This window comes from Ruditapes philippinarum, unplaced genomic scaffold, assembly GCF_026571515.1.
Source record: "Ruditapes philippinarum isolate M1 unplaced genomic scaffold, ASM2657151v2 ctg4902_1_1_1_1, whole genome shotgun sequence".
Taxonomy (NCBI): domain Eukaryota; kingdom Metazoa; phylum Mollusca; class Bivalvia; order Venerida; family Veneridae; genus Ruditapes; species Ruditapes philippinarum.
Window position 1 is genome coordinate 1 of NW_026857753.1, and position 101,225 is coordinate 101,225.

Here is a 101,225-nt window from a genome sequence, read left to right on the forward strand (position 1 = left end):
TCGAGTTATGTATGTGTATTACAGGAACCCCAATTTTTATGATTATGAAACTTGATTTTATCATACACAGCAATTCTGAAAAGGAATTTTTAACGACTTTCATTTTTCGTTATCTAAAAACGCTGTTAATTGAAACCGCCAGTACGCACATTTTTTTAACATATAATTCAAACTTGAAAAGACCCTGTTCAAACAATAAAATAAATGCTTTCAAAATTTTTTCAAAATCTCATTTTAATTTTAATATGATGATTCATGATATGACGTTAGCATCAATGTGAAGTTTAGATTCTGTGAAATAAGACTTAATGTCATGTTCAAAGCGCTTATAATAAATTACAGGTGTCCAGCACCTTCTGAACATTTTTAAGGGGCAATATTAAAGAAATTTTAGGGTTAAAATTAGGAATTTTGGGTACGTAAAAAAAATTTATGGCTAAAATTTGGAATTTTATAACTAAATTATGGCCCCAAAATACCATGGTAACTTTGCAATTTTACACACAGTTACTCACAAATAATGCTCTAGTTAAGTTTAACCAAAGGTGTCTATCAAGTAGGGCTGCAACGATACACCAAATGTTCTTTCGATTCGATTTCGATTTTAGACACTCCGATTTGGATTTTTTTTCGATTCGATACCATTTTTGATTTACTAATTTATCTTTGGTAATAATTCTGCTTGTCTGCCCAAAATTGAGTGGCCCCTTCAACCGCCCTAGTTGCTTTGCTTTTCGTTGTTATATAACTATTATATAAACTTATTTGACTTAATAATTGTGTTTATGAGAATAAAAAGCTCTTATCTATTAGAAATAATTTTTAATACAGGCCCAAATAAAATTATTTCATCTCATTACATGACCTATCACAGATACCTTCTGCTGACTAGGAATTTAAAAAAAGTATGTCAAAATTGTAAATCTCAAAATAATAAATGAAACCCCAAAGTTTCAAAGCTTGTCAGATAACGATTATTCAGATATTCTGTTTATAATTACAAATAATATGTAAAATGAATAATCAATCCTCAAATGTCACCTTTGTCACACAATAACTTCTTACGTTAAGTAAAATAATAGAGAAAAAATGAAATTCATGAAATTATCCATTTTTCACACTGACTAAAGCACAAAAAAATAATTTCAATCCCCAATCGTCAAATATGCCTACTTACTGAGACTAATCAAACATTTCGGGAAGGGCAGGACACGGATAAAGCTGACCAAAAAGTCCAATCGTGTTTTGTTTCATTTTGCATTAAATTAGACGTACTGTCGGACTTTTGGATATGACACAGCTACCTTAAAAGCAATTTTGTAGAGGTTGCAACGATAACCTTCGATGCATCGAAAACCGGTTTTTGGCGCGATTGATTCCCGATATCAACTGTAACATTTTCGATCGATTCCCCACCCAAAAATAAGCATGGAAAAAAAGTGGAAGTTTTAGTCTTTCCCTTCGCGCTTTATTCACGTTACATACGATTGGGGCCAGTTAAAACTCGGTCATCCAATCAGTGGGGCGAAATGTTTTTTTTCGGCAAACAATCAAAATGGGTACCAAATCAATGTTGATAAAATTAAATTAAAAAAATCCTCCTATAAAAATTAAAAAATCAAAGGTTTGGGAACACTTTGGGTTTCGGAAAAGGCCCTGGACACGGATAAAGCTACTTGCAAAATATGCTTAAAGGACGGTCAATCCAAAGTCGCGACAGTACGTCTAATTTTAATGCAAAATATGAAACGAAAACACGATGTGAGACTTGTTTGGTCCCAAGCTTTATTCGTGTCCTCCCCTTCCCGAAAAAGTTTGATTATATACAGTAAGTAGGCATTTTTGAATTGGGATTGTTTATTATTTCTTAGTCAATTTGTGAAAAAGTATAATTTCATAAATTTCATTTTTTCTCTATTGTTTATGACTAAGAAGTTTGTTGTGACAAACACAAACTTAGGTTTGATTATTTCATTTTACATATTATTTTAATTATAAACAAAAAATATCTAAATATCATTTCTACAAAATTGTGAAACTTTGTTAAATATTATTTATTTTACAAATTTACTATTTGTTAAATTTCCCCTAGTAGCAAAAGGGTATCTGTGAAGTCATGTAAACTGAGATGCATAATTATTTGCCTGATTAAAAATTTTTTCTAGTAATAAAGATTTTTAATTCTCATAACCACAATTATTAAGCCCCAATAATTTATATAAAGTTATATAACAACAGAAAAGCAAAGACTGGGTTTAAAGGGCCCATCAATTTTTGGGCGACAAGCAAAATTTAATACCAAAGTTTAAATTTTAGTAATCAGAAAGATCGAATCGAAAAAATCGAAATCGGGGTGTCTAAAATCGAAATCGAACGAAAATTTGGTGTATCGTTGCAGCCCTAATATTTTGCAAGTAGCCCTTTTTCCGGGTCACCCTTTCCCCCGCCCCCAAAAGGTTCCCCAAAAACCTTTGTTTTTAAATTTTTTTTTAGGGGGATTTATTAATTTAATTTTACCCAAAAATTATGTTTGGAAAGCCATTTTGATTTTGGTTTGCCGAAAAAATAAAAACTTTTTCGCCCCATTTTGATTGGTTTGCCCGATATTTTAAACGGGCCCCAATCGTATGTAACTTTGGAAAAAGGGGCAAAGGGGAAAGCCCCAAAAAATTTCTCAACTTTTTTCCAGGCCTTTTTTTTGGGTGGGGAAATCGAATCAAAATGTTTACAGTTGATATCCGGGAATTTCGAATCGGCGCCTCATTAAACCGGTTTTTCGATGCATTCGAAAGGTAATCGTTGCACCTCTACATCTAATCAGTGTTCCAAATAGTTCAATCAGTGAATAAATTGTATCCACTGTTTCAAACTGCCTATAAATGCCTTCTCTGAAAACAAGAGCTTTAAAAAACTTACATTAAAAAACATAATTAAAATGAAAAAACCATTTTCAAATATAAAGTATGTTTAAACTAAAGATAAAAATAGGAATTTAGGTTGAAAAATATGGGCATTTTTATGGGAACTTACCTTTAGTTTTGAATTTTTTTCTTTTAGGAATTTTAAGACAAAACTGAAAAAAAAAAGGGATTTTTTTTAAGGAATTTTTAGGGGACGCTTTGGACAGCCTGGTTTTAAGTTATGAAGCTTTACAGGAAAAATAAAGAGTTAGGAAAAATAACTTAAAATTTGTAATAGCATACTATTTTTCTACTAAAAAGTCCCTCTTTTAAAACATTCCCCTGATTAATTTACTTTAAAGTTTAACATTATAGAATATGATTTTTACTGATGACAATCAACATATTTTCGTCAGTGTATAAATCATGTTGAGTGGTCCCAAAATGTGAAGAATTGGAGGCACTTGTTATACTTTATCGATTAGGTAATCTTAGATGCAAAGAAGGCATGTTGCCACTAAATGGTAAAAATGTATAGTATCTAATACTTCAGATATAATGGTTTAAAGAATACAAAAAAAAAAGAAAAAGAAAGAAAGAAGAAGGATTACATTCACTTAGTTACATTGTTTCAACCCATCCCTTATTTGTATTACATACAATTTCTTTATATAATCAGTTAAAAGTAAAATTTTAAAAGTGTGGTTTTATTATTATTATTATTATACAATGTACATTTCATATGTACAATCTTAATTATGTTTCTAATATTCAAATAATATTATCTTATATTTTCTATGCTCGATTTTATGTAATTTTTTTGTCTTTTGTCGATTGATGCATATGTTTGTTTAATTACGGTAAGTTAGAGGACACTGAATATATGGTCCACTGAATATCTGTAAACTGAATATGTGGGTGTGGTTTTTTGATTATTCATGAAAGTATATATTTTTTTGTCGTGTAAGATGAGATTAAATAAGTTTTTCCCAGAGATGTTTTTGATTGTCTCTTCATATAATTAAACAAGGCGAAAAAATATGTGTGTAAAGTATTGCAAATTTAATAGCTGGAAGCTGCAGACGTGACTTCCATAATCGCTTAAAATCTCTTTTTTTTGATAGGTATTCTTTTTTTCTGGTTTCTCTTGGTGTATATTACACAGAGCTTGTGTCACAACTGTTTAAAGTTATTGATTTGTTTGTGTGTGTTTTACGTTTTATTTATACTGGGGCGCCGGGTGTCTGGGCCTCTGTTACGTCGCTGGTCGTAGAGCCTGCAACGGACGACTTAGGACGCTGCAAACGTCGCTGATCGTAGAGCTTGCAACGGAGGTCTTCTCATGCGTCTTCGTCGTAGATCTTTCTCTAGGACCAGCTCTTCGCTTTCTAGAACGCAGTAGACATAGGAGGAAAGGCAACCTCTTCCGCGAGCAGCAGCTCTTTGTAGGGCACAACCTTCGCCGTTGGTTAGGTACACCGACTAAGTGACATAACTAGGCCACCCCATCTGTCGTGACCTGATGCCCTCCGAGCGACGTGCATTTGTTTTTAGTTTTGATTGGGTTTTTTATGGTGGCTGATTTGGAACGCTTTTTTGTGCGCGTCGTGTTGGCGCCTAAAGACAACAGGACAAAGCGCCAAACGGCGCGTTGTCGACATTGTCTTGTCGTCAATAGTAGGAATTTTCGTAACAGTTTTCTTGGCAACTACTTGTCATTTGGTATACAGTATCATACCGTGGGATTCGATTTCAGGTCTGTCGCTCATCCACTTCTGTTTGCCGAGCCGACTTAGTTAAATTTTGACGTTAATGGTTTGAACATTTTTCGTAACAGTTTACGCAGCAACTTCTTTATCACAGCCTTTTGATATTTGGTATACAGGCATTAATCACGTGGTCCCAAACCGTGGATTTGATTTCAGGTCTGTAGCTCATCCACTTCCTGTTTGCCCGATTTAGTTAAATTTTGACATAATTAATGATCAATAGATACAGTAGTGGGAAATTTTCGTTAACAGTTTTTCTCAGCAACTACTTACCACAGCCTCTTGATATGTGGTTCACAGCATTGACACGTGGTCCCATATTGTGGAATTCCATTTCAGGTCGGATGCTCATTCTTTTCCGATTTACCAACTAAGTTAAATTTTCAACATCAATGGTCAGACAGTGGTAGAAAATTTAAGTAACATCACAGCCTCATGATATTTTGTATACATAATTATGCAACCCGGCCTTTTCTGTCTTTGACCCATTTTTGAGCTATGCATGTGTGACACAATTTGAAAATTGCAAATATTTACTAAGTCAAGGGCAATAACTCTACAAATACTAAATAAAGTCACACGAAAATACCCAGGTGCACAACTACACATGCTGATCAACATTCCAGTACAGTTTCATAACCCTAAGCTCATCATAACGTTTTGAGTTATATGCGACACAAAATGAAAATGGGTGGACGGAAGGACGGTCGTACTTTGAGACTTTTCCTTTGACCTTTTTCCCAATTTTAGTCACACAAGGCTTAAATAAAAGACACAGAAGTAAAAACGGAATGACTAGGAGCAAAAAGAATTTACTATTACCCATTGTTCTCCAAGTCACACAAGTACCTCTGGGTTTGTACGTATTGACAAGGGTAAATCTACCCCCCACCCCCCCAAAAATGGCGGCACAAAAAAAAATCATCGCAATGATGAAGGTATTCCTCAGTTTAAACTGCGTAGATAAACTTGTTCTGGTAACTTTGAACTCTGACAAAACACTCTATTTTAAGTACCATGAGAAAGAGAATTTCAAGGAAAAGTAGTTGACAGATCTAATTTCATCTATATATATTGTCCTTGCAACAAGGAACACTTTCAGGGCTTACTTAAAGGAACTCCACTGAGGTTTATAAGCCTAAAACATATTATTTTAATTTTCACATAGATAAACATGAGCACTTTAAACAGAAATATAAAGAAAATATAACTAGGAAATACACAAAAAATACATTGAAAATCATATTTTTGTGCTATTGTCAGTCCAATTTGAGTGAAAAGCGTTTAAACGCTTTTCAATTTTGGGTTAGTTTTCACTATTTTAACAATTATTCTGGAAAAACGGAGCGAGCTAATGATCTGAAATTTTGCACATAAGTTATTAGTATAAACGTACATCAAATGGAGTAATAATCTCAAAATATTATTTCCAGTCCCGTCATGGCAAAAAACCTCAGTGGAGTCCCTTTAACATATTTAATTAATTATCACATTAAACCTTTTGATTGTTATTTTATTTCCGTGCCAAGATGTTTTCCAAGTATTTAACTTTATTGAAACATGTTGCGGTTGTTTTTATGAAAATTAATTTCCTACCCAAATCATTAAAAACAGGAAGTATTTTGCAAAGTTGATTGTTTGATATACATGTATGTGTTACAGTTAAGTTTTCATGAAACAATTGAATTTTCAATGCAGTTCGTGGAACATCAAATGTGACAAATGGTTTAGTTCAATTACTAAAATGTTCATCCATTTCCATTTTGACCCCTTAATTGTTAATAGATCTACTTAACTGATTACCTTTTGTTAAAATATTAGGCTGTGTAACCTTTGTATAAGTAATTTCTTGATCAAGTTTTAAATCAATATGAAAAGATAACAAACACTTATTGTGAAATATTCTCATAGTTTATGGCTTTAAAGTCATAAGGTTGCTTTAGTTAAAAAATTGTATGATTTTTGCAGATTGTACATATTAGTTCTCTCCAATTTTATCAACCATAACCTGATTATCTCTGTTGAATCTCAAATTTATGTTGAACATAAATGCTGTCATTGTTTACATACTACCATTCTGGTACTGAACTAAATTCTGATACTGTATTAAATTCTGGTACTGAACTAAATTCTGATACTGCACTAAATTCTGATACTGTACTAAATTCTGGTACTGAACTTAATTCTGGTACTGAACTAAATTCTGGTACTGTACTAAATACTGATACTGTACTAAATACTGGTACTGTACTAAATTCTGGTACTGTACTAAATTCTGGTACTGAACTAAATTCTGGTACTGTACTAAATTCTGGTACTGTACTAAATTCTGATACTGTACTAAATTCTGGTACTGTACTAAATTCTGATACTGTACTAAATTCTGATACTGTACTAAATACTGGTACAGAACTTAATTCTGATAATGTACTAAATAATGGTACTGACCTAAATTCTGGTTCTGTACTAAATACTGGTACTGAACTAAATTCTGATAATGTACTAAATTCTGGTACTGTACTTAATTCTGATAATGTACTAAATAATGGTACTGACCTAAATTCTGGTTCTGTACTAAATACTGGTACTGAACTAAATTCTGATAATGTACTAAATTCTGGTACTGAACTTAATTCTGATAATGTACTAAATTCTGATACTGTACTAAATTCTGGTACTGACCTAATTCTGATACTGTACTAAATTCTGGTACTGTACTTAATTTTGATAATGTACTAATTTCTGGTACTGTACTTAATTCTGATAATGTACTAAATTCTGGTACTGTACTTAATTCTGATAATGTACTAAATTCTGGTACTGTACTTAATTCTGATAATGTACTAAATAAAGGTACTGACCTAAATTCTGGTTCTGTACTAAATACTGGTACTGAACTAAATTCTGGTACTGTACTTAATTCTGATAATGTACTAAATTCTGGTACTGTACTTAATTCTGATAATTTACTAAATTCTGGTACTGTACTTAATTCTGATAATGTACTAAATTCTGGTACTGTACTTAATTCTGATAATGTACTTAATAATGGTACTGACCTAAATTCTGGTTCTGTACTAAATACTGGTACTGTACTAAATTCTGGTACTGTACTTAATACTGGTACTGTACTTAATTCTGATAATGTACTAAATAATGGTACTGACCTAAATTCTGGTTCTGTACTAAATACTGGTACTGAACTAAATTCTGGTACTGTACTAAATTCTGGTACTGAACTAAACTCTGATACTGTACTAAATACTGATACTGTACTAAATTCTGGTACTGACCTAATTCTGATACTGTACTAAATACTGGTACAGAACTTAATTATAATACTGTACTAAATTCTGATACTGTACTAAATTCTGGTACTGACCTAATTCTGATACTGTACTAAATTCTGGTACTGTACTTAATTCTGATAATGTACTAAATTCTGGTACTGTACTTAATTCTGATAATGTACTAAATTCTGGTACTGTACTTAATTCTGATAATGTACTAAATTCTGGTACTGTACTTAATTCTGATAATGTACTAAATAAAGGTACTGACCTAAATTCTGGTTCTGTACTAAATACTGGTACTGAACTAAATTCTGGTACTGTACTTAATTCTGATAATGTACTAAATTCTGGTACTGTACTTAATTTTCTGATAATTTACTAAATTCTGGTACTGTACTTAATTCTGATAATGTACTAAATTCTGGTACTGTACTTAATTCTGATAATGTACTTAATAATGGTACTGACCTAAATTCTGGTTCTGTACTAAATACTGGTACTGTACTAAATTCTGGTACTGTACTAAATACTGGTACTGAACTTAATTCTGATAATGTACTAAATAATGGCACTGACCTAAATTCTGGTTCTGTACTAAATACTGGTACTGAACTAAATTCTGGTATTGTACTAAATTCTGGTACTGAACTAAATTCTGATACTGTACTAAATTCTGATACTGTACTAAATTCTGGTACTGACCTAATTCTGATACTGTACTAAATTCTGGTATTGACCTAATTCTGATACTGTACTAAATACTGGTACAGAACTTAATTATAATACTGTGCTAAATCCTGGTACTGTACTAAATACTGGCACAGAACTAAATTCTGGTACTGTACTGAATTCTGGTACTGAACTAAATTCTGGTACTGTACTAAATTCTGGTACTGAACTTAATTCAGATACTGTACTAAATTCTGATACAGAACTTAATTATAATACTGTTCTAAATTCTTGTGCTGTATTAAATTCTGATACTGAACTAAATTCTGATACTGTACTAAATTCTGGTACTGTACTAAATTCTGGTACTTAACTAAATTCTGGTACTGTACTAAATTCTGGTACTAAACTTAAACCTGGACTAAATTCTGGTACTGGACTAAATTCTGGTACTGAACTAAATTCTGGTACTGAACTAAATTCTGGTACTGTACTAAATTCTGGTACTGAACTAAATTCTGGTACTGTACTTAATTCTGGTACTATACAAAATTCTGGTACACAAGTAAATTCTGGTACTGTAATAAATTCGGTACTGTACTAAATTCTGGTACTATACTAAATTCTGGTACTGAACTAAATTCTGGTACTGAACTAAGTTCTGGTACTGTACTAAATTCTGATACTGTACTCAGTACTGGTACTGAACTGTATTCTGATACTGTAATAAATTCTGGTACTGTACTTAATTATGGTACTGAACAAAATTCTGGTACTGAACTAAATTCTGGTACTTAACTAAATTCTTGTACTGTTCTAAATTCTGGTACTGTATTAAATTCTGGTACTGTACTAAATTATGATACTGTACTAGACACTAGTACTGAACTAAATCATGAAACTGTACTGTAACTCAAAGACATTTTTTTGAATGAAGATTTTCATTTATTGAAATGATTTTAGTGTTACTTAACTATTATGTTATTTGTTTAGATGGCAACAATATATCTTTGTTTACTAGTATTTATTTGAAAAGAAATTGTTTAACTCATTATAATTTTATTCTTACAAGAGGTATTATGTCTTCTTGACTGCAACATTATCTATGGTTTGTATAAGATCAGCAAATCAATGAAACAAGAGGGCCATGATGGCCCTGAAGTCGCTCACCTGTATATAGGTCCCCGGAGCAGGGCCAGTTTAAAGCCCGGGGCTTTTATTTGAACAAACTTTGTAGACAACCATTAGGAGATGTTTCATGCTAAACATCTAAGGTCTAGCTCGTTGGGATTTTTAAAAGATTTTTTTTTTCTTTACACATATAGTTAAAAACAATGACACACCTGGGGCAGGGCCAGTTTTGACCCCAGGGCTTTTATTTGAACAATCTTTGTAGACACTTACTAGAAAATGTTTCATGCTTAATATCTAAACTCTAGCTATGTTGGTTTTTTAAAAGAAGATTTTTAAGTTTTTGCTATACTTGTATAAGGAAAATCAATGTCCCCCGGGACGGGGCCAATTTTGACTCCAGGGCTTTTATTTGAACAAACTTTGAAGACACTCACTAGAAGATGCTTCGTGCTTAATATCTAAACTCTTGCTATTTGAGTTTTTTCAAAGAAGATTTTTCAATTTTTGCTATAGTTTTACACATATAGGGAAAATGAATGACCTCCGGAGTGGGGCCTATTTTGACCCAAGGGCTTTTATTTGAACAAACTTTGTAGACAATCACTAGAAGATGTTTCATGCTTAATATCTAAACTCTAGCCATTTGGTTTTTTTCCAAAGAAGATTTTTTAAGTTTTTCCTATACACATATAAGGAAATTTGGAAAATCAATGACCCCAAGGGCCGGGCAAATTTTGACCCCAGGGCTTTTATTTGAACAAACTTGGTAGACACCCATTAGAAGACGTTCATGCTAAATATCTTAGCTCTAACTCTTTTGGTTCTTTAAAAGAAGATTTTTTAAAGTTTTTACTATATGTATATAGGGAAAATCAACGACCCCCTGGGGCGGGGCCATTTTTGACCCCAGGGCTTTTATATGAACAAACTGGGTAGACATCCATTAGAAGATGTTTCATGCTAACTATCTTAGCTCTAGCTATGTTGGTTTTTTAAAAGAAGATTTTTAAGTTTTTGCTATACTTGTATAAGGAAAATCAATGTCCCCCGGGACGGGGCCAATTTTGACTCCAGGGCTTTTATTTGAACAAACTTTGAAGACACTCACTAGAAGATGTTTCATGCTAAATATCTTAGCTCTAGCTCTTTTGGTTCTTTAAAAGAAGATTTTTTAAGTTTTTACTATATGCATATAGGGAAAATCAATGACCCCCTGGGGCCCCGCCAATTTTGACCCCAGGGCTTTTATTTGAACAAACTTGGTAGACACTCACCAGAAGATGTTTCATGCCAAAAATCGTAGCTCTAGCTCTTTGGGTTTTTTAGAAGAAGATATTTAAAGTTTTTTTGTTTTGGTTGCCATGGCAACCAGAGTTCTGCATGGAATTAAATTCTTTGAACAATTTTCAAAGGTGACCAACAAAGGAACATTCCTGTGAAGTTTGGATGAAATTGGCTTAGTGGTTTATGAGGAGATGTCATTTAAAGTAAAAGTTTACGGACGCTGGACGGCCGGACGCCGGACGAAAAGCGATCACAAAAGCTCACCCTGTCACTTTGTGACAGGTGAGCTAAAAATTAACAAAATTCACAATAAGCCACAAGAACTAAGATTAAACCCTTTGCAAAATCCATAGTCTAGACTATCCTGGTATTAAGGTCAGTCTGACCTAGAACCTCAGCTGGACAAAAGAGATGAGTTTCACGTATTTTAACCACAAACTAATAAACTATATTTAAATTGGGAACATACAATTTGACAATCAATCTTATCTGCAGAAAATTCACTGTATTCTGTGTTTTAAAGTATATGGAACAATAAACAATGGAAATGGTAAAAATTTTAATTTTGAGTTCTCATGCATTCTATAACATTTTAATTTTAAACAAAGACACAATTAGAATAAAGAAATATTTAAAGAGGAGAAAACGCATCTTACCTTTGGCTTATATGGGAAAAACAGTTGATACTTTTTTCATTTTCATTTGGCCATACTATACATTTTTTAAAAATAGTACACCACTGTTAGTCTTTTTATATAAATTTCAATGTCACGGTAATTTGGTCAGCTTCAGATATAATATCAATAATAGGTTATAAAGTACCAATATATTAATGTTGACATCTTTAACTGTCTTTTTTACACACTTCAATGTATTTAATTCTTTATTTCTTACAGAGCACAATTTTCCTTAAACATCTGCTAACAATTTTCCCCTCACTTGAAAATTTAAAAGAAAAATAAAATCTGTACAGAACACAATAAGTATTGAATAACTGACTAAACACAATGGCACTTTCAAGAATTACACCAGTTTATCACAATAACAAAATACATTTCAAAAAATACAAAATGTATTATAAATTGGTTTATCTCAAAAGAATTATCAATAATAGTACAATGAAATGTGGGTGAAAGGGGTGAGGTATGGCAACATTTCAGAATATATATTAACTGAACAGTGCAAACCTAAATAAGAAGGTAGACACATGTCTGTGATCTGTACAAGTTGTATAGCTAGAATATCAGTTACTGCCAGCAGGTTTATGTTGTTAACAATATGATGCATTATATGCATGTTACCTATGAGTATATGAATGACAAAATTAATGAAAAAATACAACAACAACAACAACAACAACAACAACAACACATTCTTCAAGCATGCTGTGCATAGTTTGTATTCCCAATTCAAGTAAAACTTCTTAAAATAAACTTATGATCATCATCATTAATTACATACAACAACAAAATCATTGGTGGTTATTAATGTAAAACATGGCAGATGAGTGGAAAATGAATCATTCTCCAGCAATACATTATAATAAAACAATAATTAAAATTGTAGACTTATTCTAAAATGACAAAAACAATGAAAAGTATTTTATCAGAAAAAAAAACAGTACAGTATTACAGAAGATGTCACCACTTATCATAGCTGTGTTCCATTTATGATCAAAATAAGGGTAATTTCAGTCCATCCTGTCTCTTTGTGTGTGGGGTGGGGGGTTAATAATTTGGGATGTCAAATGCTAATTCACATCTTATCCCTTCATTAATGTAAATAACATGATACGTTGTTGGATCAGTGATGTCTCCCTCAATGACCTCTTCAAGGTGACATTAACTTATCAGGGTCTATACTGTTGTTTAACATCCATACTCTAGGACACACATGAAGCAGGTTCATTCCAATACACAAATTCAGTATATTTTGGGCAAAACAAGAGCTGCAGTAGGGCAGTGTACTTGAACTATTCACAGTGCTTGATGATAAAACAAGAGCATGGATAACAAAGAGATTAACAAAAGGAATACTTTATTATAAAACACTGCATGAAATAGTTATCAGTTTCATATAGATATCAATGAGTTTTGTAAGGTCACCAAAAAGGACAATATTTAAATCAAAACCTATACCAGAGTTCAGGGTCTTAAAAATATAACTCAATTATAATTCAGAAGACCTATGAATTAAGTTTCAAGTGAACATCATTAGTAATTTTAAAGATTTATGTAGCACCAAAATCTTGAACAAGGAACTTTTTAACTTCACAAAGGACCATAAATCAGTCAAAATCTATATATCAGAGTTATGGATCTTGATTAGTGAAGTTACAAATGTAAAAACTGTATAAAACGATTTATAAGCAGTGAATGGTAAAGTCTTGTATAGGAACACAGATTGTGAGGGCTGACCTGTACCTCTACTTGTCATATAAACAAGTGATTTTGTTTGCTAGCACTTTAAAGTTTACTTTATCGCCCTAAAGATATACTATGCTGAAAATGGATAATATATTTTAATCACAGAAATTTATTGAAATTCTAAGAAATTTTTACAGAGTTATGTCTAATTTAAATAAAAGAATGAAAAAAAAACTATGCAGCATTCCCTATAACAGTTTTTTTTTAACACCACTATAATTATATTCAAAGTGTGTAGAATTTTTAACATAACATTTCTTTTTGTGAATTCAAAACATGTTAGCTTTATATTTATAAAGACACTATGTAGCAATTATCAATATTTTCTAATATCAAATTTGAGCATAGTATATCTTTAAGAAACAATGTAGTATATGATATATCATCATAATAAAACTAAGATATCATTCAACATGTTTATGGCACATATATCATTACAAAAATAACCAATCAACTTCAACAACAAAGATTAAATGATAAGAACATTTAATGGTTTTTTTTCATCACCATAATATAATAATTCCAGAAAGTAAAATAGCACTCTATCTTTTAATAAACTGGCTCATATCAAACAATAAACAATACATGTAAAAATATAGCATTCACAGTTAATTCACAATGACAACATTGCCACTGTTATATGTTATGTCAATGAACCAAATGGTTCTGATTCTGATAAATTACTTCATCACTAAATGAATGCAAACAAATTTTATTTCTTTTTATTCAGGAAGCACATAATTGTTTTTTTTAGCATACTGGTTGGGGACCACCAAAACCGGACAACCACCAAACCCGGACGGCCCCGAAAATGCTTAATTTAGTATTTTCTTTGTTCAGTGGTTGTCAGTCACTTTTTTATCAACAATAAGTGCATGTTTCTTTTAAAATTAAGTAAATAAATTTATTTCAACCTCCGTAAATGGTAATATTTTAATGTCTATTTCAAGAATGTTGACCTTGAAATTTGGGGGTCAAGAAAGCAATGCCTGACCTCATATACCAGCTATAATCATTTGCAGAGTGAATAATAGAATAACCAAAACTTCAGCATTTGTTGCTGAAATATTGAATATCATGTTAAAAATCAAAAACCAAAACACCCAAGCTTTTATCTGAATTAAATCACGTCATGTACATATCTGTCCGGACACATGGTACTGTAGACGATTTAGGTAATTTTGATACCCTCCTTGTCGAGCCTCAGATATAAGTGTCACTACAATCAGAAAAAACTAGTTTGGAGAAGAACCTAGCTGAACTGTGTCAAATTTTTTAGTCTCTAGGTTAAAAATTATGAAATCTGCACAGAAAAAAGTTCAAAAAGTGTCCGGTTGATGGTCTCTGACCAGTACTCAAATAATGGGAAAATGGTTAAAGAGTATTTTAGAATAATGCACAGTTTCAGATAAAATGAGTAGTTGCGTAATTACGTAACACTTAACGTTACAATCTTTAATCCTAACTGAAACTTTTTTCCAAAACCTAGCTATTTATTTTATTTTTAGTAAAATCTCAGATAAGGAATGAATCTCAAAAACAAAATCTATTTACAAGTTAAAATAGGTGAAATTTGCTAAACATGAAAAACACAGCTTTTTTTCATCAACTGAGTGAGTGATTATGTTTAATTTGTACACTGTCTGAGGTCATATCATCTTTTCAAATCAAATACATGATATGCTCCTTGATTATTGTCACATTGTTAGCCTGGCATAGAAATAAATGTACCTTTTACATGATTTTAGCCAAATAAACAACATTATAATTACAAAATACATTTAAAATAATTTCTTTATTCTATGAGTATACTTAACTGTGAGATTTCAAAATGAGTAAATAAACAAGGTAGGTGGGGAGGGGGGTCGGGTCGCACTGACCCTGAGGACAAGGGTTGGACAAGGTTATAAGTGTACTGTGATCTTGGCCTTTGACCAACTGTACTCAAAATTAATTGGGTCCATCTATCAGTCATGACTAGCATCTACACTAAATTGTTATGACCCATGATGTTTAAGAGAGTGAGATAATTGTTGGATGTACATAAAGAGGAAAATCCATGACTCTCTAAGACAGGGGACAATTTCCACAGAACATAATATGAACAAAATCTTGGTAGATATCAATTAGATGATGTTTCATGCCAATGATGTAAGCTCTAGCTCGTTGGGTTTCAGAGATTGAGAAGAGGATTTTTCAAGTTATACTATATACAAATAGTACAAATCTATGACCGCTGGGACAAGGCCAATGACGATCCAAGGGTCATAATTTGAACAATATTAAATAATGTTCAATGTGAAGTCATAATGTAAACTTCAGAGAAGATATTTTTAAAGTTTTTACTATATACATATAAGGAAAGCCCATGACCCCTGGGACCGAGTCAATTTTGTCCTTAGAGATTTAATTCGAACACCTCCAGGACCTCCAGATAATGTTATATACCACATACCAAAACTCTTGGCCATGTACCTTAAGATAATGAGGTTTTGTAATTTACATTTTAGGGGACCACTATTCCTGACTAGTTTCATTTAAGGAACTCCACTGAGGTAAAAAAAACAACAAAAACATAGAATTGGAAATTCTTACATTAGATCAAATGAAACAGTTTAATGGAAAAATCTGCAAAGGAAAAATAAAGAAATTAAATTGAATATTGATTTTTGTGTGACTCTAAGGTCAATTTGTGTGAAAAGCTTTCACTTATATGTCATTTTGCACAACAAAAATGATTATTCTGTACCACTGATCTGAAAATTAGCACACGAGTTATTGATCCAGACCTACATCAAAAGGTATACAATAAACTCAGAGAAAACATTTCCAATCCTATCATGACAAAAAAACCTCAGTGGAGTTCCTTTGATAGCCAGTCCTTTGGTTTCTGAAGAAATGTTGCTGTAAAAAATTGTTGACGCAATTTTTATTACTTAATTTCGAGGTTATACTTTACTAAACTAGGTGTATATATAAATGAGCTTGAGATTTTATAGACACTGCTACATGTGTATATCAATTATCCAACCCTGGACCAAGCATTTAGTCTATAAATGTATCTATATTTATATAAATATTAAATAATCAAAATGTTATATTCCATAAATCAAATGAAACCAGCATACCTCCATATTCATGCTTATTTTCATTAAGATAAAAAAAATGTTTGTGTAGTACAAATGAAGTAATTACATATATTGACGGGAAGATCTGACAGTAAAAATCTACATTATTTTCTTTAAATTTTTGCCATTTTAAAAATATGTCAAAATATGGTAAAAAACAAGAATTTGTTTGTTAAACACAAATGCCCCCAGCTCAGATTCCTGTCAATAACAATATTTCATAAACTATTTACCCATTCACTCAGTCATGGACAGAAAATTTGACAAAAAAAATTATAAACACAGTTATATAACTTGACAGAGTCATGGCATTGTTTAATAGTGAAAAATATAAGTAAACAATTTTTGAAATATTGTGTAGAAATCCTTTACTGGCCTTCTTGGCCTTGACCAACTGACTGTTGTACATTTAGCTACCTTATGCTTTGCAATCAAACTACAATATATATTGCAACAACATACAAATAATATTTTTACAACTGTTTTAATTGTTTACAACTGGATCCTACAGATGAACCACTAACGTACATCAAGCTTATCAACGTTCTATAACCAAATAGTGCCGGGCAGCATTAATGGAAATACCTGAAGACCTTGACAGGCATGTAACAATTAAAAATGTTGACCGGTCAACATTTCATTTCATCATTGCGCATGCATAAATTTCAGCAGTTCAATTAAACAGTTGTAAATAAGGCATTAGTATTTATATAAGGTAATAACTTAAAATGACTCATGCCAAAATGTCAAATAAAAACCATGAATATAACTAACAGATTTTTTTTTATTCTCCCTTAATTCTCTATCTCTGTCTCTTTTTTTATAAAAATTTCAATGATACAAGTTTTTATCTTAAAACAATTTTAACTACAGTTTACATGAAATCTTAAACTAGAGATAAAATTTATGTAAATATTAAATGAAAATACTGTCATTTTCAACTGTAAGATTTACATGAATAAGGACATTTCTGTCTGTATTCCACACTTTAATATCTATGGAAATGTGAAATTGCCACTGTATGTTTATACAATACTTAAATACAGTTGACTCTCAATAAGTCAAAATCGCTTTACTCAAAATTCCGCGTTAGTCGAAGAATTTCTAAAGTCCCGTCAAAATTCCTTCTTTATCTTTGTTTTTTAACTCCGCTTAGGTCAAATTTTGACTTACCGAGACTCCTGTTTAGTCGAAAAGAAAATTTGGTCCCGTCAATTAAAGTTCGACATATTTTCATCTCAATTAGTCGAAGTGTGAAAACAGCCAACTGATAAAAGGTCGGCGACATTAATGTGATATAATGTCACTCGTGATTCACACGTTTCATAGTAATTTTAATTGACAGTCGTCATGTATTATTAACACGTCGTAGAAGTGGCTTTAATCGGTTCCAGGACTTAATTGGTTTTAACACTTAGATAACTAAATAAACAAACCTACTTCTTTGCATATTCAATCAGGCACATGTATATACATGTACGAATGCCAACGTAATGGCGGCAGATCCACGTTACTCGAACTCCGTTTCTCTCGAAGTAAAATGCCCAGTCCCTTGGATTTCGAGTTACCGAGAGTCAACTGTGCATAATTATCCTTAACTTCAGCTTTGTCTAGATATTCTTTATGTACATGTAATATACAGTAGGTAATACAGTAAGTAAATTAACAATAAAAGGAATATTACTTTTGAGTGATTTTTTAGTAGATTGAATTGCACAATAATATATACACATTAGCCCTTCCAGCGAGCTCCTGGATATATAAATTTATACAAACAGCTCCAAAAATATTACACTTCAGAACAGCACACTTGAACCATATTCCCTTCATATCAATAAAATATTTAAGTTTCTGTTATCCCTTAACATATAATCATAAAGTCATGTAAATACAAACAATATTATTCAGATATTGTTTCATATGATATTAATAACTTCAATATTATGAACAGAAAGTAATAAGTTTTTTTTCCACAAGTACACATCTGTGCAGTATGAGCAGGCTTTTTGTAGCTCATTTTATAGTATTTCTATGATGAAAACCACTTATACTTCAAATACACTGTGCCAAATTAAAATCCATTTCAACAGAAGCAAGTGAAAATATGAGATGACTTGATAGGCTTTTAAACTGCAAACAGAAATCTTGTTGCCTTTACAATATCTATGAACACATACAAGATCAGAGCAGGTGGTTGAATGCTTAGTATTATATATAATAGTATGATAAATGTAACATGTTGAGTTAATTCATGTATCATGCTACTTGATTGTTTGATAAGCAACAATTTCTCATAACTGTTTTTTTTATAATCAACTGAGTTGAAGGAAACAATGCAACACTCAATGTATTGCACTGAAATGAATTCTATGCCTCTGTGTTTGTTTGAAAGGAACTTTGTACAGGGATATCAGTTTGACCTTTTAAAGGTTTAGAACAAACTTCCCCCTTTAAAGCTACATTAATATCATCTTTGTTTGATTTAGAGGATTTCAAAAATCCATTGCTTCCTAAACTGGCTTTAATATACGGCTCTAAACTGGCAGGTCCGCTGGTGTTCTTGCCGTCCTCTACTACATTTTCTTCCTGACAAGCTTTACCTGAATTTTGTGATGTATATAATTCAATGCCTTTCTCTGTAACTCTATCTAACAGTTTGTCATCTTGATTTACATCATCATCTATTTTTTTGTTTTTTTCAGCCTTTTCATCAGCATTTGAACTGATGTGACTTAAGTCTTCTTCAACTATACTAGCATCATTAGCATCTTTAGCACTTTCTCCGTCATCGTCTGTCATGTCAAAATCTTCATCTGGATTTCTGGTGCCCCCAGTATCTATAATACTTGAACAGGAAAAGTCACTAACTGTTGATCCATCTCCTAGTGAAACTTCATCTGGATTTTTATAGGGATTTGAACTCTTATTTAGGTCATCAATGAAGTCCTCAAAATCTACAGCATTTGAATCAGAACAATCAGATATTCTCTCAGTATCTAACACATTCTTAGTCTCTCCTACTACTTCATTGGTGGCGCCTCCTCCATTAAGTGGTGTAACTTTTATATCTTCACCTTTATCATAATTTTCTTCCACATCCTGTCTGCTTTTAGAAAATTCTCCCACATCATTTTCTATATTTTCATTTTCTCCTGCAGTTATATTTGAATGTTTCAAAACTTTTTCCGTTTTACCATTTAGAATTGTTGCTAAACTATAATCCATCCTAAGACCTTCTCTTGATTCTTCCTTTACATTTTCTTTCTTCTCCTCAGCAACTAAAGCCAATTTATCTTCATCACTGCAAGGTACTTCGTCTTGTTTGAGCATTTTCTTTTTTTCGTTTCCTTTTAACATTTTTTTAACACTATGAGTATCTTGGAGATCTTCATCTATTTCATCCTCTGAACTTTCTATAGTTCCTTGATCAGTACTGGGCACATCAGAAACATGTTTATGGTAGCCAGACAATACAGGTGAGGATTTTGGCTGTGCATGTACAAGATGCTGTTTATCATTGTTTTTACCTAGTACTGGTGAATCTGATTCCTGACAAGGGAACTCTTCCAATTCTGTCACATCTGTAACGGATTCAAAATGTAAAACAAGAAACACTCACTTAACTATCTTTAAATTTAACCTTTCATGTATGCCACATTAACTAAGTAAGGGAAGAATTATATTTGTGGACTTGGCTCTTATTTTTCAGTTATAATTAAGCTACTCTTACAAATATCTAACACTGTAAATCATTAAAATGCATAACCACTGACTCAATTGATTTAAAGGCACATAATGCCTCAGAAATCTATATCTTTTCCATTCTTAAGAAACATCAAACATGTGTTTAATAATGGATTATTAGCATGTTTGCATGTTTCTTCAAATCAAGTAAATTTACTGAAAAGATGTCTAACAACCATTTATACTGAGTCATACAACGAATCAGACATCTATATAATTAATAATATAAATTTAGTAGTGTTGCAAGCTATAACCAACAGATACTTTTAAAGGTAGTAATCCTAAGCCATGACATGACGTAGCGACAGGTTTGCAAGCTATAACCAACAGATACTTTTAAAGGTAGTAATCCTAAGCCATGACATGACGTAGCGACAGGTTATTAAATGTCTATAAATTCTTCAAACTACATGTCAGAATAATACAAAATAACTTATAAACAATTTTCAAAGAAGGAAAGGTTTTACTTTAATCAGATATCTTAAAGCATTGCATAAGAAAATGTTTACAATATACTTTACAAAAAAAACTACAATAAATTTAATACCATCTCGTAGCTGCACTGAATGCTGGTCTAGGCTTGAACCGGGGCTATCTGAACCTTTACCACTGTCATGGTTGTCTCTAGACTAAATAAATATTTCATAATTTTACAAAATGTTCTCGGAATAATCTTTTCTTCTCAAACATAATATGAAGTAAGGACAACAGTATACCTTAAATAAAGGTGTAAAAAATCAAGCATCTGTATCATCAGCCCAGGCCTAACAAGGGTAAAATTCTAGGCCAGGCAGGGCACAAGTTTTTCTGTGACTTTCTAGCTGATAATAACATGCCTATAAAGTCATTAAGTTCACTACTGCTATTTTTGAATTAAGTTTGCAGTGAAATTGGCAGTAACTTGAATAACAAGCAATTATCATAGTATTGCAAGCAACCCATAAGTCCCCTACCGGTTAGAACCCCAGCAACATTCTGATGGGCCATTGGCCATTTAATTATACCATTGAATGAATGAATGAACTTAAATCTTTTGAGTTCTAAGTTTGTCTAAATCAAATGTGTTAGTTTCCCTGCCAAGTAAGGAAATTATGCTTTATATACAACAAATAATCAAAAGGTCTAATTTTCTCAGGATGAATAAGTATAACAAATGTTTCAACTTTTCTCTATTTTAAGTAAATTTGTTGAAAAAAAATCTTTAAAAGTTATCTCAGGAAACAGTTTTATGAACAGACAGACTGAAGGAGACTCTAAAGTTAATTTTTTAAACATCCCTGTTACCAAAATATAACATAGGAGATAACTCTTGCGATAAAGATGCTAGATTTATGAACATTGTCATACATGATGATACCCTTTATAGTCACAAAGAAGAAAAGTAAAAAAATAACAATTTTCTAGTATACCATTAACATGTATATTTACAAAGATGAAAATTAAAAAAAATATATAATGTAGGTGTTGATAATGAATGTTTATTTTGAATTTGAAGTAAATCCATGACGAAATAAGAAAATTAAAGAATGAATAAGAAAAATTCAAAGTTTAAGTAGGAGATGATTCTAGAAATATGGATTCTAGATTTATAAACCTTGTCATATTATTAAGATGTGGGAGTTTGAAGTAAATCCTATAAGGAATGAAGAAGTTGGGAGTAAAAAATACCAATTTCTCGAAAAAGTTCAAGGGGGGTATAATTCTGAAAATAGTCTTGCTAGAGTAATGAACCTTCTCACATATATTGAGTGATAATAAGAAACATACATATGAAGTTTGAAGCAGATACATTAAGAAACAAGCAATTATCATAGTATTGCAAGCAATCCTTAAAACCCCTACTGGTTAGAACCCCAGCAACATTCTGAAGGGTCATTGGCCATTCACTAATGTTTCTATTTTTCTCTTTTTTAAGAAAATTTGTTGGAAAAGTTCTTTAAAAGTGATCACAAGAAACACTTTTTATGAACAGACAGACTGAAGGACACTCTAAAGTTAATTTTTTAAACATCACTGTTACCAAAATATAACATTTTTAAAAGCAAAATTCTTAAAGAGGAGATAACTCTTGAAATAAAGATGCAAGATGTCATACATGATGTGTGTGTAACAGAGAACAATTAGTAATGAAGCTGTTCATAATGAATGTTGATTTTAAATTTGAAGTAAAAGTTAAAAGAATGAATAAGAAAACTTCAAAGTTTAAGGAGGATATAATTCTGGAAATAAGGATGCTAGATTTATAAACCTTGTCATATTATTATGATGTGGGAGTTTGAAGTAAATCCTATAAGTAATGAAGAAGTTGGAGTAAAATATACCAAATTCTGGAAAGAAATCTAAGTTCAAGGGGGACATAATTCTGAAAATAGTCTTGCTAAAGTATTGAACCATCTCACAAATGATTTGAGTGATAATAATTAAACATGTATATGAGGTTTGAAGAAGATACATTAAGAAATAAAGAAGTTATTAAAAAAAAATAAAACATTTCTTTTCATGTAAGTTCAAGGGAGGCAATTCCGATAATTTTTGTGCTAGAGTTGAAACCTTGTCAGATATGATGTGGTTGATGACCAGAAACTTATGTATGAAGTTTGAAATAAATACCTTACGAAATAAAGAACTTATAGTGAAAAAGCCTAAAAACTAGAATCAGAAATCTTGACTAGGTTGCTGACGTTTGTTAAGTATGACAGTTGTCAATATTCTCCCTTTAGTCAAGATTAAAATGATGTGTATAATCTCCATACTACCATCTATCCATATTTCAAGTTTCATAAAAATTTTCAGCTTTTTATTACTAATCACAAGTATTGTTATATTTGCCATGTTTTAAGCCTATTTGTTGCCATGGCAACCAATTTTTTTCAAAATAGGTGAAAAGAAAAAGACATGCATAATCTCCATACTGCCATTTACGCATATTTCAAGTTTCATAAAAATATTTTCAGTACTTTCTGCATTATCACTAGATCCAGTTTATGTGTTAAATTTGCCATATTTTCAGTATATTTGTTGTCATAGCAACCAGAATTTTCAACATAGGAAGAAAAGAAAAAGATGTGCATAATTTCCAGACTGCCATCTACCCATATTTCAAGTTTCATAAAAATATTTACAGTACTTTTTGCCTTATCACTGGATCAAGTTTATGTGTAAAATTTGCCATATTTTCAGTCTATTTGTTGCAATAGCAACCAGAATTTTCAACATAGAAAGAAAAGAAAAAGACGTGCATAATCTCCATACTGCCATCTATCCATAACAAGTTTCATTAAAATATTTTCAGTACTTTTTGCTTATCGCGGGATCCAGTTTTGTGCACAGACGGACTGACAGACAGACGGACGAACTGACAGATGGAAAGTAAACCTAAAGTCCCCTCCGGTAAGCCAGTAGGGGACTAATAAAGATGTTATTAAAAAAAACAACATTTTTTTCATGAAAATTTAAAGTTCAAGGGAGGCAATTCTGATAACTTTTGTGCTAGAGTTGTAAATCTTGTCACATATGATGTGGTGGATGACCAGAAACTAATATTTAAAGTTTGAAGTAAATACCCTAAGAAATAAAGAAGTTATAGTGAAAAAGCATAAAAATTGGAATCAGAAATCTTGAAATTCAGTCTGTTTGTTGCCATAGCAACCAGAATTTTCAGCATAGGAAGTAAAGAAAAAAATGTGCATAATTTCCAGACTGCCATCTACCCATATTTCATATTTCAAGTTTCATAAAAATATTTGCAGTACTTTTTATGTTATCACTGGATCCAGTTTATGTGTTAAATTTGACATATTTTTAGTCTATTTGTTGCCATAGCAACCAGAATTTTCAACTTAGGAAAAAAAGAAAAGACGTGCATAATCTCCATATATCAAGTTTCATAAAAAAATTGTCAGTACTTTTTAAGTTATTGTGGGATCCAGTTTTTTGGACGGATGGACTGACAGAAGTTCCTACTGAGTTGACATTATGGGGTTTTTTCTTTGATCTCCTTTGATCTCTAAAACCCCATAAACAACGTATTCCCACCCCATAAACAACGTATTTCCCCACAAGTACTGTCTGTACGGAATGAACATGGATATTCACCCCATAACTTCACTTAGGTCATACGGACTAACAGACGGATGGACAAACGGATGGAGGGTAAACCTAAAGTCCCCTCTGGTTAAACCGGTAGGGGACTAATAAAACAGGTCAATATATGTGCATAACCCAGGAACACCTGTTAAATATACAGGCCCCGTGTTCACTAAGAAAAGATCAGGATCAAGTGATCTCTGATTATTTCATATTTAATGTTCTAAAAATATTTGCAGTTTTGTTGATTTATATTGTTAATATTTAAAAATTGACATATGCTGTTGCCATAGAACAAAAATTTTGAATTAGGAAAAAAAGAAAAACATAATCCATTAATAAATTTCATAAAATATGGTCAGATTTTTAGGGTCATGGGATCATTTTTTTGGACAACTGACAAAATGTCCTTTTTGAATTAACATTATTTTTTTTTCATTATCTCCCTTATTCTAAATACCCCATTAACAAACTTTATAATCAAGTATTGTACTGATGAAGGATACACCCCAATAACGTAATTAGGGTCGTACGTAAAATTGATCCGAAACTGTGATCCTATCCCTTTTTATAAGGTCAATTTGTGAAACCAGGAGCCTGGGTTACTGGCTGCTGTATTTGACTCTAATACTTTAAACCTGTAACAACCTTTATCATATGAGTAATTTATAACTGACAAAAACATTACAAAACTGTACATGGTTTGGTGAAATGATTATCCAAGGTATATGAATTAACAGGTAAAAATATCATATTTAAAATATCATAAATATCTTTATACAGAAACTAATAAAACAACATAATGTAGTATTAGAACAACTGATCATTAAGTACATATATCAATTCTATATCACTTCATAATGTATCAGCAAAAAACAGCAGAAGGCTCACAAATGTTTGTATGTTTGTTGGTCATATAGGGACTTTCGAGATTTTACTGATGGAGGAAGACCATATTCCTCTTAAAACAACCTGTGACAGATATTAGTTCACCAATTTGTGCTAGTACATGTAAAGTCATTAACACGAAATAAAATATTACCTGATAGTTGTTTAGTTTAGCATTATCACCATCCTCCATCATTTTATAGAACTCAATGTTACCTTCACCATTTGGCTCCTACAAAATGTAGCATGAATAATAAATATTTATGAAAATAAATAGTTTTTTTTGTGTGTTTGTTTTTCTGTGTGTTTATTTTGTAAAAATATTTCAAGCATGGGCTGTCTTTTTAACAGCTCTTTATGTGCGGACTAAAACAGTTTTATTGGACAAGATGCATTTTTTGCTTTTAATCATACAGTCACTATCAAGATAATGTAAACCATTTCTAAACTTCAAAAGATGATGACACACATGAATTTCTAGATTCACTTATGAAGGAGGATTTATGTAACATAGTGAAAGAAGTGAAGCATACAAAACATCTTGGTAGAGTGACCAAGTTTCTCTAAGTTGGCTGAATACCTTCAAAACATGAAGAAGGTCAATATTTCCTGTTTACCAAGGTAATATACAAATGAATTCACAATAAAGTAAACAACTAACCGGTACAGTGACCCCCAAGTCAGCTTTCATTTGTTTATGTCTCTTTCTGCAGCACAACACACTGGAATAAAAAATAAAATCCTTTTAAAGAAAAACTGTTCTATAATGATGCAAAACATATGTAGCCAAAAATGGGTCAGTCTATCAGAAACTAGGTTAGAAATAATGAAATGAAATTGTAAATTCACTCAGATGTTGCATAAAACATGAAGAGCCTCACACACACTGTACATATAGTTTTTTTGTATTTAAAACTGATTTCTTGCAGGTTTATTATATCTCCAAATCAAGCCTTTTTTACTTACAGGCCTATAACCAATCCAATAACTAAAGCCCCACACAAAGAGCCAAGCACTGCTCCTAGAACCAGAGAAGTATCTGACGATTCATCTGCAAAGCAAAATAGAAGTTTATTTATAATATGAGGGTCGACTGATAAATAAACAGAGTTCTCCTCTCAAAAATTCATTTCTTTATCAAATCACTCGAAAACTCGTTTACATTAAGAACAAGTTATTTCTACTTTTAATCATCAGGTACTAGAATTGATATTTAATACTTAAAGGGACTCACTCCACTGAGGTTAAAAGTCTAAAAACATAACACTTTAATTTCTTACATAAATGAGCTGGGGAACTTTAAACAGAAATATATGCAAAGATAATTAAGAAATATACTTTAAAATAAATTAGAAATCATATGTTTATGCTTTTCTTAGCCTGATTTGAGTGAAAAGCATTTAAATGCTTTTCATTTTGGGTCATTTTTTTACAATTTGAATACTCATTCTTTACAGACGAAGTGCGCGAATGATCTGAAATTTTGCACAAAGATTAGTGTTCTAAACCTAAATCAAATGATACATTTATCTGAAAAAAATATTTTCAGTCCCATCATGTCAAAAACCCTCAGAGGAGTTCCTTTAACAAGAATAAATGATATCCATAGCAACCATTGATTTGAAGCCCACTGATAATTCACATATTCTGAATTCATTAAACATGCAAGTTTGCAGTCAAATTTAATTTGGCGCAATGCAACTGACTTTAGTGTAACATTTCAACATTACATTATATTCGGAACAATTTGAAAATGTTATTTAGCAGCAGAATTTTATAGTCAATGTATAGATCTTTATGAACTAAATAACAAAACACACCATTTTCTATTTTCTTTTCTATGGGTTCACCCTCCTTGCTTTTTCCAAATCTGTTTGAAGCAGTTACAGATACTCTGTATCTAGATCCAGACTTTAGGTTCTCTATCTTGTGTACTGGTGTTGTAAAATTAGCAACAAAAGTTTCAGTCTTTTCGTCTGAATAAAAGAAAAAAACAGGTCTCAATCAAGGTTAGAATTTTAGTTTTTTAACAGAGTTGTGGCCTAAAGCTTAATGTGTTTGCCTCTAAACTCAGGTGTTACGGATTTGAGCAATACTCAGGTCACAGCCACATTTCCCTATACAACACTGGCATTTAAAGAGATAGTATTTACATTCTAAGAACTAGGTTCACAAATGAGATTAAATAATTACATGTTCAATTCAACTTAATTTTGCAAAACATATTTCAATTAGAAAATGACAAGGTATCTAAGGTACTTCATGGATGGTGAAGCAATTCAGGTTGCCCTGTAATATTTCAAGAAATAAGCTTTCACAAAAGTATGAACTTCAATTGCATAGCTGAATATACACATGAAGGAAGTTAAAGAACCCTTAAATTGAGACAAATCTGAACTTTAAATGGAGGCAAATCAATATAAATTTCTTTCCTATATAACTTGTTCATTATAACATCAATCAAACTTTCAAAAGCTCCCATTAAGCTATTATCATTCATATAATCATAAAATATAATATAAGGAAATTCTACCTGACAAGCATTTTGCCTCTTCTGTACATTCACTGTAGGAGATCAAGTAATGGTCAGGTTGTCCCCCTTCACTATTATAATATTGTCCGTACAATATTACGATCACTAGCTGGTTACCTTCACTATCAACCTTGTATAATGGCCTCTCTGGAACTATTGTAAACTATCATTCTATAATTTATCCTCAATCACAATTATTTAACCATTAAACTTAAAAAACTTTAAAAAGTCATAAAAACATGAGAAAGGTGACCAGTAACTCTAAAACGAAACTACCCATTGGTCTATTGCGTTCAAATATTCATACTCAACCAATAAGATGTCTGAATTTAAAAATAGCTTACAAAATCCTTTTTTTCATAAACAACTGAACACTTTATGTATCTGTTAATAATATAATGACTGTTAGATGAATTAAACAAACTTAAAGATTTATACTAATATATGATTAATTTCAATTATAGAATCTGACTTAATGGAAGTTTAATCAAAATCAGAAATGTGAAGTTGTCGGCCTAGCAGCGTGGAGTTGGCACCTTAAGAGGCCCAGCACCAAGAAGTTTGCAGTCTAGCGGCCCTGGGGCCTTTGCATTTAAAGTTGTTAAAATTTTGTATAAATAAGATGGCCATCATGGCCCTTATATCACACACCTGATCATTAAGTTTTCAATGACAAGGAACAATTACTATTGTTAGCTACGAATGAAAAGTAGATATAATGTCTCCATTTTAAAATGATATCATAATGTTCTTATATTCACCGGAAACAGTGTAATGTAAACAAGGTTTTTCCATATTTGGACTGTGTCATCTATTTTTGTTTTTGCTCCAGATCGATGACCCATATTTGAACTGGACATAAAAATCATTTAAACAACCTTGCTGATTAAATTTCCACCATATTTGGGCTGAAAATATTACATTTATAGCATAACCATGTTTGTTTTCCATATTTGGAATAAATAGATGACACATATTCAAAGTTGCTAGAAATAAATATAAAAATCTTTCTGACCAATTTCAAGAATATGTGGGCTGAAAATATTGCCTCTAGAGTGTCAAGATAAATTCTGATATTTCTGGTGCTAGATTTGTAAACCTTGTCACATAAGATGTGGTTGATGATCAGAAACATATATTTAAGCTTGAAGTAGAAACCTTAAAAAATAAAGAAGTTATAACGAAAAAGATGTTGTTGTTTAAAAACATTAATCAGAAATCTGGACATGGCTGCCGATGAGTATATGCTCTGTATAGTCAAGCATATAATAATGTGCATAATCTCCATACTGTCATCTATCCATATTTCAAGTTTGATTAAAATATTGTCTGTCCTTTTTAAGTTATCACCAATATTGTTATTTTTGCCATAGCAACAAAAATTTTCAACAGAGGAAGAAAAACAAGAGGGCCATGATGGCCCGGAAATCTTTCACAAGTATAAAGGCCCCTGGGCCAAGGCCAATTTTAAACCAGTGGCTTTATTTGAACAAATTTGGTAGACACCCATAAGAAGATGTTTCATCTCTAGCTCTTTGGGGTTTTTATAAGAAGATTTTTTAAGCTTTTACTATACATAAAGGGAAAAACAATGACTCCATCCCCCCCCCCCCCCCCGGAGGGGTCAATTTTGACCCCAGGGCTTTTATTTGAACAAACTTGGTAGCCACTCACTAGAAAATATTATATTATGTTTAGTATCTAAACTCTAGCTCTTTGGTTTTTTATAAGAAGATTTTTTAAGTTTTTACTATACACATATAAGGAAAATCAATGACCTCTACAGCAGGGCAATTTTAACCCAAGGTCCCTTATTTGAACAATCTTGGTAGACACCCATTAGAAGATGTTTCATGCTAAATACCTTAGCTCTAGCTCTTTTGGGTTTTTAAAAGAAGATTTATTAAGTTTTAACTATATACATAAAGGGAAAAACAATGACCCCCTAGTTTTGACCCCAGGGCTTTTATTTGAACAATCTTTGTATACACTTACTAGAAAATGTTTCATGCTTAATATGTAAACTCTAGCTATTCGGTTTTTTTCAAAGAAGATTTTTAAGTTTTTGCTATACTCGTATAAGAAAAATCAATGTCCCCCGGGGCGGGGCCAATTTTGACTCCAGGGCTTTTATTTGAACAAACTTTGAAGACATTCACTAGAAGATGCTACGTGCTTAATATCTAAACTCTAGCTATTTGAGTTTTTTCAAAGAAGATTTTTCAATTTTTGCTATAGTTTTACACATATAGGGAAAATGAATGATGTAATTCTTGCAATATTGGTGCTAGAGTTATGAACCTCATCATATAAGATGTGGATGATGATAAGGTAATATATTTGAAGTATGAAGTTGATCCCTTAAGAAATAAAGAAGTAACAGTAAAAATAGTATTTTTTCTGGAAAATTCAAAGTTCAAGGGGAGATAAACCTGAAAATATTGGAGCTAGAGTTATGAACCTTGTCACATAAGATGTGGGTGATGATAAGGTAATATATTTGAAGTATGAAGTTTATCCCTTAAGAAATAAAGTAGGAACAGTAAAAATAGTATTTTTTAAGGAAAATTCTATGTTAAAGGGGAGATAAATCTGAAGATTTTGGCGCTAGAGTTATGTACCTTGTCAAATAAGATGTGGTTGATGATAAGGAACACATAATTGATTTTTGAAGTTGATCCATTTAGAAATAAAGAAGTAACAGTAAAAATAGTATTTTTTCTGGAAAATTCTAAGTTCAAGGGGAGATAAACCTGAAAATATTGGTGCTAGAGTTATGAACCTTGTCACGTAAGATGTGGTTGATGATAAGGAACATATATTTGAAGTATGAAGTTTATCCCTTAAGAAATAAAGAAGTAACCGTAAAAAATAGTATTTTTTAAGGAAAATTCTATGTTCAAGGGGAGATAAATCTGAAAATATTGGCGCTAGAGTTATGAACCTTGTCACGTAAGATGTGGTTGATGATAAAGAACATATATTTGAAGTATGAAGTTTATCCCTTAAGAAATAAAGAAGTAACCGTAAAAAATAGTATTTTTTAAGGAAAATTCTATGTTCAAGGGGAGATAAATCTGAAAATATTGGCGCTAGAGTTATGAACCTTGTCAAATAAGATGTGGTTGATGATAAGGAACATATATTTGAAGTTTGAAGTTGATACCTTAAGAAATGACAAAGTTATAGTGAAAAATATTTTACTGCACCAAAACTTTAATCCGACGCGGACGCCACCACCACTTCGTATAGTCGAGCTAAAAATGACATGCCAATTCTACCCTTAAGTTTCATACAAGAAGCATGGCAATACCATGAAACCAGGCCCCATGTTCACAAAGATTTAAGGATCAGGATCAAGATCAGGATCAAATTTAAAAACTCAAATATTCTTCATTAATTATCCTCATAGATGAAATATATAATATTAATTTGATAAATAAAATAAGTAATGAAATTCTAAAATAAACTTATAGTTATTTTTGCAAGATAAAGGCATTTACAGATAATCCAAATATTGATCCTGATCCTGAAATTGATATTATTTTGATCCCAATATTTTTGTATTTGTTTTATTTGTTGATTTTGTCCTAAAATAGGTTGGTTTCTTTGCAAATCAGCAAATTTTTGCATTTTTAATATGTATCATTTAATTCTAGCACAATATGATAAATAGTAACATTAAACAATGAAAATAAAACCAGGATCACTTTATCCTGATAGTGAACACAGGGCCAGGTTTTCAATTATCAACATTATAGAAAGTTGTGTTGTAGACAGAAATACAGATACAAGTAACTTACAACACAACATATAACTATGTGCAATATAAATTATAAATACTGGAACAACTATAGATATAAGCATGTTTTTTGTAATTATAGCAGATGCAAAATATAGCAATGATATCTTGGCTTTGATCCTGGTGGGATGGGGGCCCTAAACAAATCTCAAACAAAATCTTCACATCAGCATTAACAATTTTTTTTAAATATCTCACTTTAAACTCCACTTATCAACCTGAAACTATTTTTAATGACCTTGATACTATTGGGCTCAAAAGCAAGTCAAAGTAAGGCTTTCAAATAGGAATGCTATACAACAAGTTTAATAAAAGTATCTTACTTTAGTTATTGACCCTACATCAATTTTCTATTTTTAATAACAGTTACCTTGGGTTTGAGCCTAGGGCTAAGCGTAAGCTATCTTAAGCATGGTATAAACATAAGCTTAATTTAAACAATGTTTCTTTGAACTACGTCATTCTGAACTCCAGTTATTGACCAGACACTGATTTTCTATTTTTAGTAACAGTGACCCTTACCTTTATACTGAGGCCCAAAAGCAATCCCAAGGAGAGCCTAACAAAAGCTTATAATACACATAGTTACACTGAAATATCTAATTCCAAACTCTAGTAATTGACAGGAAAACAATTCTCCTTGATTTTATGGGACTCAAAAGCAATACCAAGGGAGGTCTTCATAAAAGCTTGACAGCAAGTTTCATTGAAATGTCTCATTACAAAATAAAGTACATGTAATTGGCCCCGAAACAGATTTTCTATTTTTAGTAACAGTAACCTTGACCTTAGGGGGTCCAAAAGCCATCCCATGCTAGGCCTTTAAAAAAGCTTTCTATACACCAAGTTTCATTTAAATATCTCATTCCAAGATCTTATTATTGACCAGAAACCAATTTTCAAAAGGCAATAACTCTAGAATCATGAAGTACAGAGTACCGGTTATTGTGCACTGCTCTCCTTTTTAATGAGATCTATCATCCTATGAAGTTTCAAGTCCATAGCTTTTATAGTTTAGGTGAAATGGCTGGGACAAAATAAAGTATTATAATTAACAAAGGGCAATAACTCTAAAATCATGAAGTACAGAGTACAGGTTTTTGTGCACTGCACTTCTTCTCAATGAGATCTATCATCATAATTATGAAGTTTCATGTCTAAAGCTTTTATAGTTTAGGAGAAATGGCCCGGGCAAGAATGAAATATAAAAAAACAAAGGGCAATAACTAAAAACAAGAGGGCCATGATGGCCCAAAGTCGCTCACCTGTATATAGGTCCCCGGAGCGGGGCCAGTTTAAACCCCAGGGCTTTTATTTGAACAAACTTGGTTGACACCCATTAGAAGATGTTTCATGCTAAACATCTAAGGTCTAGCTTATTGGGTTTTTTTAAAACAAGATTTTTTATGTATATATATGTGTGTGTGTGTGTGTGTGTGTGTGTATGTATGTATGTATGTATGTATGTATCTATATATATATATATATATATATATATATATATATATATATATATATATATACATATTTTTATATATATATGTATATATATATATATATATATAATATACATACATATATATATATATATACATACATAAATATACAATATATATATACAATATAGATACATACATATATATATATATATTTCATATATACACACACACCAAAAAATGCAATACATATATATATATATATGTATGTATGTATATTGTATATATATAATATATATATATAAATTACATATATATATATATATATATGTATATAATATGTATATATATATATATATATGTATGTATATATATTATATGTATACAGTCAAACGTGTATTAAGCGACCGGGCAAGGGAAACACCAAAAACAGTCGCTTAATGAAACGGTCTCTTAAGACAGTCAGCATGATATAAAAGTCAAAATTTATAAATGACATCTTTTTATTCGGTGAAATTGTTTTTCAACTTCATTTTTATATAAATGTTGAAAAAAGTACGCTCCGATAATCTAAACGGATGGAAATGTAAAAAAATAACTTTCTGATATTTATTGACAAAACAGTTTCAAGATCCATTACGTACATGTTTGACATTTTTTCCAGAATTTTTTAACTTCTCCGTTGTTTTCTGTTGTTTTATTTTGTTTTGTTTACAGTTAGATGGCCCCTATCCCTTATTTGGTAGTGTGGACGGACGGTACGCTCCAGGGGCATAAAAAAACTAATTTTATTTGCCTTATTAATGTTAATTAGGTTTCAAATTTTTAACAGACCATATTTGTCACAAGACCATTTTTCCAAACAGAGGTTTGACAATACAAATTTGGCAAACAAGGTGTAAAATAATATAAATTAAAAAGAACAGAAAAATAAATTAAAAATCTTTAAAACAGCCCCGAATTTCATTTTACAGCATGAGGTTACACAGAAAATCATGTATAAAAAAATGTATTTTTTTATATATCTGTGCAAATGCAAAATACATTTTCTTGAGAAAGAGGTAGGGGCGTAAACTTAGAAATTAAGAAATGAACAATTTTTAGGGACTGTATTTACTCATCTACAAGACAGCTCGGTTATAAGACAGGTATAGAATTTTACTCTTATACTGGCAGAAGTTTTTCTACATATTTTGTCATCCATTTGTAAGGCAAATCGTGTGGAATAAGACTGACTTGGCCATGTCTTGTAGACAAGTAAATTGTACAGCCTAGGGTTAAAAGCATCACCGTCCTTTGTTGACTTAAACGAAACAACAGTTATTACACACTTGAAGGTACATGAAGGTGAAGGCAAGAAAAAGCATGCATTATATAGGATTATATACCAGCTCTCGTTTTGAATCTAAATTTTTCCCACACTAAGCCACCACTGAGTTTATTTGTTTCCAAAGAAACAGCGAATCTTAAATCAGCAGTGTCATGTGATTTTTGTAATATACGACTGGTTCTGTTTTCACACCCTTCTGTTATGCTGAAAGTGGACCAGTCAAAAATGTCCTGCAACAAAGAAACGATTCAAATTAAGAATGTATTGTACTGATCACCTTAACTTATCTAACATAAATAATGACACAAGGATTTCACATGTAGTACATTATGACTGTAATGTTTCGTACTATCACAAACGCATAAACTCTTCCAAAGAAAGGCAAACAAGAATTTCCAATCCATATTAATTAACATTTTAACATGTCAAATACATATTTCTAGAGGCACCTGGCAATTCATGCCTGAACTGTAGCAAACAATATTACGGTATTTTTTTTTTTTAATTTCATATACAATTTGCCATTCAAGGGCACACAAGGCTGCCAAAAATTTGTTTTATTAAACTACAAATCTGGCCAATTCTAGCATTACTTGGGTAATCACAAGGAATGTATTTGTAAACACCCATCAAATATTTAAATAAATATACGTTTTTCATTGATTAAAGATTCATTGATTATTTGATTAAAGAGGCACCCCTCCAGATATGTAAAATAAGTCTTGAAAAATTCAAAGGTAACAAAGATATATAAATAAAAATACTATATAACAGGAGAAATATACGGTGAATGTATCATCTAAAATATGAGAATTTATCTACCTATACCCCAATTTTTAACAGAGTAAGGGTTTTCTGCATATTTTGACAAGTCAAAGGTTTTTCTGCAACTTAATCTAAATCATTTCAATTCTATACTTTTAAAACAAATTCACATTCACTCCTTAAATCAAGATTTGATTAAAAAAAAATATATAAAAAAAAATTGAGATAAATCAGAAGGTATGTTGCTTTAAACTTAAAGTAATAAAAGTAAATGTCATCATCATCAAATGACATGTATGTTTTTCTACCTTACAGTGAACCATTGGATTTGTACCATTGAATGACATGTATGTTTTTTTACCTTACAGTTAACCATTGGATTTGTACCATTGAATGACATGTATGTTTTTTTACCTTACAGTTAACCATTGGATTTGTACCATTGAATGACATGTATGTTTTTTTACCTTACAGTGAACCATTGGATTTGTACCATTGAATGACATGTATGTTTTTCTACCTTACAGTGAACCATTGGATTTGTACCATTGAATGACATGTATGTTTTTCTACCTTACAGTGAACCATTGGATTTGTACCATTGAATGACATGTATGTTTTCTACCTTACAGTGAACCATTGGAATTTGTACCATTGAATGACATGTATGTTTTTCTACCTTACAGTGAACCATTGGATTTGATTGTACATGTATGTTTTTCTACCTACAGTGAACCATGGATTTGTCATTGAATGACATGTATGTTTTTCTACCTTACAGTGAACAATTGGATTTGTACCATTGAATGACATGTATGTTTTTCTACCTTACAGTGAACCATTGGATTTGTACCATTGAATGACATGTATGTTTTTCTACCTTACAGTGAACCATTGGATTTGTACCATTAATTGACATGTATGTTTTTTTACCTTACAGTGAACCATTGGATGTGTACCATTGAATGATTTTTCATTATCTATGAGGCACCAATAGACAGTAGCTGATGTAATATTGCGGCAAATTTGGGAACTTGTACCCCATGAAACGTCAACAACTTTATCACCAACCTCCACTGATACCCACTCAGGTTTTAGTCTTTGTCCTGTAACAATACAATATTACTTCTCTAAGATTACAGTTTAAAAGTTTCTCTGTTATGCATTATTTTGATCATTAACATCATTTAAAAATGTGATTTTAAATCTAACTTCCTGCAATTTGTCAGTTTGACTTTTCAAACAAAGAGAGCTATTATACCCACCCAGATATAAAAAAAATATATAAGTTTTTGGGTTTTAAGACTGTATCTCCAAAACTATTGAATTGAATGTGTTAAAACTACACAAAGAACCCATAACTCTGATTTCCTTTTTCTGGAACATACTTATGCCCCTTTTTCAACTTGGAAAGTTTTTATGTTTAAGCTGATACCTCTATAACTACAGAAGGGAATGGACTGAAACTTTACGTGCCTGTTCTCTGTGATAATTTTACATAATTGGCAAAGTCCCATAACTCTGTTTGCTTTTTGGACCTTTTTTTTTAGAAAAGTTGTCTGAAGGACACATGTGCTCAAACATAACACTTCACACAGAGCAAATCTTTGCTAAATCTGGGGCCACAATTGTGATTTTCATTTAATTTGCATAAAAACCCAGGTGTGAAAGTTCACATGCTTACAACTTTTCTTAGAAAGTTTTATTGTTCTTGCAGGTTTCTTTTTGGATTTACACATTACAACAAGTCTGGAAATGCAGTTTTTTGCTAAATCAGGGGGTATAACTCTGCTAATCTTACTTATAAGGTTTCACAGTCTAGTGGTTAAACTTTTGGTGATATTAGACACTAGTCTAAAATGGTAATCTCCTCTTAATCAGGGGCCGTAACTCTGATCTCCAATTAAATTGAACATTGTACACCTTCATACACAATGAAAACATCAACATGTCTTTTGAAATAAATGGAACAGTCCCCTATAAGCTGTTACCATACAAAAACCTCCTTATTCCTAGGTAACAGTCTGACCAGGCTCTATACTGTTGGTAGCAGATTTTTTTATTTTGATATTGAAACCTCTTAAACTTTGAAATAAATGTCTCAAATTCAAAGCAAGTCAAATTCATTACAAAAATTCGTTAAGACTTAAAGATGAAGCAATTTTTATACATCAATTTTTTTTTATGTCTAAAAAAATCAGTAAAAATGTTACCTTTGCTCCAATGTGGTATAAAAAGTTCACTGCTGTTCTTGGACATTCCTTCACTGTTTATCAATGTCACATCTATCTTGTAATTCTCTAACATACTTAATGGCATAAGGGATGAGGACACAGACAACCCGGTAACATTCTTTGTCATTGGCACAATCAAGCGTTTCAATCTGTATTCCGGCTGGTTGATATATATGTTTCTCTTCTTGATGTGTCCATGCCTGCTGGACAAACTTGCTTCATTGTCAATCTCCTCAACATTTATCTTATAACCAATGAATGGTCCATTCCAAAACTTTCTTAGAGGGTTCTGAAAACAAATGTACCCCTTGTTAACTAGTCTAAAGTCTAGACTAGTAAAGTCTGCTGTTGGAATTTAAAGGCTTAGAAGAAAATATGAGTTTTTATACTTTTTTACCGTTAGAAATCATCAAAAATGAATTATCATTTTGATAGTTGACATATCAATTTTCAATCAGCACAGAAAAGCATAGCCACTTAGAATGAAACTGAAACAACAAATATTTCACCATTCTACTCAATCCTTTTTTCAATTTGATTATGTTGTGTATATATGTTTGATAGGAATAAAATACACTTTACCTTCCAGTAAATTACAGGACACATAGCCTCATCACCACACGCTTGCAATAAAAAAGAGCCAGTTGTTACAGAAACAGACCGCTCTGACACTGAAAAAAACAAAAAAACATTTTCCATGAAGTACACATATGTTGCTGATGTTATACAATCTGTGACAAAATTCCATGTTTTATTTAGTGGTTTCAGTTTTGTAAGGTTATCTCCTATTCATAGTAGGATTTTTACCACTTCACACCATTGTTATACAGAAAATACAAAAGAAAAGTATCTCTTCCATATATATGTAGGTTTATTACCCTTCCAGATTTTTTCCATCTTTTTGATTGGATATTGATCCGTCGAAAGAAATTGATATTACCGAGCCAGACGGGTAATATACACACTAAATATACCCGTTGGGTACCCCATGTTGTAAACAACATGCCCTGTGGCGATGCGCGCACGGTTTGCTTTTACCGCTGTAAATTCCGATTTTTAACTGTCAAATGATAAATATTTACCAAAATAGAGTAATGATACATAATTATTCTCATCAGTACTGAAAACAAATATGACCTTGTGAAAGCTTGATATTAATTCCAAACAAGAGCTGTCAGCTCGACTATTCTTAGTGCTTGATAGTAAAAAAAATGCTTGATACAGTTACCTCCTCCTGTTTACAGGTTGGGGTCATGATGGTGAACAAGTGTGCAAAGTTTCAAAGCCATATGTCAATGGACTTTGAAAATATTTGAACTATTACAAAAACTTTAACATAAATTCTAAGTCAAAAAAGGGGCATAATTCTGTCAAAATGCTTGATAGAGTTACCTCCTCCTGTTTACAAGTTGGGGTCATGATGTTGAACAAGTGTGCAAAGTTTCAAAGCCATATGTCAATGGACTTTGAAAATATTTGAACTATTACAAAAACTTTAACGTAAATTTTAAGTCGAAAAAGGGGCATAATTCTGTCAAAATGCTTGATAGAGTTACCTCCTCCTGTCTACAGGTTGGGGTCATGATGGTGAACAAGTGTGCAAAGTTTCAAAGCCATATGTCTATGGACTTTGAAAATATTTGAACTATTACAAAAACTTTAACATAAATTCTAAGTCGAAAAAGGGGCATAATTCTGTCAAAATGCTTGATAGAGTTACCTCCTCCTGTCTACAGGTTGGGGTCATGATGGTGAACAAGTGTGCAAAGTTTCAAAGCCATATGTCAATGGACTTTGAAAATATTTGAACTATTACAAAAACTTTAACATAAGTGGTTACGCCGACGCCGACGCTCGGGTGACTGCAATAGCTCTACTTATTCTTATCGAATAGTCGAGCTAAAAAGTGCGTTCAACAGATGACTCCTTTTCTCTTGTTTACATTTGTTAGGTTCGAAAGAAAATACGTCATGTATTTATGTGACGTCATGTTGTGGTGAAGGGGTACCCTAAAGGGAGTCTTATTTCGACGTTTCATTTGAAGTAGCAATGATTTATATTAAAATCGTTTTTAAGTAACTCGGCAGGGGAAGGGTAATAAAATTATTATTTTGGTTTTGGAGTGATATATGTGGATATATTACCTGCCAAGATAAAATATCACCCTCGCCTAACGGCTCGGATGATATAAAATCTTAACAGGTAATATATCCACATATATCACTCCAAAACCAAAATAACATATAATGTTGAGATTTTCAAAATTCAAACAATAAAGTTGTTAACTTTACACATCAGATATTAATTCCATAGCATTTTTGCTCTGAAACTAATGTTTAGATATTTCTCTTAAATATGTTTTAATGAAAATACTAATGGAGATTTTTTTTCGTAAAGATAAATGTCTAACAAGAATTGAACGTAAAATGGCAATTATTTACCCTCACCAATTAGTCTAATATGTTTATTTTGTTTTAACTGTTTGCCTTACAGAAAGATATAATTTTACAATATTTTATGAAATTATAATTGGCTACATTACCTGTTGTTGGTGTAAGAAAGGGTAAAGTATTTGATTCACTCCAGTAAATATCTCCAGTAGCTGCTGACGGCTTCACTAGAACTGTCACAGTATAGTTTGTATATGGTATAAGATCTATGAGACTGTATTCTTTACTGCGTTCAGTTGCATTTGTTATCATCTGAAAAATGAAATCCAAATAAAACATTTCCTTCATAATGGAGCATGAATAACCTGCACAAATACCCAATGATATGATTATTTGATCTCTAAACATTTACTAACACACTTTTTAGAACTTGAATAAGATTGAACTTGTCAAAAACAGACTGTGTCTTATACTGAAGTAAGTGAGAAAAAAATCGATGCCAGTAACTTAAGGCTAAAAATCACTAAGATACCAATTAAACAATTCTATGCACTTTTCTATACCCTATATTAAAGCTGCTAATATGATTATTTACCTTCTATTTTTACTACATGTACAAATAATATAAACAGGTCAGGTCTCATCGCAAGGGAGTCCGGTCAAAGTGACTTCCCTCTTTCTCAAGATGGAAGAAGCAACTTTGCCAAAAAGTATTAAATCACAATCAATTATTGCACAGTGATGCAAAGTGTAGAGTTGCAGGGCTGCTGATTATCATAAGCCAATCAGAGCATAGCTTATATAGAAGCATGAATCAATAGTTTGTCAACACTTTTAGTCTAAGACATGCTTATTAGTTAATTGAATGGACATTTTTACTTAACAAGGTTTATCCATTATGGCTGGTGGATAATGTAAATACATGTGTTATTCTCAAATTAACAAAGAACAGCACTGGATGTAAATACTGTATGCTATGGAGTTTTCACTACTATCAAAAAACAACAACAAGTAAGCTACATTTTTGACAGCCTTAAAAACTACATCATCTCTTTTTTTTTGGGAATAAATGAATTAAAATTGATAACATTCATGATAACAAATAACAAGATGGCCATGATGGCCCTGAGTCGCTCACCAGAAACAACTGCTTTTCAGTGTTGGAATGTCAATATATTCTAATATTTAATTTGAGCATAGAATATGTTTAAACAATAATTTAAAGAAATGCCATGACCTGGGGCATTTAAGCTTTAGCTTAAACGGGGCTAATCAAATTAATATGACCAAACTTGATAAAAGACTACCCAAGAATGCTACAAAGTTTGGTGATCATCTTAACAATTATTTCAGTAGGAAATGATGTTTGAAGGCTTTTTCTATTTTTAGCTTTTGAGGCCCCTAAAAGGGGCTAATCAAATTAATATAAGCAAACTTGATAAAAGAGTACCAAAGAATGCTACAGACAAAGTTTAGTGATCATCTATCAATTGGTTTTGAAGTAGAAGATGTTTAAAGGTTTTTCTATTTTTAGCTTTAGCGGCCCCTAAAAGGGGCCAATCAAATTAATATAAGCAAACTTGATAAAAGATTACCCAAAAATGCTACAGACAAAGTTTGGTGATCATCCATTAATTAGTTTTGTAGGAGAAGATGTTTAAACGGATTTCTATTTTTAATTTTAGCGGCCCCTAAAAGTGGCTAATCGAATTAATATGAGCAAACTTAATAAAAGACTACCCAATAATGCTACAGACAAAGTTTGGTGATCATCCATCAATTAGTTCTGTAGCAATAGACGTTTAAATGTATATCTATTTTAAATTTAAGCGGCCCCTAAAAGGGGCCAATCAAAATAATATGAGCAAACTTGATAAAAGACTACCCAACAATGCTTCAGACAAAGTTTGGTGAACATCCATCCATTAGTTCTGTAGAAATAGACATTTAAAGGTATTTCTATTTTTAGCTTAAGCGGCCCTATAAGGGGCCAATCAAATTCATATGAGCAAACTTGATAAAAGACTACCCAAGAATGCTACAGACAAAGTTTGGTGAACATCCATCAATTAGTTCTCTAGAAATAGACATTTAACGGTATTTCTATTTTTAGCTATAGAGACCCCTAAAAGGGGCTAATCAAATTAATATGAGCAAACTTGATAAAAACTACCCAATAATGCTACAAACAAAGTTTGGTGATCATCCATCCATTAGTTCTGTAGAAGAAGATGTTTAAAGGTTTTTCTATTTTTAGCCCTAGTGACCCCTAAAAGGGGCCAATTAAATTCATATGAGCAAACTTGATAAAAGACTACCCAACAATTCTAAAGACACACGGGGGCCTCCGTGGCCGAGTGGTTAAGGTCGCTGACTTGAGATCACAGGTCCCTCACCGCTGTAGGTTCGATCCTCACTCGGGTCAATTTCTTTCATGTGAGGATTCTGGAAGTCATACAGCTGGCTTACGGAAGGTCGGTGGTTCTACCTAGGTGCCCGCTCGTGCCTGAAATAATGCCAGAAGGGGCACCTGGGGTCTTCCTCCACCAATAAAGCTCGAAAAATTCGACGGAAAAATCTCGGCGGGACGCTCTAGGATGGCCGGACTTGAGTGTACGGTCGCCCATATGGGCTTTCCGGCGGCGACCTTAAATAAACGCATTAAAAAAAAAAAAAAAAAAAATGCTACAGACAAAGTTTGGTGATCATCCATCCATTAGTTCTGTAGAAGAAGATGTTTAAAGGTTTTTTCTATTTTTAGCCATAGAGACCCCTAAAAGGGGCCAATCAAATTAATATGAGCAAACTTGATAAAAGACTACCCAAGAATGCTACAGACAAAGTTTGGTGATCATCCATCAATTAGTTCTGTAGAAGATGTTTTAAGGTTTTTCTATTTTTAGCTCTGCTGATCCCTAAAAGGGGCCAATTGGAATGACATGAGCAAATTTAAGTGTGACTGTCACAAGGATGCTACAGACCAAATTTGAAGTAAATCTGCCTAGCAGTTTCAGAGAAGAAGACGATTGTTGACGCATGACAACGGACGCCGGAGCATCCCCCTTTGATACTAATAGCTCACCCTGAGCCTTAGGCTCTGGTGAGCTAATAATGTGGATATTTTGGTAAGTCAAACTTGTCATTTCGTTTAAAATGTCTGAAGTATTGTAAACATTTAATGAAAATCAAATCAAGTATGTTTAAATGTGTAACCAGTGGGGCCTTACCAGTAACACAACTCGCCATAACCATAACAGTAAATGTATGAAGTATTTAGTCACTGGTAGTACTAGAAATTTATAGAAATATCAAATTCTAGGATCAGCCATACTAATTTTCAAAATCACCTTAAACAAAACTCTGAAGTTGACTTTTCAGGTTGGGGTCATGATGGTGAACAAGTGTTTTCAAAGCCATATGTCTATGGACTTTGAAAATATTTGAACTATTACAAAAACTTTAACGTAAATTCTAAGTCGAAAAAGGGGCATAATTCTGTCAAAATGCTTGATAGAGTTACCTCCTCCTGTCTACAGGTTGGGGTCATGATGGTGAACAAGTGTGCAAAGTTTCAAAGCCATATGTTTATGGACTTTGAAAATATTTGAACTATAACAAAAACTTTAACGTAAATTCTAACTCGAAAAAGGGGCATAATTCTGTCAAAATGCTTGATAGAGTTACCTCCTCCTGTCTACAGGTTGGGGTCATGATGGTGAACAAGTGTGCAAAGTTTCAAAGCCATATGTCAATGGACTTTGAAAATATTTGAACTATTACAAAAACTTTAACGTAAATTCTAAGTCGAAAAAGGGGCATAATTCTGTCAAAATGCTTGATAGAGTTACCTTCTCCTGTCTACAGGTTGGGGTCATGATGGTGAACAAGTGTGCAAAGTTTCAAAGCCATATGTCAATGGACTTTGAAAATATTTGAACTATGACAAAAACTTTAACATAAGTGGTTACGCCGACGCCGACGCTCGGGTGACTGCAATAGCTCTACTTATTCTTATCGAATAGTCGAGCTAAAAAGCGCAACTGTTTTTAAATTACCTTAGTAAAGTTATCCCACTCTGATTTAATCTTTATTTCATAGTCCATAGCAAAAACAACCTTATCACCAGTAGTCAAACCATCTGGACCCTGCCAACTGACTGTGACAACATTATTGGTGCTATTTATAGTAACATTCAGGTTGACAACAGGATCTGGTTTTACTGAAACAAAAACATGTACAATATATCTACATATAATTCATAGATAAAGAGTTTAAATTTTTTAGTCATCTCAAGCATTAAGTTCTATATCAACATCATCAAAGAATTTAGAAGCTTACACATTTGATTAAGGAAATTTAAATCTTTCATAGTTACAAAAACACCAAAACAACTAGTTTTCAATTCATAATATTTATATTTTGGTAAAGTTTCCTGGTTTACTAGGGAGGAGAAAGACATCAGATGTCCCTGCCTGCATTAAACAAAAAATAGCACAGACGTGAGTAGAACCACTGACCTTCTGTAAGCAGGCTGGATAGTAAATCCTCACGTGACATAAGTCGAACCTACTTCTGTCAGTGCCCTTTAACCATAGACATAGTCAAAAACTGCTTCATTTATTAAACTCATCATCAACATCACAAACTTATATAGGCAATGATTCATTTAAATCATAAAAATCATACAGAACCAATCACCAACACGAAAGGCATAACCTGATTTTCCCTCAGGGAGATCACACACAGGAGCCAACAGCAATTAGGAGGTTTCAAGTTAAACTGACACCAAGGTTAAAGGTCACATATTAAAAAAAAAATTACCTTGGAAAATAAATAATCTCTTTTATTAAAACATTGTGGTAACAGCAGACATATGGCTATGCTAGATACTTTTTCTATTAACATATGAATTTAAGTAAGTAAAGGGCCATAACTGAGAATTTTTTCAAAAGTTTTTACTGACAATATGACACATCAAGCACTATAAATGATTATAATACTGGCTAATGAACTTGAGGTTTAAAGTGTTTCAGGGTCATGAAAACTACTGAATATAATGTCATAAAAAAGAAACAATTTAAGTTAGTAAACAATTGAAATGTCTTAAAATTGCCTAATTTTCATATTGGCTATAATTTGGTCTTTCTCATTCATGTAACTAAAATCCCTTTCATGTTTAGTGGCAATTATTTAAACACAGATGTGGCTATTACAATCCTGACCTTCACTTGCCATCAACAATGACCTTGATCTTTAAGGTGATGTATCCTAATCATAGGTATTGAAATTTGATCATATTAGTGCAGTATTATGTGTTATTACTTACATTCAGAAATAAGCCTGTATTATGGGTTCTGATTTGTGCCATTCGTGTTTTTGCCCCGCGCCCCAGCCAAGCGAAAAGTGGAAAACAAAGTTAAAACAGCTGGGGTGCGGAGCAAAAACACGCTAATTAGTGAGGGCGCTGGGCGAAGTTTAATAAATAAACTTTGCCCTGTGAGGGCGGAGTGAGATTTAAAAAATAAAACTGCGGTGTCGGGGGTCAAAAACATGCTAATCAGCGGGGCGCAGGACAAAGTTTTATTAATTTAACTTAGCCCCCCAACCCAGCTTATTAGCGTGTTTTCGTCCAGCATTCCCTCCAAGTCCCGAGCGAAAACACGCTAATTATTAGTTTTCGCTCCACTCCCCGGCTGTTTTATTTCTTAAATCTCGCTCTTGGCCCCCGCGGAGTGAAATTTTATTTATTTAAAATTGGCCCGCGCCCCCGCTTATTAGTGTGTTTTCGCTCGGTGCCCACACCATTGAAACTTGTTAATTTGCAACTTTTCGCTTGGGTCGCGGGGCAAAAACACAAATGGCACAAACCAACCAACATACTGTATACATGTCTATAACTTGATAAGAAGAATTCATCAGGAAAAATTTATTATCCTTGTAGAATCAGTGTAAATATTTAAAGTTTGAAATTCAGTTTAAACTCTTCATCAGCCCTTATATTAATATAACATTTCAGAAAAAAAAAACATACTTAAAGTTACAAACTTTTAAGGTACAGGTATTTACCTATAGACTTGTTTGCTTGTATTTTGAAGGTTTCAATTACTTTCACGCCATAGTCAATATTTTCACCTTTCACAGAAATGTCATATCTAAAATTCTGACCAAAATAATTTTTGTTCATTTTTCCACATATGAGGCTTAAATCTAAACCATTTGAGCAATTGACCACATCTGAACCCCAAATCCTGCAAAACAAATAAACATATACATTTCAACAAAACATATTTATCTATTTTCAAACACATTTTTTACATCCCTAAAGCTATATACATGTACAACTTCAGAAAAATGTATGTTCAGAATTATGTTGTTATATGTTTTGTAAGCTAAATAGAATATATTGTTAAGCTGGGATTTTTAAGTGATTTATGTGTACCTTTAATGAAATACATGTTCATCATCACTATATACATAAATGTGAACAGGTCAATATAATCTAATGATGTTTTTATCACACAAACTTCATGATTGCTTATTTTATTTCACATTCTTAAACAAGAGCTGCCAGTAAGACAATTCTCAGCGCTTGGTGGTAGCATGATAACCTGATTTATACTGTATCTTCTTACTTTATATACAGGTATATAATTATAATTCTGTAAAAGTTCATACTAGAACCTGTTATCAATTTTGTTCAGTGGCTCATAAATATGTGGAAAGTTTAGAATAGCCCTATTCTCAAAGGGGTATAATTCTTTAAGATACAATAAAATTATGACAAGTAAAATCTTGACCAGGACTTTAATTCACAATAAATCTATAACACAGAGTTATATGTCTACAATAATGATCAAAAAAAGAGATGTGTTAAATTTCTAAGTGATAATGGGGATATGAAGCTGCTGCAAAACAAAATGTTACTCTTTAATCACCACTCATATATAGGTGTGAAGAATATTATCCCACTTTTCTTTTATAATAAAGGTAAAAAACTTTGCTTACTGCTTTGCTTTAATTTGTATGAAGGCCAAATTCTTTTTTTATCTACATGTGAGGTGCGTTTTGGCAAATGTTTAATACAAATAAACAAATATGTTAAGGGGAACATTGCAGATAGACAAGTTCTTGTATTGACCTAATTGTAACATAACCAATTAAACTGAACTCAAATTAAGCAGATATATTTTTCTTAGAATAGTACAAATTTGCTTAAAAATTGTAAGCTAACTTAAACTATATGTCAATATCACAACTCGTGTTGACACTTAGCAGAATCAGACTAGCATATTATTTTTATTTATGTATCTGTGTTTTCTCACCAGACTATAAACCCATTTCACTATTAACTGTTAAATTTTCAATTAAAAATATTAATTGACCATAGAAAGTTCAAACTTTATTAACAAGGCAAGAGGGGATAGGCAATATGAAGATTAGGAGGTGGGTGCTGATTAAACATTACATACAGATATTGATGCACCAAATACCTTATGAACAAAATTAATAAACAAATCACAAACAACAGCAAGACAAAAGCAACATTAGAGCACAGAAAAACAGGCAATTTCATTCTCCTAAAACTATTGTTTAACCTAATCAGGTAGTATTACTTCCTTCTTCATTTGTTTTTTCCAGAGATTAAAGATATTTAAGGTTGAAGGTTATTATATTATCATAAATTAACATAAAAAAAAAACCTTAAATATTTTGAAACAATTCTGAAGGGCAAAAATATCTCTTTTTATTTCAGCTTAAACCTTTAAATTCAGACCTGTTTGACATAAATCATGTAATAACAAATATTTTATTGTATAATTAAAGTGATGATCAGTGTTTATTGGTGTACCGACAAATTAAGATACATTTGAAAATCTGTATGTGCTGCTTAATAGCTTTAGAGAGCTTAATGTTTCTCTACATGAATAAGTTACATCATAATTTAATTACTTTCATAAAAAATTCCAAGCTTGACAAACTTAGTATTTGTCCCATAATAAACAGAAGCAGATGTAGCAGAAGAAATACTGTTATTATTATGGAAGTTTCTCAATGGCTTAATTTTGCCTGTGATATATCATGACGGGCCAGCAACAGGAGATTTAAACCTAGTGTTACTCTGTTAAAAAAGGGGCATGCACCACCACATTAGCACACAAAAAAAGCCCTAGCTATCACCAAAGACAGACACAAGTTACCTATGTTTTCTACATTAAAAACACTAGAAGTTTTGTTAAGACGATTCCTAACCATTACACGAATCTGATACTGGGCGGAAGCTAATAATGTTAATGGCGTAGGCTCATTGTTTCTTCTGTCCAACCAGCATGTGAAATTGTTACGGTTACAGTTAGATTCTGGTATTGTAGTCCAGCTTTGGTTATATCTGTCTCAAACAAAGCAGTTTTGCCAAAGTAAGCAGGTTAGATAAAACTCTAAAACATTAACTTTATTAAAATACATGTATAAATAATAAAAAAAATATTGATAAACATCCTGTTTGATTTCTTTGGAAAATTTAAACATGAATAAAAAGGGTTTTGTAAGATAAAGACTTTTAAAAATGTTTAAAATAAATTAAAATCTGAAAACTTTTTTTTTTAAAAACAAAAAAAACTTGCAACTGAGAGCTTTAAATCATTTTTTGTGAAATAACGGTAAAAGTAATAATATTATTTTCAAATCTAAAATGGTAGTCTATGTGACAAAAAAAAAATTTAGACCCTAAAAAGACTTTTTGACTTTATTTTTGGGGCCAAAATTTTTTGTACATTATCAAATTTTCCTTTTTTTGTTTTGGACGGTTACAAATCCAAAACAGAGCAAATCCATAACAGGAACTCAGTATGTTAATGATATAGCAAATCCATAACAGGAACTCAGTATGTTAATGATATAGCAAATCCATAACAGGAACTCAGTATGTTAATGATATAGCAAATCCATAACAGGAACTCAGTATGTTAATGATATGTTCATTTTATATAATGTTACTATTTCTTTCTTTTTCTGAAAACCAAGACATGTATTACCTCTCAGAGAAATGAAATTCTTTAAAACCCCCTATATGTTGATTGTCACATGTTACTGTACATTAAGTTAACATAACATTTTTTTAACATAAATTAAAATTAAAATTGTAACAACAAAAAATTATAGTTAATGAAAAAATAGCTATGTTATTAAGTTTTAATAGACTTGTCTAATAAATAAATAGGCATTTATTATAACAAGAGGGCCATGATGGCCCTGAGGTCGCTCACCTGTATATAGGCCCCCCCCAACCCCCACCCCCTTCCCCCCAATGTTGCAGGGCCAATTTAACCCAAGGGCTTTTATTTGCACAAACTTGGTAGACACCCATAAGAAGATTGTTTCATGCTAAACATCTAAACTCTAGCTCATTGGGCTTTTTAAAAGAAGATTTTTTTTAAGGCGGAGTTTTTACTATACACACATAGTTATAAAAACAATGAAACCCCTGGGGCCGGGCCAGGGCTTTTATTTGAACAAACTTGGTGTAGACCTTACTAGAAGATGTTTCATGGCTTAATATCTAAACTCTAGCTATTTGGGTTTTTTCAAAGAAGATTTTAAGTTTTTGCTATACACATATAAAGAAATCAATGACCCCCGGGGCGGGGGCCAATTTTTGACCCCAGGTCTTTTATTTGAACAAACTTTGTTAGACACTCACTAAAAGATTGTTTCATGCTTAATATACTTAACTCTAGCTATTTGGGTTTTTTTCAAAAAGAAGATTTTTTAAGTTTTTGCTATACACATATAAGGAAAATCAATGACCCCCGGGGCCGTGCCAATTTTGACCCCAGGGCTTTTATTTGAACAAACTTGGTAGACACCTATTTAGAACATGTTTTTTGATGCTAAATATCTTAGCCATAGCTCTTTTGAGTTCTTTAAATAGAAGATTTTTTTAAGTTTTTACTATATGCATATATGGAAAATCAATGACCCCCGGGGCGGGGCCAATTTTGACCCCAGGGCTTTTATTTTTGAACAAACTTGGTAGACACTTATTAGAACACTGTTTCATGCTAAATATCTTAGCTCTAACTCTTTTGGTTCTTTAAAAGAAGATTTTTTAAGTTTTTTACTATAGCATATAGGGAAAATTCAATGATGCCCCCTGGGGCGGGGCCAATTTTGACCCCAGGGCTTTTATTTTGAACAAACTTGATAGACACCTATTAGAACATGTTTGATGCTCAATATCTTAGCCATAGCTCTTTTGAGTTCTTTAAAAGAAGATTTTTTAAGTTTTTACTATATGCATATAGGGAAAATCAATGACCCCCCCGGGGCGGGGCCAATTTTGACCCCAGGGCTTTTATTTGAACAAACATGGTAGACACCCATTAGAACATATTTCATGCTAAATATCTTAGCTCTAGCTCTTTGGGTTCTTTTAAAAGAAGATTTTTAAGTTTTTACTATATGCATATAGGGAAAATCAATGACCCCCCCGGGACGGGGCCAATTTTGACCCCAGGGGCTTTTATTTTGAACAAACTTGGTAGACACTCACTAGAAGATGTTTCATGCCAAATATCTAAGCTCTAGCTCTTATGGTTTTTTAAAAGAAGATATTTAAAGTTTTTTCTTTCGGTTGCCATGGCAACCAGAGTTCTGCATGGAATTAAATTCTTTGAACAATTTTTAAAGGTGACCACCAAAGGAACATTCCTGTGAAGTTTGGATGAAATTGGCTTAGTGGTGTATGAGGAGAAGTCATTTAAAGTAAAAGTTTACGGACGGACGGACGGACGATGGACGGACGGACGGACGAAAAGCCATCACAAAAGCTCACCCTGTCACTTTGTGACAGGTGAGCTAAAAAAGGTACATCAATAATTACATAAGTTTTTATTAAAAATTAGGTTTTAATTAAAACTGTGATCAAAACAAATCAAACTGAATCACTTAAAAACACAATAAAAGGTAACGTTATCATAATATTAGTGTAAATAAAATTTGAGGAAGAATTACACACAGCACACACACACAAAATTTAAAGAAATGGTAAAATTCACCAAAAACCTCAAATATAATAATATATCACCTTGCTATTTATAGGGTTAAATTATATCTGAAGGGAAGACCTGTAGAAAAGAAGTTGCATGTGTTGACTCATTGATACTTTATTGTAAATTGGTAAATAAAGCAGTTTTAAGTTATAACATAATCAAATATTATGAGACAATATTTCAGCAAGAATGTCCTGATGGCAGTGGATTACACACCAGGCAAGGCAATCATAGTAGTTGTTGATTAAAGTTGAACTTTTAAAAACTTTTTAGCTCTGCCGGTCATTTTTCTCAGCAGACCAATTTTTGGAATATTTTTCACTTTAAAATTTCTTATCGACTTTTTGTTTGTGCTCACGATGTATGCAACAATACTTGAAGTAAAACAAGAATTGGTTTATAAAACACTATCATAACAAGTCATTCTGTTACATGCATCTTACAGTCAAATGCAAGCAGTAGTTAACATATAATCTTTAGCTAACATAGAGATGTTTGTTTCCTATATTAAACAAGCCAAGCTTATCTCAGTTAAATTAAAAATTTCATCTCATATATTATAAATTTTTCTATTAGTTTCAAATAATTCAATGAGACTGAATTTTATGTTTAACATATACCAGTATAATCGTAATGATGATACATGAAGATAATGACAGTAAGTCAATATACTCCTCAAATGTGTTGTCTTATCAAATTAATAGACTGTCTCCTATTCAAGGTAGGACAAATCCATTATACAAATACAACAGGTAAAGGTAGAACCATATATAGAATAGTTAAATTAATGTAACTCTATTTTCTTGACATAGCGAGATAAAAATGCTTGATCTTGTGATGTAAAAATATGCCTGTATTAGCATACAAAATCAATAATCATAATATTATGTTTAACATCAGTTAAACTGGCTAGAAAACTCAAGGAAAGGGATAATGAGAAAATCATTGTTTGAAAGTTGGTTTGAAAACTGGAAACAAACACTTCTATCTTGCCCAAAATACATGCATTTCATTACACACTTAGTCAAGCAAAATAGTAGATAGAGTTTATCATTAGAAACATGCATGTATAGTTTTCAATCACCAATAATGCACTTGATTAGACATGGACTAATAGAAATACAAAGTGTAATATAAACAAGATATGTTTGTAAAACATGTATGCCCCCTATCAGCAGCCAATTAGTCATGTGATAAGGTTATTATGCATGACGTCTGACCCAGTGATCAAACAATTAATAAGGGTTATAAAGTATCTACTGGTCATGACCTTGACCTTTGACCCCTTGACCCAAAACTCAATAGGGGTCATCTGCTGGTCACGACCAATCATCATACAAAGTTTGAAGTTCCTAGGCCTAGGCGTTTTTAGTAAATTGATCAGAAACCGTTTTAACCTACAAGGTCAATGTGACCTTGACCTTTGACCCCAAAAACAATAGGGGTCATCTGCTGGTCATGACCAATCAGCATGCCAAGTTTGAAGTTCTTAGGCCTAAGGGTTCTCTTATTATTGATCGGAAACCGTTTTAACATACAAGGTCAATGTGACCTTGACCTTTGACCCCAAAATAAAAGGGGTCATCTGCTGGTCATGACCAATCACCATGCCAAGTTTGAAGTTTCTAGGCCAAAGCGTTCTTTAGTTATTGACCAGAAACCGTTTTTACTTACAAGGTCATTGTGACCTTGACCTTTGACCCCTTGATCCCAAAATCAATAGGAGTAATCTGCTGGTCATGACAAATCACCATACCAAGTTTGAAGTTCCTAGGCCTAAGCGTTCTTGAGTTATTGATCAGAAACCGTTTTTACTTAAAAGGTCAATGTGACCTTGACCTTTGACCCCAAAATCAATAGGGGTCATCTGCTGGTCATGACCAATCACCATGCCAAGTTTGAAGTTTCTAGGCCGAAGCGTTCTTTAGTTATTGATCAGAAACCGTTTTTACTTACAAAGTCATTGTGACCTTGACCTTTGACCCCTTGATCCCAAAATCAATAGGAGTAATCTGCTGGTCATGACAAATCACCATACCAAGTTTGAAGTTCCTAGGCCTTAAGGTTCTTTAGTTATTGATCGGAAACCGTTTTTACCTACAAGGTCAATGTGACCTTGACCTTTGACCCCTTGACCCCAAAATCAATAGGGGTCATCTACTGATCATGACCAATCACCATACCAAGTTTAATGTTCCTAAGCCTTAAGGTTCTTTAGGTATTGATCGGAAACCGTTTTTACCTACAAGGTCAATGTGACCTTGACCTTTGACCCCTTGACCCCAAAATCAATAGGGGTCATCTACTGATCATGACCAATCACCATACCAAGTTTGAAGTTCCTAGGCCTTAAGGTTCTTTAGTTATTGATCGGAAACCGTTTTTACCTACAAGGTCAATGTGACCTTGACCTTTGACCCCAAAATCAATAGGGGTCATCTACTGGTCATGACTAATCACCATACCAAGTTTGAAGTTCCTAGGCCTTAAGGTTCTTTAGTTATTGATCGGAAACTGTTTTTGCTTTCAAGGTCAATGTGACCTTGACCTTTGACCCCTTGACTCCAAAATCAATAGGGGTCATCTACTGGTCATGACCAATCACCATACCAAGTTTGAAGTTCCTAGGCCTTAAGGTTCTTTAGTTATTGATCGGAAACCGTTTTTGCTTTCAAAGGTCAATGTGACCTTGACCTTTGACCCCTTGACCCAAAATCAATAGGGGTCATCTACTGGTCATGACCAATCACCATACCAAGTTTGAAGTTCCTAGGCCTTAAGGTTCTTTAGTTATTGATCGGAAACCGTTTTTGCTTTCAAGGTCAATGTGACCTTGACCTTTGACCCCTTGACCCCAAAATCAATAGGGGTCATCTACTGGTCATGACCAATCACCATACCAAGTTTGAAGTTCCTAGGCCTAAGGGTTCTTTAGTTATCACTCGGAAACCATTTGGTCTACGGACCGACGGACCGACGGACCGACAAGTGCAAAGCAATATACCCCCTTTTTTTCAAAATGGGGGCATAATAACTAACAGACAAAGCCATGCCCATATTATAATTATACATTGAACATTCATATATATGTCAGTTAATAAACAGAAAAATGTACACAATTATATAAATTACATTTGTAAAGAGGATTTTTATTCACTTATTGAGTTTTTGACAACATTTTCTGGTTTTCTACTCTTATTCCCTTGAATGGAATTTAATGGTAAAATTTCCACATTATTTCTATTTCTTTGAAAAATGCCATCAATAAGGACCAAACCTTTACATATGTGAAATTGCCCTCAAAATGTACTCCCTAGAATTTAGGCAGATAAATTGGAGTACTTTCAGAAATTGCATGTGCACCTACTCTGAACAATGAAATGTCAATCAATTCTTCTTGAAATAATAAAAACTTACATTTTGAACTCCATGGACCACTTTATTGGTATATTTGACAGTTTGCTCAATGAAAATGAGCATGCTAGATCTTCATAATTTCGGGATATACAAACAAGATTCTTCGGCTCCCCAGGTGCTTCTGTAATAAAATATAATCTAAACTTTTTATTTCATTTCCAAAAAAACTATAATAAAAAATTTATGAAACTAACTTCTACGACAACAATGAAAAAGTATAATAGTACTAAGTATAATTTTTACACTGGAAAAATATTTAAAAGTGTTTAGAAAACATATATAAATTATGCATATAAAGTTAGTTAAAACTTTGTGGTTATACTTTTTAGACCTCTTAAAGATTCAATGCTTACTCTGCCATTAGCTTAACTTTTATTAATTTGGCTACCTGGTTTTCTTACCTGTGTTACAATATTTTGATCAAATTTTGTATGAAATCAGTAAAACAAGCTGCATGATTTGGCTAAAAGAAATTTTCTTACAGGGATTGACATTTCAAATTTTACATATTCAGAGCCTCAATTCAGTGATGAATTAAAATAAAGATATAAATGTCACCTCCTATGTGTACTGGTTTAAATGACTCGTTCATCTGACTGTCACCATATCTACAGTTATATGTACCAGAATCTTCTACAGATACATTGTCAATCATCATTTCTATAGTATTCTCTGCTGTATGATACTTAAATAAATCAGCTGCAAGAACCTCATTACCCTATAATACAACATGTAATATTGTCCAATAAGCTAAACAAATGTATCTACAAACTTAAAATTTTGGTAGATATCTTTAACTTTTATAAAGGAACTTTTGATATGTAATTTATAGTCTTTACATACCATTTAAAAGAAAAGAATTTGATTTAAAGATAAAAGCAAACTTTAAAATGCCTTGTGTTACAAAAGGTAACTTTATGTAAGAAACAGTATACTGTTGACCTACATGTACATTAGTTTAAGTGTTTGACCTACATGTACATTAGTTTAAGTGTTTGACCTACATGTACATTAGTTTAAGTGTTTGACCTACATGTACATTAGTTTAAGTGTTGTTTTTTGTGTGTGTGTGTTTTTTTTTGGCAAATCTGAGAATTTGTCAATATCTTAAGAGGTTCAACAACAGTAATTATCATTATTATAACAAAAACAACTGTTGACAACAATAGAAGATTACAAAGTTAAGGGTTGGATATATGGAGAGGAATTTGAGACAAGTGAAGATTTCAGATTAAGAGAGGTTTTACAGTAAGGTGATTTGAGATAAAGAGGGGTTTTAAGGTGAGGAAAGTTTAGATGTGAAATAAGAAGAGTTTTGTGGTAAAGGAGATTTTGAGGTAAAAGAGAGTTTTGGTGATAAAAGATAAGTTTAATGTAAGAAGAATTTTGATATAAAGAGAGAATATGAGATGAGGAAAGGTTTAACAGCGAGAAGGGTTTAGAGATAAATATAGGTTTTAATATGAGGAGACTTCATAGATAAGGAGAGTATATAAGATGAAACGATTTTCAAGACATTTTAAGGTGAGAAGTGTTTGGGAGGTTTTCAGATAAGATTACTTTAAGAAGTTACCAACTGGGAAAAGTTTGAGAGGTTTTGATGTGAGAAGAATTTGAGAGGTCTTTAGGTGAGAACAGTTTGAAAGGTTTTCAAGTAAGAAGGATTTGAGAGGTTTTCAGGTCAAAAGAGTCTGAAAGGTTTTAAGGTATGGAAGAATTTGAGAGTTTTTTTAGATGAGATAAGATAAAAAGTTTCAAGGTGAGAAAAGTTTGTTAGGTTTCTAGGTAATAATGAGGTAAGAAGAATTTGAAGGTTTTTAGGTCAGAAGAGTCTTTTTTGGGATTGGTTTTTATGCACTAATACAGTTTATGGCAACTAAAATTCCAACTTTTCAGGTGCCCCTAAGTGCATTATATCAAGCACGAGCCGCCACTCGAGTAGAACCACCAATGTTCTGTAACCAAGCTAAATAGCTGTATACCGCCACTTGAGTAGAACCAGCAATGTTCTGTAACCTAGCTGAATTAAGCTGTATACCGCCACTTGAGTAGAACCACCAATGTTCTGTAACCAAGCTAAATAGCTGTATACCGCCACTTGAGTAGAACCACCAATGTTCTGTAACCAAGCTAAATAGCTGTATACTGCCACTTGAGTAGAACCAGCAATGTTCTGTAACCAAGCTAAATAGCTGTATACCGCCACTTGAGTAGAACCAGCAATGTTCTGTAACCAAGCTAAATAGCTGTATACTGCCACTTGAGTAGAACCAGCAATGTTCGGTAACCAAGCTAAATAGCTGTATACCGCCACTCGAGTAGAACCACCAATGTTCTGTAACCAAGCTAAATAGCTGTATACCGCCACTCGAGTAGAACCAGCAATGTTCTGTAACCAAGCTAAGTAGCTGTATACTGCCACTTGAGTAGAACCAGCAATGTTCTGTAACCTAGCTGAATAGCTGTATACCGCCACTTGAGTAGAACCACCAATGTTCTGTAACCAAGCTAAATAGCTGTATACCGCCACTTGAGTAGAATCACCAATGTTCTGTAACCAAGCTAAATAGCTGTATACCGCCACTTGAGTAGAACCACCAATGTTCTGTAACCAAGCTAAATAGCTGTATACCGCCACTTGAGTAGAACCAGCAATGTTCTGTAACCAAGCTAAATAGCTGTATACCGCCACTTGAGTAGAACCAGCAATGTTCTGTAACCTAGCTAAATAGCTGTATACCGCCACTTGAGTAGAACCAGCATTGTTCTGTAACCTAGCTGAATAGCTGTTTAAGAGGAAACAATACATGATAAAGAGTTGTGGATTGTAAATGGAAGGCTATGAAAAGAGCAGTTACTGAGAACAAATAGAGAAATGAAAGGATAGGATGGCCTAGTTTAAATTTACTTCACAGGTGTTTAAGTGGAGATTTAAAAACCTGTAGATAATATAGCAAAGGACAAATTGTCCCACCTTCAGTATTCTTGTTTTATTCAGTATAAATTCATCATTGACACAGCCAGTATCATTGTTTGGTAGCTTCAGCGAGCAATTTAGTTGTAGTTTACCACCAGCAACAAGGAAAATGTCATTACGTGGAGACATTTCAAAACCTGCAACAGTAAAATTGTCTTAATTTCAAAATTGTAAATCTTTTCTTCTAAATTTGCAAATTATGTGTATCAAATTTTAAATAGAATTATTTTGCTTTTTTATATATGCCAAGGATAAACCTATATGTCGTACATAAATAATATATAAAATAACAATTACTCTTAACTTGTAATAGTACTCGCCAATTTTTTTAAGCCAATCACCGACGAGGATTTTTCAAATTTTCAGGTTTCAAATCTTAATAGAACAGATTTTATATAAACTGGACGTTTTATATTATAAAACGCAAGTGGGCGGAGCTAAGTTTCGAAGAGCGCTTAAAGTGAAATATACGCATGGCAGAGATCTTGAAGTTTACTCCTACTAATTAATATTTATGCATCATGTTTTTTCCGTACACGCACATGTATATCGTCACTACGGCATATAATTAAAAAAAGAGGTTCATTGAAATGAAAACAGGCAAAATAACAGTAAAAATGTTTTATTACTTACAGAACCAGTATCATTTTATAATTTCCAAATAAAAAGTTCACTTATTCCAACAAAGTATGTATGTAATATTTCTTAGTTTTTATGTAAATATTACAGCCCGTGCCGCTGCAAAACCGAAAGTAGGGTGTTTTTATTAATTTTACATTTATTTTTGACAATATACTGCCATTTGTCCGAAGATGATATGTATATGAACATAATTAATATGTAATATGCATATATAATGAAGCTACAGGTTCATTTCAGCCCGAAAAATATGTCGAGGTGACGGGTGAGGCAAGACATGTCGACTTTTTGTAGCTTATTGTGAAGTTGCAGTACATGAAAATCGGGCACATGACAAATCAGCACATAAATAAAACATTCTAGTGTTCCGTGGTATACATCTTTTCTACGTGTCATACCTCCTTTCCTTATTACAATGAATTTTTACTGCATTGTTATCCATCGCTGGTTTGTTTTTAGCAGAGAATGACCTGTGTATGTTCAAAGAGGGTACCGTTTGAGAATATTTCGCAAAGAGGGTACCGATATGGATATGCACCGTGATATTGTCTGATTTACCTAGACAGAATGCGGGAATAAGCTATGCAAAACACGTGACCCGAAAATGTGTACCGCTACCTCTTCCAAATATGGTTATTTACACATTTAGGCTATCAAGCTCCGCTCCTTTTGAGCTTTCTTATTTACGAAGAACACCCAATATGCACTATAACCTATACATAAAACCAGGTTAGATATAGGTTTCATCTTGTGGATTTCTGTAATGCATTTTGTCCTGCTCTGAATTTGAAACAGTCTATTCAAAGTTAAAGGAATTTCAATACCAAAATAGAAAGATAAAGTTACCAACTTTATAGAGCTTGGTCAGACTTTATAATATTGTAGAGACTAGCTTTTCTCTATACTGGTAGCAAAGGTTAATCACTTCCAGTTTCAGCAGGTTAATTATGACAATTTTAAAATAAAATTCTCCAACATTTACACACTGCTATGTCTATAAATGGGACAAACCAGGAGTGCATTTACCTTAAGCAGACTTTTAGCAAAGCTGAAACAATACTGCAAAGCCCTCATTACATAGGTATATAATATACTTGAGTTACTAAAGTAGCATTTAATTATTTGTAACATAGCAAAGTTATTAAAAACACACTTACACCTTCCTGCAGAGGCCACTGTTCCAATCATACTTAGTGCCAGCAGGAGCATGCAGAGCTTCCTCATAAAATTAACCAAAGATGCCATCATAGTTCATGTAACAATCTTTCAAATCAAATCTTCATCTTCTGCAACATAAAATGAAATTAACTGATAATAGTTGTCAAAGTAAATAAAATGAACAAATTTACAATTATTGTGAATCAATATTGTTTTGATTAAATAATACTCAATTTCAATAGCAAATTTTAAATAACATATGATATCATGAATTCTTTAAGGTTTCACAGAGCTATTACCTAAGAACCATGAATTCTTCAAGGTTTCAAAGAGCTATTACATAAGATATCATTAATTTTTCAAGGTTTCACATAGCTATTACCTTTGATATCATGAATTTTTCAAGGTTTCACAGAGCTATTACCTAAGATATTATGAATTCTTCAAGGTTTCAAAGAACTATTACCTAAGATATCATGAATTCTTCAAGGTTTCAAAGAGCTATTACCTAAGAACCATGAATTCTTCAAGGTTTCAAAGAGCTATTACCTAAGATATCATGAATTCTTCAAGGTTTCACAGAGCTATTACCTAAGATATCATGAATTCTTCAAGGTTTCACAGAGCTATTAGCTAAGATATCATGAATTCTTCAAGGTTTCACAGAGCTATTACCTAAGATATTATGAATTCTTCAAGGTTTCACAGAGCTATTACCTAAGATATTATGAATTCTTCAAGGTTTCAAAGAACTATTACCTAAGATACAGTGGAACCTGTCTAATCCGAACTCGTCCGGACCAGAAGAAAAGTTCGGATTAGACAGGTTTCCGGATTAGACAGGTTTCCGAATTAAAAGGTTCTTTTACATGTTTTTTCATGTTACATGTATTTGCAAACAGTTTAGGGAAAGAAAACGGGAATGCATTTGAAATTGCAATTTAGATATTTTATTTTTGCAGTCTCTTATCGTTCATTCTAATACATGTGAATGAAATGAAAATAAATAAATAAGCAAAGAAATATTATGTCCACGAGGGTAAGTTAACGTACGATGTAAAACAGGAGGCGGAGACATAATTAAATATTCGTACCAGCATTTGTCAATTGTTGTTTACTCTTATCCGATTCGGGATACCAAATTTCCTGCAGTTTCTTTTAATTTTCTTTGTTTAATCACGAACTTTTGAACCCATAAAAAGGGGATTAAAAATATTTTTTTTGCTTTTAAATCAAAAATATTATTGAAGGGACGAAAAAATAAAATTAAGGGGAAATTTAAAAATATAAGGCAAGCTAATGAATTTTTCAACCTTCCAATCATACTTTCACCCTTTAATCAAGTAAATAACACATTTTTTGGTGTATTTTCCCCTCAAGATTCGATATTTTTTTATTTTTAATAAGGGTTCACATTTGGGCAAAATCTTTCGGTTTCCGAGGTAAATTTAAGGTAAATAAAAAAAAAATTGAAAAATTTGCAGGAATTGGGGTAGCCCGGGTTGGGTCAAAAGGGTTTTTTACTTTTTGAATATAAACGAATAAAATCGGACAACATTTCTTTCGGATAAGAAAGGTTTCCGTTTAGAAGGGCGGATTAGCGGGGCTCCACTGTATCATGAATTTTTTAAAGGGTTTAAAGAGCTTTTAACCAAAGAACCAAATTTTAAAGGGTTTCAAAGACCCCCTGCCACAAATAGAGCAAAATTTCAAGTATATTATAATAATTGAACCTAGGGTAAATATAAAGAAGCTTGGTTGCATCCCCCTTCAAAGTCTTCACTATACATAAATGCTAATGGCCAAAAATGGGTAAAGCCCCTTTTAAAAGGGCTTTCAAAATTTGCAATTGGGCTTCAACCGACTTTTTTAAAGTATTTTGGAGTACCCCTTTGAGAATACTTTTGAACTTACATTTTGGGGCATTCATGAAATTTACACAACTTAAACCCCATAAAAAATACGAGAAGTCCATTAAAAGCTACCTGAATTCCTTTTTGAAGCAAATGAAAATTTTGATAAAGTACAAATTAATCCCGGGAAAAATACTTTTGAAGCCCAGAAAAAAACTTAAAACCCAAAACATTATCTTTTTTAGTTTTCCTTTTGAATTTTTTAAATTAAGGGGATTAATTACAATTTAAGGTTACAACACGGGGAAATCAAAAAATCTCCCCTGAGAAATTTTTTTGTTCGGTGACATTAAGTATCAACTTTCAACTGATAAAAAATAATAATTCTTTAAAATTTTACATAAAAAAATTTTTTTCATTTTTACTCACATTTAACAAAAGGGTTTCCAGCAAAAAGATAAACTATAAACATTTATAGCGTAACATCTTTTAAAATTTTCAATTTATCAATCATGCCCTTCATTTTCATTTTTTTTCCCAAAAACAGTTTCATGGCAAATGGGTTTTGATTTTATATGATGGAAACCCTTCTGCATCCTGTAAAAAAAAATTTTAAAAATGATTTTTTTTTATTTTAAAAAATGCACATATGTTCTTGATTTGGGTAATCATGCAGCCTTTTAAAAAACATAAACATTAATACAAAATATCTGCAAAAAAAGTTTGGCAAATGAATTAAAATTAAATTTTTCAAAACTTAAGCAAGCACAAAAATTGCCCCGGAAAATCAACACAGTGTATTTTTGTTACTTTTGGGGTCATAATCATCTTTAGGACATATAAATGTCTTTTTGTAGCCCAGTCAAATAATGAGGTGGCAAATGCTTAATTATTCACTTTACTTAATGGTTAAACAATTTCATTCTTTGATATAACTACATCAAATTCCCTTAAAAATGCCTGGGTTTCAAATTTTTGTATCACAATTCTCACCAGTGAAAGGTTTTAGGTTGCATAAAGCAATAGACATTAAACATGAAAAATCCAACTAAGTATCTTATTATTTGTAAGTAAAATCTAAATTTATTCAAAGTCATAATAAGCCTGTTTGTAATAAAGCAAACTAATTACCAAGTAAGTTTCTGTATTCTTTTGTTATCTTTTTTCTTTCAATTTTCAAGACTTCTTCACTGACATTTTTGGAGAAGTTTTGGTCTAGAAAATAGAATATTAGCACATTTAATATAATTATTATAAACAATATACATGCATAAAGGTTTATTTTTTATTAAATGGGTTTTAGGTCGTCATATGTTCTTTTTTTATGGAAAGCATTTTAGGGATATAAAATATTACAAAAAGGAAAAGGACAAATTTTTTAAAATATCTGCTAATACATTGTATCATGCAATACAAGACTATAAAAATAAATATTTGAAATCTGATCTTGTCATTTTGAGTTATAAACTTGATATTTTTTAAGGATAAACCAAATCTAAAAAAAGTTATTTGCATTAGTTGATTTTATTGTTTATTGAATTTGAAAATATTAAATATAGTTCAAAATTACTTACCATAAATGTATTCCATAGAATTTGGTTATCAATTTTGCCCCCATTTTTAACTGCTAAAACTTTAACTACACATTTGATGTCCCATAATAATACATGGTTTTAATTTAGGTTTCCGAAAATTGGTTGTAAACCTGTATTAGTTGGGGAATAATTCAACTCAATAACAATAATCAATTTAACTTTATACTAGCTCATGCACTCATAATAACATATCTTTTAAAACTTGTAAGCAGATCCAGACATTCAAGACACTTCTGTAATAAATTGCCAGGATGAAGATTTGTTCTGGGTATTAGGTTACATGTAGCTAGTAGTAATTGTAAACTTGCTTTATCACTCACTATTCTCATGTATCAGATAGGTCAGCTTAACATGGGGTATTTTGAAGAACTGTTGGAAGGGGTCATAATTTTCCACTTGAGGATCACAGATGTTTGTGATTAAGAATATTTGGTTGTAGAAGAAAACCGTGGTAGATTTACAGAAGGGGTGACAGAATAATTGGCAGACATGTAATTTTAAGTATTTGAGCATCTTTTAACTAGTTAATATTCATGAAGAAAAATTTTTTTTTTTAATTCTTCTTTTTTTATGTTAAGCTAGATACTGATGAATAACCTGTTAATTACAATATATTTAGATGATTCATGTGCAATAATAATTTTTAGAAAGTATTTTTTAAATGTCAAAACTGGCTCCCTAAAATTGGTATAATTGACTTCATAATGAATCATATATTTTTAAAGGAATTTAATAAATATTTTTTCACCACCATGATCTGTAGAATGTTAAATCCTTATTCAAACTAAAATAATTGATTTTACACTTATTTACAGTTTTTTTTTATACATGCATTTTCAATTGACTTTATGAATTAATTTCAAGCTGATAATCATATCAAGAGAACTACAAAAATACAAGTTTTTAAAAGAATTTTTGAAGCCCCCCTCAAAACAAGTCCTACATTGCTAAGTTTTCAAAAGCATACAACTTAAGTATACATTTTGTATCAAAATAACTTTTCAAACAAACAGTCAAAGTCTGAGAAGTAAAGCAAATAAGTCTCTAGTACAAAAAACTATCCAAAATGAAGCACTTAAAAGCCCTGGTACTTCACCTGAAGTACACATTCACAAATTTCAGAAGCTCATTAGAAGCTGGAAATGGGGCTTCAGATGAAGTACAAGCTGCGTTGAAGCAAGTAACTTGAGTCCCTAGTACTTCAGCTGAAGCACCAGGTGCTAGTTATAAAAAGTTTACTTTTAAAGTCCAGAAAAAGCTTTATTAAAAGTGGGGACTCTGGTGAAGTGGGGGGCCTGCTTTTGTGGCTGGGCTTACTAGCCCAGGTTAAAAATTTACATATTTCCCTTTTCTTTTTTTAAAAACCCATGTCCCCTTTTTTGTCATCCAATGAAAACACCAATAATTTTTAAAAATTCGGTTTAATTTTTATAAAGAAATGACTATATCAAACCCCTTAAATCCTTTCTATAAATTTTTTTTTACCCAAGTGCTTTTTTTTGAACATTTTTTAAAAAATTGTAATTATCAAGGGAAAATTTTAAAAACCAAAAAACTTTACACTAAAGCGTTTTTTCAAAATAAGAAACATCACCCATTGCTATCCCCCCTCAATTCAAACCGTAGAAAACAGGAAACAAAAACAAAACAAATGTTAAAAAAATTTTTAAAAAAATTCTCTCATTCATTTTTTTGATTTTAAATTTTAACCATAACAACACTGAAAATGACATTTTCTTAAAACAATTTCCCCTAAAACATCATTTAAAAAATTTTTCATGTAAATTCAAGTAAGTCCACAAAAAATAATACAATACACTATAAAGAGTATCAGGTACACAACTGTGTACACATAAAATATATTATTTTAAGAGCAACTTCCTGATACAAAAATTATCCACCTTAAACAAGCCTATCAAATTTCAAAATAACTGCCACATCTTGAGTTTCACATCCTCTATACAACCCCCCTGCCATAACCACAAGATTTTAAATTGTAATTATTTAATTAGTTTCTGTCATAATTATGGTCATAGTGAGCACAAAGATTTTATAGGAAAATAATGCATTAAGAAGCATGAATTATTTAAGTTGTTTACCATTATCATATAAAATCTCCATCTTCTGTGAATGTTATAATACAAGTAATGAACATGATATTGGCGGCACAATCATGACTGTTTGAAAATGTTATCACAAACAGTATACAAACTTTCAACATATCTTGAATCCTCAATAATCTGTACTTTCATAGACAACGCTGGATTGTTGTAAAAATTGATACACTGATAAGACATACATAGTAAACTTTGCTGGTCTGTCAAACTTTCTGACTGACCTTTTATCATTCCTGTTGAATTTATGTTACTATCAGTGTAGAGTCATCAAATGTGCCAACAAAGATTTTAAAGAGTAAATTTATTCTACAGATATGTTCCAGATTTATGGTTAAATATAGATGCTCTGGGGTGGGGGCTTATCCCATTATCAAGAGCAAAAGCTAAATATATTCGACATCTTGTATATAATGATCCACAAAAACAGACAAAACATAATATATAATATAGCAGTCTTATTATATACTACTCAAAATGTGTTCACTCTGATGCCTGTGAAGGCTTGCCAATAAGAAGTGGAGGACATATATCTAAACCGCTTTTGTGTTATGATGCATGCAATAGAATAACTGATTTGTGAACCTCAAAAATCAAAATTTTGATGGCATGTTTAGTCTCATTATTTCGACTGCAAGACCAACCCATTTTACAAACTGTGTCGTTCTCATGTACATCACATGCACAAGATCAACATGCTGTTGTTCAGGCCTGGTGCAATCATTTCCAGAACGCTTCTTTGTTAAGAAATAGCTTGCAGAACCTAGAAATGTATATGTGAATAAGGAATGGATTGGATGATTGTCAGGTATGAATGCCAGACATTCTGCCATTTATGTCACATCATGTCACTTCAGAGAATACCTTCATGGGGCCTGTGACCATGTGCAATGGAGTCCTGCAAAATGTACCCATTTTGTTTACTGGAGTCTAGATTTTGCCTAGATTTTATTGATCTTGCATCTCAGACCACGATCAATATGGCTAATTGTCTATCATTGTATGATACATGGTATGGTGAGGAATAAGTGTCAATGGCAAAACTGACATCTATATTTTAATATCATGACCTTGAAAGCAGAGCTGTATTGTAGTGAGATTATTGGTGGACATGTACCACCATATGCAGGTGCAGTGGACCGACGGACCAGATTTTATTCTAATGCTGCGACAAATATCGCCCACACATTGCCTGCCTCACGACCCAAAGCCTTGCATGCGAAATAATTGAGCTCTTGCCTAAGTGGCCTGCCAGATTCACTGATTTTCTGCTAGGATTCTTTGAACATAGAAATATATCTCTCCGCATTACAAGTATAACAGACAAATATTGTTTCAATAATTAGCTTGAAGAGGCTCGTACATATTAATAAGTAATGTGTAAAAGTTGTCCGTAACCCAAAGGTTTCCATCGGAGTAATATCGAAACATTCTAATTCAGTTGTATATATTTCATTTTCAAACTAAATATACATGTCTGTACAGAATTCTGTAAGTCTAATATTTTGAGGAATACAATGTAGTCTATATCATGGATGCTACAGATACATAAATGTATTTCCTCTCACCAAAATGGTGATGGGCTTTTTGTGGGCAGCCTGTATTCTGACTCTGTTGACAAAATTTATATTCAATGACTTCTGTTAATGTTAGTTTCAACATAGTTTTAACACATAGCTTACATACCTGTATATCACAGTTATAAATTAACTCTTTGAAACAATTATTGACTTTGGCATGTAATTCACAAAGAAACATTATGAATTTAATATTCTAAAAGCTTGATTATTGTTGTTTATTGTTGTTTGCACATTTGAATGACTTTACATGTATCTGTAATGGTATAAAAATATATTTTTCTAATCAAAATGACATTGTTTATTTTGAATTTCATTCTTTCCATAGGTCGCCAAAATGAATTCATCTGTCAAAGCAAAACTGTTTTTGTTTAAAATAGTGCCTTCAAGAAGAATTGTTAGACAATTTCATTTTTCTATTGAAGGACACAGTAAGCATTTAACAAAACCTTAGGCCATATTTATGTTCACTGAGTCATTGACCATTATCAGTTGAATACTGCAATACTGTTACAATAACCCTTTAAATTATCTCATGTATGTTTACAATGTAATTAAGTTTATTCAGTTGCTATAGAAATGACCCTTTGAAATACCAGTGCATTTAGTTACTGAGACATTTGGAAACTTTTGTCAATCAAATACCAAGGTCTGTAAATATTGATTTAGAATGAGGCCAAGAGTGTGGCTGCACTGAAAACATTGAGAAATTGACAATAGAAATTAAAAAGATCAAAATATTAGGATCAAATCTAGGATCAGATATGTCTTAAGATACATGTACATTTGTATGTCTATATTTGAATCAACTTTCAAACATGCACATCTTGTAAAGTACTAATATTTGTTCTAAAATGCATAAAGCTACATATCTGTTATACATTAAGTCTCTGTAAAATGTACTTATGTCCTGTGGTGCTCACTGACCTTGGTACGAGATAGGTCGAGTACGTGAGTATATGTTTCATAACCTTGATTGGCTGTAACCCCTGATGGCAAAGGGCCCATTGGGATTCTGGGGGATTCCTCTAGAAGCAGCCATTGGTGCTGCAGGCAACATTGACTAGGTGAAACTAATCCGTTCATTAGACAGGCATATAAGTCCATCCAGACCTGGTACACAGACATCTAGATAGGTAAATCATTTACTTAAAATGTCATGGTTCTACAGTCCTTTAAAGTCCACTTTTAAGTTGATATTAAAAATAAAATCTGTGAAAATTCAATCGGGCAAAGAAAATGCTGAGATATTTTCCCCAAGGGAAGAGCACATAATTCCCTACCCGTGTAAACAAAGCCCCAGGTGTGATTCCCCTCACACAATGATAATCTCTCCCTAGTTTTTCACTTCCAGTACCATAACATTTTAATTTTTAAACATATACTTATGTAGTTATGAATGTAAAACATATAATAACAAAGGCACTTATTAATATCTGTATGGTATAATTGAATAATTGTTGTGTTTTTTTTTTCATCTTACTTTGACCCTCTGAAACATTAAGTACTCAATCTATAACCGAACAATAAACCTCTGTGTGTTAACTTGTTAACAATGACTTATAAATAATATTATACATGTATTGTTTATGTAACACATATCATAGCTATTCTTGACTTATAGTTGCACTTCAATTTTTTAATATAATATTACAGGAAAAGAAAGTAGACCACTTTGGGAACAATTCAGAACTGAAGTACTTTAATACTAATGTTGTAAGTATTCAGTTTATTATGTACTCCAAGTGAGTGCTCCTCACAAAAATTGCTAACCTTTTTTTGCTAATCAATAAATTTATTAACTAATAAATCATCCATTGGGCATAAATTTTCTAACATTAATGGCAGAAATGCTGTTTATTGTTTTACATTAAAGAACAAGGTCATGCAAGGGAATTCTAAATCTATAAACATGTGCATCACTGAAGTGGGGCAACATTATAATTAGGGTCAAGGGTTGGGTGTTTGTATGCATTTTATTCCCCAGATCAAAGCAAAATCAAAGGGCTGCAAGCTCTGTGGTATTTTCTGATCTTTGCAATCTAAATAGTACTGTATATCTGTATGTATTTTCCTGTATTAGTTTATTTTTATGTACTATAATTCATCTTGCAAGGCACCAGAGTTTGATGCATACGGAATTTTGCATAACTACAGTAGAGTTGCATCAAAAAATCATTCTTTTATTACCCTTCATGATGGGGCTTTTTCATAACAGCATAATTATATAAGTGAAACACTCACATAAAAATGAAAAAAAAAAAAAAAAAAAAAAGTTGCCTCGACTGGGATTTGAACTCCAGACCTCTCACACACTAGACGAGCACGTAACCCCTGCACCACGGAGAAGTTATATAAACGATGCCTGAATAAAATCTAGTCATTCTAAATTTAGAACTTCCATTGTATAATCCTTAATAATTTCGAGGTATTTTGTTCAGGATAAACCTGTTGTTTAAAATTGAAGTAAATAATTTAGCGAAAATCTTCTCGCCGAAACAGTCCGACATGTAGAATCTATATATTCCACTACTCAGCAGTCAGATTTATTTGTGTAGTATTCGGTAATCCACATCGCTAAAAATAGCATTTTCATTGATTAAAATCAAATTCATCCGCGTTATTTGTGATTGTGAATTTATTGACAATTCTATAAGACAACGCTACTTTTAAATTTTGAATGCGTTGTAATTTGTTGGATACTTGAATACTTGTATCAAAATAAAAATATTTCCTTTTTTAAATCGCTAGTTTTAAGCTGTTTTGAGAACTTCTTATTGTTAGGTTTGTCGTGAAATTCTGTGTCAGAGATTGAATATCAGCTTTGTATTTACTGACCTTCGGTCAGAAAATACAACAATATACTACATTAAATTCACCACCACCTTTCATTCCTGAGCAAGCTGTCTTCACTTTTGCAAGGAATGGTTATAAGTTTAATACTTCTGTACATTCCAGAGCAGATGATCAGTGCGAATGACCACATTAAGAAAGGAATTTATGACTGATCACAATTAAAGTGATCTGCACAGTCCTGTCCACCCGAGTCACAGTCCAACAGTCTACCAATTGAGCTAACCAGGTGGTACCTGTTAAGCTGTATGCCTCCAGATGAACCTAACTATTTCAAGAAAATCAATCTTGAGAAAAATGTACTGAGCTTTTAAGAAAAGGAAGAAGATTCATTAGAAAAGTAACAATTTCCATGTTATGTGCAATTTTGCAGTATTTTTCACCATATTTCTACTGTATTAGTCATTATTAAATCAGTAAAGTGCTATTTTTGCATATTTTGACCTCTCTTTGGTCATTTAATTGGTTGTAAGTGCCATTTTCAATGTGTAAATTATTTTCTTCCTTCCAAAATTTTCACAAAAATTAGCAAGAATTTGGAGGCGTGTTGCTTTAAGGTCAAGTGGGTGTATTTGTAGTTTATCCTCAAGATAACAGCAGCAAGCCACACTGAATTCACCAGAGCACAGTTTACCCACTACACGGTACACCAGTAGTAGATGCCTTCACATTCCTAAGGATGTGCTATTTAATTCTGTACATGTCAGAGCATTGAAAAGATCAATCACAACAAATGTTCCCAGCACTGGCGGGGAATTGAACCCTGCAATTGAGCTAACCAGAAAGCACAAATCAAGGTCAAGGTGAGTTTGTCTGTAACTAGAACTATCACTAAATGTGATTAATACCCCCGCAAGACTGCTACTACTGTTACTAGTAACAGAATACCTTGCAAAAGAATTGAAATAGAGTTATGGTTGTGGGCTATTAAAGATAGTTGTGGTTCTTGTATGTTGCATTTCCTTTCAATGTGGTTGACCATTGATGAAGTTTTATTGAATTACTCTGTAATAAGTCCAGAAAGAGTTACTGCACTTTCTCTCATTGCGCTGACCATTGTATGAAATTGCATTGAATTCTAAACATTAGTTTTTAGGTTATGCACCAGACAAGGAAAAGGAACAAAGGGCAATAACTCTACAAATACTGAAGATGGAGTTATGGTATTGTACACTGCACTTCCTTTCATTGCGCTTGACCATTGTATGAAGTTGTATTGAATTCCAACTACTAGTTTTCAAGTTAAGCACTGAACAAAATAAGTAACAAAGGGCAATAACTCTGAAATGAGTCAAGAAAGAGTTATGGTTCTTGTGCACTGCACTTCCTCTTATTGTGCTTGACCATTGTATGAAGTTGTTTTGAATTCCAAGTAGTAGTTTTCAAGTTATGCTCCGGACAAGGAAAAGTAACAAAGGGCAATAACTATGTAATTAGTCAAGATGGAGTTATGGTTCTTGTGCACTGCACTTTCTCTTATTGTGCTTGACCAATGTTTAAAGTTGTATTGAATTCCAACCATTAGTCTTCAAGTTATGCTCCGGACAAAAAAAACAATGGAAAAGTAACAAAGGGCAATAACTCTGTAACTACTTTAGATAAAGTTATGGTTCTTGTACACTGCACTTCCTCTTATTGTACTTGACCACTGTATTAAGTTGTTTTGAATTCCAATCAGTACTTTTCAAGTTACGCTCCGGACAAGGAAAAGTAACAAAGAGCAATAACTCTGTAATAAGTGAAGATGGAGTTAAGGTTCTTGTGCACTGCACTTCCTCTCAATGTGCTTGACCATTAATTCCAACGATTAGTCTTCAAGTTATGCTCCGGACAAGAAAAATGCAATGCACCGCTGGACAGACCGACAAACTGAGTGACTCCTATATACCCCCCCCCCCCAACTTCGTTTCGGGAGTATAATGATATGACTCACTTGGGTCACTCCCAGTAATATCTTAAACTAAATTCGAACAGCAGGGTTATCACCACTAAAGAATTTGTTCAAGACAAATCAGGGCTACAAAAAATTGTAGAAAATTTCACAACAGTCTATTCGACGATTTTCGATTTTAAAAAAGAATCTGTGTTTGATAAACACAAATGCCCCCGCGCTCACTGTTGTCAATAATTTAACTTTAGAGAGTGAAGTATCTAATTTGTATGTGTCTTCACCTGAGCATGTTTTACTCTATCCTTCAGTTTCTTTTCCATCTTAGCCTTTTCATCTTGATTATTTCTCTCAAAAGCCTTTAGCTATTAAACTCGGTAAGTAAATGCCTTCATTAATTGTTAACACTTTTTTAATTGATAAGGAAGAACAATTGGTTACTAAGAGATGCAAGCAAATTATCGCAGTTCATGAAGAAAACCAATTATGTGTAGAAATCTGTAATTGGCACCCTTGACCAACTGACCCCTACCTCTATCAAAAGGAAGAATATCATGCAAGTTATTTTCCTACCAATTATGAAATAAATCTGTCAATAAATAAAGACTGTATGGGCAAAAGTGTAAAAAATCTTTTTTTAGCACTGGTGATCTTGACCCAACTGACCCCTAACTCCATCTAAAGGAAGAATATCATGCAACTTATTTTCCTACCAAATATGAAATAAATCTGTCAATATATAAAGGCTGTAATGGCAAAAGTGTACAAATCTATTTTTAGCACTGTTGACCTTGACCCAACTGACCCCTCACTCCATCTAAAGGAAGAATACCATGTAAGTCATCTTCCTACCAATTATAATACAAATCTGTCAATAAATAAAGGCTGTATGACCTTAAATAAAAAAGTTATAAGTTATATTCGAATTACATTCTATAAAAGTCATATCCGTAGCGGACAGAAGATACCGAATATGACTTATATTTTATAAATTAATTATTTTTCTATGAATTCTTAAGTACTATGTTGTAAGAAAGTTAAAAGTCATTTAATTTTTAGATTAAAGAAAAAAGTTCATTTATATCCCAAAACAACCAATTTTCAATCACAACCTAAATTCAAACACATTCTTAATTCTGTGGCGCTGATGTCATCCTTGACCTAAGTACATAAAGTCACTTGTTGTATGTACTTCAACCAGGGTCTTTCAAATAGAATGGTCTGGAGACAGACCAATTTTACGAAAAATGCTGTCTCGGTTGAGTCACGTGATATGGCATAGCACAGCACCATTCAAAAATCAAATTAGAAGATAATATTTTGTTAAATCAATCAAAAAAATACTAAAAACTAACTCTGACTACATTACATGTATATTATCAGTTTTTACTTTAAAAGTTACAATTTTATAGATTTGCAATGAAATTAGAAATTTTTCGTTCCCGGTGTCAAGGTAAAAATCTACTGCTCATATTTGAAAATAGGTGCGAGTTTCATGAGCTTTTTTTAAATTTATGCATTGTTCAATGACAAAATAGAAATTAATTTTACAGAAAAAAGATGTTATTAAATCGTATCATGTAAAAATATTATAATATTTCACGATATTATTTGCAAATATTTGATGTTTAATTTGGTGCATTTTCAAAATGGCGCCGATTATCGGCAAATATTCTGAACAAACAATCTATGTTTTTTAACAAAGATGGCTTTAAAAAACATCATTTCCTGAAATATTTATCCCTTTTTTCAAAAGTTTAAAGATTTTTAAATGACATCATGTCGTTAAAATTTTCATTTTTGCTCTTGTATTTAATATTCACCCTTTTCTTGAACATTTACACAATTTGCTTGTAGCAAACTATACCGATTTATACCGAGACATGTTTAATTGTAGCGAGAAGGGTTTACATAGCGTGTTTCCAGACCATTCTATTTTGAAAGACCCTGCTTCAACACTTGCAGGAATGCCATACTTGATTGTCAGATGTTATCAGAAAAACAATAAGAAATTGTTTAAGTGACATAACATAAATTGCCCAACTTTAACTATATCAAACTAGTCACTTGTTTAAGATAGTGATAAAAAAATTTCAAAGAAAGGTATTTTTTTTTATAAAATATTGTAGAGTTTTATCATTTACAATGTACCTCAGTCTTAGGTGTATTTAAAACATTTATTTATATGATGTACCACTAAATATTCATAGGGGTTCTTATTAATAAAATCTTAAATTGTTATAAAGTTTTTTCAAGTGATAAATTAAAAAAATAATCTTTTGTATTAAGCGATAACCATCTGGCAGATCTAGACAAGTTTCCATATTTGGTAATATTATAAAGTGGGGAAGGTAAAATGGCTGTAATGATTTTGATGCATTTATCATTTGCACCCCAAATAGTGTACTAAGAAGTGACACCTCTACTGCCCTTTTTATACACATTAACAGTAGTCATACCAATGCATTGTACTGTACATATGTTATAACATTAGTGTAAGTTTTTATGCCCCGGGCATATAGTAATTGAACTGTCCGTCCGTCTGTCCGAGCAAACATTTTGGGTTTAGGGGCTATATAACAGGAAAGAGAACAAAAGAGAACAATAGGTTCATTCCGTGATCAAAGGGTTTATGGGCTAGTAGCTCTTAAGAAAACAAAGAAAATAGCCCCTAAACCCAAAATGTTGGAACGTCCGTCCGTCTGTCCGTACGAGGTTAACCTAGAACGGCAAGTTGGATTTTTCTTGTACCAATGGCTTCATAATTTACACACTTACTTATCCATACAAAGTATATGATCTGGGCAAGTTACATAACTATAACTGCATATCATAAATCATTTTATTATTATAAAACACTGTATCAAGAAAAAATTAATACAAAAGTGACATGTGTAATAATAATTACTTTTAAAAATATATGTCATATCCGGTATTTAACAAATACATGGTTTTAAGAGGTAGGAGGGTAGTACTAGTAGAGTGTGTGAGGGGGCCCCGGGGTTAGTGACCAATCAAGGCGCCAAACACCTATGGGTGGCCCATGGCCACAGAAAAATAGTTCGAGCCAACTGAAATTTTAAGAAAATTAAGTTAAATATATAGTAGAATAAAATTCAATCAATTCAAAACTGGAATTCGGGCTCTTAATTTAAATTCATAAATTTTATTGACTGTATGGTCACAGCACAGGAACTTGAAATTCTATCAAATAACCAATATTAATGATAATATCCAAATATATACCCCCTATATACTATAAATAAACACAAGGAATGAAACGCCTTTTCCCTACCCCAACATAATTTACGCCGAACAAATCAACAAAACAACGGATCAAAATATTCTATCTGGCCATTTCGATAAACAATACATAAATGCATCAAATACCACCGATAACTGTTTTTAATTGCCTAGCTATGTAGGAATAATTCAACATTTTCTGATTATTTCCCATGATCTGAGTTTGTCGCCGACTCCATTTCGTGACGTCACTGGATGTTGATTCGAGGAGAATAATATTTAGTAAAATTATTTTTAACAAGTTCCAAAAATAACAAGTTTGCAAGTAAAATACTGTCAAACTAGAACAAATGACTGATTTCTTTCTTACGACAAGGCTGAATTTATTTGCTGGGCCATATCAAATAGAGTCTACTCAATTTTTTTTAAAACGAAAGTACTTATTATTTCAAAGATTTACCGTTCTTGTTTGGGGTTTCCCTTTCAAATGTATTTATAAAAGTAATTTGTTAAAATATGTTTATTTATACTGTATAGGGGGTATATTTTGGATATAGGATGGTCCCCTATGGTACCACTGTACTTATTATTTCCAGTAAATTGTACAAATAAAAATATCTTATATTTACTATTTTATTGAATTGTGTTTAGCCCTCGCATCTTAAAATACACATGTCTATCATAGAATAACTCAATGATTTTAATTAGAAACATCTATGGTCGGTCAGCCATGTTTAGAATGGGAGCTTATACGGAGAGCACTATGGTACCGTGGTATGTTAATTGATGACCCTTTTTGGCTTCAGTATAATTGTTTGTAACAGAATATGCTGTCATTACAGTTTCAGCAGACAACTTTCATCTGTTGGAACATGAAATTATAAGTTTAACCGTTAAATATGGGGTAAAATAAAGAAGTTTTTTCAGCACACACAGGCAGCTTTCGATTTTCCTATCAATGACAGAATTTATTTGAAATGAAAAAAAATTCTAACAATTTTTATCCAAATTCACAAAAGCAGCACTTCCACTTTCACTTTAATGGTGGAAACAGTATTTGGTGACATTCAATCGTCAATCAATGTGTAAAGAAACAAATTTTCTGATTACATCGGAATGGGCAAGGACGCGGTACCAGCGGGGAGTACTAATAATCATTAATATTGATAGAATTTCAAGTTCCTGTGGTCACAGGATTAAAAATAAAATTGTTTTATTCTTTTGGAAATGGTATAAAATGATACCCACCATTATGTCCAAAAAATGGCATAAATGAATTGATGACCATCCCACAATTTTAGAGAGACTGTCATTACTTGCAAACATAGATGAAAAACTTCGTCAGATAAATTTAATAGAAAATAAAATTCCCATTTCCTATTCGCTCGAATACGAACTTTGCTTTCATACAGAATATGTTCCTGTCGGAATTTAAAATGCGAAATTCTTCTGTAATGTAATAGAATGAAGATATCATTTATGTACAGTATTTAATATTATAAAGTTCTATCTCCCTTGATATTACTTCACCTTTGTCACGAGAATATAGGGGAGAAGATGAGTAAGTAGTCAGATAGTATAGATACTGTAGAGCCATTTAGTAGAGGGCCCTGGGTTCGAGTTCCGGTCAGCTATGTACATATTTTCTCACCCTGTGGCATTTTGTGCCTAACATGAAACAATGACTGCATATAACTCAAAGTTTAATCTTATATAGCTCTGTAACCTTGAGAAATTCGAATTTCAATGTAGGGGCGGAGTATGTGACGGTTTAGAACTGTTCACTAAAAAGAGGAGAAGATGTGTTTACAATTAAGCTGCGTGTCGGTATACTTTGCAGACAAGTTAAACATAGAGGGATTTTGCAGACAAGTTAAATAAAGAAGGATTTTAGATTTTGCAGACAATATAGATTATATAGGGGGTGTTTAATCTCTTGTCAGGTGCAGGATAGCTCAGTTGGCAGGGCTGTTGAACAGCCGGTATTCCGAGTATTGCAAATAAATTTCTCGAATTTTCATTTCTTGATAGAGCTACTTTGTGGGTATTTCGAAATATGATTATAAAAGCAGAGCTCCCATATGACTCTCGATCCTGTCTTCTTGAAAATTACATGTGTTACACTGTAAAATAAGATCGTAATTACATATCAGTTAAACAAAGTGTCTTGGGGTAGTCTTAGGGTGTCTTGGGATAGTCTTGGGGTGTCTTGGGGTAGTCTTGGGGTGTCTTGGGGTAGTCTTGGGGTGTCTTGGGATAGTCTTGGGGTGTCTTGGGGTAGTCTTGGGGTGTCTTGGGGTAGTCTTGGGGTGTCTTGGGGTAAATAGACCGACCGCATGTGTATTGATAAAAGTTTATGTGTATTGATTAAATCCACGTAAACAGGATCTTAAATACTTATATTTAGAATTTTTTATTCGAAATTATAATATTTCATCATCTATTTTTTAATGAAAATATAAACTTGGTCATATACATACATGTACAAATATATGACCCAATTGGAAATTTAAGCTTTCGAGCTTAATGGGCTGTCATTGTAACCCTATATCACTTTGTCCGATAGCATTGTGTATAACATGTATTTTATAATAATAATAATTTTATTTAGTTGAAAAAATAATGGTATTTTAGATATCCTTATCATCATACTGCTTTAAAATCGTTTACGATCACTCTAAGCAGGTATACATTGTATACATTAAAGAGACAGCTATGAGATACGAGGGAATCCGGGAACCAGTCCCAAGCTCTTATGGAATAGACCCCTTGGTTCTTTTACATGTCCAGTGTATAGCATTGATACATGCGAGGATTACCTGAATTTCTTACCAGTACACATCAAGGTAGATGGGAAACTTTGAAAGTGTCTCTGAAAAATCCAAGGGTGTAACCCAAGATCAAACCCGGGACCTCAGGAGTGATAATCAGTGGTTTAACCAACTGAGCTATCGCGCCAACTATATGCTCATGTTTAATGTTTCATAAACAACAATATAAATATGCTAATCGTTTTAAATAAGTTTTTTGTGTGCTTTTAGTTTTTATGTTTCTAGTTTGTCGTAACCATTTTCTTATCTGTGAATTTTCATAATTGTATATTAAATAATACATGTATGTATTAACTTACGTTATCTGGAGATGACAACCTTTTTGGCCAGTACATGGCGATTCATCTTTAAAGAGTAAACATACAAAGACAATTGCTGTGTCTTGATTAAATCATCGTTTAAAGACAAAAAATAACACATGCATTTTTGCCTTTCATATAAATTTTAAAAAATACCGCACGGCTAGACAATACAGTGTGTCCTGGCTAGCTGTACATGACTCACGTACGGCTAGAACTTTTGGCTACACGTATATAGCCACTTCCATTAATTAACTTAAATCATAGTTTATTCATTTATATAAAATTTTATGAATTGGTATTTTATTTGTTCATAGATCCATACATTTTGTGAAATGATATTTTATTTGTTAAACCGTTATTAGTTTTATGTATATTTATATAACTGTATTTTGCAACATCATAGACGAGTCATTGTGCTAGCATCCAGTATGCCTCAGACAGTTCGATTAAAAAAATCCTCGACTATTTTGCGAAAATAAATCAAGTTATAAACGAAAGAGAACACTCATATCCGGACCGAATATAGTTTTGTGTATGAATCATTCTTTAGTTACAAACTAAGTTGTTGTTTGATTGTCTAGAGTTAAAGACAATACAATGAGTATTTTGTGTTACGATGCAATATTTTTACAGCAAATTTGGCACTGCCATCTCACTTCCGGTTATCCATGTAATTAACGAATTGATCGCTTAAACACGAAAATATTATTTAAAATATATTTACCGATACAGTTTTATGCCTGTCTTACTTGGTTCCGTGTGTGTGTTTTGTGTCGCCGGGGTTTGATAGGGGACTGCTTTCATTGAATTCCGCCTTTCCTTTTGATTGTTCTCATATTCTTTACATAAATCTCAATCTAGTGTTAGTTGCTGAGTAGATGGCCCTTCAGCAGAACTGGATCACGTGCTGCCGCCCGTTCATTGTGAATCATGATATTGTGGAAACATATTGGAAGCTGATAGTATCAAAGTATTCAGAAAAACAACGGTAACGTGATCTCTATTATTTGAAAGTCCCATTATGCCCCAGAAATGATTTTATTTCTATTTCCCCAAAAGGTTTTCATTTTTTGGTTTCCAAAAAGTAACTCATTGACCAATCACCTGTAAACTCTTTTTATATATATGCTCTAAAACCGTTATTTAAACGTTATAAAACTCATATTTGCCCTTTCCCCATTCTTTAGAATGAAAAAAAAAATCGTTTCTGAGGCATAAAGTGCCTGTAGAAAGATAATAAATGCACAAATTCGATCATCATTTAACTTCTTCATAAATAGTCTCAATTTTGGTATCACATTTATTCCATCAAGTAATTCAATGACACTTGGCCACTGATTTTACAAATAGAGTCTAATTTACTTAAAATAAAAATAAATGTTTTCATTCATATTTCAGATACTACCATACTTTAAACCACGTGACACATATGTTTTCTCTCTTTGACGAAGTGAGGGATAAACTCTCAAGACCAAATTTAGTAGCAATGGCTATATTCTTTCACGAGTAAGATCATATATTTATACAGTTATTTTTTAATTTCCGTTCCACCTAATGCTAAACCAAGTTTAAAACTTATCCTAATATGTAATTGTGTTAATCTTAAGTTCTCTCATCAGCACCTTGGAAAGAACGTCCATGAAAAAATAAACCGCTCACAAATTCCTCTGTGTATTTCTATGCCACCACAATCTGCGGTGGCATATAGCGATTCACGGAAAGGAATACTATAAAGAAATTAAAAAATATCGTCTGCTCTAGAACCAAAAAGGCCTATATTTTGAAAGGGAAATAACTCATATGGGAATGTTTTTTATAATTCATTTTTATGCCCCCCTTTTATATTGCTTTGCATAATGTCTGTCGGTCGGTCCGTAGACCAAATGGTTTCCGAGTGATAACTAAAGAACGCATAGGCCTTGGAACTTCAAACTTGGTATGATGATTGTTCATGACCAGTAGATGATCCCTATTGATTTTGGAGTCAAAGAGTCAAAGGTCAAGGTCACATTAACCTTGTAGGTAAAAACGGTTTCCAAGTGATAACTAAAGAACGCTTAGGCCTAGGAACTTCAAATTTGGTATGATGATTGTTCATGACCAGCAGATGACCCCTATTGAATTTTAGGTCAAAGGGTCAAAGGTCAAGGTCACATTGACCCTTTAGGTAAAAACGGTTTCCGATCAATAATTAAAGAACGCTTAGACTTCAAACTAGGTTTGATGATTGTGCATGACCAGCAGATATCCTCAATTGATTTTGGGGTCAAGCGGTCAAAGGTCAAGGTCACATTGACCTTGTAGGTAAAAACGGTTTCCGATCAATAATTTATGAACGCTTGGGCGTAGGAACTTCAAACTTGGTTTGATGATTGTTCATGACCAGCTGATGACCCCTACTGATTTTGGAGTCAAGGGGTCAAAGGTCAAGGTCACATTTCAGATCAATAACTTGACAACTCATGTGCTGTTGGCCCTCAAATTTTGAAGGTGCATTGGTATTGGCCAGTAGATGACCCCAAATGATTTTGGGGTCAGGGGACTAAGGTCAAGGTTGCATTGACCATGTATTTCAAAACGGTTTTCTATCAATAATTGGACAACCCATGGACCCTTGACATTCAAGCTTTACAGATGCATTGCTTTTGGTCAGAAGATGACCTCAATGGATCTTTTGGCGTTAAGGGGTCAGAGGTCAAGATCACATTGACCTTATAGGTAACAACACTTTCTGATCAATATCCCAACTCATGGGCCCTTTACCTTCAAAAGGAAGGTAATATAATTAGATTTGATATTAAACATTGTCTCTGATGATGCTGAATTTAGTTCAAGCGTTCGAGTGAGCGCGAGTGTAAGTAAGCGCGAGTGAAATTGAGCGTGCGTGTGTGTGTGTGTGCGCGTGTGTGTGTGTGTGTGAGTGAGTTTTGTGCGCGGGTGTGATTGTGTGCGGGTGTGAGTGTTCGCGTGTGTGAGTGGGCGCAAGTGTGAGTTAGCACGAGTATGAGTGCTTGAGTGTGTTAGAGTGCGAGTGTGAGTGCGCGAGTGAGCTAGAACGCGAGTATGAGTGTGCGAGTGTGAGTACGCGAATGTGTATGATTGAATGCGCGAGCGAGTAAGTATGTGATTGACAAGTAGTGCCAGCATGGTAACTATGATCACTTACCGGAAAAGGTCGAATATCACAAATAAACATAGCATTAAAGCGATACTATTGTCTCTGTCAACGAGTATCACGTTGATTATGTCTGCCTCTTTTTACTGACTAACACTTATAATGTGAAATTATAATTATTATCTTATATTGTTTGCTTTTTAATTTCGTATAATACATACATTGTATAGTTAAAATGTGTAACACGTTATGTATATAATTTATATAAATTAACGATTTTAAAGCTTAGTGTATGAACCTAAAGAGAAAGATAATGAAGAGAAAAGTGCAGCTTTGTTCGAGGAATTCTCATCGCACTTTGAAACAAAGGTATGTTTCTTTGCACTAAAATTATACCAATGTATCTTTAATAGAGTAAAATTTAGGATTAATTTGGCCATGTGAGGTGTAGAATAGATCAACCTTGAATTTTTTTAATTGATCATTAGACATTAGACTCAAGTTTTCACTTTTTATTGAAACTCATTGATCGAGACTTTTGTGTATGCTATTGTAGTATTGTCTAAATTTCATTATAGTTTCACTTTGTGGATGCCTTGTCATTCTCTTTAAAATTCTGCGTAGGGTTGTGTAAAATATAATGTTCACTTCATTAAATGGTTTTATATCTATATTTCTTCAAAGCATGATAGAGACAGTAAGGCTGTATATGATTGGATAATTGCGACGAAGCAGCACTCGACGGAAGTTCACAGGATGCCGGGAGTTTATGGTCAAGATGACTTGCACTATTTCCTCGATATGGACATGGCTATATTAGGGACTTCCGATTCTAGTACTTATTTTTACTTTATTTAAAGATAAAATAACTTTAACTTCTTAATCTGGAATTACTATATGCTTGGCATCAATTTATCAAACGATTAAGTACCCAGTATTTAAAGAAACATATATCTTGGTGACATATAAATCGATGATTGCCGCAATTATATAAATAGTTTATTTCTTATGGATATCTAGAACATTTTGCTAATAAGGTTTGAATGAGTGCGTCTTTTTGATCTAGTTTTGTGAGTTTAAGCGCTGTTGCTAACAGAGGTGTATTCGCCTCAGATTCAAAATTTACTGTATGCTTTTTAAAAACTTTATTAGATATTATATAGTATTTTATTATACAGCGACAGAAAAAGTGTGTAAACTGTATATATGTATATCATTTGATTGATTCTTTCATGATGTATGATAGGGGAGTGAATTTAATTTTCCAGGTTATAAAACATATGCTGATAATATACGAAAAGAGTACATACACATACCTGAGTTGCTATTTAAAGAAGGCAGAGCCAAAGTAAGTATATTTCAATAATTCCTTGCCATTATCTGAAGACAGAAACTTACTTTGAATGCATTGATTCCAGCATAGCTCTTTATTAACATTCATTTTCTATCAGAAAAGACCATGCGATATTCATACTTATTTCTCCTAAATTTTGTCGTGGCTGCAATAAATATGTTCTTATGATAGCATGAATTGCTTTCACTTCTCGCTTTTTTGTGACTCTGTCGGTCAGTTCCAATATGTTTTAATAAACAAATGTACATGTACATTGTATGTTTATTTAACACATGAGGTTGCTTGTTTTTCCATGTAACTAAACCATTTCGTATTTATTTTTATTTCACATCTTATGTATAAAATGTAATCAGTGAAATTCAAGCGTTTTACCATGTGATGAACCTAGTCTTATCAATTTTGCCTCGTTTTTCATTTTCTGAGTCCAACAATCTATGTCTAATCATAATTGCATCCGGTCAAACCTCGTTTTCAATTTCAGAGTTCAAAAATGTATATAGAATATTTATTATAATAGAAGTAACAAAGTTTTGTCAAAATGTCAAACATTTAATGGCGTGAACTATACATTGTTGAATACAATACATATTCTACTGGACTCGTACATATCTGCAAAATCTATATTATACTCGGCTGTAGCCTCGTACAATATTGATATAACAGTGCTTCTTGATAGAATCTGGATTAGTACACACTCTGTATAAGAGTATCATTCAATATGGTATGTCACATATGAAATATACATGTACATAATTATACTTATATTACATGTAAAAACTGTTTATTCAGAAGAAAAAAGATGTTGTTCATTAAAAAAAGGGGCTTAATTTATCAAAGTAGACCAATCATGAATGTCTTGATATCAACCGATGGGCTGGTCGAGACATCTTAATAGATTCCTTACCGTTTGAATTTACAAACAAAAAACAAAAAAAAACGAAGTTCATTTTTTCCACCATATATGTTATGTAAGCGAAGCTTGTATCCACATTTGAACATTCTATATTTCAGGTGTTGCAATCGTTTCTGACCGTTCCGAATATTTACGCTACTGAAATATTCCGGAGAAAATTTGAGGACAAAGCAAGGGCAAACATTGAGGCTGAGATCGAGACACTTAAGATTTGTTAACTGGAGAAGTTTAATATTGATACTGTGATATACAAAACTCAATATATACGTAATATAATGAACGATGTCTTTATACAAAACGGGTTGATAATCTGTGTTATCATGGGTTCCCTTTATATACATATTAAACAAAAAAAAAAAGAATATTCTTTTGAACACCATGGATCTACACTTCTAAGATTTGGTGTGGAAGTTGGGCATGACTAGTAGATGACCCTGTTGGTTTTAAGGTCAGTCAGAAATCAAGATCATACTAAAACTTTGTCCAACTCATAAATATAGCGAATGTTGTACCATTCAGACCAGGTGAGCGAATATGGGCTAGTGGACCCCTTGTTAACATTATTGTAATAGTTGTAATTGTTAAGTTATATTTTGTTCAGTAGGGTATCTTTCTAGTTATTTATAGATTTCACAACTGGTAAAGTCAACACGGGTTTGAGTCATTTTCAAAATACGCAGAGTTTTTTTATTAAATAAATGCCAAAATTAAAAGTCAATTTAAATGTCTCATTTTTGTATGTCTTGAAGATAAATATTTACAGTGTTTTGAGGAGCATATTTTTTTAGTCTTTCAGTTTGTGCATATTAAAAACTCGATACAAAAGTGCAACAGGCAAAATATAAAGTAAGGGAAATACAGTAGCAAATGGAAAAATATGTACTATCTTTGAAATATAGAAACGAAATTCGTGTATATTTGATGAAATGTCAAAACTTAGAAATTCTATTCATTCTTCTTTTTTATTCATAACTATCATGAAATTTTTGAAAAGACATTTAATTGGAACTATTTTTCTTTTTTATTATAATGTAGATACTATTAACAAGAACCTGAAAAAGATATATAAACAGATATTTAATTATTATATAATAATGATATTATACAGTCCAGTTTAATTATAGTATATTAAAGTAGGTGTTAGGCAATTTTTAAGGATCACATACGGTCATTCTTTCTGTCAGTGGCATATCCTCATTCCATTTAGCCATTTGGCCAGTACCACCTTTGATCTTACATCTGATTGTTTTTACTCGAATTGCTCATTGAGTGCAGCCTCTAAAATAGATATTTCTTCTTTATGTAGACTAGGTATACCAGCTTATATTATACTTTGCTATATGTTTAATCATTTATCATAAAATGTGTTATTATTTTTTTCATTTTCTGAACTTTATGTACCTGTTAATAGAATTGAATTCAGATAAAAACTAAACATTGTAATCATTTTCTAAATTTATTCTTACATATTCTTACATAATATTATGCTTTTACTATACATTAAACCAGTAAGCTTTCGCTTTTAATAGCAGATATGGATAAAGTACATGAATATTTTATAATAAAGATAGTGGGTATACGTAAGAAAGCAAGCACAACGTAGAAATGATATGTATTTTTTTCTTAAATACAACCTATTTTGTTACTGTATATATTTTTTTATATTACGGGTACAGTTTCAAGGTTCCTATTCAATTCGTAAAATCTGTCTTTATGTAATTTATTGTTATGTAAATGAAAAAAAAAATATAAATAAAATATTGTTTAAACCAAAAGTTTTTTAGCTACAACTTGCAAAGTGAAGTTTGAAACGTCTCATGTTTCACTTCAGATCAAAATATATCGCCAAAGTTGATCAAAAACGGATATATTTTAAATATATGGTCGTTAAAGACCCCTCACAACATACATACTTTTTTCTTATTAGTATCGTCATAGTGTAGTGACAGATCGCCACTACGATCTACTTATGTTGTTCAACATTTGATGGACATGTGAAATGACAATGTACGAGTATTGACAATGCAGACCAGGAATTGTACCTTAATTTACACATTGCTACAATAGGTTAAAAGACGTCCATTAGCCGAAACTTCGCAGTGGCCATTTATAACTAATTTGGAAGCTAAGAGTGTGTCATCTTCAAAAAAGATCATTTACCGTTTTATGCCCTCGGACATCAGTTAAAGCAACCACATGTAAAGAAAACTTCACACAATCGTTAAGAAATGAATCAGAGCAGGATGTTTTATTATTAAAGGTAGAACTTTATCATGTTGTACATGTATACTGCCAACAAATGTTAAACACAATAGTATACACAATGTCTGTACAATGCCAAAATGAGGTAGGATTAAACGAAGAAAATAATTACAATAATCAAACTGATGAACGGAATAATGAATACAGGAATAAATTAGTCATTTGTATTTGATATGTTAGCACAATAACATCTTCGGAATCATGATGCATGTGATTCCTATAAAACATTCGTGTGAATTATTTACATGTTCAGAATTGTCAAACATTTCTTATTTTACAGCAGTCAAACAAGTTACAAAACTTTCATTACAGGTATCTCTCAAAGCCTGCATAGGTGATCTGTCAAGTTGTCAACTCATTCTAAATGAAATCATTGACATATTTCAAACTACGAGTATTACACTGTTGTAACAATTTTTATCTATTAGTAAACTATCTATGACTAATGTATTTAACTAATACGTGTCTATAGTAGACGAGAAAGTGTTCCACATCAACTCTGCTCGTGAAAGCTATACACAGGCTATTTCCTCTAAATTCAGTTTTTTAAAAATATTTCAACACTATTTACACATATAACATATTTCATAACGGACATTTCACGTGCATCCTGAAGTCTTCACCAACTGAATTTGTAATATGTATTTGCCCAGGTTTGTGTGTCACCACTACGGAACCTGATCAGACTGCCCGGACGTGAATGCTGGCATGGCTCTATACTAGTGGCATAAGCTAATTCAGCAAAATAAAGTTTAGATAATGCACACACACAAAACAAAACTAGAAATGGGATAGTTTGAATCTAATACATGTATAACATATGAGAGAATGCGTTCTCCCGCTTGTTATACAATGTTGGCACGATGACAGCAATGTGTATATTATCTATAGCAGACAATACTTTACAATACATAGTAATCATCTTATATGCGGGCACTTTTCAAATGTCAGTACAAAAACTATAATAAAGGACAATTTTAAATGCTCAAAAGTGACGGACTATTTCAACATAATATTTACACAATCTCTTTTCTGCATAATAATCCTCGCTCATTACTAACACAAATAGTACTTTCATATCAAACTTGCGACAGCTTGAGCCTCAAGCGGAAAATGGATAACGATTTTTAATCTCTGCTCTGTTTTTGATGGTACAAACGTGATGGTTGGCCGTGAGATATGTTAAATTACTATTTCACCGGTTGGTTGGTCAAAAATACTGCCAGGATTCATCTTTGCGTCACTTAGAAATGATGACTGCCTTGGTTTACACTTTGGTTCACTTTTACCATATGTATCGACCTTTATTCCCTTTTCAACATCTTGCTGATCGTTAGGTTCAATTCTAATTGCATCTCCAGATCCCATTGCCGGGTCCTCGTCAAAGTAATTGTTGGGTATCAGAAGGAATGAAAGGTCAAGGCCAACCGTCGGGGTCACAGGGAAATCCTCCATGTGAGGTATATGATGAATGCCCATTGTGATCCAGGTAACTTGATCCTGAAATTAATGTCACTCACGTGGTTAAAAATCTTAAATTTACTATAGAACAAATTCCTTTAACATCATCATATAAACAGGTATGTGAGGCTTAACTAAAATATGTAAATAACAATATTGTTTACCCTAGATTGTTCAAATATTTTATACAAAGGAACGTTATCATATATGTATAATATGAACGCAAATACATTTAATCCATATTAAGGACTTATTTCCGTGAAAGAAAAATACTGGTGTTATAATAAGAGAGATTGCCTGAAAAGTTGCTTGGCACGAAGTGAAACTTAACAACGTAACATTCCAAAATGTAGAGGTAGCTAAGCGCTTTCACGTAAGTCTACTGATGGAAAAATAGATATAAAGTTACAAGATTATTTTCCAACTTAAAAGTTACCTCATCTTTGATAGAGTCATTGTCATCGATAAAACTCTGGAAGTTAACAACAGGGTCAGCGGCATCCCAGATAGCGTACATGGAACTACTTCGTCTTTCAGTCTCGTTGTACTTTGTTACAGCGACCTGGTATCGTGCCCACGACACTGACGGCTCTTGTCCAGAACCCTCCTCAAATAGCTGTAAATAGTTTAATAATAAATGAATAAACATGAATACAAGCCTTTATTTACGGACTATATAGTGAGAAATTATTGGGCTTATTAATAAAAAAGAAGAATAAGTACTAGTATATGCATAGCTAACTTGAAATCAGATGTCATTTATTTCTATCATTCACAGTGAAATACTGATCATGTATTCCTCCATTTTTTATTCAAGATTTTTTAAACATAAAATAGCAATGGATATACTTGCCTGTTTCGACATGCCTTTTGTCATAAGTCTGTAAGCTCGTGGAACTTCTGAAGAAGATTTAAAATCCTTGTTATAAAAGGTGAGGTAGTTCGGTTTGTCGAAATCAAATTTCAAGGCAGCGTCTTTCTCTGAATTTACTACATTTCGGACCATTTTAGTGCACGAGTACTTAGAATCTGATTTAATGGACCATTCAGAATTGTCGACCTTTGTTGGAACAATATTTAGAATCTCGAATCTGTTTTCAGTGCCATGAATGTCCATATCAACTTTGTAATGAAACATGTGGTGATGAAGATTTCCTGTGATATGATCCCGTAACCGGAATCCGTAGTTATCAGCCGCTGGAACACTGAATGATGTCAGAATATAGCCAGTCGATATGACTTGAACCTCAATGGCACCGTTTTGATGGAAAATAAAGTCCATAATATAATCATAATTTACGACAGTTGCTATCGTTCGAACGGTAAGCACAATGTCCATCATTCCTTCGTAAAACTTAGAGGGACCTTGGCTTGATAAATGTCTTCTAAGTGGTTTTCCAGTATTGTGTTCAAACACACAGAAAGCTCTGTCTACGAGCACTGGCTCCTCGCTTCCTTCAAGCACGTGGTAAGTGCTGAGGTAAGTTGAATGTGAAGGACAATCACCACCGGAAACCAGCGATCTCACACGGGCTCCGATCAAACCAACACTATCCACGTAATCTGAAAATCTATGAGCTGGACTGGCCGATGAGTAAAATGCTGCAAGTTCTTGCAAACTGAGCTCGTATACGATTCTTTCATTATTGTATCGTATGTCAAATAATTGAGGACCTGAAATAGTTGACATTCTAACATCAAAGTCCCATCCCATATATTTAATGTGGCGGCCGTTGATCGAGTATCTCTTTCCACTCGGTTCGTATTCTGTCGGCGGAAGTAATGGTTCGTCAGGGAACAATTTCCCTCTCCTGTTCATAGAAGAGTAAACGTTCTTAGTGTTTTCTGGAAACGGAATCTTCGTTTTTGTTACAGCTCCATTGTCATAAGCATTCATAAGATCATCCAATGAGCTAAATACCTTATCCCCATAGAAAATCTTGTCAATAAAGTAATCTTCAACCTTGTTACTAGTAAGATCCATTAATACAAGAAAGTCTAGTGGATGTAAACTCCAGAACTCAACAATAGGGGTGAGCCAGAACCACTGCTTTCTTCTTTTAGGTTCATCAGTTACAGATGGAGACATTGGATTGGCCATTTGAAACTCAAGACAGTTTTCTTTACAGTTACCGAGTTTACCACCATAACTCTCCAGAAGAATTTTACTAACTTTACTGTTAATTTCACGATGCATAACAGCCACAGCACCAACTATTTCCGGTGAAGTCCATGGACGATAAAGGAAAGGTTGCGTTTTCTGAGCTTTTTTATTGGTAGGATTTGGCAAAGGTCCAACAATGTACTCTTCTACTACCGGTGCTGGTTTATCTCCTCTGAAAATGACAACGTAAGCTTCTCTTATAGGAGCTGGGGCGGATTTGTCAAGGAAGTTTAGTGTGTCCTTTTTGTTGGGAACATGCAGTTCCATTGCAAATATGTAACTTTTGTTACTAGCTATATCAGCAGCACCAACTAGATTAAGGTCTTTTTGTCCGTATAAAAACTTCTTTAAAGACTTGATTTCGTTCGAAGTGAGGTCATGAAAGGGTGGAACCACTTCCGGTGGGTCAAGGTTTAGGTTGTTACCAGCACTACAACTTTGTGATTCGTATGCAGCCTTTGCAGTTTGTGCTAGCTCAGAGGAACGAGAGGCTACCACACCTAATGCGATTACCAAAGCGACTATGATCAGACACAGAACGACCACCACAATCCTACATATGCCAATCTTACGGCGTAAGGACCCAGGGGAACCAGCGTCATCCATCTTTCAGTTTCTGAAGAAAAATATAATCAACTCTTTAAGATGTTTGTTCGAAATGAATTTTATAAAATACAAAGTTAATACAATACGTATACATATTATTATCGCATATCATTTTTTGTTACAAGTGATTTGCACCAGAAATGATTTAAGAAAGAAGTTTAGAACAGAACAGAACAAACATTTTATTTGGCAGAAACATATACATGTTCATCGCCAATACGTTGTGACATTGTGTATAGCGGTAAAGTGAAAAAAGTATAACATAATTTATCACATCAATATATTAACAAGACATTCGAAAAGCTGTTAACAAATTTATATATACAAACTATAATACAGAAATCTATATACTATGTAGAAGAATTTCCTGTCAAATATTTCGGACACATGTATGCTTTTGATTCAAAAATAAGTATCCATGTGTAGTTATAAATTATAAAAGATTTTTAACAGGTTATACAGTCATATACTAACGTTTTATTTTTTTTAACATAACCCAAGTCGCTAGGCGAGGGATATATTGCAAACAACCGTTCATTTACGGCCTTATAACCTGTAACATATCTTTAGAAGATTTTTCTTCTAAACTAATCAAAACATAAGAAACAAGACCAAATATTTCATGTTATATCCTTATGATAAATAGTACATCCACACTATCTAACCTGCGAAGCTTAATGCAGTATGCAGTTATCAGGATAATATAACAATTTTAATGTGCAGCTTTAACAGAGACGCATGCCTTCTTTTTTTTCTAGAATTACTAATAAAGTTGTTATAAACTCACTAATTCACATCGTAAATAGAAAATATTATTACATGCTTTTCGGTGGTTTATAGAAATATATCAGTGAAATAAAAACTGATAATTTCACTGTTTTAAACAGTAAAATTATAAATTTGGTAATTTCCCTGTTTTGAATATTTGAGCCTGTTACATTGTTTCAGTGAAATACAAGCGTTCACAGTACTGGAAACCAACTTAATGACGCGACGTTGTAAATGACGCGACGTTGTATTATTATTTGGCGCCCTTTTCATTTAGTACTAGGTTAAAATGTCTTTTTAAACGTTTCTTTGCATATAATAAAAAGAAAATTTGTTTAGTTTAATGTAAGATCGGAATATATTTCACCTCGTGAACACCAGAAGTTCATATTTCACTCGTGGCTGCGCCACTCGTGAAATATACCTTTTGGTGCTCACTCGGTGAAATATATTCCGATCTTACACTGAACTTAACAAATATCCTCTGTGTAATAAAAAATAATAAAACCCTGTGTGACCTCGATTTACTATACATGTTTTAAAGGCGGCTATTCAAATTTTGGGAGCAAGAACAATATATGTGCGTACAGCACTATCCAAATCATCTCAATACACCTAACATCTCTAACAACCCAATGTTTAGATTAAGAGAACGTGTTTACGCATGACTTAATTGATGTTGACGCACATAATAGTAGTTTCGGCGTGTCATCAAAAGATAAAAAAATCACCACAGGCTCGTACATTTATATGGATCTAGATGATAAATACATGTCTTGTCCAAATAAAAAAACATTTAAGTAAATTATTTACAATGACAATGAAACAACGGCTTGCCCCTAAATCCATTTTGCAAACATATCAGTTGATTCTTGGTAAAACAATTGTGCGTTTGGTAAGTTTTTTATCCTGCAATTGATTGAAAAGTCATAGAAAATAATGTCAAAAGGAGAACATGTCTTGGTAAACCGGTTTAAACAAGCTGTCCTACTTGCTACAATAACAGGTGTGTTTATATCTGTGTCAAGTGAAATATCGCAGTTATCTACTGTGATAATAGGGGTGTTTATATCTGTGTCAAGTGCAATATAAAAGTTATCTCATGAAAACTACAAATTTTTACTTTTATGCATATTAAATGACTGTAAACAAATATGTTGATGTTTTAGACCCGTTTTATTTATCTGAGAGGTAGCTGTTTGTTGAAAATTTTATTTTTCTTTCCTAACGTAAAAAGTACATATACATCGAATTTGCATAACAGTAAACACAGTCTAACTCATTCTACATATGCCGATTTTTAATCCTTTTCAAGAAATAATACAAAATAATTTTTAAAAAATTCATGACTGTGCAAGTAATCATTAGTTTTGGAAAATTTCCGTGACATATACACTTCAACAAATATAGGGGAGCAGTGGCCTAGTGGTTAAGGTGTCTGCCTCTCAATCCAGAGATCATGGGTTTTCTAGCCCTACTCGGGTCACGACCATGTTTCTTCATATGACACCAGTGCTGGTTGGTTCCAGGAAGCGGACTCGAAAGTGATTTATATAAGTTGCAAGAACTTGTTTCGCAATCGAGCATAAATAAATATGTTTAAACCAACAAATATAGTACAAAAAATATTTGGTTTTGAGATTGGATAATTATTGGTATATATAATTGGCGTCCGCGCTGAAGCGCGACGCCCCTTATGGAATGAGAAAGGGCAATTGCAATTTCTCGGGCCCTTTAGTCGGTCATAATAGCCGATCATTCCGATTGGTATGAGGGTGTTTGATTATTAAAAATGAAATGTCGCGATATTTACAATGAATAGCGAACTGGAGAATTTCGCAATGCAAACATATTCAAATGAAATAATCTTTTTCGTCAATTAATCGCGCTTTATTAATCATTTGGTAGTACACAGTGGGTTATTATGGTGTGTTATTGTTGTACATGTATCCGAAAGCTGTAAATAGAATGATGTGAAACATTGTGAAAAGTCCGAAAATCTATTTATAGGATTTTCTATTTGCTTTTATTACATAATTATATAAATCTCAATATCACCAACGTAAAATGCACATATAAGTTGTCTGTTTATTATTATAAAGTGAAGTCATTTTAAAGTCTGCACATTGTGATAATGTCAAAAAATAAATGTCAAACCGTTGTAAATGGAAATTATTTCTTGATACGGACGGTTTAAAAACTCTGAAACAAAACACTGGTTATTTTTTTTTGTCCCAGAAAAACTTTTTTTAATAACAAGGAATCAGTTGTATACATTTGTATTATATATATAATTGTAAAAACGATGTATTTATTATGTTAATGTCTCGATGTGGCATCAATGTACATGATATGACGTGAACAATTCAGTACATGTACGATGTCATCGATGTCAAGTTTTTGTTATAATTCATATCGCGGTTGCCGGTTGATCGTTAAAAGTTATATTTAGCGATGTTACAGGCCAACCTAGATTTGCCCGTTTATATATTGAGGTACCATCCGTCCAGGTTTAACATATTTATTTAAGAAAATTAATCATAATCTTGAATAAATCGAATATACATGTACAAAAGGTGTTTTATGTTCACCTAAGAAATTTTCTTAAATATTTTATGTTACTAAAACTGCATATATGATTGAAGCAAGTTTATCCAGTCATGAACTACAATAAACATTTAAACTGTAATTTGTTAATATTCAAAATCGTTTAAGAAAACCTTTTAACGCATATCCGGGTGTTTGAAGATTGATGAAAAGATGATAACGTAGACTTGATGCGAATAAATTTAAGATAGTCTATATTTTGTTACGCATATTGCATTTCGGATTACGAATCGCATTTTCTCGGTCCCTTTCATCAAACTTCGAACAACAACATGTATAAAGAAATATTGGTAATTGACAAGGTGTTCTGAATGTGCTGATTATCTTTATCTTTAGTAATTTCATATGTATAAATACGTGTGTCCAGCCGACTATTCTCTATTTTAGGTTTCAATTTTTCCGGGTATAAAAACTAAAAAAAAGAACGCATACCTATGATATTGTATTTATCATATGACACATAATAGTAACTTTTTTTCTCTCAAGTTACATTAACTGATATTTTATGCATTCATCTGCTGTCGTGTAAAGCCGTGAAATATTTGGTAACTGTGAAACATTTATCATTTAAAGGGTGAGTGACAGTAAACTAACTTTCACAGTACATTATGAACAGGGCGAGAAGAAAACAGATAGATATAGCAAGACTATAAGCAATAGTCAAATATATTGACGTGCCAAAGCTTAATTCTGAGATATTTTCGTTCTGGGGCAGAATCTTGCACAATATCTCGTCGCGCAGTACAATTAGTTGGACTAGACTACGCAACTTGTATAATTTTTACACACTTTTTCTATTATGTTCATATACTATCGTGTGATACGATTTCACCGTGAAAAAAACAACATAAAAATATTCTTTTCATGGTAAAGCATTATAATATAAAAAGGAATGCTACTCCAGTATGTTAAGTATTCAGCATGTATCATTTACACACGTGTTTATATTTATAAACTATACGGTTTTCACGATGACGCGTACTTTGTAATTACTATGAAATGTCCCTTTCGCAACATATTCATCGTACATGAATTCATAATATATGAGTATGCAATGTTAAAGCTCATTAGCTAAGAGCAATGACTATTTCCTAATTATTCAAATTGTAAAAAAATAAATATCGAAACCAGAAGTGCATTTTTTCATGGGGCAACGATCGGAGCGTCAGGTCGATTTTTTAAATTGATTGGTGATATTCTAATTTTAATTAAATGATTCTATTCAGTTGGGTTGTAGAGCAGTAAAATGATCAAAACAATTATTCTGCAAAACAAAACTGGGAAACAAAACAAGAACAGATCATTTATAACTGTAGCGATGGTTCGCATTAATTGGAAGAGAAATGAATAAAGCATTGCAATATACGTGTATTAAGATTTAGAATTAAAAGTAGTACGCCTAAAAAATTGAACGTTTCTGGGCGCGTAATTTTATTCTGTAGGACATTACATGTATAGTAACTGTCACTTTTTGAAAGTGATCGGAACCAATTTAATGCAGAAATAAGCATCCAAGATTATTAAAAAACAAATTGATAACTTATATATTAGAGTATGATTTAATGCAAACGTGTTTTAAATGTTTTAAAGTACAATACATATAAATTTCAAAAATCATTTAGATTACCTCTCTAGATTTTATCCGTAAACACTCGTTTACATTCACCCCTCTAACAAGAGTATAACGCACAAGTAATTTATTTTACCGCCAAGGTCGAATTTTGTATCTTGTGTGACGCGGAGATTGACCTATTTGTATTGAGTTAAAGTTAACCTTGCATGAAATGATTCATGACATAGATATCAGTGGCCACTATGGAACAGAGTCACTGCATTACGACATTCCCTTGGTGACATTGAAACTTACAACATGCTAAATTCATCTTGATTAATGACATCAGAACTTGTAAAACTTATGTACGGACGGTATTCGAGCCAGAACACCTTGGTCGCAATGAACCATATGCCCTAATTATAAATGCTAGTATTTGTTGAGGATTCCATCTAACCTAAGTTGAAATTCAACAACCGAAAAAGTAAAGATAAACCATTATTGAAGTTAACTTCTCAGATTAATTGCACATGTTATCATGTTATGTATAAAATAAACGGGTTATAATTCAAAGGCAATCAAGCATATTGTTACAGTAATACATGTTCTTTTTATATACTGGAATATCAATATTACTTAGTACATTGTACATTTTTTTCTTAGTAAGGCAACCTAGGAAAGAAGATATTTAAATACATGTATATGCTTTGCTGGAATTTTAAAATACAATTCATTTGCCGTGTAGCTTTTATTTTATTTAACTGTTGTAAGTAAGGTTAAATGAGTAAGGGACATATTTAAAATTGTGAGTGAATTTTGTACTATTAAATTTCGTCTTTTTTCGAATAATAATGTCTCAACTTTCAGTATGGGTCCCGAATACAAATATAGCTATCGCTCGGCGGTCACATTAAAACATAACAAGGTCTTTTTCTTTAAAAAAAACTGAAGCAAGAGACAAAGTTTAGCGGGAAATCACATTAAAAAAACGAGGATTTAAGAATCAAAGTCACTTATTTCATAGTATCCACTTTTGTAGTTTAATCATCAGTGTTTACATTAACACATTAATACTTTATGATATTTTTTACCCTTTTTTCTCCCTCTATTTTTGTGTGGATAAAAGATGAATTAGTCATCTGAGTTGAATTATTGAAATAAAACACAAGCGTAAAATTATCTTAAGCGGGAAAGCCTTTTATGTTTTATCCAATAAAAAGAGGGCCATCAATTAGTGTAAGTCAAAACCCATTCTATTGAAATCATGAATATTACTGTTAATTGATAAATGCTGTAAATGTACATGAAAAAGTGACAAATGTTAAGTCAGTATGGTATGATTCCTCGACCTTTACCGATCGTTTGAACGAGGAGAATAAATGGGATCACCCTTATTGTTGGGCCCGAAAAAAATGTAATAAAAATACACATTAAGAGCCATTCATATTTGTTATAGAAATTGAACTGCATCTATTATAACAGCTTTTCAAATATATGTCTTGAAGACTTCATTTAGTCTTTACAAATTTCTACAACTTTAAATGTTTAAACCGCTAAGCCGGAAAATCAACAAAAGATAAAACCAAAAAGTTCTTTGAAAGTGATATTTCTGTTTTATGTATATATCTTTTGAATATTAAAAAATGTCTTTAGACGTTCTAGCCGTTTTACTTGTTTACGTAAAATTTCTACAACTTTAACGTTTTCAATGATGTATTATAATGAGAATACCCAAACATAAATTGGACCTTTAATACTATTAGCTATAATTATTTGTTACGAGATAGCAATCTGCATCACAATCATGTTTCAAGTCCTTGACATTATTTGATTACATATCGGGAGCTTATTCTTTAGTTTCCGTAATTTATCACGATTTACACATTGATTTATTATAATAGTATAGTTCTTACTACCCGATGGCCCTGTACGATGGCGTTAGCATTCGCGAAGTAGCAAGTTCGAATCATCCACAAACATTTTTTCAGGTTTTAAAAAATATGCAACATTAATTGATGAATCATTTGTTTAATTGCTTAATTTCATATTTTTAACATATACATTTATATATATGTTGACATAAAGTCGTACAATAGGGATGATTTGCATCACAGGGGCACGGAATAAAATATGTGTCATAAACTTATCCAATGTACCACTATGTAATAGAAAGAGCACCGAAACACGAGGCTATCTGATTTATACGAGGGGGCGTAGCCCCCGAGTATTAATCAGATTGCCGAGTGTTTTGGTGTTCTTTCTCTTTTGTATCATAGTCAAACATAAAAGCACGCTCCCTGTTGTAACAATATGAAACCCCGGCAAAAATGAACCAATGAACGAACATCTGAATATGACATTTCTGTCGCTTTCCCTTTCTCTGCATTCACAATATGTAAACCCCAGCAAAAATGAGCCAATCAATGGGCATGCTCTGGAGTGCGGGTAACTAATACCCGCACTCCAGTTAACGCACTGTGCATGTATGTGTATACGATTTAACCCTGACACATTTTCAACAGAAAGGTCTCCAAACTATGATACAAGACAAGGGTAACAACTCCCATAGGAAGGTGTCTATATATAGTCAGAGTTTTCGCCTTGTAGTAAATGAAAAATAATTATGCAAAATGTAGCCTAATACTTTATAATAGACACAAATCTTTAAAAATGTAAGTTACTTTATGACATATTATTTTAGTGCATATTATTCATTAATGCATCGTAAATTTTATTAATGCAATGTGCGTGTCGGCATTTGACAAATGTACGATAACAAATAGAGTCAATTTATAGGTATGTAAATGTAGTTACAAAGATATCTAAATTGTACCTTAAAAATGTCCAGTTCGCCATCATTTTACTGCAATAAAGCAGAAAATACCCAGTGCGGCCCACTTCGCGAGATAACTAATTTATAAATCATAGCGTCATATTTTGAAATTAATTTAAGCCCTTCTCCTAGGGTTCAGTTTTCATGTTTCAAAATGTTTATACTTCCTGGGTTTCTTGGCAAGGATATACATGTACAACCTGACAGCTTTGCACCGAGAACGCCTCATGGGAATATATGGAAAGCCATGGCTGTCTTATTTTGTCATTTTTCAATTAATTTATTTAACCATTTGGATAATATTTAAGTTAACTTCGACAATATATGAATTGAAAACACCTTCTTATTAAACCGGAAACCATTATATAAATCCACAGTTGTAATATATGATATCATGCCATCAGTGTGCAAAACTAAAGTAGCTATATATAAGTTGATTTTTTTTTCAATATCATTTTATGATGCCAATTCTTCTATACCAAAGTAGCCATATGTGGAACCGGTATTATCAATATATTAATTCATTTTTACAGTATATGAAACCATGTAACCATGTAATCAATGTATGAAACCAAAGTAGCAATATATAAGTTGGTTATCACATTATATGATACCAATTCTTCAATATATGGTACCAAAGTAGCCATATATGTCTTCTTTTTCTGTCTTTTAATAAAAATAAAAAAGCTCCTAGTCTGTCTCGATTTCAGAGATGCCCCCACTAGGACTCAGAAAGTTTACTATCTACATTATGTAATTTAAACGAAACACATTGAATAAACTTTTAGTACTACGAGGTATGATCATCAAGTTCTCGGCCCGATATACTTCTAGCCACTACGCTGACAACTACACATGATACGTCGATACTGATATCTTATTGAAGATTACTGACCGAGTTACACGCAGATTTACACAGATTAAGTAACATAAAACACACTTTGAACAGTAGAGGGGTTTGTCATTTAGACCAAATGGAGAAAGTTGGAATCAGAGCCGTCATTAAGTACCTCTGTAAGAAAGGGATGTCCCCAAAGAAAATCCATGAAGACTTCATCGATACACTTGGGAAGGAGTCCCCTTCCTATAGCACTGTGAAAAAATGGGCTGCTGAATTTAAGAGGGGCAGAGAGAGCATTGGAGATGATGAGCGGCCTGGGCGGCCAAAAAAGGCCACCAACGATGAAACTGTCGAAGCTGTACACGATCTGAAGGCGAGACCTGTAAAGCGTTACTAGGGAAGTGGGTATAACAGGCAATTCTGACTGATGTCTATGGCATGTCAAAGGTTTCCGCTAGATGAGTACCCTTACAGTTGACTGACGACCAGAAACGGACCAGGCTTAACATTTCAAGATATCTTTTGTCTCGCTACGAGGATGAACCTGATTTTATCTACCGGATCGTAACTCAGGATGAAACATGGGTCAATCAATTCGACCAAGAATCCAAAAAAACAGAGCATGCAGTGGAAGCACCCTGGCTCATCCTATCCGAAGAAATTCAAGAGGGTGCCATCAGCAAGAAAGATGATGGCTTCAATTTTTTTGGATAGTCAGGGGGAAATCATGATTGACTATCTTGAGCAAGGTCGTACTATAAACGGTACGTACTACGCAGACGAATTGAGATGTTGAGATGTCTTCGTCAAGAAATTGCGATAAAGGGGGGGGGGGGGGCAAATTGACTCAAGGCGTTCTGCTCCTGCACGAAAATGCACCAACTCACACATTCCAAGTTGCGATGGCTGCTGCAACTGACTGCGGCTTTAAAATTCTTCCCAATCCCCAATATTCTCCGGACTTGGCCCTCCTCTGACTTCTACCTGTTTCCAAAACGTCTAACACGTTTTGGAAACATGTAGAAGTCAGAGGAGGAAGCAATAAAGGTGTCATGGAGGCAGTCAATGAGTTCTTTGAGGACCAAAATAGAGAGTTCTATTTTGAAAGGTTAAACAAGTTGGAGCACAGGTTCGCGAAGTGCATTGATGTAGAGGGCGATTATATTGAAAAGTAAGACCATTAGTTGGATTCTCTGACTACCGGAGGTACATCGGGCCAAGAACTTTTTGATCAATCGTCGTATGTACTTTAAACAATTTTTTATTAAATCAATAGTAGGATATTATGTCACGTACGGCCTTCGGGTTTGTTTGTTTCATTTTACGCCTTTTCCCAACAGTATCGTTCCTGGAGAATTACACCAGTACTAAACTACCTTCCTCCGTGCTAAACTACCAAAGCATATCCCGAACCCACGCCAGAGAGGTAACTGGATTAGATGTCATCGACTCTAACCCCTCGACCACGCAGGCGGTTCGGGATTTTATTACTACCGTGCTATATCATAACACAGATAACTCCAAATCAAGATCTATTTCCTAAATATAAACCAATTAGGTGTCAAAGAAACAAATGATTATCATTTTTCAATGTCAATGGTCGGATGAATAGTTAATTTTTACGACGTCACGTTCTGTTGGAATATTTCAAATGTTGTACAATGATTTGATCAAGGTGTTGGCCACCTGGACCGGGTTGTTCAAAACATTGGTTAAAATTAACCAATGGATAGCTTATCCACTGGCTAAATCCTTAACCAGCGGCCAGCTATCCAGTGGATAAAATTTCATTGTTCAATAGTTGGATAGTACACTGGCTACCTAACCAGTGGATAGCGTATTTATCCACTGGTTAAGTACCACAATGCAACAGGGTTGGTTAGTGATTCTGGAAACAAAATGGCTGATTTTTTTTATGAATAATAAATTTATTAGAATCAAAAAGCTCCTAAAAAATAATTTTGCATGTTTTGTGCTTTCTTGTTTTTGGAATTAAACAAAAAGTATATCAGAGGCCTTAAAGTATTGATAGATTTATTTTTCCCTTAGACACACATAAGAAAAAAATCAAAAACATTTTTTTTTAAATTTTGAATTGAAATTACTTCCATTAGATGAGTAATGTTCTAACTAAGAAAATGAGTACTGACACTAAGTCTTGTATGTTTTATTAAAGAATAAGAAAGTTATGACTGTTTAACTGAATTTTCTGAACTACAACAACAACAAATTTAGATTGAAAAAGGGTTCTAAAAGCACTTTTTCAGAAATGTTTTAATTTAATCCTATGCATTTTATATGAAATGTCATAGTTAAGAAAAATAAACATATATTTGCAACAAAAATCTTGTTTTAAACAAGTTTTAATGATTTTACTGTTTTAATGATGATGACTAACCTCTGGTTAAGGGCATTATCCGGTGGTCATATGACTGGTTAAAGTAAACCGCTGGATAACGCATTTTATCCACTGGATAAGTTTTGAGCAACAGAATTTATCCAACAGACAAAATTTAACCAGTGGATAATGAATTTAAGCACTGGTTAACACTAACCAATGTTTTGAACAACCGGATCCCGTTGACTTAACATTCTGCCTTTAGCAGTACCAAATAGGCAAAGTTGTAGAGTTCTGTTGTGGGACAATATCAATTTAATATAACCTCGATATGTGTGAAGTTCTATTAACTAAAAATTAGCTTGTTATTCAGATGTGCTGTTGAATATACCAAGGAGACAGTTATTGACCATAGACAACTGTTCGTCATCTGCCATGTTGTTTCAGTCAGCAGCTAGAAAAGTATAAGTTGAAATGAGATAGGGTACTGATCATTCTGTTGTACGTCTTGACTGGCTGTCATGGTGGTAGTTCTGGCTTCCGAAACTTTATAAGCCCCTTTTTAATACATCTGTATTTTTGTTTTTCATCTGATGCGGCGTTCACGTCATGCCATAGTATATAAACAGGTACGCTGAAGACCTTAATCTATAATGGTGGATACGATCTGTGTTGCATGGCAAAGATGTCGATGCCTTGATACCTTCTTAAAGATTCATTTTTGTATAAGGCCAACGGGTTTTCGTTCTTAAAATGTATGAATAACAAGCCATCGCTTCTATTTTTTGGATTGGACCTTAGAATAGACTTTTCCGACGACGTTTGGTATCTCTTGCAGTTGGCGTCTTTATGCGTTTTGTTGGTAAATTTCTACCATGTGGTCTTAATTTTCGTCTTCTTGATTATTGATTTTCAGTGATTGACAGTGCTTTCGTTTTTCAAGTGAGATAAATAGGTAGTATTTAACTTCTTGTCTCCTGCTTTTCTTTTTAAAATAACATTTTTCATATCACCCTTACTTTATTTTTGCCCTCGTCCTTGAATATAAAATGGGTTAAATGAAGTAGAGTTGATGGTCGGTTGAAGAAGAACACCTTTACAAAAA

At 32.6% G+C, this 101,225-nt stretch overlaps 5 protein-coding genes across 8 annotated transcripts; 1 reads left to right on the forward strand and 4 right to left on the reverse strand.

Moving 5' to 3' along the window:
- Positions 1-7,351: 7,351 nt before the first annotated feature.
- LOC132750844 (zonadhesin-like) lies at positions 7,352-12,345 on the reverse strand (the record flags this gene model as incomplete). Its single annotated transcript, XM_060740897.1, has 3 exons — positions 12,237-12,345; positions 8,052-8,291; positions 7,352-7,591 (listed from the first exon to the last, which is right to left on the reverse strand). Coding segments are annotated over exons 1-3 (589 nt in total), but the record flags the coding sequence as incomplete, so codon positions are not given.
- A 4,043-nt stretch (positions 12,346-16,388) lies between these two features.
- On the reverse strand, positions 16,389-77,961 carry LOC132750839 (uncharacterized). Of its 4 annotated transcripts, none has more exons than XM_060740891.1 (19): positions 77,938-77,961; positions 59,050-59,178; positions 57,251-57,390; positions 54,835-54,994; positions 54,277-54,397; positions 45,878-46,059; positions 43,867-44,030; positions 39,964-40,123; positions 38,004-38,092; positions 37,401-37,710; positions 36,121-36,293; positions 34,481-34,652; positions 27,855-28,007; positions 27,142-27,297; positions 26,288-26,372; positions 25,983-26,043; positions 25,476-25,553; positions 20,895-20,976; positions 16,389-20,184 (listed from the first exon to the last, which is right to left on the reverse strand). In XM_060740891.1, the coding sequence occupies exons 2-19, from the start codon at positions 59,138-59,140 to the stop codon at positions 18,971-18,973; spliced, it is 3,591 nt and encodes a 1,196-aa protein (XP_060596874.1). In that variant the 5' UTR covers positions 59,141-59,178; positions 77,938-77,961; the 3' UTR covers positions 16,389-18,970. The 4 variants fall into 4 exon arrangements, with proteins under 4 accessions (XP_060596874.1, XP_060596873.1, XP_060596872.1 ...); XM_060740890.1 differs by lacking the exon at positions 77,938-77,961 and adding an exon at positions 77,304-77,433; XM_060740889.1 differs by lacking the exon at positions 77,938-77,961 and adding an exon at positions 75,422-75,579.
- On the reverse strand, positions 55,001-57,244 carry LOC132750842 (uncharacterized). The gene is made up of 2 exons (XM_060740895.1): positions 56,349-57,244; positions 55,001-56,292 (listed from the first exon to the last, which is right to left on the reverse strand). Exons 1-2 carry the CDS (start codon positions 57,083-57,085, stop codon positions 56,193-56,195), a joined length of 837 nt encoding a protein of 278 aa, XP_060596878.1. The 5' UTR covers positions 57,086-57,244; the 3' UTR covers positions 55,001-56,192.
- Positions 77,590-83,065, forward strand: LOC132750843 (uncharacterized). The gene is made up of 7 exons (XM_060740896.1): positions 77,590-77,838; positions 78,168-78,294; positions 78,705-78,812; positions 80,706-80,790; positions 81,106-81,256; positions 81,690-81,769; positions 82,787-83,065. Exons 2-7 carry the CDS (start codon positions 78,185-78,187, stop codon positions 82,904-82,906), a joined length of 654 nt encoding a protein of 217 aa, XP_060596879.1. The 5' UTR covers positions 77,590-77,838; positions 78,168-78,184; the 3' UTR covers positions 82,907-83,065.
- Positions 83,066-84,131: 1,066 nt separating this feature from the next.
- Positions 84,132-94,318, reverse strand: LOC132750840 (putative amine oxidase [copper-containing]). The gene is made up of 4 exons (XM_060740893.1): positions 94,184-94,318; positions 87,265-89,191; positions 86,848-87,027; positions 84,132-86,450 (listed from the first exon to the last, which is right to left on the reverse strand). The coding sequence occupies exons 2-4, from the start codon at positions 89,179-89,181 to the stop codon at positions 86,133-86,135; spliced, it is 2,415 nt and encodes an 804-aa protein (XP_060596876.1). The 5' UTR covers positions 89,182-89,191; positions 94,184-94,318; the 3' UTR covers positions 84,132-86,132.
- Positions 94,319-101,225: the final 6,907 nt, after the last annotated feature.

What these genes read in the sequence shown, in the direction of transcription:
- LOC132750843 (XM_060740896.1), top strand. Translation starts at nt 78,185, where the DNA reads ATGGCCCTTCAGCAGAACTGGATCACGTGCTGCCGCCCGTTCATTGTG. An exon ending in ATTAGGGACTTCCGATTCTA is followed by an intron (nt 81,257 to 81,689) that starts GTACTTATTTTT and finishes TTAATTTTCCAG; the next exon opens with GTTATAAAACATATGCTGAT. An exon ending in TTAAAGAAGGCAGAGCCAAA is followed by an intron (nt 81,770 to 82,786) that starts GTAAGTATATTT and finishes TCTATATTTCAG; the next exon opens with GTGTTGCAATCGTTTCTGAC.
- LOC132750840 (XM_060740893.1), bottom strand. Translation starts at nt 89,181, where the DNA reads ATGGATGACGCTGGTTCCCCTGGGTCCTTACGCCGTAAGATTGGCATA. An exon ending in CAAAAGGCATGTCGAAACAG is followed by an intron (nt 87,028 to 87,264) that starts GCAAGTATATCC and finishes AACTATTTACAG; the next exon opens with CTATTTGAGGAGGGTTCTGG. An exon ending in ATGACTCTATCAAAGATGAG is followed by an intron (nt 86,451 to 86,847) that starts GTAACTTTTAAG and finishes CATTAATTTCAG; the next exon opens with GATCAAGTTACCTGGATCAC.
- LOC132750842 (XM_060740895.1), bottom strand. Translation starts at nt 57,085, where the DNA reads ATGTATTGTTTCCTCTTAAACAGCTATTCAGCTAGGTTACAGAACAAT. An exon ending in GTATACAGCTATTTAGCTTG is followed by an intron (nt 56,293 to 56,348) that starts GTTACAGAACAT and finishes TAATTCAGCTAG; the next exon opens with GTTACAGAACATTGCTGGTT.
- LOC132750839 (XM_060740891.1), bottom strand. Translation starts at nt 59,140, where the DNA reads ATGATGGCATCTTTGGTTAATTTTATGAGGAAGCTCTGCATGCTCCTG. An exon ending in TGGTCCATGGAGTTCAAAAT is followed by an intron (nt 46,060 to 54,276) that starts GTAAGTTTTTAT and finishes TTTGTTTTGCAG; the next exon opens with GATTTGGGGTTCAGATGTGG. An exon ending in TAGATTCAAAACGAGAGCTG is followed by an intron (nt 28,008 to 34,480) that starts GTATATAATCCT and finishes AGTTTACAATAG; the next exon opens with TTCCAGAGAGGCCATTATAC.